Raw genomic sequence first — 129098 nt, 5'->3', positions numbered from 1 at the left:
TTTGAAACTGTGACATCCCTGTAAGCCTGAGGGCTAATATACTTCAACAACAAATTAAAGGAAATTAGACTTGGGTATGAAAACAAGACAGTATTTGATTGAGGCCTTAAAGCCTAAAAACATATTTTTGAATCAATCTGAAAACTTGTGATTTTCCTTCCTTTTTACGTCTGTATGATGTAGTTATAGATGCAGTTATTTGATATATTAGTAAACCAACTGGCATCCACATAAACAGTATAACATAATATTAAGAAAACATTTCTCACTCACTCTTTCAGTAACCTCTTTATCTTGGTCAGAGTCAAAGTGGTTCCAGAGCCTGTGCTGGGAACATTGGAAGTGAGAAAACACACACACACACACACACACACACACACACACACACACACACACACACTCTCTGTCTCTCTCTCTCTCTCTCTCTCTCTCTCTCTCTCTCTCTCTCTCTCTCGCTCACTCATTTACCCTAGGGGCAATTGAGCCAATCTACTACCTGGTATGTTTTGGGAGGTTGGAGATAATTGGAGAAACTGGAAGAAACCCATACAGACAGAAAACAAACAAACAAATAAACAACCTCTGCATAGACTATAAACTGAGCTCAGGATCAAATTGGGGGACATGGTGTTGTGAGACAGCAATGCTACTCCACGCCACCCAGAAAACAAAAAAAAACATTTGTACCCTAGGAGAGCTCCTGAGTTTGTGTAAATTTATGTATAGAATGACTCACTGTTATAAAACTCAATAGACAAGCTCTAAAATTGTATAATTGCTATGTGCTACTGCAATGTGTTACCTGTGAAGTTTAAATAGCATAATTATTTTTAATTACACACAAATTTTATGAAACTCAGTTATTTCATATTAATAACTTGAAAGAAAGCAATCCAAAATAAATGCACAAATTAGGATAAATAGGACATTAATTCATTAAATCAGTCAATTAAAATGAAAAAAAAAACCTGCTGTAGCTGTGTTACTGGAAAAATTTTGTGCTCACTGCTCTTATGAGGCAGACTTTCACAGTTTACTCATATTTTGTCATTTTGAACTATCTGTGAATTTTTTTTTCCTTTTATGGAGTTCTGTGGGCATGGTTTATGCAAATCAGATGTACCATCAATGCGCTCTGTAATTTCAGGGTGATTCGCATTTCACAACATAAACATGGGAGTATGAAGAAAATCTGCCTTATGGAAGCTTGTAAACTTGGTGGGAATTTTTTTTTTTTTGGCCGTCTAAAACATTTACAAACAATTTTATTAACAGTTTCAGAAATGAAGTCCACAGGCACACATGAACTATTCTGTTATTTAAACAGAGGACTTTCTTCTATCCTAATTAGTTGGCTAATCTTATTCTTAATTTATTGATTTGTTTTTGATTGCTTTTACTAATAAGATATGACTGTGTTTCAAAATGATAATTAAATTAGTGTGTAATTAAAATAAATAAGCGATTTAAACCAAGGCACACAGTGGCTTAGTGGTTAGCACGTCGGGGGTTCGAGTCCCACTGTGGCTCTGTGTGTGCGGAGTTTGCATGTTCTCCCTGTGCTGCGAGGGTTTCCTCCCCCAGTCCAAAGACATGCATGGTAGGCTGACTGGCATGTCCAAAGTGTCTGTAGTGTATGAATGGGTGTGTGAATGTGTATGTGATTGTTGCCCTGCGATGGATTCGCACCCTGTCCAGGCTGTACCCCGCCTTGTGTCCAATGCTTCCTGGGATAGGCTCTAGGTTCCCCGTGACCCTCCACAGGACAAGCAGTGTAGAAGATGGATGGATGGAAGTGATTTAAACCTGACAGTGTAATCCATATGTAAAATTACAGTAACTCGTGGCAAATATGTCCGTCGACTGAGGTTCACATTAGTCTCCATAATATGTCAATTTGATCAACTCAGGAGCTCTTGTAGCATACAAATATTTTTCTGACCGAACTTGATTTTCATGAATACCACATTTCTTGTTGAAATGCTCTTGCTAACAATTAACAAACAAACCTATTCAGAAGCAGCTTGATAAATGACAGCCAGTGTGTGTAAGTATACCATGATGGGTGTGATGGTCTCATTTACAGTGAATGAAAAGTGAAACATCACTCATATACATTGAATAGTAATAACATTGGAATATTTATTATCTAAATGGTATAGATCTATATTGTATCTACGTATATTGTTAAAAACACTTTAGGTATATTTTAGAAACCATATAAAGTATATTTTATTAAGAAAGTAATTAATGGAAGTAAGAAAGACATGGTATAGTGTTGGCATAACTACTTTTTGAACTTATTTATTTGTAATAACAGTGGCAATGAATTTTCTCTGCTACATATTCCTATAGATGGCGCTAAAATCTCAGCTTTCTCCTTTGGCACATCTGTCCTAGCCATACAGTCTATATTTGGGCAAATCTTTTGAGGGATGGCATGGCAGTAGTGTGTGTGTGTGTGTGTGTGTGTGTGTGTGTGTGTGTGTGTGTGTGTGTGTGTGTGTTGGTGCATGCACGCTTGTATGTATGTGTCTGTGTGTGTGAGAGAGAGAAAGACAGTTCAGTAGTAAGGGTATTTGATGGTAAACAAGCAATTCAATCCATGAAACTTCTTTCTACTTCTGAACCAGAAACATTCACTGATTCTCCAGCAGTATGGTAGAGAATTAATATATGTATGGTGCAAACAGTAGGTTACAGTCAAGCCAATAGGTTAACTCTATCAAAACAGATTTGCATTTCCTTCGGATAAAAAATGCTCATGATTTGATCCAACATTCCTCCTGATGCAGCAGCAGATTCTTCACAAATGTGATGACCCAGTCAAGTAACCTGTTGCATATGCATCAATTAAGCCCTCTGCTTTGTTAATACAACAATCTTTCCATGATGCACCAAAGGGCAGTCACATGTAGGAGACTCACCAGTGCACAGATATATTCAGATGCAGAAAGGAAGTCATTCCATATGATGGCTGATAGGATCAGACATTGACAGCGACTGCACTTTCTATGGCTGCTCTCTTTTCCCTTATCTTTTTCTTTTTTTAACCATAAAGGATGACCTCATCGCTAAATATGGCTCCTGGCTCCTTCCTCGCCTCATCATCAGCAGATTGGAGAATGGGCATTGAGCCAGTTTTCTCTATCTCTTAAAGGAACAGTCCTCCCTCACACTCCATCTCACACTATCACTGTCTGTCTGCTGTCTCGCTCTGGTGCTTTATCTCATACACATACTTTCATGTCAGAAAGTCAGACTTTGTTCTTACTTTCTTGTTTGCACTCCCTTTCTCACATGCACAGTCCAGGCCAATTTATGGATATTGATTATGTCTGTGAACTATATAAGCTTTTTCTGAGACAATCAGAAGAAAAAAAGTATTTGTGGCAGCAGCTTGAAACAAAACCAAGTCCAGTGAAGCGTAGTTCCAAAACCCTACAGAGCAAAACTGCCTTCCCAGACTGTATCATGTAATCAAGCATGGCTCTCCATGTCAGAGAGTTTATGAAGTGTAATATGAAGACTATGACCACCGTAGCACTCTTTCTCAACTTCTCTGATGAGTCCATCAATCCTGTGCTTAACAGGAGTTTAATCAGTAGGCCATGCTGAGGTGAACTGGCAACTAAATCTGCAATATGATGAGTAAAATAAAGTCAGTTACAGAGGCCAAACTGTGGCTGAGGCACTCACTGTCATTTTAATTCTTGTTTTATTCCTTTTAACATGGTAAATTCTATAAAAGGCAATGTTAGTCATGGCGACTCAGATGAATTTTTGGTCATTCGTGAAGTATAAAAATCCACCAGGGCCTTGTTATAATGATGTGGCGTCCTTTACTTTTTTGTCCGGCATTGTCATGCTGTTCTATCTGGTGCCCAACTTCTTTCGAAGGCTCAGATGGTTCAAATTAAGGCTTTCCCTTTTCCCACTGTAAATAACCCATTCTGCAGTCTTTCTGCCAACACTTGAAATCCTCCAAAGTTTTCATTTTGCATCATTCACCTCAAAGGATGCTTAACTCAGCCTCCTTCAAACAGTGCTACAGGCTGATTAAAAAAATCTGGACAATTACAGACAGCTTAACCGCCTTTTTTTTTGGGACATGCCTGTGTCAGGGTCAAAGGGTGTCCAAGGAAAATAGATTTTAATGGTCTAACCCATGGTGTAGGTTTGAAAATTATATAAAAAGAAAGCAATTAGGTAGCCTTTAAAAAAAAAAAAAAAAAAAAAAAAGCAAGGCATGTAAAAAAAAAAGCAACCATTCCATCCAGCTGTGCCTGTTGGCAGTAGTTCTGAAGTACGGTCGTTTTTAACCTGTCACGCTGTGCAGAGTGGTTGTTGGTTGTTGTGGCTGTGAGATGCATTAGGCCAAACCAAGCTCTGAAGAGGTATGATGAAGTAATGGGTTACAAGCACACTGCTGTCCACTACCTGCAGGTTTATGGAGTATTTCCTGGGCTTGTTTTTGCTGTGAGTGCTGTCTTCCAGCAGTAATAACAAATAACCACAACAAGCATTACAAGGAGGGAAACAGAGATTCAAACAATTTGGAGGCCAGTTATTTTCACAGTTGCTTAGTGGCAGTGGATTTGGCTTGGCATTCATTCATTCATTCATATATATATATATATATATATATATATATATATATATATATATATATATATATATATATATATATATATATATATGTCCTTATATATAGGATCTATTGCTTGCTACTATGTTGATACAGCAGTACCTGGTGTTAGGGGGCTGTACCAATCTGAAGTGGATTATTTTCCCCGTAGCAGCATTATTATTATATATGCATTATATAATGCATTAAGTGCATTATTCCTGTTATACCACAGCAATTTGCCACTGATTACACTTTTTACCATTATTAATAGATGACCTGTTTATAGTTACATATAATGCTATGGATCATCCACAAGATAAGTTCGTTCACGTTATTACTTATAGTCCAACAGATATAAACAGTCATTGCAAACCTTTCTGTTTTTCTCTGCCTTAAAGTTAATAAGACAAAAAAGCACTATCCTCAGTATTGAAGACTTTGCTGTTGTAGAATATTTAGTGACATTTACAAAAAGATTACATCTGAGTTCCCTTTCAAAGGGAACTCAATGGTGCCTGGGCTTCACGCTGTGGGAAGCGCCCTCATGACGACCGGTATCTGACGTCTGTGCAAAATCAGGTGTCGTGGCATTTTGTGTGTTGTGTGACATGGTACCTGTAAACCAAGTCATCAGCTTTCTTTGTCTTCAGTGCAAGCCACATGTCAGTTGTCTGTGTGAACATTCCTAAAACACTTCTCTCTATTTTCAAAAGAAATGTGTGTATATATATATATATATATATATATATATATATATATATATATATATATATATATATATATATATATATATAGTGAGGGAAAAAAGTATTTGATCCCCTGCTGATTTTGTCCATTTGCCCACTGACAAAGAAATGATCAGTCTATAACTTTAATGGTAGATTTATTTGAACAGTGAGAGACAGAATAACAACAAGAAAATCCAGAAAAACGCATATCAAAAATGTTATAAATTGATTTGTTTCTTGTAGTTGGCCACCAGGTTTGCACACATCTCAGGAGGGATTTTGTCCCACTCCTCTTTACAGATCTTCTCCAAGTCATTAAGGTTTCGAGGCTGACGTTTGGCAACTTGAACCTTCAGCTCCCTCCACAGATTTTCTATGGGATTAAGGTCTGGAGACTGGCTAGGCCACTCCAGGACCTTAATGAGCTTCTTCTTGAGCCACTCCTTTGTTGCCTTGGCCGTGTGTTTTGGGTCATTGTCATGCTGGAATACCCATCCACGACCCATTTTCAATGCCCTGGCTGAGGGAAGGAGGTTTTCACCCAAGATTTGACGGTACATGGCCCCGTCCATCGTCCCTTTGATGCGGTGAAGTTGTCCTGTCCCCTTAGCAGAGAAACACCCCCAAAGCATAATGTTTCCACCTCCATGTTTGACGGTGGGGATGGTGTTCCAGGGGTCATAGGCAGCATTCCTCCTCCTCCAAACACGGCGAGTTGAGTTGATGCCAAAGAGCTCCATTTTGGTCTCATCTGACCACAACATTTTCTCCCAGTTGTCCTCTGAATCATTCAGATGTTCACTGGCAAACTTCAGACGGGCATGTATATGTGCTTTCTTGAGCAGCGGACCTTGCGCGCGCTGCAGGATTTCAGTCCTTCACGGCGTAGTGTGTTACCAATTGTTTTCTTGGTGACTATGGTCCCAGCTGCCTTGAGATCATTGACAAGATCCTCCCGTGTAGTTCTGGGCTGATTCCTCACTGTTCTCATGATCAATGCAACTCCACGAGGTGAGATCTTGCATGGAGCCCCAGGCCGAGGGAGACTGACAGTTCTTTTGTGCTTCTTCCATTTGCGAATAATCGCACCAACTGTTGTCCCCTTCTCACCAAGCTGCTTGGCAATGGTCTTGTAGCCCATTCCAGACTTGTGTAGGTCTACAGTCTTGTCCCTGACATCCTTGGAGAGCTCTTTGGTCTTGGCCATGGTGGAGAGTTTGGAATCTGATTGATTGATTGCTTCTGTGGACAGGTGTCTTTTATACAGGTAACAAACTGATATTAGGAGCACTCCCTTTAAGAGTGTGCTCCTAATCTCAGCTCGTTACCTGTATAAAAGACACCTGGGAGCCAGAAATCTTTCTGATTGAGAGGGGGTCAAATACTTTTTTCCCTCATTAAAATGCAAATTAATTTATAAAATTTTTGACATGCGTTTTTTTGGATTTTTTTGTTGTTATTCTGTCTCTCACTGTTCAAATACAACTACCATTAAAATTATAGACTGATCATTTCTTTGTCAGTGGGCAAACGTACAAAATCAGCAGGGGATCAAATACTTTTTTCCCTCACTGTATATATATTCTTTTCTGTTCTATCACTATCCTGTGCAAACAGAATGAGTTTTAGAGAGTTCAGAAAGTGTATTACTCCCTGCTCTTGTGTTATTACAGAGGGGGAGGGACACATTTTTTGTGTGAAGGGTATGGGAGCGGAGCGTGCTGTGGTGCAGCACACACGCTCCGCTGAGAAGCTCTCTTGCTTCTCAGCTGAAGCGAGATGGGTCTTCTCAGATCCTAGTGGTCCTGTATGGATCTGAAGGGGGAATCAGAGAAATCTCACTCTTTCCTCTGGATCCGAATCTCCACTTCTGGGTTTTGGAGCTTGCGAAGCGACTTCTCCTTCCAGTATGGAGAGTCAACCCACCCCACCAGAGGAGCCAGAGGGGGGAGCCAGTGCATCATTTTTATGGGAGTGGAGGATGCTTCAGTAGCCCTTGAGGGGACTGACTGTACTCATTGTAAGAAAATAATACACACACACACACTATATACTGTATATATATATATATATATATATATATATATATATATATATATATATATATATATATATATATATATATATATACACACACACACATGGGTGGAGCTCGCGAATCAACGTATCATTCCACATACTCCACAGAGTTTGAAGATTGGTTTATGATGATAGATCTAAAAAAAAAAAAAAAAAAGATGCATATTCCATTGCCCAGTCACAGGAAATTCCTGAGGTTTGCATTTGGAGGCAACGCTTATCAACATTGGTTCTTCCTTTTGCTAGGTTTATCCTCTTGCACCTTCATGGAGTACATGCATGCCACACTGGCTTCTTTGTGACTCCAGGGCATCCGTGTGCTAAACCAGGGGTTCTCAAACTTTTCCAGGGCAAGGCCCCCCAAATGGCATTAACATTTGACCGAGGCCCCCCTTTTGCAAGATGTTTTTAAAACACATTAAAAATACAGACTTTTGAATATATCCCCCTTTCTTATTAATAATTACATCTTACATCTTTACATTACATTAGGAATTGCTTGTGTGTGTGTGTGTGTGTGGTTGTGTGAGAATTTATTTTTCACACCAAATTGTTGCCGCACCCCGGTTGCCCCCTGGCGGCCCCCACTTTGAAAACCACTGTGCTAAACTACCTGGATGACTGGTTAATTTAGCGTGGTTCAGGAAGTTGGCGATTCAACATCGAGATGTTGTACTCGTCCATGTGAAGAGCTTGAAGCTCAGGTAGTTGAACATCAGGGAAAGTTGCTTCTCTAGTCAAGAGCAACTTTTCTAGGGGTTATATGGGATTCGAATACGATGAGAGTGTGTCTATCCCCAACACACGTAGGGCAATCCTATCAAAATTGAGCAAGATAAAGTTATGTCTGGGCATCCCCTCCAGTTTCTATGGAGACGGTTGGGGCTTATGTCAGCAACCAACGTCATACTGTTGGGTCTCATATATCAGCCACCAGAGAGGATTATGTTTGCGCCTCCTGTTCAGGCAGGCTCAACGAATTCTCCTCATGCAGAGGGGACGTTTTGTAAGTGAGTGCAATGTACATTTGGGCAACCGGAATGTGTAGGCAGACATCGAGGCAGGGGCTGAGACCCAGGGATCCACAAGTGGGTGAGTCCATATGGAGGCGGTTTGGCTGAGTGGAAGTGGATGTGTTCGCCTCCAAGGCACACACTCCTCCCGCACCAAAAAAAAAAGATTAGGGCTGCATGCCATGGTACACACCAGATCACTCTGCTCTTGAATTTGGTTCTCCGAGATAATCTCTGCTGGACGGTACTGCCTGGGAGATTCCTGTTCGTAGGGATCTATTGTCTCAAGCCAGAGCGCTGATTTATAACCCTCGGCCAGAACTATGGAAACTGTGAGTCTGGCCCCTGAGGAGCACCAGCTCATAGATTCTGGTCTCTCAACCGAGGCTGTAGAGACCATGGCAAATGCTAGGAACATCAGTGAGACACAGTAAACTGTGCAATGGCTACAGTTCTGGAGTGCTAGGAACATTTCTCAGTTAGGTTGGCTGCTTCTACAATTAGGGTCTACATGGCTGCCATTTCAGCCAGCCACGCCCCTATTGATGGAGCCTCTGTGACAGGCCATACCCTCAGTATGGCGGAGTGGGTATACTCGTTCCCACAGCATGAAGCTCACGCAACGTTGAGTTCCTTTTGGTCCCGTTGAGTCTGAGTTATGCATGTAACCCTGTTCCCTGAGAAGGGAACAAACCATTGCATAGCTTTGTCATACTTGGGTATGCCCGTAAATTGTGTCTGCACTTCTGACAAAGAGAAGCTGATGACGTGGTTTACAGGTACGCCCAAAATGCCATGTCACCTGACCATGGTAGGCCTATAAATAGAGATTTTACACAGACTTCAGATACTGGTTGTGCGCGAGGGTGCTTCCCACAGCGTGGAGCTCACGCAACATTTCGTTCCCTTCTCAGTGAACAGGGTTACTTGCATAACCTAGACAATTCCTTCCATAAATGCTAAATAAACATATCCTAAGAGAAAACTTCACCATATCAGCAAGAAGAGGTTTTTCTTTGCTAACTAAATTTTTTCTTCTGTTTATTATTAGGCTTTTTTTTTAGCATCTGCCATACAAATCTATAGAAATAATAATGTTTTCAAACAAGCATATTTATATAATCTTTTAAATTACTGCTGGAACTATTGTAAGACATGTGATGTTATTTAAAAAAAATATCAATTCTGACCAATCAGATTCAAGAATTCAATGTTGTAGCATAAAGTGCAATAATTATTCATATCTTAATCATGCACAAACGTTTCTGAAGAAAAGCTCAAGTGTTTAGGACATCCTGATGAACCTTACTAAACATAACTTGCTCTCCTGCTGTTTATTGTCACCTTGGCCTGAAAAAAAGTAGGAGAATAAGGAATGTTTCTCCAGATGTGGAACTGTTAATTAAATTGCAGCAAAGGTATAAAAAGAGCATAGCTAGTGGAAGGGTCATCTCAGGATATGTCCCATTAATATATGTGCCTCTGCTGTGTGACTGTTTGGCTAAGATCATAATGAAACAGTCTTGTGCACAAGAAAAGGACACTATCACAATACCAGGAGGCCATCCAACTCACAATACCAGGAGGCCATCCAAACAATATGGGAATCATTTAATTTTTGGCTATGTTGATTATTGTTTTTTTTTGCCATCTTTATTTTCCCTAAAATAAGATGGATAAACAAAGCACTGGGAAAGGCTTTACTCAGGGAAATTTCAGAATGTCTCAGCCATCAATAACCAAAGCCAGTTCAGTTTTGATACATGCTTGGTATATGTCACTGACCTACAACCTGCGTGTCAATGTTAGCAAAAAACATACTCTTTTTTTCCTGATCTTATCAGAGCGAAGCAGACATGATTGGAAACAAATACTGAAATAAGCACAGCTGTGAGTGACCCAAATCCTCCTTTGACATCAAAAAGTGGGAAGATGGTGATTTTTCAAAACAAACCAACTGCTTTTACCATCATACAAAATATTCACCTGATGCAGTCCATCAGGTTTGCATTGACAAGCAAAACAACAGATTACTGGTTTCCACAACATGCCCCCACCACTACTTTCCCAGCTACCTTCCAAACAAAATTCCTGGCTAATTCTAAACAGCTGTGTATTGCTCGTCTCATATTGGCGGTGCGTGAGATCTCAGAGCTGTGCACTGCACCGGCCCTGACCCCGTGCCCTAGAAAATGCATAATCCTTTTATTTGTGTTGACTACTTCTTTTATAATCCAATGGATAATGAAGTTGATCAACAGAGAAATACAGCTGTATTTCCAATGTTGTGTGATGTTGTGGTGCAGATAAAAAAGACAGTCAAAGAGGGCTCAAGAGACTTTGGGGAAAGTTGCACTGTCAGAGAGCTTAGAGAAATGGACTCAGGCCTGGCAGAACTGGGAAAACAGTGCTATCCAGTGTAAAAATGATCACTGAGAGGATTTATAAGCTGCTCATAGGATACCAGAAAGGCTAGAAGAAGTTATTACAGAATTGTTATTAAGATTTTTTACTATTAATAATTAAACATGCACATTGCATATTGACCATTTATGTTACTTACTAGAATGTCTATGAAACCTAACACACTAAATGTCTTCTTAGTGTGTGTGTGTGTGTGTGTGTGTGTGTGTGTGTGTGTGTGTGTGCGTGTGTGTGTGTGTGTTATTGGCACCCATTTAATCAATACTTTGTGCTACCTCCCTTTGTCAAAATAACAGCTCCAAGTCTTCTCCTATAACGCCTGATGAGGTTGGAGAACACATGGAAAGGGATCTGAGACCATTCCTCCATACAGAATCTCTCCAGATCTTTCACATTTTGAGGTCCATGCTGGTGGACTCTCCTCTTCAGTTCACCCCACAGGTTTTCTATGGGTAATGGACATGGCAGGACCTTGATTTTGTGGTCAGTAAACCATTTTTGTGTTGATTTTGATGTATGTTTTGGATAATTGACCTGCTGGACAATCCAACCATGGCCCATTTTAAGCTTTCTGTCAGAGGCAGTCAGGTTTTCATTTAATAATATCTGTTAATATTAGTCCATGATGCCATGTATCCTAACATGTCCAGGTATATTACACACACACACACACACAGATATATATATATATATATATATATATATATATATATATATATATATATATATAGATAGATAGATAGATTATGAAAATCGTTCTCAACGAATCTCATTATCGATCAGTTGGTTTGCGGGCGGCATGAGGTGCATTTACTCATTAGGTTACTTCTCTTCCAAAAACACGCTTCGGAGAGTAAATACTAAAGTTGTGTCCCAAATGAAGTACTATACACTTACACTATGCATTATATACTCTACTGTCTAGTGTATGAATTTTAGAAAGGCAATATCGTCTAAAATGGAACACGAGCGTTTTTTTTTCACTACCAGGAAGTATAAGCCAGGGGCGCACGGTGGATTAGTGGTTAGCACATTCGCCTCACACCTCCAGGGTCCCAAGGGTCCAAAAAATAAATAATCGGCCAACTAATCGATTATGAAAATGATCGTTAGTTGCAGCCCTAATATATATATATATATATTTGTAAATTTGAACACTGGTCTGTTTTTCTGTTTATTTTAATTGTGATAATTACTACAAAATATCAATTTTATGTGTCATTTCATAGAGTGTATCAGATTTATTAATAGGCACTGTTTCAGTACTGTTTCAAAGATGATCTAATGTTTCCTTGTCCAACTATGTCAAAAAAAATTTCCATTGGGTTTATTTTTTCAGATGATTGTAGTTTTAGATCTTAAAATGAAATACAACATGAAACAAAGGCAACCTGAGTAAACACACAATACAGTTTTAATTAATTAATTAATTACTTTTTTAAACTAAAAGAGTTATCCAACACCTATCACCCATATGAAAAACTAATTTCTCCCTTAAACTTAAACTCTGGTTGTACCACCTTCAGCAGCAATAACTGCAACCAACCACTTCTGATAACTGGAGATCAGTCTTTCACTGTGGTGGAATTTTGGCACACTCTTCTTTGTAGAACTGCTTTAATTTAGCCACACTGGAGGGTTTTCGCGCATGAACTTGAAAGCAGTTCCACTTTCAACTCATCAATCCGCAGAACATTCTCCCAAAAGGTTGGAGGATCATCAAGGTGTGTTTTGGCAAAATTCAGACAAGCCTTAATGTTCTTCTGGGTTAGCAGTGCATTTTGACTCGCCACTCTTCCATGGATGCCATTTTTGCCCAGTGTCTTTCTGATAGTGGAGTCATGAACAGTGAAATTTATTGAAAGAGAGGCCTGTAGTTCCTTTGATGTTGTCCAGGAATTTTGGAAGGTCAGCCACTTCTGGGAAGGTTCACTACCATGCCGAGTTTTTTCATTTGCAGATAATGGCTCTCACTGGTTCTTTGTAGTCTCAAAGTCTTTGAAATAGCTTTATAACCCTTCACAGACTGTTGTATTTCAGTCACCTTCTTCCTCATCATTTTTGGAATTTCTTTCAGGCATAGTGTTTTACTGGGTAAGACCTTTTAACCAACTTCCTGCTGTTGACAAAAGTTCTATTTAAGTGTTGATTTGATTGAACAGGGTAATCAGGCCTGGTTGCGTCTAGTCTAGCAGGTCTACATTATGCATGCAATTTCATATATTTGGGGAAATAGTAACTACGGAGGTAAATATATTTTCACACAGGCCCAATTGGTATTGAACTTTTTGCTACAATAACTAGCATTATCATTTAAAAACTGCATTTTGTGTTTACTATATTTCTCTGATGTTACTCCTCCTACTTGTGTTGCTGTGTCAATTAGAATTTCCTCTACAGGGGATCAGTAAAGGTACATCTTATCACATCTTTACTCAGGTTGCCTTTGTTTTATCTTAGATTCTGTTTTAATTTCTGAAACAATTTAGTGTGAGATATACAATATATATATATATATATATATATATATATATATATATATATATATATATATATATATATAGAGAGAGAGAGAGAGAGAGAGAGAGAGAGATAGATAGATAGAAAATGTGTGTGTATGTACTGTGTATTGTCAAATCACAACAAACCAGTGACTACATTTCCCATCCTGCACTGCGGCCTACAAACATGGCTGGCATGGACTCCATGGCACATGGACCACATGACTCACATTCATTCTAGTCACGCACACCTTCATCAAATTCACAGCACTCACAACCACAGTATAAAGAGACTGTTTGAACACAGTGACTTGGCAAATTATTGAGTGTTATCACCATACCAGGTATTTGTACCCTGTTCCTCATTTTGATTCATGAGCATTAATTTTGCTTCTTGTTCCTCATACTCGATGCTTGCCTTGCCTAGTTCATGCCTGATTACAGATCGCCTGACCCATTGCCTGTTCTTTGATTACGCTATTGTCTCATGATTTGGATTTGTCTGCCTGCCTCACTTTATTAAAAGCTCTTACCTGCACTTACAGCCATCCTAGCCTTCATTATGTGGAATACGTGACATATATAAACACATATACTGTCATGGATATCTCCTCAACTGCCCATAGCGCGACAGCGTGCAATTCTGGGTTGGTGACATTGACGTTGTTTACTTTCTACACATGTGTTTTGTTTTGATTTCTGTCCTGTCTCCGCCTCTGTCATGCTATTGGCTCTTTCCTAATGTCTCAGCTGTTTTGTGTTATCTCCTTGATTACGTTTATTATTTAAACCCCTTGTGTCTTTGTTCAACGCGAAGTATTGAGTGTTTCTGTGGTTTCCACCAGAGCCATACTAAGCTTTGCCTTTCGATTTGGATTTGTCTGCCTGTCTCTTAAATAAAAAACTTCATTTGCATCCGTCTCCTATTATCCATTACATGACACATACAGAGAGAGACAAAAACAAGGTTCCCAATGTTAGAGATTGTGTTACTGTTACACTGTTATATTAATACTGTGTCTTGACTTGTGGAAGAAAGAAGCAAGGAAACACTCTGTACTACTGAACGTGTCCTGGTCCTCAGGGTTCAGCTACTATTGGACTACCATAAATCTTCCCCTTACTAATTGAAACTATGGGATTTTCCACCTTGATTTATGATGCTTGGTGATTTACTTGGACTTGTAAGGCACAGAAACATAACTCCTCCAAACATATTTGTGAGCCCCTCCCCCACCCCCACAAACATCCCCCAAAACAAACAAACAAACAAAACAAAAAACACTAACTGGCACTTGCAGAAAACACTTTGACTTTTAAAGCAAGACTTTAAGATCTTTTTGTATGATGATAGGACTCCCAGTATATCTCCCTCTTTTGTTATTTTGCAGGATGTCACCAGGCATTCGTATTCTGGAATGGAATGTAGTTTAAGGTATGAAATGCAAGATTCAGAATTTTTTAGATTTAGGATTCTGTTTCTCTGGTCTCTTAGTGGTTAGCACATTCGCCTCACGCCGCCAGGGTCGGGGTTTGATTCCCGCGGCTCTGTGTGTGCGGAGTTTGCATATTCTCCCTGTGCTGCGGGGGTTTCCTCCGGGTACTCCGGTTTCCCCCCCCAGTCCAAAGACATGCATGAACTATTCTGTTATTTAAACAGAGGACTTTCTTCTATCCTAATTAGTTGGCTAATCTTATTCTTAATTTATTGATTTGTTTTTGATTGCTTTTACTAATAAGATATGACTGTGTTTCAAAATGCTAATTAAATTAGTGTGTAATTAAAATAAATAAGCGATTTAAACCAAGGCACACAGTGGCTTATTGGTTAGCACGTCGGGGGTTCGAGTCCCACTGTGGCTCTGTGTGTGCGGAGTTTGCATGTTCTCCCTGTGCTGCGAGGGTTTCCTCCCCCAGTCCAAAGACATGCATGGTAGGCTGATTGGTGTGTCTAAAGTGTCCGTAGTGTATGAATGGGTGTGTGAATGTGTGTGTGATTGTGTGCCCTGTGATGGACTGGCACCCTGTCCAGGGTGTACCCCGCCTTGTGCCCGATGCTTCCTTGGATAGGCTCCAGGTTCCCCTGTGGCCCTGAAGAAGGAGTAAGTGGTAGAAGATGGATGGATGGATGGACTGAAACCTTTACGCTTGTCTCATTAATAAATGAAAGTGCGGTCTTCTACTCTTCCACTCTTGTTTTTCATGGTTCTGTATTTGTGATTTTAAAGCCATGTACCATGACGGTAATGAACACAAGTATGCTTAAAAGATGTAAAGGATTCTCATGTAATGAATTCCATATAATTGGAGCAGCCCAGACTATAAAATTAAAAGCAAAACCCAGGTTAACAACCTCAGATGGATGAGGTACCATCAGTTAGTTTGCTTTTTTTGTACTGCATTACCTCAAAAACATCCTTCATAATAATCTCAATAATGATAATATCTTACTACATGTCAAAGAAAGTTGAATTTCATGAAAACATGGTTTAATGCTTTCCTGTGTTGGCCTGCTTCTGATGGGTCTCTTGGAAGAAATATGTGTGAAGATTTTTGAACTGAGCAAAGAATGATGAGGTGGTTGTAATGTAGGAAAATACGAGCTGAAAGTTCATGTTTTTGTTTTAAACTTAATGCTGAAATTATATGGGGAGAATGAACTGCTTAGGCAACCATGTTGGGATAATGGCCCTGAGTCTTGATTATAAGCCAGGAGAGTTTCAGAGGGTAACACAATCCCCAGGAATTTTCTGTGCCAACCTGCTACGCACTGCAGCTCTTGCTCAGCAGCAGTGAATTTTGTGGGTGTCAGCACAGGCTCATAAAAATCTCACATATAGTGTCTCGGTACATTTTGTACCACAAACATCAGATATTACCCATGCGTGGAAGAAATGGGGCCTTCTCAGTGCTCGGAATTTCTTTCTTTTGTGGATGCTTTTCATTTTCATAGCTGTTACCTGTCACAGTCATTACATGCTGACTTTTTTTTTTCATTATTAGATGTCAATTCTTATTAGGTGGGCTCAAAAGGCATCCACAAGATAATATTTAGTCAATCATAGAATCAGACCCCAGATCCTGTTCTGATCAAATTTATTTCTGAAATTGTAGGCTGCACCAGTTATACTGTAGCTGATGGTCGCTGTTAATTTGATTTATACTGGTCATTATATACTCATGTTGCAACACAAATGACTGAAATGAAAGTTCTTAGTAATTGTAGTGGAGTTCAGAAAAGATTTTAAATGTACCAAAATACCAAGCCAAACATTCCACAGGATGAAACAAACTCTTAAGAGTTTAAAGAAATACATAATTTTTCACCCCAATATCCATCCCCAAAAGTATGTGGACATGTATTACACCCATATTTGGTTATTCTCCAAACTGTTGCCACAAAAGTGGAAGCACACAATTCTATATGATGACAATATGCAAACCACTCATCAGCAGTAGGAATCAGAGAGTTAGATTGGAATTCGCAATGAGCTATAAAAGTCTGCTCATGATCCAAAACATACAAGGGCATCTGTGAAACATGTTGGAGGTAGTGTCATGGCTTGTGCTTGCATGGCAGCTACTGGAACATGCTCACTAATCTTTATTGATAATTCATGATGGTAGCAACAGAATGAATTCAGAAGTTTACAGGAACATTTTGTCTGCCAATTTACAGAGAAATGCAGGAGGGCCTTATCATGCAGCAAGACAATGATCGAAAACACTGCCAACTTAACAAAGGACTCATCTGGGGAAATATGGAAGGTTTTGGACTGGCCAAATTAATCCCCAGACCTTAACCCAATTGAGAATGCACTCACCTCCTGAAGAGGAGACTGAAGGCAGAAAACCCCTGAAATAATCAAGAACTGAAAGAGGCTGCAGTAAAAACCTGGAAAAGCTTCACAAAAGAAGAAACCATTAATTTGGTGATGTCAATGAGTTGCAGGCTTGATGCAATTATTGCAAGCAAGAAATATGCAACCAAATATAATATACTCTAATTTATTGCAAAACCTATCTGTTCCTAAACATTTACTCACCTAAAGATTGGGTGATCTGATACAAAAGGTTCTATGTTTTATGTTGTTTAACACATCAAGATGTAAATACCATGAAATCCTAATTGCTTGTTTCATATTTTGATCTCTTGTCCCATCTATAGATCTCAAACACAAATGTCTTCAGTCTACAGTAAAAACAAATGAATTGGCCTTGCCATTCCAACAGTTTTAGAGGGGACTGTAGATGTATCCTGGGAGCCAGGGTGCTAGACATAGCAGGTAATATTAGGATCTTAGGCAAGAATAGGTTTTCAAAGATGGTTATTCATGTATGAGCTAACAATATACATCTTCATCAGCCAGAAATTACTAACATTGTAGAGGTGTGTAAGCTAGCAAAGACATTGTCTGGTGCAGTACTCTGCTCTGGCCACATCCCAATGTGCAGATTATGGTCACTAAACTGCTGGATGTCCAGGTGATGCTCTGAAAACAATGTGGGCTTTATTGATAATTGGAGTAGTAGGACAAGGCTATCTCTCCCAATGATTAGCTAAATCAGTGCCAGGTGTGCATCCATGGCTTCTCCCTCCTCCTTATTACACTCCTCTGTCAACAGATTCAGGACACCTGCCTGATGCAGACCTGCTGCAAAAATATTCAGTTTCTCAAACCCACACACTGTTCACTCAAACACAAGTAAAAAATACATAAATATAGGTAATATACACTGCACTCAATTTGGATACACCACCAAATAACAGCAGCAACACTCCAATCACCTTCCCCAGTTCTTGCCAGTCCACAAAAAGAATGAAAACCACACACGCACACACACTCACACACACGCCAAGATTTCATTACAGCTAATTCACATTAAGAGAAATTAATAACAAACAAAAACCACAAATAAGTCACCAGTATTTATCAGGCAGGGCACCTGAACCCCACCAATACAAAACAACCAAATGAAGACATGACGACATAAAATGAGACACCGAACTGTGGCTCTGCAACTTGGTGGGAACTAGTTTTCCCATGACTACTGGCACTGCAGTTGCCTGCTCCCAGCTACAGAAGAGGCCACAACAAAAGAAGGTTGCAAACGAAGGGGAACATGAACTCCCCATCGTGGTCCCTGGTGAAATGGCCAGGTTGCCGACAGATTCTATATATAATAGGACTAGCATAAGAAGTTTGATTACGTACATGCAGAGGGTGACTATGCGAGTAAGGAGATTGACTACGAGCAGCAGGACCCTATAACATAGCAAAACTTTTAGTAAGCTGATCCAGCTGTGCCTGCTGCAACTTAAGCATTTCCCTCAACTCTGTCACTGACTTCTGCAACAAACCACCTTCAACAGACAATGGTCCCCCCTGCACCCCATACTGAATTAATGGAGATAATGGCACAGACTGACTCCGAACTCATGCACCCGCTCTAGTTACCATCTAATTGCCTCGCTAAGGACTGGAATCTCTAACAGACTGGAAATAGGACACCACTGAGCTAACTGTTTAAGCTCCCACCACAGCAAACAATCCACCACATGCTCAACAAATTGATTGTGTAAAAGGGTTTCGGACTTTAACATGGCATACGGTGACTGTTGCTTAACAAGCTCCAGGAGGCTCATCAGAATAAGGGAGAACTCTAACATGGCTGTATACAGGGTTTAAAAAATACAGAGGTCCGTAAACTTAGCTTGCTAGTAGGTTGTGGGGTGAAAAAATATTGATTTCCCTGATGTACATATCTACATTTTAAGATGTTAGATAATAGCTTTATAACCATGTCAATGGGCTGGATCCAATTAGTGTAGAAATGTGTCTCTTTCACTGACATCAGCTCTATCACCTCTCATCTCAGCTTGGTCTATTCCAATATTGCTCTGCTTGTGTGGTCTCCAGGTCTTTTCCTTTTGTGTCTCCTGTGCTCTTTCTCTCATGCTCTTTTTCTGCATCTCTCTGCTCTCCATAACCTGCTCCCTGTTTCACATCTCTTCTTGTCTCTCTGTCTTCAACATTACAATTTTTCTGTTCATTTCTTTGTCTGTCCTCTTCTACTTTTTCTTCTCTCTCTCCCTCTGTATTCACTGCCTGTCCCTTTCTTTGTGACTCCTCACTTGTGTCTTCTGTCAAAGCGTAGTAAAAATAATTTTGTAAAATTCAAAACACCTTTATTTAATCTTTGTGTTTGGGTTTGTATCATTTTGGATTTGAATTCTAAAAATGTGTCACAAGCAGTACATAAATGTAGGAAAATGTATATATACAATAGCACTATATTGCATTATGACACTATAATTTAACATAATGCTAATCATATTCTTATCAAGAACCGTCCCAGTTGTTGGTTCTGAGGAGCAGACGGGAATTGTTATTCCAGGTGGCTCACCATAATCCATAATTAACTTGTATACTAGATCCCTTACGTACATGTTTATTCAAACAGATTATTCCAGAAGTAATCAAGTAATCACTACACCATGTAGAAAAATTTGTTCATGCTTTCGTCACCTCTAGGTTGGAGTATTGTAATGCCTTACAGTCTGGATGTTCCAGTAGGAGCATAAACAAACTCCAGTTAATCCAGAATGCAGCTGCAAGAACCAGCTGCAAGTCCTTACTAGTACCAGAAGATATGACCACATCACCCCTATCTTATCCACACTGCATTGGCTCACAGTAAAATTTCACATAGATTATAAAATACTACCTATATCCTATAAAGTGCAGAATAGTCTTGTGCCACAGTACCTGAGCGAACTTTTGGTCTTTTATGATCCGCCTTGCCTACTTTGATCAAAAGGTACAGGATATTTGTTGGTACATCAAATAGTGAAGGATAAAAAAGGCAAAGGCCCACAGTTATGGAACAGCCTTCCAATAAGTGTTCAGGACTCAGCGACAGTCTCAATGTTTAAGTCCAGGCTGAAAACATATTTGTTTAGTCAAGCTTTTTGTGAATAATTTTTTAAGGTAATGGAGCAGATCTATAGTGCTCACAGGCATAGAGTGTTATGATGAACTGGGATGTTTGGATGCTGTCACCCCTCCCCCTTAAGGCTGGTTGCCATATGTCCCAGGGTGCCCTCATGTATGTATTACCTTATGGCTCTCCTTTTTATTTATGCTGTCATAGCTAGTCTTGCTGGAGTACCTACTTGCAAAGTACATGGTCCCTAACCATTACAGGGCAATAAGCATACCCAATAATCCCTGCCTCTCTTTCCCTCTCTCTCCCTCACTCTTTCTGTCAAGCAATACATGATACTCCTGAGATACCAGTGATCCTGACCCCTTCTGCTCTGCAGACTTGCCTGATCCATCCTGATGCCCTACTTCTGGTTGGAGTTCTCTTCAATTGGAAGTCATATGCTGCTGCTGAGGATGGCCCCGCATGGTGCAGCCCAAAGATCATTGCTGAGGATGGTACCACTGAAAAACCATAAAGATGGCTTTTCAATTCGTATGAACAGTTATGATATGATGGCTAGGGATACATTTGCTATTATAACTTTAGGACTACTACAAACAGTTTTGCATTCAAGCCTCCATCAGTGAACAGTGGATAAGCTCAATAACACTTCATGTGGATGGCTGTGGCTCAGGTGGTAGAGTGGGTTGTCTACTAATCATAGGGTTTACGATTCAATTCCCGGCCCACAAGACTCCACATGCCAAAATGTCCTTGGGCAAGACACTGAACCCCAAGTTGCTCCTGATGGCAAGCTAGCACCTTGCATGGCAGCTCTGCTACCATTGGTGCGTGAATGGGTGAATGGGTGAATGAGAACCAGTGTAAAGTGTTTGAAACCACTAAGGTTAAAGTGCAGACCATTTAAAAACTGTAATGAATTTTCCTGGTTACACAATTGCATTATATGACCATGTCATATTAGTACATTTATAAAAGGGATTTGTGGAAGCCTCTCACCATGCTCAGCATCATTCTGGAAAATTAGGAGGAGAGACCTTCTAACAGTAAGGTTTAAGGAGGTACAAATGGAGTTTTCCGATGTGTTCTTGCCTCTACCCGGTCACTCTAAACTCATAGAGTGCCACATAGAGACAACCCCAGGGGTGGTGGTATGCAACCACCCCTATTGTATGTCCGAACACAAACAATGTGGATCAGGATGACCACAAGGCTATGCTAAACATGGGAGTAATTGAGGAGTCCCACAGTGACCGGAGCAGCCCAGTGGTTTTGTTGCCCAAAACTGATGGGATGACCTGTTTTTGTGAGGAAAGTTAAAGTGGTATCTAAATTTGACACATACCCAATGCCTTGCACTGATGAACTGTTTGATCAGTTAGATGTGGCACGTTTTTATTCAACACTGGATTTAACGAAGGGATATTGGCAGATCCCCTTGACCTCAATATCTCATGAAAAAAATGACCTTTTCCACTCTGTTTGGGTTATACCAATTCGTGATCCTTCCTTTTGGGCTGTTCGGAGTGCCCACAACGTTCCAACGACTCATGGACAGAATCCTCCTTCCACATGCTGATTATGGCACTGCCTATTTAGATGACATTTATCTACAGTAATGATTGACAATGGCACATGCAGAACCTGAGGGATGTTCTGAGATCACTGACACAGGTGGGACTCACGGCAAACCCAAAGAAGTGTGTGATGGGATGGGTGGGAGTCTGGTATCTGGGCTTCCACTTGGGCCATGGGCAGGTGGGTCCACAAATTGATAAGACAGCAGTGATTGCGGTCTGCCCTGGACGCAAGACCAAAAAGGAGGTGAGACAGTTTCTGGGGCTGGCTGGTTATTATCAAAGGTTTGTGCCTAATTATACAGATGTCACCAGCCCACTGATTGATCTCACTAAAAAGGGAGAGCCAGATCTGATCCATTGGACAGAGCCTTGCCAGCAGGCTTTCACTCAGTTAAAAGCTGCACTCTGTGGTGGACCACTCTTACATTCTCCTGACTTCTCCCTCCATTTTGTTTTACAAACAGACACAATGGATGGGGGTTGGAAGCTATTTTAGTCCCTTTGAGTTGTTCCAAGCCTGCCTCTGGCTTCCTAATTTCTACCAAACCATTAGCAAGTGTGACAAGTGGTAAATGACCTACTACTGGCCTCTGATCAGGGTTGATTCTCCTTGCATGTGTTGCTTGACCTTAGTGCAGTTTTTGACATTGTTCATCATATTATTCTACTTGATAGATTAGGAAATGTTGATTAAAGGGGTCATATCATGATTTTTAAACATTTTTAAACCTTCATTATTTTGTTTATTGGGTGTAATAGAATAGATTAACATGCTTTCATGTTTAAAAAAATGCATTCATTGTCACATACTTTACATTATTGCAGCACCTCTATTGCCAGGCTGCCTGAAACACTCCGATTTCTCCAAAATCCATCCTTCCAAAAAGCCCAGAGTGCTCTGATTTGCCAGCTGACCTGTTGCGTTGTGATTGGCCAAAAACCTCAAGCATGTATTGGAAATGTAACGCCCTTGGGTTAGCTTCAGCCTCCAAGTCTTCTAAAGCTTCTAAGCAACATGTCATCGGTTTTACTGTATCAGTTTGGGCCCAAGTCAGATTCAGAAAATGCAGATGATCAAGCGGAACCAACTTTGCAAACACAACTTGAGCAGAATATTTCACAGCAGTAAGTTTTTATTTTGTAACCCTCTTACCTTTCAGATACGATGTAAATTCTGCCGGCCTGCCAGCAGTCCATCACGTTAAGTGAAAAATTATGCTATGTACACAGCATCTATGTGTACATAGGTAATCATGCAATATATCTTTGGAAAGCTAAGATTCTTGTGCTTCAATTGATATAAACTGATACAATTCAAGCTACAATTACAACAGCAGCTACAATCAACATCTCTGTCAGACCACCAACATACAAACAAACACTTAAAAAACTGAGGCAACTTAGCAAACATTAGCTAGCACATTAGCAGAGGTATACAACAGAGGCACAGCACAAAACTCCACATTTGAACAGTCAATAGCAGATACTTCATAAAATAATCAAACTGTGATGGTGAGCATGCAGCTCACATGAAAAAAACTTGATGCGCTCCTTCCACAACTGCCGCTTGAGTGCTGAATGGACAGCTCCGCTTCAGCACCCCGCATGTTTTGGACAGCTTAAAAGCACACGGCTGGTGGCTAATGAGTGGCGGCTCCTCACCCTCCTGCAGACATCAAAAGAGTATAAAAGGGCCGCGGCATCACAGAGAGGTGAGACACGTCTCTGGTCTCTATAATATTGACGCTAACGTCTTTATTACCCACAGAAGCTGCAGAACCCTCAGCCAATACCCGCTGTCCATGCCATGCTCTCTGGGTCCTGCTTCGAGCCTGCTCCAGCCTGTTTGCTACTTAGCACTACTTGTTTAGGTCAGCGCCATGGACAGGCTTTACAAAGACACCTCACACCATCACCTCCCCCCTTCCTCCACTTGTTAAAATCAAATACACCATTTTTGCCCTCACTCCTATCTTCTGAGAGTCTGTCTGTGTTCTTCCTGCCACAGCCTTGAGTTGCCATAGTGGTGGAGTATGGAGTATCCAACACCAAACCCCAGCATCGATCCAATGAGCAGGAAACCCACTAAGGCTACCTGGATGGATCCCATGTTGCAACTCCTGCTGGAGACCAACCTCCAGCAGCAGGCAATGACCCAGGAGCTGGCCCAGAGCCTACCGATCGCCACCCAGGAGCTCCAGCTAAAAAATCTCATTCCACTGCCACCATCCATCTTCTGGACCCCTGCAGAGAAGCCCAGTGTCTGCTCACCAAACTCAGCAGTGATGATGACATCAAGGCCTTCCTGGAGACTTTCAAGCACATTGCCAAGCTGCGGCTGCTGACTATGAGACTCTCAAGGGCAAAATCCTGGTTCGCTGGGGCCTGTCCCACCACCAATGTGGTGGCCTAATTCCATAAATGGTCCGATCACCCAGGAGTCACCCTGTGAGCTCAGATGGACACCCTGCTATGGACAGCCAGGAAGTAGCTCCAACCAGACCGACACACCGCCTCCCAGGTCATCCAACGGATGGTGATGGACCGGTTTCTGCGAGCTCTGCCACCTGAAGAGTGTAAGGCTGTCAGCATGCGAGGCACCAACTCCCCCCGAGAGATGCTGGAGGCTCTCAAATGCGCCCTAGCCTGGAGATCGGCAGGGGAGAATGAAGGGAGGTCCCCCCAGCCCCACACCGCAGCCTGCTCCACTGCTAAATGGAAGTGGACCTTCACAGAGAGAAGACATCCGGACAGCCTAGACTCCGGGAGCACCGTGACCCTGGCATGGCCTACTATATGTATATATATATATATATATATATATATATATATATATATATATATATATATATATATATATATATGTGTGTGTGTGTGTGTGTGTGTGTATATATATATATAGACCGAATGCCTCAGGGAACCATAACCCTCCCAGTTTTCTTTGTTCATGGGGATGTCCAGGAAGTTCCTGTGGCCGAAGTCGGTGTCTTGACTGCCACTGGAGCATGGCCCCTACTCATTGGACTCATCCCAGACCTCCCCATCCCGTTACTCCTCAGGCGAGACTGGCCAGAGTTCCCTGAAACCATCCTCCCTGTGACCACCAAGGGCCAATGCCATCGGAAGCCACCAGCTCCCCAACCACGGGTCTGGTGGGCCTATCTGGCCCATGGAGAAGAGGACGTCTGGGAAAGAGCCACTTCAGATGAGACACCCATACGCGCTAACCCTGTCTCTTCCATGTTTCACAAGGCCGCTTGGGAAGGAAGTTTCAGGTGCAAGCAGAAGGAGGATGACCGCCTAAAGCACTTTTGGGGCCAGGTGCAGAAGATAAAGGGGATTAATCAGAATCCTGAGCAGCGACTGCCTGCAGCCTATCCCTGAAAAAGGGACTTATCTACTTCTGAACAGACTGCTGGGGGCAGCCCTGTGACCCGCTCATCATCCCACACTCCAAGACCCAGCTCCTGATGCACCTGGTCCACTCACAACCGCTGGAGGGTCAGCTGGGGGCTTGGAACACTTTGGAGAAGCTGAAGGACAGGTTCCTGTGGCCTGGCATGGATAGGGAGGTCCAAGCATTTTGGACAGAACCCCCCACCCTCCTCATTCCTCTCCCCATTATCAGCGTCCCCTTTGAAAGGATAGGCATGGACCTCATAAGGCTGCTGCCGAAGTCCGCCCAGAGTCACAAGTATATCTTAGTCATCATGAAGTATGCCACTGAGTATGCTGAGGCACTGCCCCTGCCAAAAGCCACGCCCCACAACATCGCAAAAGAGCGCATGATTTTGTTCAGCCATGTGAGGATCCCCAAAGACATCCTGACAGACCAAGGTATGCCATTCATGTCAAAGTTAATGGTTTTTCTGTGCCGGCTGTTGCAGGTAAAGCACCTAAGGACATCCATCTCCCACCCCCAGACTGATGGCCTTGTGGAGAGGTTAAACCAGACCCTTAAACCGATGCTGCGATGGGTGGTAAACAAAGATGGTAGAAACTGGGACCTTCTACCATACATGCTCTTTGCCATTTGAAAGGCCCCATAAGCATCCATGGGCTTCACACCCTTTGAGCTTCTCTTCGGATGGTGCCCTCAAGGATTGCTGGACATGGCCAAAGAGGCCTGGGAGGAACAGCCCTCTCCCTTTCACTCCCTGGTAAATTATGTCCAGCACATGCAGGAACGGATTGACTGAGTGACACAGATTATCTGGGAGCATATGGAGGGAGCAAAGGTGAGACTAGCCAATGAGAGTAGCAAAGGTCCAAAGGCCCAAGAAACTGACCAGCTCAGCCCAGAGAGTTCTAGCCAGGCAACCAAGTGTTCCTTCTACTCCTGAACACTTCCTGCAAATTCCTGGTTTGCTGGCAGGGCCCATACACAGTCCTTGAGAGGGTGAGCCCAGTCAATTACTGATTGAAACAGCCCCATAAGCGTGCATACACCTAACTGTATATTAATCTATTTTAAAAATGGGTCGAGCCTCCACCAGTGGTGTCTGCCTTTACCACTCTCCCCAGAGATCTCCATGAGTGTACCATGGTCCACTGAGGTGAGGACCTCACCCCCATGCAACGCCAAGAGCTGACAGAGCTGGTGGACCAGTTTTCCGATGTCTTCGCATCCTCCCCAGATCTGATGCATGTGGTCAACCATGAGATCAAAACCCCACCTGGAGTCACGGTAAGACAGCGGCTCTACTGTGTCCCAGAGGCCCTACCATGTCCCAGAGGCTACCGTGTCCCGGACACCTGGAGGATATCATCATCCACTCCTCCACCTGGTCGGACCACCTCTGCCATTTTTGGGGTTGACATGATACTACAAGAGATTTTTTCTTAACTTCTCCTCTCTAGCCTCCCCCCTCTCAGACCTCACTAAGAAAGGACAGCCGGACCGGGTGCGGTGGACTGAGGAGATGGAGTGGGCATTCCAAGCCCTCAAGCAGGCCCTCATCAGCTCCCCCATCCTGCAGAATCGGAGTTCAACTTGCCCTTCACTGTCCATACCTATAATACAGGGCTAGGGGCCATCGTGTCTCAGACATTCCGTGCAGAAGAGCACCCGGTCCTATATGTGAACCGAAAGCTGAAACCAGCCAAGACAAAGTATGCAGCCTTATAAGGAGAAGCCCTGGTGATAAAATGGGCCATAGAAGAGCTGTGATATTACCTGGCAGATTGGCACTTCACCCTTGTGACTGACCACGCTACTTTGTAATGGATGGCCAGAGCAAATACACCAATGCCAGGGTAACCAGGTGGTATCTATCATTAGAGGACATCTCTTTCCAGGTGCAGCACAGAGTGGGGGCCCACCATGGAAATGCAGATGGCCTCTCAAGCTGACATGCCTTATGGGCCCAACATCTGCCAGCAGCTGTCTTGGAGCTGAGGGGACTACTGTGACAGCAAGCATGCAGCCCACATGCACAAAGGCTGACATGCTCCACACACGACTGACACTTGAGTATTGAATGGACAGCTCCGCTTCAGCACCACGTGTGTTTTGGACAGCTTAAAAGCACACGACTGGCAGACAATGAGTGGAGCAGAAGCTTCTCGCTCTCCTGCAGACATCAGGAGAGTATAAAAGAGCCACAGCAGCACAGAGAGGTGAGACACATCTCCAGTTTCTATAATATTGACACTATTGTCTTTATGCCCCACAGAAGCTGACAGAAAAGAAGACAGCGCCGAAGACGACACTCCATGGCCACGCCGTACTCTCATCCAATGCTCGCTGTCTGTGCCATGCTCTCTGGGACTTGTGTCAAGCCTGCTCCAGTCTGTTCACCACTCAGCACTACTTGTTTAGATCAACACCACACACAGCCTTCACGAAGACACCTCACACCTTCACCTTCCCCCTTCATCCACTTATTAAATTAAAATACAGTTTTTTCCTTCATTCCTGTCTGAATATCTCTGTTCCTTCCGCTGCAACCTTGAGTTGCCACACAAACATACTTTCAGGTTCTGATTCAGAAGCACAAGATTCACCCCACTTATCAGGAGTAGCCTTTGTATGTAGCCTGCGTTGTACTCGCCCAGGTTCAGGAAGCTGTCCTCCGTAAAATGCACTGTGCACAAGCAAACATTTGGGTTGTGCTGATCAGGAACAGAGTTATAAATAAATAGTAACCACTGATTCCAATTTCATCTGTTTTCGGAAGGCCAAACAAAGGGGTTGGCACCTAAACTCACTGAAGCCTTGCCTTCATTTTTCACACCTGTCTTTGGGTGGAATTATGCTAATATAACCCCAATTCTGAAAAAGTTGGGACAGTATGGAAAATGCTATTAAAAACAGAGAGGAGTGATTTGTAAATGTACTTTGACTTGTATTTAAACAAAAAAAACATATAAAGACAAGATATTTTATGTTTTACCTAATCAATTGCCTAGTTTTTTGAAGGTAAACATTTCTTTTTAAATTGATGCATGCAACATATTCCAAAAAAGGGGCAATTTAGGACTAATAGCAATGTGATAAGTTAAAATAAGAAGGTGATGTGAAACAGGCAATGAAATCATCTTATCATAGTATATAAACAGAATCGGTAGGATTTGGGGCATTTCATCTTATACAGTGCACAATATAATGAAAAGATTCAAGGAATCCGGTCAATCTCAGTGTGTAAAGGGAAAGTGCAAAAAACACTTCTGAACGGATATGATGTCTGATCCCTCAGATGCCACTGTCTTGGGTTCAATTCCTGCCGGGGCCATGTGTGTGCGGAGTTTGCACGTTCTCCCCATGCTGCGGGGGTTTCCTCTGGGTGCTCCGGTTTCCTCCCCCAGTCCAAAGACATGCATGTTAGGCTGATTGGCTTGTCTAAAGTGTCCGTAGTGTGTGAATGTGTACCCTGATGTACTCCGCCTGTGCCCGATGCTTCCTTGGATAGGCTCCAGGTTCCCCCGCGACCCTGAAAAGGAGTAAGTGGTTGAAGATGGATGGATGGATGGATGGAGTCTGTAATGGATATCCTGACATGGGCTCAGGAATACTTTGTTAAACCTTTGTTAGACAGCACCATTCGCTGCTGCACTCACAGATGCAAGTTAAGGCTTTACTATGCAAAGCAGAAGCCATACATCAACACTCTCCAGAAGGGCTGCCAACTTCCCTGGGCTCGGTCTCATCTAAGATGGACAGTAGCACAGTGGAATAATGTTTTGTGGTTTGATGAGTCAACATTTCAAATAGGTTTTTGACAAAACAGCCATAGTGTTCTCCGGGCCGTACAGGAAAAGTACCATACAAGCTGTTATCAGCATCAGGTCTAAGAGCCAGCGTCTTTCATGTTATGAGGGTGTGTCAGTGCCCACGGCATGGGCAACTTGCCCATCTGTGAGGGCACCATTAATGTAGAAAGATATGTACACATTATGGAGCAACATATGCTGCCAGCCAGAGCAGGACAATGCCAAACCACATTCTGCCCGGAGTACAAGCACATGGTTGCATAAGCAGAGAGTATGGGTGCTCGCATGGAGCCACTAACCTGTCTCCAATTGAGAATGTGTGGTGCATTATTGTGCAAAATAAGTCAACAAAGGCCCTGTAAGGTTGTGCAGCTGAAGAAAAGCATAGTGGATAAATGGGTAAAATTCTGCTTGCTAAATTTAACCAATTGGTGTTTTCAATGTCCAAATGCTTACTAAGTGTTATTAAAACAAAAGGTGATGTAAAACATTAAATACCTTGTCTTTATACATTTTTTGCTTAAATTCGAATCAAAGTACATTTACAAATCACTCCTCTTTGTTTTTATTAGCATTTTCCACACTGTCCCAACTTTTTGGGAATTGTGGTTGTAATGTACAGGGTTAATTATAAGACTTAACTAACTACTTATAAGAGAGTGCAGCTGTCTGTGTGGTCCACGGAGGGAACAAAGTTCTCCGCTAGGCCAGAGAGGGGAGTGAGGTTCTCCGTGAGACCAAAGGGAGGAACGATGCTCTCCATGGAGGGGGAGAGACATACGGCGCGAAGCAAAGAAGAGTAGTGACGTCTTCATGGAACACGTAGGCAGAGCAACAACCTCAGCCGAGCAGGTAGGCAGAGCAACGTCCTCAGCCGAGCAGGTAGGCAGAGTGACGTCCTCAGCCGAGCAGGTAGGCAGAGCAACGTCCTCAGCCGAGCAGGTAGGCAGAGCGACGTCCTCAGCTGAGCAGGAAAGCGGAGCGAAGTCTTCAGCCAAGCAGGAAAGCGGAGTGAAGTCCTCAGCCGAACAGTAAAGCCGAGTGATGCCCTCAGCGGAGCAGAAAACCAGGGCGAGGTCCTCAGCGGAGCAGGAAAGCACAGTGGCATTCATAGCGGAGCAGGCGAACAGAGCAGAGCACTTGGGCATGTTGGGATGCGGAGCAACGTGTTCAGCAAAACAGGGCGACTGAGCGGCTTCCTCAGCTGAACAGAAAGGCTCAGCAGCATCCTCAGACGAGCAGGGAGGCTGACTGACGTTCTCCGTTGACTCGGTTTGCTGGACAAGATCCACAATAGGGGAGGGAGGGTGGGAGATGGTTCCAGCCCGGTTAAAAGACTCCCATTTGTACAGAGACTCCTGGACCCTGAATAATTCTGCTGCATCCATGTGTCGGCCTCACGTTCTGTCACAATTCAAAGGTGGAGACGGGTGCAGGTGCAGAATTTTAAACACTTTATTAAATAAACCAACAAAACACAAAAGATACTATATCTAATGCAAAACAGTGTGGCAAGGACTAAACATAAACTAGCAAAAACAAAACCCGGTAACATGGACAACGGTAATGTAAGACAATGTGAGACAAGGAAGCAGTGCAAACAGTGGCTATATTAGAGTGCTTGTTAACCAGAAAGTGATTCAGGTTCAGGTGGTCATGTGATTGTTGAGTACGGTGCAGTGGCTGCTGGGAACTGAAGTCCAGAGTTCCCTCCCTGATACATGACAATTATGATAAATATACAATTTAAACTGGAAGAGATAATGATCTGACTGTGCTTCAGACTCTGGAAATGTGACTATATTTTCTATATTTAATCCATATGTTAGTATAAGGTCAAGAGTGTGACCACCATTATGAGTGGGTCCTATTACATTATGATTGATCCCTTCTGAATCTAGAATGGACACAACTGCTGTTCTCACAGGGTCTTCTGGATTATCAAAATGAATATTAAAGTCACCAACAATTAATGCTTTTTCTAAAGAAACAGCCAGGTTCAAGATGAAATCTGCAACTTCACCAAGGAATTCAGAATATGGCCCTGGGGGTCTGTAAATAATAATTAGCAGAATCGACTCGGTAGTCTTATTTATTTGTGGCTACTAGTGTTGGGTCTGAGTCCACCTTTGTCGAGTCGTGACCAAGTCCTTAAACAATCAAATCCAACTCCGAGTCCAAAAGGGGGCGAGTTGGACTCAAGTCTGAGATTTTAATGGCCGAGTCGAGTCCGGCCGTGTCTAGAAAGTAATTAAATTGAAAAAAGATTTTTAATTGCAGTTGTAAACTCAACACTGAGCTGTTAAATTAATATTTTAGCCTTCACAAACCAACATAAATGTAACAAAAAACACCACTATTGCATCTTGCTATTGCTATTTAATATTTTTATTTCATGTCATCAACACCTCAACTAGTTTCCTATCAAAAAGTAAAGATAAATAAAAAAATAAAGTTTCAAAGAAAAAAAGTTGTATAGAAGCATATGTAGAAAACTTATTATGTTAAAAGTGTATGAAAATACAAATTAACCTGTTTTGTTATTGTAACACACTATCGTGTCCTCCAGTTCAAGTTGACATTTCAATGATTTGATGCGTCTCCCCCACAGTTATATAGACTGAGAGAGATAGTACAGAGTAGAGTTACATTTAGCAGCAGGTCATAACAAGAAGCTTCATGTTTTATTACTACTTTTAATCTGTCTCATTTCTGAACATAGCTCTGTTCGTTTAACTTTTTAAAATTTTAATTCCTAAAATAAAAAAGAAATGCCTATCAGCAGGGATTATATTTACTATTTTAAGAAGTACATTTAACATTTTACATGAAATTCAAGACCGGAATCACCAAATGCTAATATTTAGGGGTGGGTGACTACAATCTTATTTCACGATACTGATAAATTTTCACAGGTAGGTCTATCAGTAGTATTCAAGTAAGAAATTCTATGGAAACTGAATAAAGCAATTAAATGTAAAATAAAATAAACTTCACTTTATGACATATACAGTGATTCTTATTAAATTTACTGAAGTTATTCAGTCAAATGAGTGAAGGAATGATTTTCTATTTGTCTTTTGTTGTTTGTTTAACATTAATGACACAGACAGCAGCAGGTTTATTAGACTTCTGTCACTTTAAGACCTAATGCACAGATTCTATATACTGTATTGACACACCTCAGATTTTTCCCCCAACTGTTTACATCCACTTGACATAACCAACTGTATTTGCATGAATACTCAGCCAGACCTGCATTTTGACATGATTATAATTATTATTATTTGACCGTCCAAGCATAATAAGCCCACTAAAGAGAACTCAATTCAGTATCTGCATAATGAGGCGGCTTTCTGTGCCTCAGGCGAGCATCGACCCATCGTTATTCTTGAAGGCTCTTTATATACTATGATTAGATGATTGCCTCACCTGTTTCACATCACCTTCTTATTTCACATTGCTATTAGTCCAAAATTGCTCCTGTTCCTACTTTTTTAGAATGTGTTGTATGCATCAATTTCAAAATAAATGTTTATCTTTTTCAGTTGATTAAGTAAAATATCAAATACCTTGTCTTTAGATGTTTTCTGTTTAAATACAAGTCAAAGCACATTTACAAATCACGCCTCTTTGAATTTATTAGCATTTTCCATACTGTCCCAACTTTTTTGGAATTGGGCTTGTACTTGGTACAATTACTTGAAGACAAATGAAAAACATGTACATTAAATATTATAAATTGCATGAAAAAAAAACATGATTCAAATATAAAACGTAATGTAAAGGAAGTAATTGTGAAATGATTGTACAGTAAAATTAAGCACAAGCTTACCAATTATGTTTACTGGACCAGTGTTTATTGTCTAAATAATACATAACAAGAAAAAAAAATGTCCTTAATATTAATAAATGTTTAAAGAGTTTATGAAAAAAAATGTAGTACAGAAACTGTCTGATGTGTGGAGGGAAAGGACAAGAAAGCATGAAAAACACATCAAGGATCCATATGGAAAACTGACAATTCATACTAATCAGTTTATTGCTAAAAAAGAAAAGACAAAAATCAGAATGGTGCTCAAACCTGTGCATTGAATGTGTACTGAGGTAAAAAAAAAAAAAAAAAAAAAAAAAAAAGTTTAAAAAATGGGTTTATATATTTTAACCAGTGCTTCTGGAAACCAGTGCTAATGAAGAGGGGAGGTACAATTCTGATGGTTTGCATGATAACATGTATGGCCACACTGATAATCAGGCAGGAGGAAGAATTGTAGCTTTTTTGGCACCTATAGGGCAAAATGATTTCATTACAGAATACATATTTATGTTGTGAAAAGCAGAAGAAAATAAAGCATGTTGTGTATACATTTTTGGCATAACTCATTTTTAAACATTTTTATAAAAAAAAAAAAAAAATGTATTACTCGTAATTCTAAGATTTTGCATACATGGGGTTGAATATAAAGGCATGGGACATTTAATATTGATTTATCTAAATGTGTGTTATATATGTATATATATAAATATATATACATACACACATACACACATACACACACACAGTCAAGTCCATAAATACTTGGACATTAACGAAGTTATCGAAACTGGGTGAATGGTGTATGATTTACAGCATTTTGCATATGTGGTCTCCTGGCTTTAAGGGACCAAAAGTAAGGACAAACTAACAATCATAAATTAAATAGTCATTTATGATAAGCTCCAAGGCCAGACGCCCCAATAACAAGCAGGAACTGAAGACAGCTGCAGTAAAGGCCTGGGAGAGCACCACCAGAGGAGAACCCCAGCATCTGTTGATGCCTATTCCAGACTTCAGGCAGTCATTGACTGCAAAGGATTTGCAAGCAAGTATCAAATATGACATTTTAACTTATGATTTGTTAGTTTGTCCTTACTTTTGGTCCTTTAAAAACTGGGAGAGATATAAAAATATAAAATATAATATAATATAAACATATAAAAATGCTATAATTCCTACACTGTTCACCTGAATACCCTTAAATTAAACCTGAAAGTCTGCACTTTGAGCTCCTATTAATTATTAAATTTGAATTCCAATATACTGTGGTAGACAGCTAAAATAATAACAACTTTAACTTAGATATAAAGTACAATAACAATAACTTAATCTGGAAAAAGAACAGCATAAAATTAATTCTGATGATTGTTGGATGTTGGATGAATCCGTCCACAATGCTAGAAATGAATGGACCATGCTGCTCTTTATTTACAGGGGAAACTGCACAAGAGCTTGTCTATATGCAGTCAAATATCACCCGCTGAACCGCCTCAAGCCTTCTGCTGCTTTACTTACGTGTTCAACAATTTACTTTTTTTTTACCATATGAACACCTTTACTCCATGATCTTTTCAAAACTGATGTCTGTACTGTATGCACACAAGAATTTAGTTCTGTAGGCATCTCCACTGAATTTAATACACACATTGAATTTAAACAAGTTGAGACTCTCAATAGAGCAAAGGGGAGCTTTGTGCAGCTTTTCCCATCTGAAAGTTTTATAACATTTCACTTAAAGAAGAGAAACATTCATTCAGAGAAGGGTCATTTCTTGTTTGCAGTAAGGTATAACCTGTAGCTTTTAACCGAAAAATAATAAACTGACAGAGAGTGTGAGAGGGGGGAAAAAACTCACAAATTTTTAATGACACCAAGTAACGTTTACATCAGAGACATACAAAAATAACTTAGATGAACACTGTGTAAATATAAATAAAAACACCCACATTCTTAATAAATAATTATATTATTTACAACATTGTATATTGCTAAGTGACTTAAATTACTAAAATACTGAATAGGTAAGCAGCAAACATTCCAAGCATGAGGTACAGCAAAAGGATCCTGTTGATTTTACAGTAGAATATGTTTTATCTTCTGACATTTACATCAGGCTTAACTTGATTCAATGTAGGTTTTCATGGCTTAAATTGGAAAAAAACAGGATTTACATTTCTTTTTTTGTAGAAAATAAAAGCAGACATTTACTGTAAAAGAACAGAAATGGGCCCTTCTGCAGTGAAATTGGTTTTGATACTGCTTTGTGAAATTACATATGTACTGGCATTTGTCCTAGGCACTCTTTCCAAGTGATATACATGTATAAAGCAGCAATATTTTTGTATTTATTATTACATACAATAGCATACAATCTAACACTGAGGATAAAGACATTTTAAAGACTTAATATCACATGGTTCATTGATAAATTGAAAATAGACTAAGTTTGAATGATAAAAATTACGCTCACTACTGTGCTACTTACATGGTCTTAATTGCCATGCGTTTTCTGGTGGTGCTGGGGTTGTTCTGTTGGATAGCCATGGAAGAAAGCTGTATTCTGAGTTTATTTGGATTTCCTTCCTGAAGTTTTTTTTATTATTTCTTCCTACCTTTATATTTAGGTGTTAATATTTATCAAAGAAATGGACAAAGTAAAAAAAAAAAAAAGAAAAAAAAAAAAGGTTTAAGTACATTATGATGGACTACACTAAGAATATTATTTCATGTATTAATTACAAATTACCTGTCTGACCATAGCAGCTTTTGTATGTTAAACATATCTTGTTTTTTTAATCCGAGTTTTTTTATTTTAATTTTTTCTTCTATAATTGACAAACAACTTTACAAAGACAAGTGCAGTAACTGAAGTGAATGATAAAAATACAGATTTTTTAATGATACAGTTTAAGAATGCACCACCAAATCCAAAAACATCATAAAATAATCCACATACTACATCTATCCCAAGACCATCTATCCCATGTATTTCTGTTGTCACAGTTGCTTCCAAATAATTCCATAAAAAAAAAATTTCTGCTGAGATCATGTGTTGAACTGACACAGCCAGTCTCTGCTGAATGTGCAGTCTTGCATTTATGCAGCTATGCATCAACATCTACTGCTGTTCCCACATTATCGGTAACAGATGCACAAGAGGAAGCCACAGTGTGAGTGTGTGGGGCAGGGTTCATGGACACCGTGCAAGATAAATGTCTCTATGCCATTCTGCAGCTGGATGAGGTCATATTGTGACTGTGCACAGGCATGGATGGAAAGTGCACATGGGACTACTAGATATTACTGATTGGAATGTAGCTATAGACTAGCCTACGAAATAATCTAAGGATAACACATTACATGCAATCTCTTGAAAAATATGTTAAAACCTGAAGTCATATTCTCAACTCGCCTCTAAATGAAAATGTCTCTATGTATACCCCTTATACTGATAATGCACAGTAGATAGAATACTATGATTAAAAAATATTTATAACTATTGTTGCAATCCATCTGCTTTTTAGTTTTTTTCCTGCGTAGACATGAACTGCAAAGTATGTGAGTTTACTAATGTCAATACTGCAAGAAAGATCATATCAATGACAATATAATTTATTCTTGTTTGACCTTGTTTGCAGTCTACAAATGATAATTGTTCAAATGATAAAAGAGCTGAATTTAGTTTTAAAGGTCTGATGCTAACAATGGAACTTTGACAGGTCAATGGGGAGGATGCACATTTGCAGAGAACCACCAATAATGTCTAGGAGGAAACTTGTACAAATTGGTAGTGTGTTTTGCAGACAATAAGTTACTCTGGAATATGAGACACCTCATAAATTCTGCCTATTTTGAAGGAAAATATATTTATTTATTTTTGTTGTTGTTCTATCGTATTAGTCACTATAGCCATTAGTCCCAAATCCAGGGTCCCTGGTTTGATCCTGAGCTTGGGTTACTGTCTGTGTGGAGTTTTTAATGTTTTCCTCATGTCTGCATGGGTTTCCTCCACATTCTCCGGTCTCCTCCCACTTTCCAAAACATGCCAATAGGTGGGACGGCTATGCTAAATTGCCCATGTGATTGAGTTTGTGAATGAGTGTGAACATATTGCCCTGGAATAGACTGGTGTCCCATTCAGGGTGTAGTCCTGTCACATGTCCAGTGTTGCTGGGACAGGATCCAGATCCACTGCAACCCTGACCAGGATAAAGAGGTTAATGAAGATGAATGGATGAAGGAAGGAATGAATGAATAAAATGTACATCCTTACAAAAAAGTTACTGTAGACATGATAAAGTAATGTTTAATGCTGAGACCCAGCAGTTCACTTTTGCTTTTGCTTATTGTAACTGCCTCTATACGTTTGTGCCAAGCAAACTGTGATATACATTCCTTCACTGGTTTCATATTATGATAATTCTAGTTAACTCAAGATTCAGACTTATGGGGCATCTGCATGACATTCTTTGTGTTTTACTTTGTGTTTTTTCTGTCAAACGCTTACAGTGCCCTCCACTAATATTGGTACCCTTGGTAAACATGAGCAACGAAGGCTGTGAAAAATGCTATGAATTCATATGAGAAAAATATATTTGAAGTATATTCCCATTGTTGCGGGCAGACAAATCCAAATCCTGAATCAAAAGCGTGGTCCAAAACAGGCAAAAGGTCAGGAGACTGGCAAATGGGCATAAACTAGGCAAGACAAACCACAAAAGGAGAAACTAAATGCAAGATCAAAAAACTTGAAACGGAACATGATGAACAAAGGCTTGGAACGGTGAGTACACTCACACAATACTTTGCGACGAACAAAGAGACACTAGGGGTTTAAGTACTAAACATAATTGGGGTGAAACACAAAACAGCTGAGACTAATGACACATATGGGAAGCAGCCAATGACTATACAAGGGCAGAGACAGGACAGAAATCACAGCAAAACACACATATCATAAGTAAACAAAGTCTGTGTCACTGAAACCTGGAAGCGTGTGCTTGTGCTTCGGAGCGCGTTGCGTGCTCCAGCCCTTAACATGAGGGGAAATCGTGACACCAATTTTTATTTTACTTTTTTTTGTACACCTGGATGAGTGGGAACAGGAAATTCTTCAACCATGAATTCCTGTTTCAAAGGGGTACAAATGTGAGCTAACACATATGTCAAATATAGCTGTAATGTGCGGCGAAAATGGTTATAAGAAAATAGCACAAGCATTGAAAATGCCCATTTCCACCATCAGGAAAATAATTAAGAAGTTCCAATCAACTGGAAAAAAAATCAACCTGGAATTGGACGTGTGTCTATATTGTCTCAATAGTGAAGAGGATGGTGAGAGTGGCCAAAAAATCTTCAAGGTTCACAGCTGGAGAATTGCAAAAGTTAGTTGCGTCTCCAAAGTCTCCAAAACTAAAATCAGAAGTCACCTACATCACCACAAGTTGCTTGGAAGGGTTTTAAGAAAAAAGCCTCTACTCTCATCTAAAAACAAACTCAAGCGCCTTCACTTTACCAGACACTACTGGAACTTCAAATGGGATTGGGTTCTCTGGTCAAATAAAACCAAAATAGAGCTTTTTGGTAATAAACACCAGAGGTGGTTTTGGTGCACACAGAGAGGTGGCCATATGGAAAAGTACCTCATGCCCATGGTTAAATATGCTAGTGATTCTTTAATGTTTTGGGGCTGTTTTTCTGCCAGAGGACCTCGACATTTTGTTAGGATACATGGCATCATTGACTCTATCTAATATCAACAGATATTAAATGAAAACCTGACTGCCTCTGCCAGAAAGCTTAAAATGGGTCTTGGTTGGATCTTCCAGCTGGACAATGATCCAAAACATACATCAAAATCAACACAAAAATGGTTTACTGAGCACAAAGTCAAGGTCCTGCCATGGCCATCCCAGTCCCCTCACTTGAAACCCATAGAAAACCTGTGTGGTGAACTGAAGAGTAAAGTCCAGAAGTGTGGACCACAAAATGTGAAGGATCTGGAGAGATTCTGCATGGAGGAATGTTCTCAGATCCCTTGCCATGTGTTCTCCAACCTCATCAGGCATTATAGGAGAAGACTCGGAGCTGTTATCTTGACAAAGGGAGGTAGCACAAAGGGTGCCAATAATTGTTGTACACCTATATTTAACAAAGATATTTTTTAAAAGATAGTTTTGTTTGCAATTGTTTGATATCCATGAGAGCACAGTATTTTTGTGAAATGTTTTTAACAAAAGATCAACAGGTTAAACAATAAAGATAATTTTTCACAGCCTTCTTTGCTCATATTTACCAAGGATGCCAATATTAGTGGGGGGCACTGTACCTCAGAAAGCTATTACATTAGCGAGGCTATGCTAGTCAGGGTGTGACAATTACTACTGATGTCATTATTACAATTGAATGTTCAGCATTTGAACCGGCTCAGTCAAATAAAGTACAACTATATTGTTGAAAAAGGATTGACATATTGCATATACCTAAATGCAAAAGTACTCACACAGTTAGTACTGTTAGCGTGTCTCAGCACAACACTATCAGTCAGCAGGTCTCATAGCAGCATGTCTCTTAAGTTGATCATGCAAGTTTTACTTTGGTGACAATTTTGTAAATTATGATTACTATGACAGTACTGGATTTTTCTATGTATGATTGTTGTTAAAACAAATGTTTTGTTAAATAAGTTGTTAGAAGGCCAAATATGTAAATATAGTCCATAAATCTTATATGTAAGTCCTACAGTCTGATAAATGCAGTATCTAAACATGTGTCAGAGTTGTGTAAGCTTTCAAAAATACCTTTAAATGTACTGTATATAGCTGCATTATGGCAGGAGGTAAGATGGAGAGCAAACTGTATGCACACTCTGCAGCGATATCTGCCTGCATGGCCCAAGCAGGAAATCTAGCAGCAACAGCTGTGCTTTCTGCTTGTTATCACCCTTTTAACCCTTCTTCTCTTATTATTGATCCCTTGCTCTCAATTACACACTCATTTGAAAGAGGCATTCATTCAAGAAAATGCAAATAAAAAAAGTTGATACTTTTCAGATTCAGATGTGCATATTTCTTGGTGATTTGTAGGTTTCTTTTGTTGATTTATTGCTTCCCTCAGCATCTTCCAATCCATTGTGGAGAGACACCTCATGGTTCCTATGTTTCACGCAGCTCAGTGCTGCTTTTGGCTCTTGAAAAACATTTGTCAAAATGCCTCGGAAGTGCTAGTCTTCTTTAAAGAGGATTTTACTTTTCCTATGCTGTAGCAGATCATTTGTTGTTAAACACATCAGTGGGAAACTGAAGGACATGGGTGGGAGAATTTTTATGAATAGCTTAAGTGATTTCTCTGTAGTGCCAGCTTTGAAATTTCGAAGAATGATGGTGTTTCTCATCTTTCCTTTCTTGCTTTTCATTGGTCATATTAATAATGAATGGTTTCTCTCCAAAAAAAAACAAAAAACAAAAACAAAAACAATGAGAGCATGAAAATGTTTTCTTTGTGTTGCTTTCTAAATGCTTAGCTGCAGTTGTGCCTTACAAATACTAGGGAATAGAAAACAATAAACTGACAAGTTGGGGCCTGTGTCCAGCTTCTGCTGATGACGTCTCTGGTTGTTTTATTTTTTATTGAGCTGGTTCCTAAAATTCTGCACTTTCTGTCCATAATTGAAACCTATTTAACATTATATATTGTAGTGTGTCATTTGCTTGTTGAGCGGCATACCATAGTGGGCAAGGGCTCATTGGCAGGCATGTCAGGGTACAGCATGAGTGGAATGGCCCTCTAGTAAGCAGCATGGAGAGAGAAAGGTTTTTTGTTTTATTGTTTTTCCCCTGTTGGGTACCAAGAGGACCTCCAGTGGCCCGGCCTCAGCCCAGTGTACGGTGCCGAATTCCTTTATTGTTCTCCTGTGCATTGGGGTCTCGACATGCACAGTCTTCTCGGGTGTCACATGACATGGGGAATGGAATCACCTGGAAAAGAGCCACTCATTTCATCAATACAACCAGAAAAGGCCTCATTCTGTGCTATAAACAAAACTGCATGAATCCCGCATCCAATAGTATAGTAAAACATGTTTAAGGTCAGCCATGTTACCTTTGTAAAACTCTCTTTTTCAATTTAAAGCCCGCAAAACTGCACATCATCCATGAAGCATTCACACTGACCACCTAAACCCAAGTCATGTCACTTTGTCTGTAAACAGCACAGTAGTACATTGTTTACATTATGTCAGTATGCACTCAGGTAAAGGGCATGCCTGTCAAGGTGGACATAGCAGGGTAGTAGCAGGACAGGGGCTGCTTCTGAAATTGTATACCATGTTACTACACAGTAGGCAAAAAGCAGTATGCCAAAGGAGTAGTATGTCCGGGATTGTATTCATACTACACACACATACTGATTAGAACATACTGTTTCAACGGTGGTGCAGTAGGTACTGCATCAAGTGCAGTATGTACTGTCACAATAAATGATTTCGGACACAGTCAGGGTCTCAGGGAGAAAGAAAAAAAAAAACATGTATGGGAGCAGAGGAACAAGGGCTCTCTTGTTCAGGGAGCAGTGGAGGGAGGAATGGCCTCATATTGCCCCGAGAAACACCCAGGGTTTCCCTCTCAGCGTCCACATACTGTACACTATGGGGGATTTTCCCAAGTATAAATCTAGCCCATTCATTCTGGCCCACAAGCTCTAGCTGACAACTTTCCGCCATCATCATACTCCTTATTACAGTTCTACAGTCACTGCCTGTATGTGTGCTTGTGTAAATGTGCGGAAATGTTTTTATTGCCCTCAAGCATCTTAACAATTGTATTTTAAAAAGCACAGCTCAGAAGACCAAAAGCCATTATGCACGCTCTCTGGGCTCCACGTTTGTTTTGGAGACGTAATTATCATAACCTTGGCTAATAGCTGAAATAACTATCCAGAGACACGTCTGTGAATAATTTAAGTCCACCTATGGTAAAAAAAAAAAAAAAAAAAAAAGTAATTTCTTGAGACAAAGAACGAAATAAATAAACAAAGAAAAACAACAAAAAGTACATTAAATGTGTATAATGGAGACTCCATTTTTCAAGCTTTTGATGAGCCACAATGTTACTTTGGGAGGAAATTACTTTGAAAGGTAAAATCAGGTAACATAAATGCAGGCAGATTTCCTTCTGGCTGGTGGCACCCTGACATCTGTGTAATATACATGCATGTCAAAAGAGGATGACAAGCATGTACACAAGGAACAACAATGTAATCAAGGTGAGATGGGTGTGCAATAACCAGAGGGGTCAAAAAAAAAAAAAAAAAAAACCCTCACTGACTGTTCCAAATCTAAAAGCCTCTAGATGTTCTGACAACAACTAACCTTATCCATATTGACGTCACTTAGACTATCAGGAGCCAGGGAGATATGCTTATTGTTGATAGTCTTCTTGGGAATATTGTGAGTCAACAGGCAGTTTTTTGTCTTTTAGCCATAACACTGGAGGAATAAATAACAATTCTCCAGAGAAATAATTGAGATTAATTGAAGTCAAGTCCCCAAGGCACGTCCAAAAACACATAGAATCATATAGTATTTCTATAAGATTAGTGTTTTACTCTATTTTACCATTAATTTTACTTTTTAAATTTACTTCATTAATTTTAATTTTATTTTACATTATTCCTGAATTGCTATAAATATTTCAGATTAGTGTTGAGATGAAGATATGTTTTGGCAAGCACTGACAAAAGAATAATAACAGAAATGTTATTATATTTGCCAACATAATTAGTCTACATATATGTATGTATGTATGTATGTATATATGTATGTATGCATGTATGTATGTATGTATGTATGTATGTATGTATATATTCATATCTATTCTGTATCTATTGATAGTGTGATCTCATGTCCAAAATGCCAGTCCACATTATTTGACAGCAAAGACTCATCACAAGACTCATGACAAGTCGCACAGAACCATTAGGATGCTTTGTGTCACTATTGCTTTTCTGTCTGCAGTGAGCCACTCCGACCAGGTTTTCCCAATAGCTCACGGGTCCAGTGAGAGTAATTACGCCATATTGATGGTGCATTTGGGAGGAAAAGACCTTGGCTTACATCAGGCTTAGAGAAGAGTGATGTGATATATGCTGTGACATTGTGGGAGACTGTATTTAAACATATGTAGTCTGTCCAAAACAGCAATGCAGCTGGCAACTGATTTTTTAAGACATCTGAAATGAATGCCAGTGTAGACCTCCTAAGTTCTTGTGCTCAACAATGCCTTTGAAAAAACAACATCAATTCACTAAAACACTAAAAGGGAAGAGATCCACTAAAATTGTAAACACCAAAGTGGTAGAACCAGCATTATGTTCAGGCTTTAAATATTCAGGATGCCAGTATATAGTTTTGTGACACCTTTTTGATATAATAGTTAGAGGAATGAATGATTGATTTGATGAAATCCTTAAAAAAAAAAAGTAGCAAATTGTTAATTCATTAACATGTCTATTTCTACTGAAGCCATAACAGCAGCCATACCAGCTGCAAGAAGGGTTCACAAGTTTCTAGTCAGGAACTGATTGAGCTAGTCAACATATGAAGTGGTCACTTGTTAAAAGGAGGAGGATCAAGTAAAAATGCATAAGTACATCAGGGAAAGCCCAGGATTCTTTGTAATAAGCAACTTTAATGGTCTACAAAATGAAACACAGTCCAAATACTGTACTTATTAGATGAAAGCTATATACCCACTACTGAAATAACAAATAATAGCCTTAAATCTTAAATTGTGAAAAGCAATTAATTTTATAACACAAACACAACATAAGCTCACCGTTTTAGTTTTGACAGTAGAATGACAGCAGTCTCCACCATCATAGTTACAGAATGCTCGGTTGTTGATGGCATCACAGTAGTTATCACCCATGAAAGGCTACAGAACAGAGAAAAAACATATTTGCACAGTGAATATATTTTTAATTAAATGCAATGCATACACAAGTCTTCATAATGATTACAAACTTACACCATGCAGCCAGAATAAATCTGTCCTCTGTAATTACAGAGAGATGGAGCGTGAGAGAGAGGCATTCACACATATATCCACACCATGCAAAAATACACACAGGCACACAGACAGAGTCTGTTGCAAGTATGTCACCCAGGAAAAACTGAGTTGGTATTCCTAAGTCTGTAGATGGAGGCCTCTCTTAATTGGGAAACTAAAGCACTATTAAACTCATATGTGTCTCCCTTGAGAGTTACTACATATTTCCATCCTGACAGGCTCCAAAGGTTGCTTGGCACACCTGTGACCTTTTAAGTTTGAAATCATCTCCCCGACATGAAATTACTCTTTCCAGGGGACTGCTAATTATCCTGTGAATAAAAGTGGGTCAGAATGTGGCTGGTTCAAAAGACTATCGTTTGGACACAAATAAAAAATGGTGAAGAGTGATCTGCCATCACTGCCGCAGTACTGTGCTGCTTTATTAAGGATGATCTGTTGGAAGGTTTCTTACATGGGATTTTTTAATTTAAGAAAGTGTTTAAAGTACAACCAATAGTAGTATTTAGTAGCACAAGTACTTTAAAAGAAAGGCTTTAAAAGATTATAGGATCCTTTAAAATCTAAAAGAAAAAAAGCTCCTCTCTAAATAAAACAGAGGAGGCCATATTTGCCAATTCAGTTCCCCTGTATTCATCACAAAAAAGCAAATAATGGTAGTACTGTCATAGAGGAACTTTATGTGATTTAAATGGATGGGAATGCAACAGGGAAAAATTTCCTAATAATAGCATACAGTGCCCTCCACTAATATTTTCACCCTTGGTAAATATGAGTAAAGAAAGCTGTGAAAAATTATTTTTATTGTTTAACCTATTGATCTTTTGTTAAGGTTTATCAAAAAATATATCTTTGTTAAAACGTGTGCCAAAATTATTAGCACCCTTTTAGTCAATACTTTGTGCTCCTTCCCTTTGCTAAGATAAGAGCTCTGAGTATTTGTCTATAATGCTTGATGAGGTTGGAGAATACATGGCAAAGGATCTGAGACCATTCCTCCATACAGAATCTCTCCAGATCCTTCAAATTTCGAGGTCCACACTGGTGGACTCTCCTCTTCAGTTCACCCCATAAGATGTTCTATGAGTTTCAAGTCAGGGGACTGGGATGGCCATGGCAGGACCTTGAATTTGAGTTTTGAGGTCAGTAATCCATTTTGGTATATTTTTGTGTATATTTTTGTATTTAAGCATGGGCATGAGGTACGTTTCCATATGGCTACCTCTCTGTGTGCGCCAAAACCACCTCTGGTGTTTACTGCCAAAAAGCTCTATTTTGGTTTCATCTGACCATAGAACCCGATCCCATTTGAAGGTCCAGTAGTGTCTGGCAAACTGAAGACGCTTGCGTTTGTTTTTGGATGAATTTTTTCTTGAAACCCTTCCAAACACCTTGTGGTGATGTAGGTGACTACGGATTGTACTTTTGGATTGTAATTTGGAGACTGACCCCAAGACGCAACTAACGTCTGCAGTTTTCCAGCTGTGCTCCTCTGAGATTTTTTGGCCACTCGAACCATCCTCTTCACAGAGACATTTTAGACACACGTCCAATTCCAGGTTGATTCATAAGATTTCCAGTTGACTGGAAATTCTTAATTATTGCCCTGATGGTGGAAATGGGCATTTTCAATGCTTGTGCTATTTTCTTATAGCCACTTCCCATTTTGTGAAGCTCAACAACCTTTTGCCGCACATCACAACTATATTCCTTGGTCTTACTCATTGTTATGAATGACTAAGGGAATTTGGCCTCATATTTATACCTCATATTTATAGCCCTGTAAAACAGGAAGTCATGGTTGAACAATTTCCACTTCCTTGTCACCAAGGTGTTATAATTTTTTTTTAATATCAATGGGAATATACTTCAAATATATTTTTCTCATATGAAATCATAGGGGTGCCAATAATTGTTGCACACCTATATTAAACAAAGTTTTTTTTGATAAACCTGTGTTGTGTGTCCAATTGTTTGAGATCCATGAGAGCAGAGTATTTTTGTGAATTTTTTTAACAAAAGATCAAAACATTAAAGATAATTTTTCACAGCCTGCTCATATTTACCAAGGGTGCCAATATTAGTGGAGGGCACTGTATAAGACACATCTTACCTCACAACCTTTTATGCAATGGAGAATCTCTGGGCTTGGATACCACTTCAGTACAATTGTGCATACAATACTCTGCAAAAGAGACACAACATTAATTTTATTTTCCTTTTTGAAACTCCCATGACTTATAACTACATACAGTGCATCTGGAAAGTATTCACAGTGCTTCACTTTTTCCACATTTTGTTATGTTACAGTCTTATCCTAAAATGGATTAAATTCATTATTTTCCTCAAAATTCTACAAACAATAACCAATAATGACAACGTGAAAGAAGTTGTTTGAAATCTTTGCAAATTTATTAAAAATAAAAGACAAAAAAGCACATATACATAAGTATTCACAGCCTTTGCTCAATACTTTGTTGGAGCACCTTTGGCACCAATTACAGCCTCAAGTCTTTTTGAGTATGATGCTACAAGCTTGGCACACCTATTTTTGGGCAGTTTCTCCCATTCTTCTTTGCAGGACCTCTCAAGCTCCATCAGGTTGGATGGGGAGTGTCGGTGCACAGCCATTTTCAGATCTCTCCAGAGATGTTCAATCGGGATCAAGTCTGGGCTCTAGCTGGGCCGCTCAAGGACATTCACAGAGTTGTCCTGTAGCCACTCCTTTGTTATCTTGGCTGTGTGCCTGGGTGCCTGGGGTCATTGTCCTGTTGGAAGTTGAACCTTCACCCAGTCTGAGGTCCAGAGCGCTCTGGAGCAGGTTTTCATCAAGGATATCTCTGTACATTGTTGCATTTATCTTTCCCTTGATCCTGACTAGTCTCCCAGTTCCTGCCGCTGAAAAACATCCCCACAGCATGATGCTGCCACCACCATGCTTCACTGTAGGCGTGGTATTGGCCAGGTGATGACTGGTGTCTGGTTTCCTCCACACATGACACTTGCCATTCAGGCCAAGAGTTCAATCTTTTTGTTTCTCATGGTCTGAGAGTCCTTCAGGTGCCTTTTGGCAAACTCCAGGCGGGCCGTCATGTGCCTTTTATTGAGGAGTGGCTTCCATCTGGCCACTCTACCATACAGGCCTGATTGGTGGAGTGCTGCAGAGATGGTTGTTCTTCTGGAAGGTTCTCCTCTCTGCGCAGAGACATGCTGGAGCTCTGTAAGAGTGACCATCGGGTTTTTGGCCACCTCCCTGACTAAGGCCCTTCTCCCCCAATCGCTCAGTTTGGCCGGGCGGCCAGCTCTCGGATAAGTCCTGGTGGTTCCAAACTTCTTCCATTTACGGATGATGGAGGCCACTGTGTTCATTGGGACCTTCAATGCTGCAGAGATGTTTCTGTACCCTTCCCCAGATCTGTGCCTCGATACAATCCTGTCTTGGAGGTCTACGGACAATTCCTTGGACTTCATGGCTTGGTTTGTGCTCTGACATGCATTGTTAACTGTGGGACCTTATATAGACACGTGTGTGCCTTTCCAAATCATGTCCAATCAACTGAATTTACCACAGGTGGACTCCAATCAAGTTGTAGAAACAGGATGATCAGTGGAAACAGGATGCACCTGAGCTCAATTTTGAGTGTCATGGCAAAGGCTGTGAATACTTGTGTACATGTGCTTTTTTTGTTTTTTATTTTTAATAAATTTGCAAAGATTTCAAACAAATTTTTTCACGTTGTCATTATGGGGTTTTGTTTGTAGAAATTTGAGGAAAATAATGAATTTAATCCATTTTGGAATAAGACTGTAACATAACAAAAAATGGAAAAAGTGAAGCGCTGTGAATACTTTCCGGATGCACTGTACCCTTCCTGTTTAGTGTCAGGAAATACAGTCATTCAACTTACTGAATAATATGCTTTAAGATGAATAACTTTATAAGCTGAGATTTTAGCAGATTCCTAACAAGCATGTGAAGGCATAAACAAAAAACCTGCAGCAAAACCCTGGTCTTAGAGGGCAAAATACAGAAAGTAAAGAATTTTCTTGTAGCATGTCAGAGTTAAGAGTTTGGCATGATATAGGGGAGCCATTAAACGTAAGGAGCGCTAGCTGGCTGCAGCTCCTGAGTTGTCACAGGTAGAGAGGATGTTTAGAGAGGCAAAATGACACACTCTGGGGGAACTCCAGAAGCCATGAAGAGTGGAAAAGGCCAAACATATACTTAACATTTCCAAGAAAGCAGGCATTTGCCCACTATTCCGGCGTGGCTTATGGTGGTGAGGCTTGGCCTGAGCAATCCTGACACACACACCCACACACACACACACACACACACACACACACACACAGACACACAGACACACACACAGACACACACACACAGACACACACACACACAGACACACACACACAGACACACACACACACACCATTCAGTGTCACACAGAGGACCCAGGCGGCATGTTTACTCAGGCCTAATTTAAACCGTCTGCTCCTGAAACTGTGCTTGTTTTTACAGTTTCTCTTAAGGTCTGGGTTGGACAAGCACTACCTGCTACCTTTTAAATAGACTTTTATACTATCCCTATCAGAGGGCTGTTCTTCTTTTTCCCACTTTTGCCAAGACATTCCATTGATCTGTTAAGATTTTCCAATGGAGTCTTGTTGACTATAAAGTATGATTTCTAAAGGATACAAATGGTGGAAAGATTCAATTAATTTGCAGGGTCCATCAATACATTCAGCTCTTGCAGGACCATATTGGGTCAGAGTGAGAAAGCGGCACCATTCACACACTTGTACATGCTCTGCTGCTTCAGATGCCAGCACTGAGTTCGACATGGTGGGCCATTCACCAAGTGAACAAAAAACAGTCAGGCTTCTCAAAACATCCTCTACAACTGTTTGGAGGTGGGGGGAACAAAAGAAACACAAGAAAAAGTCAGACAACCTCTTAACCACTCGCAGGCATGACATCACCCAAAACACCATTCACACCACCAGGAATATATCAATGCCATCATAAATCATGAAGATAGATATTCCTCATCTCTTTCTCAAGCCCCCAACCTTTTCACGGCCTCAAGCTGTTTATTCATGGTGTCAAATAGCTTTTTATTCAGTGCTATTGAAATTTCATGAAATCTTTCATTCACCACAAAAACACAGAAGGTTCAGGGCAGGCCTTCATTTTGTTTGCCATTTCAAGAATCTAAACAATGAGTCATTTAATAAGGCCAAAGTATTTTTTTAAGGGCTAGACTGGTGTCTGTGGTCTTCTCCCATCAGCAGAACAAGCAATGAGAAGTTCTCACAGATGGAGCTGAACGAGTGGTATAGGCAAATAGGAGAGACATGATCATAGTGCTAAAGTAAGGACAAGTACCCTCACCCAAGATCACGTTCAAAATGTGAATGCTTTGAAAGGGTTTTCATTTGTAATACTGATCATTTGAAAGCCCTTATGGTTCAAGGGCAGTTAAGAGTGATGTCACGGTTAACATCAAGCCTGCGTCTTGTCCAGCGTGGTGGTCAGACAGTTGTAATGTGAAATTAATTCTCAGGAAAATAATAACTGGTCTTCCCAGTTATCTACCACACAAAAGTGCTCCATTCCAGGTCAAGGAAAATAGGAACAAAGATATGCATCCTTGCTGCCTGAAAGCTCATGGCTGTGTCTGAACCATCTTTTATGACAGAGGTTTTCTGACTAGGTCAGACTCTGACTCTAACCTGCAAAAATATTACATTGTATGTCACCGGTAAAGTAGTCTAATTTATAATGGGTTTATAGAAAATAACCAGCAAGCAGTTGTGTGTTAGGAAGAGAAAAGCCTTTTTATCTTTAGTCCTGCCATCCTTCTCTAACCATTTTGTTACCTTTTTTCAAACACAGTGAAAATGGCAAAAGGAAAATGTTGTGTGTGTGTGTGTGTGTGTGTGTGTGTGTGTGTGTGTGTGTGTGTGTGTGTGTGTGTGTGTGTGTGTGTGTGTGTGTGTGTGTGGTCTAGCCAAACTGTTCTCCCTTCTGCCTGATAAACACCATGACATGGAATTTTGGCACTAAGAGAAGAAAGCATTTATCATTTCTACCTTACTGGTTATAATTAATTTACTTCCATTCTTTGTCATAATATGGTCAAAATTCAAAGCAGGATTTTTGACAGCCATGTTTTTAAGGATTTACAGATGTTTATTTTGACCACCTTTGGTGTTCATATTACAACCCTTTTATAGATTATTATGAGTGATTTAGGATTAGTTACATCATGGCTGGTTGTTAAGCAACTGATATACAGACTTAAATATAATTTCTAAGTTGTAGACCTATTTAAGTATTCTGCTTATATTATGACATTTAACAAACTCTCGGAGACTCTCTGTATTTCTCTAGAAATACAAACTGGACAATATACTTTATGATATTATTAATGATGGTCAGGAAAATATTATACCACAAGGTTTTTGACTGCACCTGAACTTTGGGTGGGTTTCTCCAGTGGTCTTTCACTAAGGCATCCACAGTCATATTCGTTGGGAGGAGCACCACACTGCTACCAGCGTCTCTGCATGTCAGCTCACATTGCTCTCCTATTACACACACAGGTCTGAGATCAGCCCATTTTAAAAGCATCTGAAATTCTGTAAGCATTTAAAAGTTTATATGTCAGTTCAGTATCAATGCAACCTTTTGCAGTTAAAATTAAAAGTCACGAACATGATCTAGTTGTTTTAAATGCTGCTCATTTATTCATGACTTATTTTAACTAAATCGACTAAAACTGGCCCTGGCTATGACCACAGGTGGACTGTGTACATTTTTACAGACCGATGCCATGCCCCCTGCTGCAGCTGAGGCTAATGTCCGAGCTCAGGTTCTGAGGGAGGGAGCATTGGCCTTTTAGCTGGGGACAGAGCTGGAAAGAGCCAGTCCAGTTCCCGTCCTTTCTACAGCGAATCACAGTGGTGGAGGTTGTCTGGAGGAAAAGGCAAGCACATACCCATTAAAGCAGAGCCTTATTCAACCCATGTTGAACCAATTCATGGTTTGATTGATGAAGTTTGCATGTTCTCCCTGTGCTGCGGGGGTTTACTCCGGGTACTCTGGTTTCCTCCCTCAGTCCAAAGACATGCATGGAAGGCTGACTAGCATGTATAAAGGGTCCGTAGTGTATGAATGGGTGTGTAAATGTTTGGTTCAAGTTTTTTTAACACAGCATTAATTTCATTTAAACCCGAGTGTAACTGGCTGTATTACTGTTAGAAAATTGATCAGGAGGTTTAGTACATGGGCTCAAATTGTATACTACACAAAGCATTCAAATTATAGAATACTTAGACAATTGGAGAAATTAAAGAATGATGTGGTACATGTAAAAGAAGTGTTTGTATAAGGCTATTGTTAAATATTTCACTGAGAATATGATAATGCAAATTGCAGTTATAGATGGCAGGAGGATATCGGGGCATTAGCAAAGATAGAAAGCTATAGAGGGTTAAGGGTTATAATGCAATTTTTAGCTTTTTTATTTGCAACATTTTGCAATAAACTTATTCTACATTTTCATGGGTTCTTTCTGGATAACTACTTGACAACTACAAATCAACCAATTATAACTTGAAAATGAGGTGAGTTTTTACCATTTTAAATATGGATATAAATAGAATAACCAACGCTCAGAGACTGTGTAGACCAAGACAGATTGCGTCAGACAGATTGGGATGCTCTTTATTAACACAACATGAAATGAAAAAATTAAAGAGGAAGCTTCAAGAAAACCAAGCAAATGCTGAGCAAATTGTAAATGAGAAAATTCTGACAAAGTCAAGTTTGAGAGGTGCCAGATCTGTTTGCAGGGGCTGTGTTCTCTCACCATGTGATTGGCCTCGGGACAGATCAGCCAGCACTCGCTATTGAACTGGAAGCCATTAGTACATTCGTAGCTGCCATGGAAGACTGGTGGTGGTGGCTCACACGCCACTGGCACACACATGCCCAGTTGCCAGGTACCATTCTCCGTACACTGTCTTGTGAACGACCGTCTGAAGATGAATGAATAAATGAATGAATAAAGCCCAATTTACACCAAACACAGGTCAAACCACTTTCAGTCTCACTTGGCAGAAAAACTGTCTACTCCCACATCTTTTTTGTTCAGTTACCCAAGACCACACTCCTAATTCACACCTCTAAGAAACAATTTAGAATTTACAATTTCAATCAATTTAGAATCTAACAATTCTAAACATGTGAGAGGCAAGTGTACTTGCATAATAAACTGTAAGAGCCAATCATGTTCCAATGTGTGAATGTAGGCCAAGCAGCAACCATGGTTAGTGGAGCATGTAGCATTGGGGGAGTTTTTATTTTACATAAAGTCTTTTTTGTTTGTTTTTGTTTTTCCCTGGATTTCTTAATTAGAATGAAGGTAAATTTACTTTGGCACCGTTTAATTTTATCTAATAAATTTTTTGTAGAACTGTGACATAAAAAAGTAATATTCAATAGAGAAAAATACTTGATAATAGCATAGTTATATTGCCTTAACGATAACCAGTCACTGTGTATTAATTAACCATCTATGAATGTAATCACTATTTACAATTTGTACATTAATATAACAACATTGTAATCATAACAGTCAGTTGGTGTCTTCAAAATTAGAGGCGAGTCACCTTTTGGGGTTGTCAGCACTAGGCACATGGTAGCCTGGCTTGCATTTGTACTTGCAGAAAGAGCCAACTTTGAGACCACTGGCATTGCAGCGTTTGGTTTGCAGGATAGCATTGGGGATGGAAGGAGGCATGGGACAGCGCAGCTCACACATAGCCTCTGGGAAGGACCACATGCCATCCTCCATACATGTCAGCACATTATTGCTGCCTAAAAGAAATCATACTTTTCAGCTGGTTCATAATCTGAAAATCAGTGAGCTGGGTGGTGGAATTCCAACAAAATTCCTCTTCCCTAAACATGGAAATTACAGTGTAGCTACCACTTAATGAAACAAACTTGCACATGATTATTATGGTTTCCCAATAGGAGGACTGTGTTTCACATGTATATCAGTTGATATCATAAAAACCTCACTTCCTGCAGTTTAACCTGGTAGTCAATGTGTCATTGAGTTTCCAATAAACTATGCTGGTATACAAAACAACACTATAAATGCAGGATCAATATTAAAAAATGTTATTCAGTCATTAAGTAATTTCAGTTTTTCAATTATTTTTGTGGTTGAATCAGTACAGACATTTACACAGTTGACCTAGTAAACCCAGTGGCTTTCTCGATGGATCTACTGTGCTGTACCCACCTATCAGCTGTGCTGGGTGCATACACTGGAAAGTGCACTTCTTGCCATAAGTGGTGCCCTCAGTGAAGCTGAAGTTAGCCGGGTGCACGTGATACTTGTCTGGGCGTCCGCAGTCCACTGGCTCACAGGACACCTGTTTGTTCCATTTCCCATCAGCACAAGTGAGGGTGGCCATAGAGTCCGACTAAGGAACAAGAGCGAAAAATATCAGCTTTCCCTCTTATACAAGTGTGATAACATCAGTTCGAGGAGCTTTAAGTTCACGCAGAAAAGTATGACAATAATATCCAAAACTAGAAAAAACCCTCCCCATCCTCAATAAAAAAAGTTACTGTGTCTGCGATGGATCTCTTAATGAGAGTGTGCAGGGCCAGCGGTCATTGCAAAAGCGGCCACCAATAATAAATGGCGTGTGTGCAGCGTTTAAAGCTGTCAGGAGCAAAAAGCGGCAGGAGTCAAGGGTCATTTCGCCTGATTTAATAAGTCATTTCAGGAGTGTGGAATGCCTGTAAAGACATTAGCAGAGACCCATCAGAGCTGTTGGAAGATCTGGGCCAGCCAGATTCCCTTTCTTTTTTTTCTGTCCAAACACCACCATTGTCTTCTCTCCCCCCAATGGAACCACAGTGGCAAGCATGCAACAGAGCCTGTCCAACAAATGTCAGTTCACTGATTGTGAAATGGAACAGCAAAATTTCTGCCAAACACAGGCCAACAGCAAGAAGCGGTCTGCTTTGACGGGAAATCATTCGACCTCTAAAGCTTTCTTGCACTGAGGCATCATGGTGACCCTCATGTGTTGCAAAATGCAGTGTTTTATTGGATCATTACAAATTAGCATTTAAGTTTCCAGATCGTTACAAATTTTTATTAAGTAAAAATAAGGAAAAAAAAAAGGTTTTGCACACTGGACAAATCTGAAAAACCCACAGGGCAAGCCATTTATTAATTATACAGTCAGGTCCATAAGTATTTGGACATTTTTTTTGTAACTTTGCCTCTTTACACCACCACAATGGTTTTGAAATGAAGCAATCAAGATGTGATCGAAGTGCAGACTTTCAGCTTTAATTCAAGGGGTTTAACAAGAATATTGCATTAATTATTTATCCATCCATCCATCCATCCATCCATCTTCTATACCGCTTATCCTTCTTCAGAGTCACGGGGAAACTTGGAGCCTATCCCATGATGCATCGGGCACAAGGTGGGGTACACCCTGGACAGGGTGCCAATCCATCGCAGGGCACACACATTAATTATTTATGTCATAGAAATACAGGAAAAGGGACTAGAGACTACATTTCCCATCAGCCACTGCACCTCACCTGACCATGTCACATGACTCTCTGCACCTGTTCTCAAAATCACATCCATCACTATTCCCCTATATAAGCCTCATTCTGTTTCAGCTACATTGCAAAGTAATTGCATGGTTTCCTTTGTGTTCTGTCATTACCAAGCCTTGTTACCTGCCTGTATTGCTATTCTAGTTTTTTGACTTTGGTTACTGTATGATATCCAGTTTGCTGATTGCCTGACACTTTGCCTGCCTTGACTTTATATTTGCCTTACGTATTGGATTTGTTTGCTGGACTTTATATATTAAAACTGCTTAAACTGCATTTGAATCCATCTCAGCCTCTCTGTTTTGACAGAACATGACAATTTCGCAATTACAGCCATTGTCCTTCCATTTTCACAAACCCAAATGTAATTGGACAATCTAATATTATTATAAATATAAGTATTATTTTTAATACTTGGAGGCAAATCCTTTGCCGTCAATGGCTGCCTCAAGTCTGGATCCTATAGACCTCACCAAATACTGAGTTTCCTCCCTTGAGATGCTTTGCCAGGCCTTTACTGCAGCTGCTTCAATTGCTGCTTGTTTGTGAGTCTTTCTGCCTTCAGTTTTGTCTTCAGTAAGTAAAAAGCCTACTCAATTGGGCTATGGTCAAGTGACTGACTTGGCCATTTAAGAAAATTCCATTTCTTTGCCTTAAGAAGCTCTCGGGTTGCTTTTGTGGTATGTTTTGGGTTATTATCCATCTGTACTGTGAAGCGCCATCCGATCTGTTTTGCAGCATTTGACTGACTCTGAGCAGAAAGTATAGCTCTATACACTTCAGAATTCATCCTGTTACTTCTATTAGGAGTCACATCATTAACAAAAGCTAGTAACCCTGTTCCATTGGCATACATGCCCATGCCATAACAATTCCTTTTTAAAATGTTTTATAGCAAAGTCTGAGCTGGCCTTTCTGTACTTGAATGTTACCAGTGGTTTGCATCTTGAGGTAAACTGTCTGTATTTACATTTGTGAAGGCATCTCTTGATTGTAGACTTTGACAATGATATGCCTACCTCCTTCAGAGTGTTCTTGACTTGGCTAGATGTTGTGAAGTTTTTTTTCTTCACCAAAGAATGAATTCTGTGATCATCCACTTTAGTTGTCTTCTGTGGTCTTCCAGGACTTTTGGTGTTTGAGCTCACAAGTGCATTCCTTCTTTTTGAGAATGTACCAAATTATTTATTCTGCCACTCCTGAAGTTTCTGCTAACTGTTTGGTAGGTCTGTTTTTTTTTTTGTTTTGTTTTGTTTTTTTCTCCAGTCTAATTATTCAAATCTATTGTTGTGGTGTACAGAGGCAAAAGTATGAGAATTGTTTCACTGTCAATATACTTATGGATCGGACTGTGTAAATCAATTCATTTTTAACATGTTCATTCAGGGAGGTACATAAAGCTGCTGGTAAATTTAAATTACCAGCAAATAGCAAATAGATAGCAGATAGCAAATTCAATCCATTAAGCCAACAAAACTACTGTGAGCTTCCGGCATATTAAAATGTGGTCTATAGGTTGTCCTGTTGTTTGCTGGGTGTGTGTACACACAAGGTCTATCTCTTTCACTGAAATACAGAATAAAACACACTCCTCTTACACAGATCGCTTAATTTCTTTATGACAAAGGGCCAAAAGACTGGCCATAAAAAAGAGATGTCAGAGATGTTTGTTGAACCAGATTCTGTGAAGCCAAACAGTTTTTGCTGGCAAGGCATAGATTATTGTGGCAAATGTTCTTTTACTCACATCCACAAAACTAAACACAGAAAGGAACTGTATTTTGTGTTGTGTTTTGACCCCAGTCTCTCTCTTTTCTCTCTCTCCATTTTCCCTCTCAAATGGCAGATTTAAGGCAGTCTAGAATGCAGCACAGCTATGGAATCCAATGCTTATCTAATGTTCTGTACCCTCTCAGGAAATATACCAGTACTTAAAACTAAACAAAACAGCAGGAAACAGTTGAAATGCAATCCAGATCCAGCTCCAAAACTTGCCCTCTTTTCTGCTTTTTCCTCTTTTCAACCAAGGGCTCTTATTGAAAACAGCTCAGTGGCGAGACGGTGCAAGCTTTTCCATATTTCACGTGAATATATCCTTGAATATTTCAAGCAGCAAGCAAATCTGTCCTTATGTTGTCCTTATGTTTGTTATATATTCAGACTGATTTAGTTATATATTGAGGAAGCATCACTGTCCTGCTAATAAAACCACCCCAAGGAGAAGAAATACATAAAACAGGCATCAGAGGATCCCCTCCGCAGACCCCTTCAAACTCCAGTTACAACTTTCTATCTTGTTTCAAAGCCAAGCCCCACACTGTATCAACAGCCATTAAACAAACAAGCCGAGCTGCAGGGGGTGTCCTGAGGAGAGGGACAACACAAAAACCGTCATCGCTGAAGACAGACAGACACACACACACACACACACACACACACACACACACACACACACACACACACACACACAGACACACACACACACACACACACACACACACACACAATGAGGGGGCTGTTTAAATACCAAACTTAATTTTGCAAAGCATACAAGCACAATGCACACAATGACACACCGAATGACACACAAGTACACAAACATAATGTTCTAGATTTAGAAATCATTGCTCAACAGGCTGTCACTGACTGCCTCCTCCTCCTCCTTCCCTCACAAAGCGAGGAATGGCAACTGGCAACATGTCTGGGTTGGGAAGCGGCGTGGAGTGGAGCAGGGGTGTCTGCGTGCAAGGAGTTTCCTTCTTTTAAAAATTTACAGCTTCTGATTCCTCCTCCACTGAGAATTTAACTACCACTGACTACTGTGCCTAATTCAACACAGATGCCCCTGTTGACTGTTGGACTTTCTTTTGCACCCCACCCCAAGACATTTTCTCTCTTTGGACACACACACACACACACACACACACACACACACACACACACACACACACACGTTTGTCTTACTATCCTTCTGAGGACCTTCCACGGACAATTATTAATACGGTTAACTAAATCACCTAACCTTAACATAAGCAACCAGCCAACTGTCCCCACAAGGTTAAAAATGTCAGATTCTCCTATCCTTATGATGACATTTGGTCCCCACCTATATACAAAAACATGTCACACAAAACACACATAGAGTTGGGGGGGGGGGGGGGGGGGGGGGGGCAAGAGAAGGAAAGTAATCCTTGAACTCTCCATTTGCCTTGCTGGACTGCTGAAATGTTGTTGTTTGTCTAATGATGATTTTCAGGACATGTTCTGCTTTCAATAACACCCTGGCAAAAACAAGTGGTGTGCAGTCAGGATACGGAGGCCACAAATGACACTGCCCTTGCTGTGATGTGGCACCCCGCCACCACCAGAGCAACCAGAACAAAAATTATTCAGTTCCAAAGCTACTTTTTCATCACGCAGACAACACTATGTGGAGCTAACAATGTTTGGTGCTGCTGTTTCTATGTATGGCTTTTATTTTTTATTTTGGAACATTCTAAGTTCCATTATAGCATTAATGGTGAAATTACTAATTTCTCACTGACTGGGCCTTTTAGAAGCAGTCTTTAGTGCTCTCTGGAGACAGCAGATAAGCAGTAATTGCTGTGCTGGGATCAGCACTTTCCCTTTCAGTGCAAGCCCACGGGCACCCTCATACCGTCATCCATCAGGCTCTCTCTCTCTCTCTCACTCTGATTCCTGGCAGGGTTACGGAGTTTCTTCAGGTGAGTTCAAAAACAGGGCAACTGATTATAACCTGCCGCACACTAGCTATATGTTTGTCAAACATGTTTTCATGTTCTCATGTTCTGACCATGCTTTCTTATAAACAGCCACTGGGAATATTGTGCAAATGTTTTTTCCATAGTCACCTATTTTCTTTGTGATTCTGTGCTGAAGTGACATAACTGGGTGTGATGCAGTAGAGTAACAAATGTGATGTTAGAACCAGAGATTGTGCCGTTATTTTAACAGAGGCAGTAGGCTTAAAGATAACTCTCACCTTACATACTTACATACCAGTCCAGACATCTCCCCTGTAAGGGCCCCTGCAACCCCCTGGTTCTGGGCCCCAAATCATAGCGCTGTTATATAAACCAAGGCCTCCCAAAAAGCCGAGAAAATCTGTCTGTTGCCTCTCTCCTCTTTCCTAATGCGTAATAGCTGCTGTACAGAAGCCAAGCCTCTCAGCGGACAGTGGTCTCTGGCAGCAATCAGCCCAAACACCTACATACAGTACTGCCCTTGCATTTGCAAAACATTGTGTGTGTTTTTACACTGTTACTAGTTTTCTACACTATTGTGTTGCATTTTTTTTATTGCTGTGTGTATTTCTTATATTAGCTTTTTAACCAACATAATGCACATACAGAAAAACCACAGCCCTATATTAGATTACATGATTGCATGTTATTGGTCATGCAAGGATGACTTGGTATGGCTTTCTTGATTTAGCATTATGCTAGCAACTCAGTAACAGAAAGGAATTATAGATTGTATTGGGTGGTCAGCCCTGCTGAAAGTCGGACACTCTGTTTGATCTTAAACACAAGAAGTCAGGACTTATCCCTGACAATGTTTTCTCCTTGGACCTGCATTAAACCTGAAAATGCATGTACGTTAGCAAACTTGGCAATGCAAATGCACTCACATTCCAGCATGCATACCCCAGAGTTGTGTGGAGCTTATTGGCAGGAAATTTAACAGACCAGTGCTTATTATTTTGTCTCTAAATGTGTGGCAGAGCTTAACTTTTGCTGTTGCCCTGATGCATGGTTCATGCGATTATTAGACTCTATAACCAAGCAAAAATTTCTCAACAGGTCCTTCTACATACAGTATATCGATTGCCAGATATCACAATTTTGGCCCATATACATATAAATTGTTGAATTTGTGAATGACATACAAACACCATCTTTTTCCAGTCTTCAGATGTTATATAGAAAAGGCTGTATCTTTGCACTGAACAGACAGGGCATATTAAGGTTAAATGCTCGTTAAATTGTAAACTAAAGAAATAATTTTTTTTTAAAAAGCATAAGAGGAAGCATGTCAGGGAGGAAGGGTAGATGCTGTGAAATGCTGTGCAAACTTAACAATGCCTCTCACCAAGTTTTGGCTTGCCCAGTGTGTTTTTCCTCCCTCTCTTCCTTGCTCAGTGAATGGAGAACCTTGCTTTTATTTGAGCCACATGGACTGTTCCCATGGTTTCAGACTCCTCAAACAAAGTGGTTTAGGAAGAAAGACATAAACCTGGGGAAAAGCCAGCAGCAGCTCAGAGCCCACCGCCCTGAGTGCCAGCGTTGTTCTCTTCTCTGATAGCTTGCTCCATCCAACCCACGAGATCCATAAAACTCTATTGCTACTCACTCCATAAGCACTTAGTGCATGAGACAAGATTATTGTGGTGTAGGTGTAATAACTTGCATATTCCTGTACATGTGTGCAAATGTGTGTGTGTGTGTGTGTGTGTGTGTGTGTGTGTGTGTGTGTGTGTGTGTGTGTGTGCGCGCATGTGTGTGCTTCAAAAATTTTGAATTGAAAGGTAGGGTCTCCTCGTGACAAAACATAAAACAAGAGCATACCTGTGTTTTGATAATTTCGTCATCTCTATGGGTCTTGAGGGTGTATCCACGGTTGCAGGTGACTGTACAGCGGACACCATTGAAGTAACCCGGACTGCTGCACTTCACCTCTGCGTTATGCACCATAGGCTTCTGGCAGTCAATGGCATCACATGAGTAATGCACACAACTGTAGGTGAAAAGCATAGCATTATGCCTCTTACTCTTATTCTTATTACTGAGTTGAGATTATGTGATAACTAGTTTACCAATATTCAGCATTGAACATCATAAGATACAATTGGTAAAGCTTCATTGGTGTAACCATATACGTGTGTGTGTGAGTGTGTGTGTGTGTGTGTGTGTGTGTGTGTGTGTGTGTGTGTGTGTGTGTGTGTGTGTGTGTGTGTGTGAGAGATAAATCAGCATTGCAGTGAAATCTGATTCTAAATGAGATTTCATTTGTAGTGTCATTGAAATGCTCACCTTTGGCCCATGGGATTATAGATCTCATTGCTTTGACAGCCACTAATTGTGATTGGGTCGAAATACTGGAAGGAACGTAGACCAACTCCAGAAATGGCCACCAGAGCTGATCGGAAGTTCACCACAATAGCCTTGGTCCTGTAGAAAGCCATGCTCAGGTCATGAATCACAGGGATCACTAAAGGATTGTTCCTGCAACTCAACCGCCATTCGCCTGCAAATGATTTGAAACACTGTAAATACTGGCTCATCTGCATTTTAGCACTGAATGGTGCAATGAAGTAGCAAATTGAGATTATTGAACTAAAGGTGTGATGTAAATAATACGTTTAAGATGTATATGGTATATAACCTATAAGATGTTAATGTAAATACATGACAAATGAAGTCAGACAAACCAAGATTATGGAGCTGCTCCTTGGTGTCCACCAGCTGGATGGTGATATTGCTCTGAGTCTGATCACTGTAGATGGTCCCATCTGCGGCCAGGTGAATAATGACAGCAGCAGCTACCATGGGGTGGGAATAGTATGCCTGAGGAGAATGTTAGATAAGCATGCTAGTCATTTAACACCCCCCCCCCCCCCCCAAAAAAAAAAAATAAAAATAAAAAAATAAATAAATAAAATAAAATAAATATATATATAGTTATATAATATTTTATATTGTTATTTTCTTCTTTCTGTAACTTTTATTTATTTCATAATTATTATTTTCCTGTCTTACTATTTTTTTTTTTTTAAAAAAAAGCATTTTAAATGTATGAAAGGCGCTTTATAAATAAAGTTTATTATTTCTGTTATAAATATTTTCCCTTGTTGTAATGGTGCCAAAATTTAGCTTGTTATGAATAACATTTGGGTTGGGATAATGTAAAATATATATTTATATGAGTTATTTGGACTGAGATAAAAAGTATTTAGATTGCTGTGAACAGGATGATAAGTTAAATTTAGTCCTTGTCCTTGTCATTCATCTAAGAGGATGTCAAATGGTTATGTAAATGGCATGCTGCAATATATTGGGTTGAAGCTGTTAGCAGATTTCAAGAAATCCCACAAAGTTTCACTTGGATTTTAGGCCAGTAATCAGGTTTTAGGGATTGTATATCATTAATCTGTGAATGTGCACAAACATAACTGACCAGAGGATGGCCATTCCAGATGCAATAAGCACCATAGAAACCATGGAAGAACAGCAATTTGCAACCATAAAAACTATTAAATTAATATTTGTGATTCTGTAACACTTTATCTGAAGCATACAAACACTAACCCATTCTAACACATTCATAATCATTTCATAAATCTTTCATTAAGCAGTAATGTAAGCAGTCCACCTTTGTCGATTTCGAGTCGAGACCAAGTCCTTAACTAATTGAGTCCAGAAAGTAATTAAATTGAAAAAAAGATTTGAAATTGCAATTGTAATCTCAACACTGAGCTGTAAAATTAATATTTTAACCTTCACAAACCAATGGCAACATAAAGGTAACAAAAAATACCACTATTACATCTTACCTTTGTCATTTAATATTTTTATTTAATGTCATCAGCACCTCAGCTAGTTTCCTATCAAAAAGTACTGAGTACTGAGTAGAGTTACATTCAGCAGCAGGTCATAACAACAACGTTCATGCTTTATTACTGCTTTTATTCTGTTTATGAATGACAACAAACTGCAATTAAATGTAAAATAAAATAGACTTCACTGTATGACATACAGTGAGTCTTATTAAATTTACTGAAGTTACTGAGTGAGTGAAGGATTTTCTCTTTGTCTTTTGTTGTTTGATTAACATTAATGACACAGACAGCAGCAAGTTTATTAGACTGCTGTCACTTTAAGACCTAATGCACAGATCCGATATAATGTATTGACACACCTCAGATTTATTTCCCAACAGTTTACATTCACTTTAGACATAACCGACTGTGTTTGCATGAATACTCGGCCAGGCCTGCATTTTGACATGATGTGTGTGTATTTATTGGACTGTCCAAGCGTAATAAGCCGTTAAAGAGAACACAATTCGGTACTCGCACAATGAGGTGGATTTCTATATGTGCTTCAAGTCTGTACACACAGAAAGCCCCCTGGTCAGGCAGGGAGACATTCATTAATTTCTTGTAATCTTAATTTCATGTTATTATAAAAAAAATTTTTTAGCTTTCTTTTCATGTTACACATGACACAGACTCAACTGTACTCTGAAAAAATCTCCAAAATGTATAAAATGTCAGAGTCCGTGTCAAGGTCGAGTACAAATTTATTCGAGTGTGTGACAAGTGCGACTTCATTCATAATTGGACTCGAGTCCGGACTCAAGTCCGAGTCCGGGACTGAGTACACCAACTCTATTAAGCAGTGCACATAACATTTGATGCCACGTGGGCTTTATACTGTAGTGGCCTTTTTTTTTTAATTATTTTTTTTTTATTGTTATTTATTTTTTTTACTATTTTGTAATGTTTTGTAAAACAAAGATTTAATCGAGAAAACATAGTTTGGGTAACCCAGTTTGTAGCACAGTGCCCAAAATGTTAGCACTTAAGTCAAGTCAATTCGTTCACTTGCACATGGTACACAGAGAGATGGAATGTGACCGGGTTCGCTTCAGAAGGGAGGACGGCAAAGAAACATTGTTCTGATTTTTCCCCTAACTTCTTAGCACAGTTTTAAAGCCAGGCTACTGGAATAGTTCAACCACATTGTGTTGGCACTGAAACATGCTACCTCAGTTGTACGGGCATTAGCTTGTAAGCATGTCGCTTCAAAAAAAAAAAAGGTTCATTAATGGTGCTTTGAGTGACAGTCAAACTCATTTGTAGAGTAACCTTGGTGGTCATGGCTTTCAGACTAGAAAGAAAAGGTGAAACTGATGGACTTCAGTTAGCTAATGTAAGTAGTGTTGCCCAATTAATCAGCGATTTGACTTTCTTTGCTCAGTTGAAAAAGTGAATGTCAATGAAAATGTGTATGAAAAAGTTCAAAGAAATCAGGAACATACTGCTTATTGGAAATGAGATCTTTTTCTGAAAAACTATGAGACCTGGTGTATTGAGCATTTGCGAACATATGAGCTAGCGGGTAAAAAAGGCCATACATTCAAGTCTGTTTGTCAGATAATTGACCAAATGCCATTGTTTGCCTACAAAATTTCAGGCAAACTAATTGTCACAACTAAACCTTTCATTCCAGTGTCTGAGTAATAGAACAACACCTTATCATGCAGCCATACTCATCATGCTTTTGCTGACCTGATGGAGGCTAATTCTTGAATACAGTGGACACAAATGTATTGCCATTTTCAACTATGACCATGCATTACAGGATGTCAGAACAGAGGTAGAGGGATGCAATGTTACAGTGCGGTTGTCTCTGTGAAGTACAGTAGCTAATGATAATTAGAGCTCCAGGAATAGCTTTGTTTTTTGTATTACAGGTTTCCACAATACAGTGAAAATGGAAACAATTATCATTATCAACAATAGACCATAGAGGATCTACCATCCCGGTACAAGCCAGAATAATCTTGTACTGTGACCGTACAGTTTGTCCTTTTGATATTGCACATACTTGGATGTCAAAATTTGTAAGCTACGGTGTAAGAGGTGGTTGTCCTTTTTTAATTGTTAGCCTGTTCTGTTAGCTTAATGATTTGGACAATTACAATATATTGACCATGTATTTGCTTTCCAGGACGAGAAAACCCAGGAGACAGCAGTGACTCTGGTGGCGATTTTCAATGTAGGCCTGCAGGAATTCCCTTCCCACCATGTGTCAGTTATCCTTGAGGATCAGATTATATTGTCTTGGCCAGATGCACCGGTGATTTTGTTTGGACTCATCTATGCTCTCCATTTGAACTACCCTGAGAAATGAAGTGGCTTCTTTGAGTTCAGATTCAACTTGTCCTCTTGAATCTTGATGGGAGAAAGCAGCACAAACCTAAATTACAGGCCTTGAGAAATGAGCTATAGTAAGGTTTTGTTGTTGAAGGTCAGATTCTGAAAGCGTCATTTCCTGAAAATTGCCTTTTGGATGCATGCTAAAAACTGTTAAACAGGTCAGAATACTGTGGTCCCATAGTCACTTTTAGTACAGATTTTTGTGTTGAACTAGGTACTCTGTGCATTATTTTATTGTGGGGTTGAGTTTTTCGTTATGCGTTTCTGTACTGTATGTTTTATTGTTTGGTGTAAGAAAATATTACAATACATTGGAAATAAATCTGTTTGGCACTTTTTTGTGATCCATGTGCCTTTAAAGCTGCCTCCATGTTAACAACGAGTGCCAGACATCACACCAGACATGAGCAGCAGTGAAGCAGGAGTTTCGGCATCGAGTCTATTAAAAAAATTATTTTGTTGCGCTGCTCAAGCTGCTCCCACTGAATTAAACATGTCCTTGGTTTTTACCGTATCAGTTCGAACCCATTTCAGAAAATGTGGATGTTCAAGCGGAAGCAAGTTTGCAAACACGGCTTGAGCAGAACGTTTCACAGTGGTAAGTTTTTATTTTGTAACTCCCTTACCTTTCAGATACAATGTAAATTCTGATGCCCCACTGGTGGGACTAACTATGCTTTACACAACCTTTGTGTATACATAGTTACTCATGCAATATAACTTTGGAAAGCTAGGATTTATTCATGTGATTTGATTGATATAAACCATTTCAAGATTCAGTTACAACATCAGCTACAATCCACATCTGTCAGACCATCAATATACAACAAACACTTAATGAAACTTAGAAAATAATCAAACACACTTACAAGTTCTGATTCAAAAGCACAAGATTGTCAGAGAAAAGTGGGAATTGCCTCACTTTTCAAGAGTAGCCTTTGTGTATAGCCTGCGTTGTACTAACCTAGGTTCAGGAAGCTCTCCTCCATAACATGCGCTGTGCACAAGCAAACGTTTGGGTTGTACTGCTCAGGAACAGCATCATAAATAAACAGTAACCACTGCTTTCATCCATTTTCGTAAGGCTAAAGAAAGAGGTTTTGCATTCACAGTGAAATGGCTGGGTTACGCATGTAACCCTGTTCCCTGGGAAGGGAATGAGACATTACGTTTAGCATAACACTATGGGAGCACCCTCGTGCGCGCAACCAACATCTGAAGCTAGTGTAAAATCATGCCTATTTATAGGCCTGCCGTGATCAGTTGATGTGGCAATTAAGCGTGTTGCGTGATATGTGAACTGTGCCGTCAGCCTCTATTATCTGAAGCGAAGACGCAATTCACAGGCCTACCCCAGTAAGACAAAGCTACGCAACATCTTGTTCCCTTCGCAGGGAACAGGGTTACATGCGTAACCCAGACGTTCCCTTTCAAAGGGAACTCCACGTTGCATTAAGCATAACATTATGGGAACGACAATACCCACTCCCTCATAGCAAGGGTACAGCCTGTTCAAAAAGACCCAAGCCCAAGGGTCACTGCAAGACACTCGAGCCCGGGGCGGAATGAATATTCAGGCTGTAATATCGAATGAATGTGTGTGGCGTAGACCACCCTGCAGCAGCACATACATCCTGTAAGGATACCCCGTTGGACAAAGCCTTCGAGGAGGCGACCGCCCTAGTGGAATGAGCCCTTATGCCCAGAGGCATAGCGAGACTGTGTGCCTCATAAGCGATAGAGATTGCTTCCACTATCCAATTAGAGATGCTTTGACACAGCATCACCTCTACTGTTGCCGCCAAGCAGACCAGCAGCTGCTCCAACTTATGCCACTGGCCGGAGCGGTGATGTAAGTACAGAGAGCCCTTACTGGATACAGCAGGTGCATTCTCTCTTGTTCTGGTGTGAGGAACGGTGGAGGGCAGAAAGCCAGCAACACCACAGGCTGGGCAGCAATTGTAGGCACCTTAGGAATATAATCCGGCCTAGGTTACAGGAAGGCCTTGGGTAATCCAGGGATAAAGTCAAGGCAGGTAGGGGCAATTGAGAGAGCTTGTAGATCTCCTACTCGCTTGAGAGATGTCAGGGCCAGCAGAAGAGCTACCTTTAGAGTCATAAGGTTCTCAGAGGCTGACTCTAAGGGCTCAAATGGGGCACCTAACAGAACTTCCAGGACCACAGAAAGGTCCCAGGAAGGTATGCGTGGCCTGTAGATGGGCCTTAGCCACATGACACCACGCATAAACCTCAAAGTTAGAGGATGTTGCCCCACAGAGACTCCATCAACATGGGTGTGGCTGTCCGAAATGGCAGCCACGTAAACCCTGATTGTAGAAGGAGCCCACCCCGCTGAGAAATGTCTTCATAAGAACTCCAGGACTGTAGCTATTGCGTAGTTCACTGTGTCTACAGTGGATCCCTGCATAAGGGAATCTACCAAGGAGTGCCATCTAGCAGTGATATTATCTCTGAGAACCATATTCGAGCTGGCCAATAAGGTGCTACTAGCAGCAGACATATACTGTCTTGGCAAACTCTCGCTAGAACTTGTGGGAGCAGAGCGATGGGGGAAAAGCATATAGATGTGACCTCGGCCACATGTGCACCATGGCGTCCAGCCCTAATTGTGTGGGAGAAGTGAGGGTGAACCACAGCGGGCAGTGTGTTGTCTCCTCGGAGGCAAACACATGCACTCCCGCTTGGCCAAACCTCCACCATATGGACTCCCCCACTTGTGGATGGAGCCACCAATCCCTGGGCCTCAGCCTCTGCCTTAACAGGATGTCTTCTCCCACATTCCAGTTGCCCAGAATGTACATTGCACACACTGACAAAACATTCCCTCTGCCCAGAGAAGAATTAGTTGTGCCTGCCTGAACAGGGAGCACAGACATAATCCTCCCTGGTGGTCAATATATTAGACCACCGCTGTGTTGTCTGTAAACACATGGTGATCTCTCAATTGAGCAAAAAGGAATTTCAGTGCTAGAAATATGGCCCACATTTCTAGGCAATTTATATGCCGCTCCAGATGAGGGCCGCTCCATAGATTGTGAGCTGGACAGCTGTCTAAGACTGTGCTCCAGCCTGTGAAGGAGGTGTCTGTCATTACCGTCTTGTGCTAAGGAGACACCCCTAGAGTGTGACCCAAGGCTAGAAACTGGGGACACTCAAATTCTCAGAGCACATAGGCAAAACTCAGATGTTTTGTCCTTGGACGAAACTACCAACTTCTCAGCCACCACTGAAACGGTCTCCTGTGCAATAGGCCCAATGGTATGACGTTAGCTGCTGCTGCCATAAGCTCCAGTCGTCTCCCATAGAGACTGGAGGGGATGCCAAGATCCAGCTTTATCGTGCTCAATGTTGATAGGATTGACCCTATGCATGCTGGGGATAGAAATGCCCTCATTGTAGTAGAATCCTTATAACCCCTAGAAAAGTTGTCCACTGCAGTGGAGAAAGCATACTTTTCTGAGGTTCAACCTGAGCCCCAAGCTCTTCATGTGGGTGAGAACAACATCTCGATGTTGAACTGCCGGTTCCCTGGATCGTGCTAGAATTAACTAGTCATCCAGGTAGTTTAGTACATGCCCTGGAGTCACAATGGAGCCAGAATTATATCCATGCATTTTGTGAAGGTGCGAGGGGATAAAGCTAGCAATATTTCTATGTGGAAATATGCACCTTTTAGATCTATCATCAAAACCAGTTCTCAAACTGAATCTGTGGAATGATAAGTTTGGGCATCAGCATCTTGAACCTGTATGTCCAAAGAGTACGGTTTAGATGACGCAGATCTAAAATTGGCCGCATACTCCTATATTTTTTGCGGACCAGGAAATAACGGCTGTAGAAACCTCCCTCCCTCAGGGAACAGGGTACATGTTCTATGGTCCCTTTGTCCAAGAGGGATCTTACTTCCTGTACTAACATCAGGCTCTGGTCTGTGCTGACTACTGTGGTGAGCACACCTCTGAACCGGGGGGGTCGAGCTCTAAACTGGACCCGGTAAACCGGTAATTCCACATTCTATTGGAGGGAAAGCATCAGATTTTTGTTGCCTGTGACAGCTCGCTGACCAGAGAACACTGAAAACTTGAGAGAGCCTTGGCTATGGGAGGCCCTACAGTAGCATTGGGAGATAACTTCCCTAACAACCTCATGTCCCCTGATATGTCCCTCCACAGCCCCTCAGGACCGCTCCTCTTTGGCCTTTATGACCATTCTCAGATCTGGCCTAGTAGCAGGCCGCGACTGTGGCCGCCCGGTTCCCCTGGCTGTCTGCAGGGGTTGGCAGGCTGCCATATTCACCTTCTGTGTCTCCCTCACACTAGTGCACCACTTGTGGATGCCCGGGTGAACGCGACACAACAGGGAAGGAACTGGCTGAATGCCGCCATATGTCAAGCTCACTAAGCAGGACTGCTTGGTAGGCCTGCAACACTGTCATTGTCTTAGTGACCCATAAGCAAGACTACTATTGCATAGGCCTTGCCCACCGCGGTGGCCTTACACGGTGGCTTGGATGGCAAAGTCGGCCCCCCTAAATTATTCATTCCCCACGCTGGCCAAATAATCCAACATCGTGGGGTTATAAATACGGCTTATGCATGGTTTTCCCCCAGAAGCCTGAAATTTTGTCATGCACTTCTGGAAGAAAGGGGAGTTTTCTGCAGTGTGAGGGATTTACTTTCACTGGGGAGAAAAAGCATATCCAGCTTTAGTAATCACTTCATGCAGCTCTTTATATGCTGCTCTCAGATTTTAGCACATGCTTCTGGCTCCTTGGAGTCAGAAAGGAATTATTACTATTATTATTATTATTTTTATTTTTGGCTTTCCATAGTGGAAGGAGGAGCCACGAAGCGAGCTCAAAAATCCAGTGGAGAGCTGGACCCGGACGACAGAGCAGGAGATAGAGCAGCGCTTGTCTCCGGCTCCTGTTCCAGATCCATAGGAGATCCCCTAGACCTGAGATGGCTATCTGCCTCGGCAGTGGCCGGCCCAGATCCACGAGGCCCTGAAACCCAACTCGCTTTGGCTTCTGGGAAGAGAGCGAGTCGCGAGCGGAGCTGCCTAATATAGGCGTTACAATGTGCAGCCTCTCGAGGGCTGCCATCGCATGCTCCAACTCTAGACACTTCACACAGAAAGTGTGCACTACTCCCCATGATAAAATGGGAGCAAGGCGTAACACACTTCCTGAATTCTCTCACTCATATTTTTCCCTCTCGCTCATTCCTTTTTTTTTCTTCTTTTTTTTAAAGGGACAGAAAAGTCCAGAGATTTTGAGAAAAGATAGAGAGAAAATGAAGCGTCTTTCTGTTTCTTTACACAACAACCGATGTGCAGTCTCGCTGAAGATAATAAGGCTGACGGAGCGGTTCACAGGTGCCATATATATCATGGGATGCGCTTAATTGCCACGTCACCTGATCATGGCGGGCCTATACATAGGCATGATTTTACACAAGCTTCAGATGCCGGTCGGGCACACAAGGACACTCCCATAGTGTTATGCTAAATGCAACATGGAGTTCCCTTTGAAAGGGAACACACAGTGTCTCTGCGACATGGCGCCTGAATTCACTGAAGCCTCGCGTTCTTTTTCTATGGCTTCCTTTGGGCAGTATTATGCTGATATTGCACGGTGTGACGTAGAGAAATTACGGAAGTAATATCTAGACTTCGAACAAAGCATTTCGGGCAGGTCTGGAGCAGTGTTCTCTGTTAGATAGAATAAATCCCTTTGGGGGAAAATATGATTTTTGGGACTTTGCAGACGTTATACATACACAAACAGATACATTACACTCCCAAATAGATTAAAAAAAAAAAAAAAAAAACATGAAAAATTATGACCCTTTTAAGTTATTTCAGACATTGTTGTTTGTATTGTGTTAATGCAACTTAAAGGGTTTAAGGCAATCAGTTTCCTCAAGTTAACTGAGTTGCCACAACTAAGTTTAAAGTTGTCAAAACTAGAATGTAGTGATAAATAATAATATAAGAAAACTGAGTAAGTAAAATTTAAATAGTAGCCTTTGTGCAAAGTAGATGCATTTAAGTTAATGTTACTCAAGTCATATAAATCAAATAACTTAACTGAGTTGATAATCTTAACTTTATTTACTCAAATTACTTAACTTGTAAATACTTGTTACTTTTACTCAATTAAAAAAAGTTATATATGCTTTAATTGTTTGAGGTAATAAACTTAAATGATTTAAGGCAATCAGTTTCCTCAAACAGTTTGAATTGAACTAACTTATCAGCTTTTACAGCTGAATGAATAGGAATGGTGTGAACAATTAATAGAAGATGTTTCAAAGCATCTATTGTGCTATTAGGAAAGACAAGCAAATAACTAAAAAAAACAAACATTGCACACCCATTCACACACTACAGACAATTTGCAAAGGCCAGTCAGCCTACAATGCATGTCTTTGGACTGAGGGAGGAAATGCAGAGGAAACCCCCAAAGCACAGGGAGACCATGCAAAATAACAAACACAGACAGGAGGCAGGATTTGAATCCTCCAATCCTGGAGGTGTGAGGCAAACATACTAACCACTAAGCCACCGTGCAGTCAATCCATAATCATAATTGATGATTTTTCTTTCTTTCATTCTTTCATGTAAAGACAAGATCATAGTACATAAAACCTCTAATGTCAGTTCACATAAGCATAGGTCCAATAAATCATATGCCTTTCAGAAATTCTCCAGCACTGCTTTATTCATATGTTAAAAGTGTGGCTTGTGTATACTTCAAATAAAGTGTTACTGACTTCATGTAAAAATAGTTGCTCACCAAATTGGAATATTGTCGTGCCCTTCTTCTTTTAAATAATTGGTGAGTTGAAAAACAAGTCAAGATATATCTAGATCAAAAACTGATTATTGTCTGTCTCCTGTAGTCTCTGAGTTTTGCCAGTATTTACTCATTACTTAATAAAGCATTGCTTGAAATTGATGAGATAAATTATTGCAGAAAGCCTAAATGTTCTTGTGGTTATCAGATTTTATTGTACACATATTTAGTCACTCCACTCTATATTTTACCTTTAACCTGTACTGCGTATTCCAGCTGTGCCGCTGTGATTCCTCACATGGAAACCAGGCATACTGAGACACCCCACCATCAGACAGGTCAAACACCTTCGACAGACAGCTCTGAAAGAACACACACACTATTAACACTCTGCATTTTCACATCAATGTTCACTCCTTGATGTATTAAATGTAGCAACAGCCTCAATCAGCAAGAAATCAAGTGAAGCAATGTAATGACATACTGATTGAGGCCGTTGCTATATTTCAACATTACAGCACAGGTTCAAAATAAATTCATTACCTAAAGAGGGACACTCCAGTAAATATGGGAACTGCAAGGCTGTGTTTCCCTTATCAAGATATTTTAGACCATCTGGGAGTTATAATTAAGCAGAAACCCAGCAAGTTTCACCATTGCCCCTGCTCATCAAAAAGCCAGCAAAATGGGGCAGGGGGTGATGACGTGAACCCTCTCATTCTCTCACTGTGTGCACTTCAGAGGTTGTATGTTTCAGATGTCTTGGATTAAGCACAAAGTTCTAGACATCCAGTTACAGGAATTTGTTTTTGACAAGAAATTGCTCAAATGTGACCCTACATTGTAGGGATAATGGAACTTAAAGTCCCTAAAAAACTTGTGGTCTGTTTTAAAGCCAAATATTTCCAAGAAGCATAAACAATTCACGTTGGACTCAATAAAGATTAAGATGATTCCTTATAAAGAATAACTCAATCTGACTTATTCAATTCATCTGACATTTGCAAGCAGCATGTCAATTACACCAGAAGCTTACAGAAAACCTGAAGATTTGAACCCACTGAACCCAAGTGTGGGGTGACAGCAGTGAGACGCTAGGTGACACTGGAGAGCCACATGGTTCTCATGATTGTAAATGACACTAATTATGCATAGTGTGTGTGTGTGTGTGTGTGTGTGTGTGTGTGTGTGTGTGTGTGTGTGTGTGTGTAACAGGAGCAGTGGGAACGGTCGGGCTGTCTGCTGTCTCTGCACAATGGATGTCCCCAGTATTTTTGGAGTAGTTTATGGTGGAGTGTTTCTGCCCCATCAGCAGTACAGCGACTATCTGGCCTTTACACTGTGTCCATTTTTTCCTTCCACCCACCAACACACCCACGCACACACATGCATACACGCACACACACACGCACGCACACACACACACACAGTCTATAAGTACCAGCAATGTGTATGGATTCTGCACTCATAAACTTGTAAATTATTTAATGCAGTACACATCAATACAATATCAAACTTACTAAAAAGTTGGAATCTGAATCACAAGCAGCAAACTAGAGTAAAATTAATAACCTCATACTATAACATAGTACACTGTGTCCATCCCTCTAGAGCAAGGAGTACTCAACTAAAATTTGTGAAGGTCCAATTACATAAAATTCCATGCTTGCAAAGGTTTAGACAAGCACATAACATAAACAAATTATTACAACAACTACCTTTTAATGCTTAGCTATAAATAAGAATATTACATGGGCATGTTTTGGGTTTTTTTGCACTGATGCTTCACATTAACACTTTTGACTAGCGACGTGGATTCTGAACAGATGAGGCATCTGTTTTGAACTTAAAGTAGAGAATAAACACGTACTCCTTTGTTCATTCATCTTTAAACATTCCTTTTTCATCAGCTTTTTTTAATAAACCATGTCAAAATCTGTGAAAGTCTCTGAAACCTCTTTTCTTTCTTGATGAGCTGCCTACAGGTGAACCATTTGCATAGATGCATGTGATTGAATAAGCTGCAGTTGGATCGGTTTGCTGGGTCCCCAAGCAGATGGCTGTCTGTCATTTGATTACCCCTGCTTCTATAGGAACCTTAAATAACACTTTATTAGACCACTGTAGACACTCAACAAGCCATATATAGACCATTAGCATAGTGCCAGATGACACTATCAACTAATTCTAAACAATAAGTCAACAGTTTATGGTTAATGTTACACATTGCATTGAATATCAACAATTTTATTACTCTTTTCATGGCTCAGGTTATGGTACTCAGTGTTTATTAGATTACCTGTAGATTTTCAACTCATCCCTAACACAATTGGCCCAGCACTATAAATCCTGCACAGCATGGTGAGAATAGTTATCTGGCATGATTAATTCAGGAGAGTAATTTTGTTTTTTTGTTTTTTGTTTTTTAGTGTAGGGGCCATTTTTTGCTTTGAAAACAACATAAAATAGAGAAAAAGAGTAGGTATAATGGCCAAGAAATGTCAACAATACATATTGAAATATCCAGGGATTAATACAGATCAGTTTTCAGCCATCTGTTGCCAGTGTTTTGCAGTCCATCTTTTGCCAATGTTAAACAGTGAGTTTAAAATGACATATTCAATCAAATTTATTTTTATTTGTATAGCACTTTTAACAGTAGACATTGTCACAAAGCAGCTTTACAAGCATTTGGATGTAGATTTAGATTCCAAGTGGGAAAGCCAGAAGCAACAGTGGCAAGGAAAATCTCCCTGAGACAACATACCATAACATCACACCGAATAATGGGATTATAATTTATTACTTTTCACAAGTGTATACTCTTCACAACTGTATGTCAAAAAGTACTAAATATGGTGAAAGGATGTATAAGTCTACATTTTGCAAGTAAAATTATCCAGATTTCTCAGCATCTGCAGAGTAAGATTATTATTAAAAGGCATGACTGGATTCACTGTCAGGGACCAGAGTGAGACCTCACACATTTTGACTTACTTGAAACCCATTGAAGCAGCTTCAATCACTCTCAAAACTATATAAGCCACTTTGGTCCAAAACCAACTTTAATTGCTATGTGTGTGTGTGTGCGCGCATGTGTGTTTCTGTGTGTGTGTGTGTGTGTGTGTGTGTGTGTGTGTGTGTGTGTGTGTGATCTTGTCACCTTTGTCACAGCAGGATACCCAGCAGCCACCTCTGCAGGACAATGTACTCTGTGCTCATTGGAAACCTCCACCCCTGTGGCCCACTGGTCCAGGAAACCACTGGGTGTGTAGAGCCCACAGTCCCTCACACTTGTCTCCCGCTCAAAGTCCTCACAAAGACCGTCACCATCATAGAAGTAGCAAAGACTGGGCTCATCTACATGAGAGAAAAAACACAGATAGAGCAAATGTACAGCTAATGTACATTGGCAGAAAGAGTGACAAAAAAATATCATACCTTGACAAATTCTAAACAGATTCTGTGGTTTTTGGATGTGTTAAAATCTTACTGACTCCCTGCATCACAGGTTTCTAACTAGTGCATTTTTATGCAGCCCATTTTTTTTTTTTTTTTTTTTTTTAGCAGTGAATACAGTTGCTGTACTAACATACAGAAGTATTTCCACAAGTATTTCTGTACAGTCATTCTTGTTCAGCATAAAAACAGTGCAAAGAGTCTCGGGAGCAAAGTATCCATTGGTTTTTCCCTTTTAAACTGATTATTTGGAAGTGCCTGCTGAAGTAAAGGAATTTATCACTCCATTTTGGAATGACCCTACAAATGCATACCAGTGCCACTACCAGTGCTACTCCCTATTTGAGGCATACCTGCATAGGCTTCTGCATAAGCCAAAGTTACTATAGCTATTGATTTTCTGAGCAGGCAACAACAGATAAAAAAAAATGTCTGTGGAATTACTGATCACCCTTTCACAGATCTTGATCTTTTACAGTTTTACAACAAAAATGTGGGAATTTATTGATAAACACTCAATCACACTAATTCATTAAATGAAATACAGCTGCTTTGCTTTGCAAAGGCTTGCAAAGTCAACATGTATGCCTATCATCAACTTGTAGAGTATATACAAGCTGGGTAATTATTCTGATTATAAGTAATTTTGGCTTTCAATAGACTCAGGTCTGACTTCTGCTTAGTTACAATGAAAACCTGCACCCACACCAGACTTTCCGGATAATATTGGTCACCCCTGTTCTAAGGCTTATCACATCCATTGTAGTTATAAAGCATTGGCTTCCCACATTTCGTACACCCCAGTATTACTCTTATGGCTTTCTATAATACATAGCAGGCCATTGTTTCTGTTTCTTGTTATCTACTCAAGAACAGTAGATAACAAGCCTTTGTAATTAGCATCACCTGTTCCCTGTTTCCACCTCTTTATTTGAGTGACTTGTTTGCCTTGTGTTTCTTCAGTGTATTGCATATGTTTTTGTAATTGTAATCTGCGGTCTTCTCCGGTTGCAGTTGTTCGTTTTTGCTGGTTACCTAGTTGTGTTTTGTCTGTTTCTTGTTTTTAAGTCCTCCACCATGTCTGGATTTAAAAGATGGACTTGCTACAATAATGTTAGGAAATTCTCAAATAAAGAAAGATACATTCTGCCTTCTTCTGGCTGTTATATATCTGAAGATAAGACTTGCATCTATATAGGAAGTTATACATCAGTTAATTCTGGTCCACTAATTTGATTGGTTGAGTGGCATTCCAAGAGTGCCTATGTTTCCTTTAACTGCACTGGGAAGTTATCACTCCGCTCATATGTGTTCACCATGTAAAATGTGCTTGTGCTTCATTTGTAAATCGTTTTTGGATAAAAGCATCTGCTAAATGAATAAATGGAAATGTAAAATTCCACTTCCTAATTTGAAATGGTTACTACAGTTGTGTTAGTGAAATGACAAACAATACTTTTCCGGAAGCACCTTTAATGGGATTGTACAAATCAATGTTAGCTAGCTACCAAGACATCCAAAATACTATAAAGTGAGTGTGGCTTCTTTGGTATCTATTTCCACTTGTGGAACAAAATTAAACATAATATTTGGCCACGTTGTGTCTGAAATGCCACTTACTCTATATTAATTTCTTGTTTATAGCACTGTTGTGTAAAAGCAACTGTACAAGCAATTACCTATGGCCATGTTGATATTCAGTATAACTGAACTCTTGCTTGTACAATATTGCTTAAGTATAGATTCCCATTTACATAGAACCTCTATCTTGTTTTGGTTGGAGCACCTGCCACCTTTGGCTGGTGACAGCCATCCAACCCATATACAAGCAGGTCATAATTTGGTCTTGCAATAAGCCCATCCCTGGCATTTTGGAATGTCAAGTGGCCCATACATGCCAGTGTGTTTTAAGACTATGAGGTGTCTACAGACATGTGCAAATGATAGCAGGTCAGCTGGAGTAAGAGACCCAGTGAAGTTCTATAACCTGCTCTTTCCTGTATGCTGGTCAAGAGCCTTGGAGTGCTGCTGAACCATGCAGCCAGCCAGGAAACATTTCTAGCGGATATCCACCAATAGGAGTAACCCATCCCTAGTACACTATGTAGGATGGGCCACTGACAGAGACTGGTGTTAACACACAGAGGAAGTCACAAAGTGTTCAGGACAAAGGGATCTAAAAAGTACCTCTCTACCTTCCTGTCAGTGCTATAAAGCTGCTTGTCTCATTAATAGTATATCTCTGCATGCTTATCGGCTTACACATTGAAAAATAGAAGAGATTGTGCTCTGAAATATTTGTGCTCCCTGTGAGGTTTTTGTTGCTGCCAATTCAATTGTGAGTCAAATATAAACATCATGAAGAGACAAAGCCAAGGCATATTTTACAACTTGGAACGCAGTAGATGAAGAGTGGAAATATAAAACCATGTTTTGTACAGCTTTTTCCTTATAGTGGAATCTGTAAATAATAGTACACCTCCATCTGTGGAGGAATAACTTGAAATGATATAGCCCTTCAAAAGAAAGCTGATGGGGTAGCAGGATATTGTGGAAAATGAGGGACACAATAGGGCAAGATACTGTTGAAATGACAGGGACCTTCTGCTAACTGTTCCTCTAAGAAAGTTATTAGTCAAACCATGCTATAGGACTATCAGAAGCATAGGAAAGGTATGGCATCAAATTTAGTCTGATCTCCAGTGTGACTAACCAGATAAAATAGTAGCTCCATCTTCTCGAGTATTTCAGAAATGTTATGCAAGAATGCAAAATAAAATAAATAAATAAATAGATAAATAGATAGATAGATAGATAAATAAATAAATAAATAGTCCCACTTATTGTTAACTAGTATAGGAATGAAGAATACCAAAATGCTGACACAGGATTTTCTAGGGAAAAAAAGATCTGTGAAGCATGGACTCATTGAACCCCTTCCAAAAGAGACTTGATGGTCTCTTCTCTGAGCAGGGTTGCTAATTAAGCTGTTCTGAACATTGGAGCAACTCCAAGGGCACACTTCTGCAAATGTCACAGGTCATTCCTTTAGCTGAATATACATTCAGAGGGACACTTCAAAGGCTTGTGGGATTCTTTGGTCACTTTCCACTTCTCTGCACTTTTTTTACGCTCCACTTCCATGACTCACTCTCATTCACAATTTTTGTCATGATGAATTAAACACTTCTAGCAGGAAAAGAAACACAAAAGTCTGTCCTAGTATTTCTGTTAATTCCATTGCATAATGCACAATGCTGTGGGATTATATGAGGTCTTTGTATGGCAACAGTTTTCCTTTGGTTTAAGAAGTCTTTGTGGTTCTTTAAGAGTTCACCTCATGTCAGTTAGCTGGCCTAATTACTAACATTCACCAATAAAGCTGCAGGATTTGCATGACAGTCAGGTAGCCCAGTCTAATTAACCATGCATTAGAAAGAGCAATGTGACTCGGTGTATTCGTGGAACAAACCTGAAGATAAATTCATATGTTGTGGAAACTATGAAAAGGATGGCAAAGTCATTGATAAAACTTTTTTAAAAAATCAAGCGAAACTACAAAACATTAATCTTTTAACTAATTTAATTTTTAATCCTCAGAAACATAAAACTAACCAAGCAGGATCACATCAGCTCCCATTTCTGGTCTTCAAATTAGATCACATTGGATGCAGCCTTTATTTGGTTGAAATCTGCACCAAAGCCAGCCATTTGCTGATGCACCATCTACAAAATTAATTAAAAAGTGTCTTGTATAAACTTTTAGCAATACATACCAATACAGTTAAACAAAGGTTCCTTTTTGCACTGGTTGGAACAGCCATCTCCATTGGCAAAGTTCATGTCATCACACTGCTCCCCCAGATAACTGAAACACACACACACACACACACACACACACACACACACACACACACACACACACACACACACACACACACACACACACAAATTCAATTACTATAATTTCCAGACAAAAAAGCACTCTTGAAAATAAAATATGCCTCCTTCATTTCAACTGCTTAGAGAACAAATCAGTATATATGTTGCATGATCTCAACAGTCATTTCTACATTCTTCATAATGTTTGCCAATAAACACCACATATTGGTATAAACTTACTTTAGTTTTTGAGTGCTGTAGTATTTCCAAGCTGAAGCATTTAATATAATACCTAGTTTATTTCTTTGTTAGGCATGGCAAATGTGCCTGTAAGTACTTTGAAAAGAAGTCATTACATAGTAGTGTTTAAGACTGAAACTGGACAATAGCTTTTGTTTATCTGACCACTGACATTATGATCATGCTAATTTTTGCTTGGACAGCAAAAAGATTTTCAATGTTTTGTTATTGTCTAAGATATCAGCATTGTACATTACCATAGTTTTACCATATTGATGTAACTGCTGCAGCAGTATGCCCACTTTTTTTTTTAAATGCCTGCAATTAATCTAATGCAAAAATTAGAACAAATGTCACCTTCCTACACCTGCTAGACAACAATAAACAAGTTTTAATTCATTTTCAATAACTACAGGAAAAGTAGTAGGAATGGAATGTAATTACAAGAGTGAGGAATTATTCTGGAACTATGAATGATCCTAGTAGTTGAATTGGTTAATATAATGATATTAGTGCTGTCCTTGGGTTTCTTGGAGTGGTTGTGAGCTTAATATGACTTACTTTTGGATGAGTCCGTCTCCACAGTACGGTGAGCCCAGCTGATGTATGAGAGCGGGAGATGGCTCACTTTCTGCTGTTTTGGAAACAGTCAGCACATGATAGGTGTACGTCTCACCAGCCACTATATCCCTGCAGAGTTATATTCAGAGTGTTACAGGAGATTCAGATTTCTGATCCCTTTTCATGTATTCACTTCTTGTTCAAACATCACTGTTGACATCTTTGACATATCAACAGTTTGTTTTTGCTTATTAATGAACAATAGGCTACATGCAAAAAACAGCTACATCACAGGTATCAAACTCAGTCCCACAGGCAAAACACAGCCCCTGTCGTTTCATTTAGCCTGGATGATCTTGCAAAAAATAATACTGAAGTGACCTGTAGTGTCTCACTACTTCTCAACATTTTCACTATATCTAGAATTCAAACCAGACCCATTGTGTAGAACTGTTCTGTGTTCTGCATATGTCATTGTACAGTGCACATGGGCTCACATTATCATCAGTGCTGAGACGCTGGTTAAAACCAACACTTATCTGCTGCAAGAAAGTTTCAGAAACATGTCAGGTAATTAGTGAGATTCAGTGATTGACTCCAAATCCCAAAAGTTATCGTCCAGCATAGAGACTTAGAAATAAGATGAAAAAAGAAAAGTTGATGGACTGTAAAGACAAGAGAGATGTATTATCTTAGCAGAGATAATCCCACGTGTCTTAATAAATGTTAGACCTAAGAGTACATACAGTTAAATATTTTTTTGGCCTATATTCTTTCTGAGAAATATCCTGCTTTTGGAGAATAGATAATTAAAAATTCTTACTATTAATAGATCATAAAAAGTGAATAGCCTTGAATTATTGCCCTCCAAGAGCTCATAACAATGCTGATGAGGCCGGGGAAAAATTTGAGTTTGACACCCTTGATCCAAATGCAAAAAAACTCAAGGAAACAGCAACACAAAATATCCAAAAGATAAGCATCTAACATATGATCACATGAGCACATAGTATAACATATAATTAGAGTGGTGAAAACCCAACACTGGTCTGTAATACAAACCCTCAAATCCACAAAGAACTAGACTCAGCTGTATTTCTGCAAGGTAAAGTCCCTGTCACAATCAGCAAGACTACACTGAGATCAACAGAAGCCCATGCCACTCGACCAATCTCACTTTAGTGTAGCAAAGTATAGCAAACAGCACAGAAGCTGGTGTGTAGGTCAAAGAACACAAAATCCAGCTCATAAACTGTGTAGAAATCAGAGGCCACTTTTGCAGGTAGGTTCACTGCTAGAAGTTACAACATGAATCTTTAACCCCACTGGACTGCTTCAGAAGCAGACTTCCCAAACATTCAAAGGTCAGAGAGTGTGCCAGTGACATGACCAGAGGACGGTCTGTTAGAAGTGCATATGCAGGAATCTTGGCCAATCCCAGAGGCAGGAGTTAGAAGATCATGTGGTTATGTTTTTCTAAGACATGTTTGTTGTGGTCAGGCAGAAGCAAAGCTAAAAGCATTCTGTTGCTACCCTTAACAGCTGCAATGACTCCTGAGGTAGAATGCTGGCTTGACTTATGACAAGAGGAAATAGCATTTGTTCACTGAATCGAGTAAGCATCAATTTAGCCATCAATGTCATGTGGCTAGGTTACGCAATTGCGGTTACACTGTTTGTGGGTTACAAATGTATCCTACATTGCAAACCATACTCAGCAGCCTTCACTTTAGCACTTCTGCAATTCAAGAAAGGAAAATTATATTTTTTACCATATAGCAAATAATATCTTATCTCAGGGGCAGTGTGTTTAAAAAAAATTTAAACACAAAATTAAAAAAAAAAACAAAAAAAAAAAGAAGTTTGTTAAAACGTATACATTTGAAATAATGTCTTACATGAACATTCCCTACATAACAATACCAATCAACCATAACATTAAAACCACTGACAGATGAAGTGAATAACATTGATTATCTCATTACAGTGGCACCTGTCATTGGGTGGGATATATTAGACAGCAAGTGAACAGTCAGTTCTCTTGGACGTTTTTAGAAGCAGGGAAACATTTGGGCAAGCATAAGTAACCTGAGTGACTTTGACAAGACCAAATTGTAATTATGTCTGGGTCAGAGCATCTCCAAAATGCAAGGTCTTGTGGGGTGTTCCTGGTATGCAGTGGTTAGCATCTAACAAAAGTGGTCCAAGGAAGGACAAACGGTGAACCGGCAACAGGGTCATAGGCACCCAAGGCTCATTGATGCACATGTTGAGCAAAGTCTAGCCTGTCTGATCCGATCCCACAGAAGAGCTACTGAAGCACAAATTGCTGAAAAAGTTATTGCCGGCTATGATATAAAGGTATCAGAACACACAGTGCATTGAAGCTTGCTGCGCATGGGGCTGTGTAGCCACAGAACGGTCAGAGTGCCCATGCTGACTCCTGTCCACCACCAAAAGCACCTACAATGAGAATCAGAACTGGACTATGGAGTAATGGAAGAAGGAGGCCTGGTCTGATGAATCGTGTTCTCTTTTACATCATGCGGGTGGCCGGGTGCATGTGCGTCGCTTACCTGGGAAAACAATGTCACCAGGATGCACTAGGGGAAGAAGGCAAGCCAACAGAGGCAGTGTGATGCTCTGCACAATGTTCTGCTGGGAAACCTTGGGTCCTGGCATTCATGTGGATGTTACTTTGACATGTATCACCTTCCTAAACATTGCTGCAGACCAAGTGCACCCCTTCATGCCAAAAGTATTCCCTAATGGCATTGGATTCTTTCAGCAGGATAATGATCCCTGCCACAGTGCAAAAATTGTTCAGGTTTGAGGAACATGACAAAGAGTTCAAGATTTTGAATTGGCCTCAAATTCCCAAGATCTCAAGCCAATTGAGCATCTGTGGGATGTACTGGACAAATCCATGTAGGCCCAACGTGCAACTTACTGGACTTAACAGATTTGCTACTAACGTCTTGGTGACAGATACAACAGCACACCTTCAGCGGTCTTGTTGAGTCCATGCTTTGATGGGTCACATCTGTTTTGGCAGCACAATGGGGACCTACACATTATTAGGCAGGTGGTTTTAAGGTTATGACTGAACAGTGTATAATAAGAGGCAGAGCACACCACCATGTTTGCATGACAAGAAAGTACACCCTGCACATGGTGATCTGTCAGAGATGATTCCTGTGTTTTGGTTTTAAGATGGTAACACTATTTTTCAAGCCCAAGTGTCAGAATCTGTTAGGCCACATACCAGAAGTAGTGTGAGAGAGAACAAACTCATCCTGTGTTCTTCATTTTTATCGCAAGAAACTGGTGGTTGTAGCCCTGCACCCTTCTTGCACCAATTGAATGCAAGTTCTATCATAGTCTATTTTGAAGGTAAATTTACACACAGTGAAAAATATGCTAGTGGCTCATTGATGCTTTGGAGCTGTTTTACAAAGGGGTATAGGGAAGATAAGAAACAAGTACCAGGATATTTTAGTCCAGAGCCTGACTGTCTCTGCCAAGAGGTCAAAGCTTGGACATAGATGGCTGCAGGAACACTAATTCATTATTGTGTAAAGGACACACTAGTCTTCAGATTTACAGTCACCTTCAAGTAGTCTAATGGCAAAGATTTTTTTTTTGGTATACACTGAATACATTTGGGTTTGATATCAAAAGATGAAAATGAGATGATAGATCAGAATTTCAGCTTTCATTTCTTGATATTTACATCTAGATGTGTTAATCAACTTAGAATATTGCACCCTTTGTGGGAGACCACTTAATTTTTAAACAAGCCAAATTAATAGAACAGATAATCTTAAAGTAAATTAAAGTAAATAACATTTAATATTTGGTTGCAGTCTCCTCTTCAGGAGGTGAAATGCATGTTCCAGACTAATATCTTTCACCTTTCCCCCCCGATGAAGTCCTTTGTTGTGTTGGCAGGGTTTTTGGGTCATTTGGGTCATCTTGCTGCATGATGAAGTTCTTCCCAATTAGACTGAATAACATTTCTCTGTAAATGGGACTTCTGACCATCTACCATCAAGAGTTACATCATCAATAAATATTAGTGAGCCTGTTCCAGAAGCATCCATGCAAGCCCAAGCCATGAAACTACCACCACCATGCTTGACTGATGAGCTTCTATGTTTTGGATCATGAGCAGATCCATTCCTTCTCCACATTTTGACCTTTCCATCACTTTGGTAGAGGTTAGTCATGGTTCCAGAACTTTTGTGGCTCATCTCTGTATTTCTGTGCGAATTCCAAATTGGCCTTCTGATTCTTACTGCTGATGAATGGCATGGCTTCGATATTCTGCACTTGAATTCTTCTTTTAATGATGGATTAGCATTAGCATTACATAGCGGTAATAGCGGTGATAGCTCACTGGTTAAGCTGTTGGACTTCTGAATGAAAGGCTGTGAGTTAAAATCCCAGCACTGCCAAGCTACAACTGCCAATTGTTCAAATGTATAAAGTGAATGTAAGTCGATCTGGATAACGGTATCTGCCAAATAAATCTGCAAATGCTAGTTTGTCCTACATGTAATAAGGTTGGGATGCTCATAGTGTTCCACCACCACCAGTACTATACTTAAACACCATAAGACATAAGAAAAAACAAATATCAAACAATAAACCCCACTGGCACTGCTGTGTTAGAAAGATGTAGAATCTAGGTGTCAATCTGACAAATCTCTGTCTGTTCATGCACATCTGTATCTCCCTAGCATGTTGGCAGCCTGTCTGGCCTCCTCCAGGGCCCAAAAGCAGATGACAGCAGTGCAAGCAGTGAAATCTCTCATGATCAATACAGCCTAATCCACACTTAGCTAAAATGAATAAAAAGCTATTTAGTTGGACACAGATAAGAATCCCTGCTGGCATTATCTTGATCTTGCTGAGTGGAGCAGAGTAGTTTTGGTAAAGGTGTTTTATACATTGCCATCTACATCACTGCTTAAATTTAAGTATAATGGGGAGAGGCAAAAAGTGAGAGACAGATAATTGGAAGATACACAAACAGACAGAAAAGCAGATAGAAAACAACTGAGTGAGAGCAGAAACCAGATAAGAGCTTCATCCTTACGATGTTGGCAATTGAATTTTGGTAAACAGATGCTTACCTTCTTTACTTTTTGTTTCTCCTGAAGAAACTGTTGTACTTCACACAGTATGGTGGTGAAAAAGCACTTCTGTTCATATACCATAATTCCTATGGACTTAATCCTACAGAGAGTTCAAGGATGACTATGAATACAGTGGTCCAATGCCAAGCTTTCTTAATCACTGGGAGTTCTGGGAGATGATAAGCTAAAGGACAAACTTTTGCCTGCTTTTAAATTTGGGATAATATCCCTGTTAGAAGTTATATTTCATACTTCTATTATTCTGTGGTAGACTGTGCAGTATTTCTGTGCACATGTCTGATTCATACATCAGCACCATCTAATCTCATGCCCAAAGAATGTCATGCAAATAAAAACAGGTTCCTGTCTTTCTGTGGTGCCACATTTCCATAAAATGTGTCAGTCACACATGCTGTGTTTTCATTTTGAGATTTCCATTACCATCTATCCTATCCTGAAGCAACCCATTCTAGATACCATCAGCAACTTCTGACTTGTATCATTTCTCTTGGTTTTCAAAAAATCTTGAATGTGCTGTGCACATTAACTGTTTCTCTATCTTACCCAGAATAACCTCCAATATCCTAACCAATCTGGCCTCAAAGCATCACACTCCACAGAAATGGCCTCTATGGCCTTTATTGAGAAACTTCATGTTACTAGATCAGTGCTCAAACTCCTTGACCTTTCAGCAGCCTTTGGCAGTTAATAACAAAACTCTCCTGGAATTCAAAGCACAACATGGCAACAGTTTGCTTCTTACCTGGAGGGATTGTCATATCAGGTAACATGGACGGGGTCCACACCTCTCCATGCAGACTCTCCACTGGTGTCCCACAAGGTTCAGTTCTGGGTCCTCCTATGTTCTCCCTCTATATTTGCTCTCTCAGTTTGCTCATATTCTAATATGAGTTTACATGCCACTGCTAGACTGATGATACTCAACTCATACTTGCCTTTCCTCCCTCAGACATTCATTTATCTGTAATGATCGCAGCATGTCTGGCAGACATCTCATTATCAATGGCAGCTCATCAGCTGAAACTATAGTAAATTCCTGCAAGACTGAACTGCTATACATCCCTGGAAATGCATATCCATGTCAAGATCGTGTGATCTCCCTGGAGAACTCTCAGAACTTGCCATCTGTTACTGCATGCAAACTTGGGGTAGTCCTGCACAAGCAACTGTCCTTCTCGCCTCACATTGATTGACTGACTTGGTCATTCAGGTTTCACTTTTGCAACTCCAGGAGGATCCAGCCATGTGTACAGACACAGAGGCCACTCAGGACTTCAGTCCCTTGTCATTTCAAAACTGGACTACTGCAACTCAATCCTGTCAGGTCTGCTCCTGCACACAATTAAACTGCAACCAATCTAGAATGCTGATGCACAACTTGTTTCAAAAATGGACAAAAATGGACCAGCGCCAACCTCTGTCCTAGCAGTGGTAGAATGACCTTACTCTGCCTGTCTAAACAGCTGAGTCAATGGTTGTCTTCAAATGAAGACTAATATCTACTTCACTGCAAAACACTTGAAGTAGCACTTTGTTCATGTATTATGAAAAAAATCCTTGTCTTGTAGGTTCTTTTCATACTGTACTAACCTCCCCAACAAGATTTTTAGACCGATGGTACTCTTACTCCTTGACCAAGTGAACTAGCATCAGGATGTGTTTTTAATAGAGACTACAAAGCACTTCTGTAAGTCGCTCTGGATAAGGGCATCTGCTAAACAACATAAATGTAAATGTAAATCTATCTGTACTTGAAATTGTTCTTTGTCCAATGAATGATCCCAAAGAATGAGATCATAATGCAACTGCCATTTTCAGAGAAGCATGTCTTTTAACAAAAAAAAAATCTGCTTTTTAGCAAACAAATATAAAAAGTGGCATACTGACTTTTTTGCCTACCTACATCACTCCCGTGAGGTTTTTACAGTGAATTTTAAATGCATATGATTTTATAACTATATCATACCTAATTATGCATGGCTGAGCTCTGAGTATGGTATTAAACATGCAGAGAAAGCAAGATATCATCTTTGCCACCACACATTCTGTCACATTTGTACAGACTGAGCTTTGATTTTCCTCAACATTTAAAGTTACTGCATGTAAGGTTAGGGAACTTGAATGTTAAAAGCTATCTCTGGAAGAACTATATTATTGCAGGCTACTTATGGAAGAATAAGGTTGTGTCCAAAACCTCATACCATACACTGAATAGAATGTTCATATAGTATTTAATGACTATTAGATGCCATTAATATTGTCTCATCAGCAATACAGAAGTGTTATGACTTGAATAAGCAAACTATCCCAGCTTTAACAAGAGCCAATCTTTTAGTTAGCAAACAAACATTTACCAAATAGTATGTTCTACTGTTCGTAAGAGCTCTATTCTGATCCCTTACACTGTTTGTGCAATGTCATTGCTGCAGTGTAATGTTACGTACTCTATGCTGTGCTCAGTACTGCAAAAAGCAGTACATTAGGCAGTTAACTTAAGTTAGCTAGAGAACAACACACACAGACGTCGCTGCTATTATTTTCTCTGTGTATTTTGTTATCTTGTCTGTTTATTGTATTCTCTAGCCTGTCCTTTAGCAAACTACCTAACTTTAACCAGCTAATTCATTACTATCAATGAAGCTGTGTGACAGTGGAGGTCTTACTAATATTGAAGAATGATGAAATATAATTTATTTGGGGTGGCATGCATTAGTAAGTAATGTCTCTAGAAGAGTTTTATTACTTATTACTTATTGAAAGAAGTAGTTTTTGACTTATTTGTTATTTCTTATTGAAAGAAATATTTGGTTATGGCACAGCAAACTATTTACATATTTACAGAATACTATCATTTGTATCAAGACTGCAAACAAATTGAAGCTGTGTTAGTGAGTAGTTGGAAAATAGACATGAAGGAAATTGTTATAGATGCCAAATTGCTTTTCTAACTTGTAAATTTTGCCAAGAAGAAGGTAGAACAAAGTAGTGCATAATGGTGTTCAGTGATTGGTTGTTGGGAACATACTGTAAGCTTATGCAAACACAGCTCAGTCAGGCTGTACACACTGGTGGTGAATCAATCAAACTTACTCTTTTAACTCATATAACTACCAGGTTTGATGTGAGCTGGAGAGCCATACCTAGTTAATAAATGTTGCTATCATAGGCTGAGTTACTAGATTCACTAGGCTTTTTTTGAAAGAAAGTCATTAAAGGGGTTTAAAAAGTCAACAAATCAAGCAGCCTGGAAATTGGCAAGACTTGTTTGACTGTGCATTATTATTTCCAGCAATATTTTTTCTACATTACTAATTAGCACTGCATCTGTAAACCTGCCATGCGACAATGCTCATATTCTATTAAAATGTTCCTTACATGACATGGTGATACACTGGACAAGATGGTACATTCAGGGCCGGCGCTACCTATAGGCAGAGTAGGCAATTGCTTAGGACCTACTAGGGCTTGGAGGCAGAGGCTCTATAACCGTCACATCACTATATCTTAATCCACCAATCAAGACTGGCAGCAAAGGACTAGGCTCTTTGTGCATTGGATAAAGATGAATTGTCACTCACCTGTAGTGAAACCAATTAATATTATCATTTCAAAGTGGGTCCCACGCTCTGAATGTATGAAGAGATAGGGTATGATGAACAAAATGCACAAATGCAACTTTTCTGCAGCTGACTGACTTTAAGTCAGTTACTTATGACCAAAACCAACACATCCTTCAGGGGCTACTAAGCAAAAGGCTAATAGAAAGTGCATCTCATGATGCAGGTATGTGAGTTATCATCATCTATTTTGGAGTGAGTGTAGTGTATTCTAAAAATAAACCGGGCCTTGTTCTGTCGATCAGTTTAACTTAGTTAAAGTTTAATTAAAATGTAAATATGAGTAAAAATATACACATATTAATACAAATATTGTATAAATAAAATGGATAGGAATCATATTTGTTTCAAGTGCTTTTTATTTATTCTGAAAGGTGGAGGGAGGAGGGGTGTGGGGGGCCTCCAACATAAATTTTGCCTAGGGCCTCCAAATGTCTAGAACTGGCCCTGTGTACATTGGACAATGACATATATAGTGTTCCTTATATAGTGTATCTGAGGTGTTTGTTTATCTCTCGACTTACAGTATCTGTACTGATGTATTGTTCCACTACCACCAAACCACTAAATACAGTCACTCTCAGCAGGGCTTTTTAGCCAGATACCGCTTTGATTGGAGCTGCCTTCACTCTCCACAGTGAGCTGCTAACCGATTCATTCACAGATTGAGAATTGTGAAAAAGAACTGTGAAGCACCAAAGAGTGATTTATTTGATCTACTAGATATTTATTTAACCGTATTAACATGAAATTTCTTATACATAAAAAGAAGCTGGGTATTACCTAAAGGATTCCCACAAGTTGGGATCTGGGAAACTTTTTCCCAAACAGGAGCTTGGCTCAGTGTTAAAGATGCCTTTTCTAGAGTCAGTTTTTGTCCCTCCAGATCTGCAGGTCTTCGGAGCAAACAATAGACAGCTGATCTTAAAAGTTCTGAACACAGGTACTGACTCCTATAATTGTTTGCTTAATATGTTTGTACAGCCTTCTCAATCTAAATACTGGTATTATCATCCAATCTTAATGAACACCGTTCCCTTTCAAAGGGAACTCAACTTTACGTGAGTTTCACGCTGTGGGAAGCACCCTCAGGCATGGCCGGTATCTGAAGTCTGGTAAAATCATGCCTCTATATATATATATATATATATATATATATATATATATATATATATATATATATGTATATATATATATATATATATATATATATATATATATATATATACGGATAATTCTTTTCTCTTCGGTTGCTATCCTGTGCAAACAGAATTAACTTTAGAGAGTTCAGAAAGAGGGTTACTCCCTGCTGTCGTGTTATTACGGGGGGAGAGACAATTTTTGTGTGAAGAGTATTGGAGTGAGAAAAAAAAGTGCACTGCAGTGCAAATTTACTTCCAGCTTTCTCACTTCTCAGCCGAAGCGAGATGGGTTTTGGAACCTCAGGACTCTGGGTCGGCCGCTGTCGCGGCAGCCAGCCGGCTCAGATCCCGAGGGTCCCGTATGGATCTGGAGGGGGAATCAAAGACAAGCGCTCTCTATCTATTTCTTTTTGTCCTCCAGTTTGCCCATTCACTTTTGCGGTTTGGAGCTCACTTGAGAAGCGACTCTGTGCAGCCAGAGGGGGGAGCCAGTGCAACATTTTTATGGGAGTGGAGCATGCTAATTTTATAAATAAATAAATAAACTATATATATATATATATATATATATATATATATATATATATATATATATATATATATATATATATATATATATATATATATATAAAGAGTTGCACCAATACTAAATTTCTCAGCCAATACTGATTATTCAGAGCGATCTCGGCCAATACTGATAACAGATACTGATAGTTCTGCCTTTTATGCCTTCATTTAAATTGATAATAATTAATTCCACAATTCTGAAAAAAATGCAAATAAAGACTTTATTCTCTCCATTTCAACAAGTTGTTTCACAGTAACTGAGCTCATAAATAGAAAACACATTACTCAACTTCTGAAAATTAAAGTAAGATTTCTTAACTTATTGAATATTATTAATTCATATTAATATTGACTGAATTCTAAAAAAAACCTCCTGTTAGGCTCACATTCACAAAAGCATTTCTACTTCATCATCGAACATCAAACTGGTAATATATAGGCCTAATATAAGCTTTTTTTTAAAAATAATTTTTACTCATATTAACATTAACTGGATATGAAACATACTACTCAACAAATATATTTTTCTGTGCAATACATACTTTTTTGTCAACCCAAATTCATTTAAATCTTTCAACGCTGTACTGGCGCTTTAATTCAGCGCGAGCAGCGTGCGAGTAGCATGGGGAAAAAAATAGACTCGACAGCAAAACTCCGGCTTCACTGCTGCTCAATTCCGGTGTGAAGTTTTAGTGGTGCAGAGCTTACAGAGATTACAAACTGCACATTTGTCGTCATTCCACACAAGAGACATCATCTTTACACACAGTATGAAACTGATGTGTTTTCCCACTCTCTTTTGATTGCCTATACATATATATATATATATATATATATATATATATATATATATATATATATATATATATATATATAGGCACAATGAAGCAGCTCTGCTCTTGGCAGTGAGAAGGAGAGCGATCCCTTAGACTGTAGAAAATTCCCCTTCATGCTTTTGGGGAGAGGCATGTTTATAACACCGCGATGTCAGATTATTCAGACATCGTGGGGGATAGACAGTACGGCTATTTAGCTAGATAGACAGTACAGCTATTTAGCTATACCGAAGGTAGAGGAGATGTTTGCGAGCCACCTCTCTCCATAGACCACAGCAAATTTTGTGGCGGGGGATTTGCCATCCAGGCCATGTATGACCACCTCTGCACTGGTTGGTGAAGCCTATGCAGCAGCGTGTCTTTATTGTGCATACAATAGCAGTGTTGCAGACCTGCTGAATTCTGAAGGAGGCACAGAAGGAGAGTGTGGTGGCCCGCCTCCCCTGGCAGAAGGTCATGGGGACTGGGTGGCCACAGTCACTGCCTGCTAGTATGCCTGATTTAAAAATAATAATCAGTACCAAAAAAGCAAAAAAAGTGGTCCTGAGGAGCTGCGGAGGGAGGTATCAGGGGATGAGTGCTTGTTAGGGCAGTTAGCCCCCATTATTACTGTAGGGCCCCCCTAGTCAATGTCATCCCAAGTTTTCAGTTTTCAGCGAATTGTCATAGAGAAACAAAAATCTGATGCTTTCCCTCCAACAAAATGTGGAAATGTAATAAAAGTTATGGAAAGCCATTATTTCCTAGTTCACAGAAAAGACAGGGTATGTAGCAAATTTTAGATCTGCATCATCTGAACCATACTCTTCGCCATACAGGTTCAGGATGTTGATGCTCAAACTTATCGTTCCACAAACTCAGTTTGAAGATTAGTTTGTGATAATAGATCTAAAAAAAGATGCATATTCCATTGCCCAGTCACAGGAAGTTCCTGAGGTTCACGTTTAGCAGCGCATATCAATATCGGATTTCCCATTATCTACTTTATCCCTTCATACCTTCATGAAGTGCATGGATGCCATGCTGGCCTCCAGGGCATCTGTGTGTTAAACTACCTGGTCGATTGGTTAATTCTAGCATGGTCCATGAAGTTGGAGATTCAACATCTATATATTGTTCTCACCCATGTGAGGAACTTGGAGCTCAGGTTGAAACTCAGGGAAAGTTGCTTCTCCAATCAAGAGCAACTTTTCTAGGGGTTATATAGGATTCGAATACGGTGAAATCATGTCTATCCCCAACATGTGTAGGGCATTCCTATCAACATTGAGCAAAATAAAGTTAGGTCTGGGTAACCCCTCCAGTCACTACAGAGACTGTTGGGGATTATGGCAGCAGCAGCCAATGTCATACTGTTGGGCCTATTACAGACCTATATGAGACTGTTCAGTGATGGAAGCTGATAGTCGGGCATGAAACCCCTGAGAGTAATCAGTATCACGTGGCAATGCCAATGTGCTCTGGGAACTTGAAGGTGTCCCCGGTTTCTAGCCTCAGGTCACACTCTAGGGGCGTCTCTTATTGCAAGACATTAACATCTCTGGATTGGCCCTCATCTAGAGTGGAATATAAATTGCTTAGAGTTGTGAGCCATACTCATAGCACTGAAATTCTTCTCCTCAGTTGAGAGGTCACCATGTGTTAGAGAATACACCGGTGATCTCATATATTAACCGCCAGGGAGGATTATGTTCGTGACCTCTGTTGAGACAGCTTCAACTAATTCTTCTTTAGCGGGGGGAAGTTTTGCCAATGAGTGCAATGTGTGGGGGAAGATGTCCTGTTGAGGCAGGAGCTGAGGCCGAAAGATTGGAGGCTCCATCCACAAGAAGTGTTTACCTCTGAGGAGACAACATGCTGCCCACTGTGGTTCACCCTCACTCCTCCCGCACCAAAAAATGGGTCAGGGCTGGACACCATGGTACACATGTGGCCGAGGTCACGTCTGTACACCTTTTATCCCCGATCATTCTACTCCCACAGACTCTAGCGAGAGTTCACCAAGATCATGCTATAGTTGCAATCAAAATAATTAAATCCCCATTGGAAATCAGGTTTATTGTCGAGATTTACAGACTTTCAGCTGTTTGCAGTGAACAGATCAAACAAAAGCGATTGAAATAGTTCAACACAATACTACCCAACAGGACAAGAAAAGTCAGCTCAAAATCATATAAATTAGCCATAGACGTTTTGGGTTTCTGCTCTGCGGAGTGATGGAACAAAACATTTTGGCACGATGGATCAGCAGTATGTCTGGAGAAAGAAGAATGAAGAAAGAACACACTGTCCACAGTCAAGCATGGTGGTGGCTTAGTGATGCTCTTGGGCTGCTTTGCATCATCTGGCACTGGAAACCTGCAGCATGTGGAAGCCAAGATGAATTCATTGAAGTATCAGGAAATCCTATGAGAAAACATCATGCCATCTGTGAGGAAGCTGAAGCTTTGGCGTCATTGGACCTTCCAACAGGACAATGATCTCAAGCATACCTCAAATTCCACCAAGGTTTGGTTGCAGAAGAAGTCCTGGAAGATTCTGCAGGGCCATCACAGTCACCTGACTTGAACCCTACAGAAAATCTCTGGTGGGATTTGAAGAAGGCAGTTGCAACATGCAAACCCAAGAATGTTACTGAACTGGAGGCCATTGCTCATATGGAATCATCAGGAAGCTGGTGTCTGGCTATGCATCTCGTTTCCAGCAGGTCATAACTGCAAAAGGGTGCCCTACTAAGTACTAAAGATGCTTGCCATGAAGGGGTTGAATAATTTTGAAACTGGAGTAGTCATAAAGTAACCACTTTCGTTGTGAAAGCATTTGTTGTGTTGAACTATTTCAAATGCTTTTGTTTGATTTGTTCATTGCAAACAACTGAAAGTCAGTCAATTTTGACAATAAACCTTATTTGCAATGGGGGTTGAATAATTTTGATTGCAAATGTATGTCTGCTGCTAGTAGCACTGAATTAGCCTGCTCAAATTTGGTTCTTGGAGATAATATCTCTGCTGGATGCCACTTCCTGGGAGATTCCCGTTCACAGGGATCTATTGTCTCAAGCCAGAAGGTGGATTTATCACCCTCGGCCAGAACTATGGCAACTGTGAGCCTGCCCCTGATGGGCACCAGCTCATAGATTCTGGTCTCTCAACCAAGTTTGTAGAGACCATGTTAAACGCTAGAGCACCATCCATGAGAAATTGAATGCATTCAAGTGGCAACTTTTTTATCATGGTATGAGGAACACCAGTGAGAGCCAGTAACTGCACAATAGCTACAGCCCTGGAGTTCTTACAGGAATCTTTCTCAGCAGCGTTGGCTACTTCTACAATTAGGGTCTACGTGGTTACCATTTCAGCCATCCATGCCCCTATTGATGGAGTCTCTGTGGGTGACCTTCCTCTAACTTCGAGGTTTATGCATGGTTTCAGATGACTGGGGCCCATCTGCAGACCACGCATGTCTTCCTGGGACCTTCTGTGGTCTGGGAAGTTCTTTCAGGTGCCCCATTTGAGCCATTAGAGTCAGCTTCAGAGAAACTCTGGTTTAGCCAAGGCCTCCCTATATCCTGGGAATTATCCAGCCTAGGATATAGGGAGGCCTTGGCTAAACCAGGGGCAAAGTCAAGGCAGGAAGGGACAACCGAGATGTCAGGGCCAGGGCCTATGTCTGCTGTCCAGCCAGTAGTGTTGCAGGCTTTCTCTCCTCCTACTCCATTCCTTACAGCTGAATGGAGAGGATTGCACCTACTGTGTCCAGTGAGGGCTCCGTGTACTTACCTCCATCGCTCTGGCCAGTGGCGTAACTTGGAGCAGTTGCTGGTCTGCTTGGCAGTGATAATAGAGGAGATGCTGTGTCAAAGCAGCGCATCTCTATTTGTATAGTGGAAGCAATTTCTATTGCTTACGAGGCGCACAGTCTTGCTACACATCTGGATAGGGCTTCATTTCACTAGGGGGGTCACGTCCTCCAAGGTGTTATCTAAGGGGTACCCCTACAGGATGTGTATGCTGCGGAGAGGTGGCTTGCACCACACACATTAATTCAGTATTACAGTTTGGCCTTATTGGCCAGCTTGTATATGTTTCTCTGAGATGGGGAGATTTCCATTCGCAGGGGTCTATTGTCTCAAGCCAGAGGGTTGATTTATCACCCTCTGCTGGAACTATGGATACTGTGGGTCTGGCTCCTGAGGGTCACCTTAGTGAGACCCAGTAAACTGCGCATTGGCTACAGCCCTGGAGTTCTTACAGGAACTTTCTTGGCAAGGTTGGCTCCTTTTACAATTAGGGTCTATGTGGCTGCCATTTTGGCCATCCACGCCCCTATTGATGGAGCCTCTGTGGGTGACCTTCCTCTAACTTCGAGGTTTTTGTGTGGTGTCAGACGGTTGGGAAGCAGCTGCAGACCACGCACGAAGGTCTTCCTGGGACCTTCTGTGGTCTGGGAAGTTCTTTCAGGTGCCCCATTTGAGCCCTTAGAGTGAGCTTCAGAGACACTCTGAAGTCATACCCTCAGTATGATGCAGTGGATATACTCATTCCCACAGCGTGACGCTCACACAACATTGAGTTCCCTTTGAAAGGGAACGTCTGTATTATGCATGTAACCCTGTTCCCTGAGAAAGGAACGAGACGTTGCATAGCTTTGTCATACAGGGGTATGCCTGTAAATTGCATCTGTGCTTCAGACAAAGAGAAGCTGTGGATGTGGTTTACAGGCGCCATTTTATAGTTGCATGATGTGCATTATGCCACATCACCTGACCATGGCAGGCCTATAAATAGGCACGATTTTACCAGACTTCGGATACCAGCCACTCACGAGGGTGCTTTCTCACAGCGTGAAGCTCACGCAACGTCTCATTCCCTTCTCAGGGAACAGGGCTACATGCTTAACACAGATGTTCAGAATAAACTAGCTGCAGGGGGGATTAAACATGCTTGCAAATTTTTGTCTCTATTAAAGCTGGCAATGCAAGCAATCCAACTTGCAAACAAAGATGAGAACCGGTACCACACTTTCTCATAGATTTTGTTCTAGAAACAAGGTTTACTGAAAACAAAATTTACTTCTGAGTACTTATAAAGGTCATTGAACAAGACAATTTTAACCCATGCTGTTAATTTTAATCCACATCACATATGCGGATGTTAATTTTAAACTAAATATGTTTATGCTAATATGGGAGGATTCTTTCTCTATCCACACTAAAATCAATACTATAAAGATATATTAATTCACTACTGAAATTCCTTATGTTTTAAATAAGGGCCCGTTTACACGACAACATTTTCAACTAAAAACGGAAAACTTCTTATGCAGTTTGGCTGTTCGTTTACATGACTACGGCATTTTGGGGCCTGATAACGCAAACTTTTGGAAATGGATTTCAAAGTGCAAATTTTTGAAAATGATGCTGTTATCATCTCAGTGTAAACATACAAAAATGAGAATCTGTGAAAATGATGATGTCATGCGCCCCCGTATTATATCAGTCTACAGGCATGTGCACGAGTACTTCAAAACAATGTACAAGATGTTCAAAACTACAAGATTGTGTTTGTGCTGCTCAAGATTTAGAGTTTATTGATTCTTCTCCAGCAAGACCAGCAGAGACGAATTAGTTACATACGCCAATTTATTAACCCATGTCTACGCTGACGAAGGGTATTCAAATCTTAAAATTATCTTTGTAATTGTCTGTTTTGGAGTATATCTGTATCCTTTTATTGCTAATAAAATATAGAAAACAGACTGACTGCCAGTGTCTCGCTCTTTGCACTATTTTGATTTTTTTTCAGTATTTAAAAATGAACCAGCTTTGTTAACAGAATTCTGGCCTGGAGCACACGAAAAGCTAAATGATGGGGTTGAAAATAGAAAAATCTATTTCCACAATGAAAAAACCTTTATGTACAAGCGTGAGTTTTCACAATTCCTTATGACAGTGAATAATTTTCCAAGTCTAACTATCGAGATTCTACGTAACTGAAGACAGATTTTTTTGTACTCCACATAGATCATAAACCAGTGAAATCATTTGAGAAATGTAAAAGTTATTGTGCTTCTTATCTAGAAAAACTCCCACCATTTACTTGTATTTGTTTATAGGGCAGTCTTGCCCGGATCAATATAGCGGACATGTTGAAGTGAATGCTTATGTGCACAGGCGTGTAGTGTTTCTTTACAAAGTGACATTGCCAGCTATTGGCCTGGCATGCATAATACAGCGTTTTTAGTCATTTTTGCGGATCCCTGTGAACGGGGATCGTTTTGACAATGTTGTCATCTGTACGTGAAAGTTTTCAAAAACGCAAAGGAAAAACTTTTCCGTTTTTAATACATCGTTGTACTGTAAACATACCCTAAGTTTGCAAACAACAAGGCTCATATCTGTCAAATGGCAATGAGCAAAATAAGTGACCTTACATAGTCTGGCTTACACAAGGACAGAGAGGTTCACCAGGTTCACATCAACTGCTGTTTACAGAAATAAAGGAGATTTTTAGTGAAGTTAATGTACAGCTTTGGCAGCTTGCCAACAGAGGTGTACCCCAGGGCCCCAGGAAAGGCCCATTATTCACTGTGTCAGAAGAAAAAAACAGAACAACACACACTCGACCCACAACCGCACACAAAAAGACAACCAAGACAATGCCTGCCTCCTGAATGACTAAACTCTTAATTTCTGTATTGTTAATATGAGACACATCTGCCAGAAAGAAAGAATGGGTGCTCTTTTGGGCTGTAATATTTTATGGCTCAAAAAAGGGGAGGAGAAGGAAAAAAAAAGCTTTGAACTTGCCTCCTCATTCTGTATAGACTGTAGTTGTTACACTCGAGTAGCTGTGAAATTCTTTAAGCTGGTTTAAACCCCCTCCCAATCCTAGGTGCAAAAGGGCAAGTAGGGAGACCCCACACATACAGTACAGAGAGGACCTAGGACAACATACCACGTGTAGTGAGAATGTGTGGCATGAATAGCATGGATACCACTGAGGCTGCATGGAAAAATCATCTTGTAATATCCTTGTATATCTTATTACATTAATAGTAAAATGGAAATCTCCAAATTATCAGATCTCTGATCCATACCTGTCTATAAATCTCCTCATGGGCTCCATGAACACCACCCCATGAGGTGCATCACTGAAAGGCGGTCTCCGTGTCAGCCTATAATGCAGGGGCTGGCATGCCTGACAGAGCACATGCCCTGGTTTGGAGGCCATCAGCGTGGCGTCGATCTCCAGGTGCTGATCCATAGTGAAGAACTGAACGCCATACACTTCCTCATCCACAACCAGCTTCAGTGTCAGTGGCATGTCACAGAAGATGCTCTGTGGACCCAGAGACACATTGTTGCCACTCAGTGTCAGTAGTAGGATGTTGTGGATGGCAAACAGGTCACTCTCTTCTGCTGAGAAGAATGTGACCCAGACGGTGAGTGAATCTGGCACAAGTGGGTAGGTGAAGTTCAGGTGGAGCATGCAGCCTTGTTGAGGGCATGAAGCAGAGCCCACACTACTTGAGTCAAGGCCAGCGTGGGGACTCCAGGTACGCACACTGGGTTCACACACTTGCTCCACGTCTGGTGAACCTGTAGAACACACACATACGACACACACAATGTCTAATTTACTGAAAGCTTTACTTTAGAGTCCTTAAAGGCCTAATTTGTCACAATCCAGCAATGAAGGAAAACTGATCTGTACTTTAAGACTGTAGTCATTTTAACCTGACCTATTTCTTTTTTACCTACTAAATGGATAATCATTACTGATATCTAGTCATCTAATTACTATATTGTTATTGAACACAGAATCACAGAGCACAAAGCACAAAATGATTGCTCTGATTAGCTGCGTGTAAGTGTAGTTTACATGTAGGTGTAGTAATTCCCTACTCCAGCATGTTTTGCTTTTCTTACAATGTGTGAATCTGTTGTTACCACATCCTAAAACAAAATCTTAATTTGGTCTAATTCTAGTCAGAATTTCCTTTGTGATCCTATTCAGTATAATCGATTTTCCTACATCTTCCTATTCACCATACAGTAAGACTAGATTGGAATAGTGTATGGTGAATAAAACCTCAAGGAAGGAAATCTGAAAAACAAACTAACTGAGAGGAAGCAAATGATGTCCTTTAGTGAGACAGCAGGAGGTCTTTTGGGCAATTTTGGCCCTCAGCCCAGTTATTCTTTCAGGAGCTGTCAAGAGGCCATTATGAGGTGGCTAAAGGGGATGGGTGCAAAGAGAGGGAAAGTTTAGCAGAGAGGCCCCACTGAGGAATGAGAGGAAAAGAAGATCAATGGGACCTATAGCAGTGAAAGATCTAATGCTCACAATCACTTCATTATTAGAGGATAGGGTAAAAGCCATGGTAACTTGTTTACAGATGGAGTGACATTCTACAAAATTAGTTTTAGCTTGCCAAGATTGATGATGTTTACTGCTATATATGGTTACAAAAGTAAACAACTATGGCTATAAAATGACCACGTTTTTGATCTGTGAAAAAAAAGCAATTCACATCATCTTCAAATATTAAAAATTTAGAATTCTGATGCATCCTATAGGTGGCTTTTGCTGGCAAACATGCAAGAGCATCTTTAGGCTTCAAGAATATCTCTGTACCAGTTTCCCTCATAATCCAATTTAAATTATGTCTATGAATCAACCAGTTCTTTTGAACCAATGGTATTTGAAGGATAAAGGGAAAAAAATCCATAAACATAGCATAACATGAGTAATCATTACACATATTACATTGTCATTTGTTTGATTTTTATGCAGTATTACTCAGATCTGTAAAGTTTTATCTATACAACATTTATGTATGCTTAATGAGTATCACATGTGAGAAAGTGGCCAGAATAGTAACTGGTTAGAGTAGAGCATAACGCTTGCCAACTTTGCCAGTAGATGTAGCCTGGGTTACTCAGTTGTTGGTGTTAGTTGAAATGGTGTAAAGGATCAGACAAAGTGGTTTTTCTGGGCAGTGCAGGAGGTTCACAGACTGTTGTGTGAGGTAAGAAGCAGAGACACCATTGATTCTTCACATTCAGTACACACACTGTTTTGTGTTTCTCACAATCACCTAATCTGCTGTAGGATCCTTCTCATTAACCCCACTGACCACTGGGCAATTTGCATAGCAAATATCTCGAAATCTTGCCTGTGGCATAGTTTCTCATCCCGTACATTTTTGTGCCCTCGTTGTTCTTTTCTTGAATTTCTGCAATTCGATAATGGTACTGCTCTAATACTGCTTGTTCCATCATTTTCACTCAGGAGGCAAGTGAGGACACTCAGTGCTTGTGGAAGTGTCTAACTTGGTTGTTTAGCTTATATAGTGGAAGACAGAGAACATGCATTAGAGAGTGTAAGTGCTCTAGGCAGGTGATTTTCTAAGATTTTGTGGAAGGGGCAATGATTGTAGGCAGCTGCAGGTTGTCAAAGGAAGGTTTGTATCCAGTTGTAAACAGTGGAAAGATCACCCAGGCTATGGAGTACACCAGGGAAGTGTTCCAAGCTCAGAGAGAAGTTAGTTTAAATGTTGTGGCAGTGGCAAGCCTGGGCATGCCTTTCCCAGCTGACTGAGTGTAGCCACTGTAGTGCCAACTTGGCTTAGATGGATACAAGTTTGCACTTATGGCCTTCCCCCACCACAAACCTGACTCACCCATTTTTAAAAGCAACCCAAATTGAGTGATTAAGTAATTAAACAGAAAAATAGGCAGCCCCAGGGAATGTAGACCACTTGGTTTGTTTTCAATATCAACTTCAATTCCATTTTTTTCAAGAGGTTTTTACATTTTGTGGAAACATTATAGGGCAGGCAAGTGTCATCATCGTTAATTTTCTAACTTTCTATATTTATCAAGATCTAGAAAGACCCTTAATTCTGTAAAATATAGTGGTAAATTGCAAACCAGTCTGGATAACCTCCAACAAGGGAAAGGGAATTAAGGACAACATCTTTGGCACAGAGCATGTTTTGTGCAATGTCAGGTCAAAGGTGAAATTTCAAGCTCAAAATAATTAATATAGTCAAGGAAAACATGAGTCACTCTCAGTGATGAACGTTTTCATTCATATCAGAATGCTCTGTGGACTAATTCTTTTATATATTTATGTCCATATTTTCATCTCTTAAAATAAACCCATGAGAAAATAAAATTTTGTGACAAGCCATGTGGCTAATATTTTCCACACATATTTGTCAGTTTCCCTTATAGTTTTACATGATATTGACCTCTCTTGCCTAACTATGCAAGGTGCAATATTGTATACATACCTGTATATTCCAGTCAATAAAACATGACAGAATGTTTTGAATGACACTTATCAATAGAAACAAGTGTCTTGCCAAAGCAAGCATGGACTAAAACTCAACATGATATAGCCTAAAATAAAGCTATTTCAATGGTGTTAACTCTTAATAGTGTTAGCACTAATACTGATCTTGATGAAGTATTGAAGTACAAAGTATGAAGACCTTCATGGTTTAAAATAGAGCTGGTGGAAAAAGATTTTATCTGTCACAAAATTGTCATTAAAGGCTTGTGACCTTGTAGCATGAATTGAAGATCATTCATGGAACTCCCAATCAGAGTTAGCTAGGTAACCGGCTAACTAGCTACTTAGTAATATATGTAGCTACTCAGTACATACACTACTCATAGATAATATATGAACAATATAAGTTAATGGCTAAGTTTAATGTTCTGACACCTATGCCAGTAGCTGTTGTTGAATCTTCGGCAAGTGCTGACATTTGACAGCTGTCCTGAGTCAAAACAATGCCCACGCCCATATAAGGTCATTTTTAATTTCATGTTATCACATTGCTTTGTATTACATGGCCATTCAAATGTGTAAATGATAGCAGAAGGGGCAGAAGGTACACATGTGGCATCTAATATTTTATTTTATTCCATGGACATTCAAAAGAATGTAGGAATTTAAATAAATTTATGTGATAATAGTGCTAATAGTGTGTCTTTTTCCATGTATTAAAATCTGCATTCATAGTAACACTGTGTTGAACACTATTAAGACACGAAAAAAATATTTTTTTTGGAAAACCAGAATATGGTCACCCTAACTTTTGTAATGTTGACCCACATTAGGGGACAATGATCTTTTATTTATTCATTTATTATTTTATTTTCTTAAAACAAATCCAAACATTGAACATGTTTTTAAGCTCTACAATAAGCTCATTAAAAGTAATTTAGAATCATATTGCTTTTCTCTTGACTTTATTTACATATGTGACCTTGAATAATCCAAAAGTAATCAGATTACTTTCATTACTTTCATATTGTGATACTTGGGTTACGTTACTGATTACATTTTTAATGAAGTAATCTGTAATTGTAACGGAATATATTTTTAAAGGAACCCTCCCAACCCTGAACATATATAACAGTTGTTGTTTTTTTTTAAAAAATCCTTTGTGAAAGTCAACTGTGCTATCAGACAGCATGCCTACTTCTTACCCTCGGCCTCACGTGGGCTCCAGTGTCCTGATGGCGCGCAGGGTTTTGGGGAGGATGAGTTTGAGGCGTACTGCAGGAACACTCGGCCTTCAGTGCATCTGTCACATAAGGATCCCACTTCTCTAGGAAACCAACAAACAGCCAAGGTGGCAACTTAGACACAGCAAAAGATCCATTACTAGCACCCCAAAATGTTTTTATGTTAATAAATTGGCAGCTTTAAGGCATATGTATAAGGAAGCTTGTATACATACAGACAACAGATACATGCATTTAAAGGAACACTTTGTGTATAATTTGCTACAAAACAAAGCTGATTCAGAGATAACACTCTTGTTGCTTTCATTTTCACCTGTCAAAGTAATGACCAGTAAGTGCGGAGAACCATTCCAGGGTGAGAGAGTCTTGCCCTTGCTCCATCAGTCGAGGAGCTAGAGGAACTGGGGCTGGCTTACTCTCAGTCCTCCAGGACTGGTAGATCAGATCTAAATAGCAATGCATCCGAGCCACCTGGTTCATTGTAAAGGAATTTGTGCAGACGTCATCTTCAGAAGACAAAAAAGAAATTTAGAAACTGAGAAACATAAGAAAATGTATATACCATTTGTTCTGCATGTGACACACTTGTCATCACAAATTAAAGCAACTACTAAGGCAGACATCATTCTGAGCAGCTCCCATGATAAAGGCTTTAGGAAGGCAGCTGTTCTCTGAGGTTTCTTTATTATCTTTATTCAACCTGACTTCCATGAAAGGTCATTTCATTTGAAGAGTATATTTACAGATGTTCCTGAAATGCTTATCATATCTAGCTGACAGTGATATTTGCATATTTGTGTTTGCAAATTTAAAAAGTGATTCCATGACTAATGTGGAATTACAGTTGACATTCAGTAGTAAATTAGCTTAGCTTGTGATCAATTGTTTGCAAAAAGTGCACACCCTACATGATGATTCACAGACAAGGGTCACACACTACATGATTTTTGATAGTAGATGAGCATGACAGATTCCCAATTGTGCTTTCTCATGAAAATAAACTTGAGTGTTGATTGTCATGTGACTTTGTCACTTTTTTGTAAGAAAACAAGACAAAAGAGAAAAACATGGAAGAACTACTGTTTGTGGTGATGTGGGCAGTGAGGACTGTCATGTCTTAGAGAAACATTATTATTGTGCTTACATTTTGATCTTGCCCTTCCCCACAAGTCGATGGATTATAAACTGAATTCAGGGATCTACAGAGTATGAGAGCAGGGGAATTTGATTTCCTTTCGGGCTCTCATTGGCCATTTCTTAGAGGTGCTCTTGCTACTAGTCACAAAGGGGTTCTGAGAAAATCAAGCATGCTTAAAAATCTCAGAGCCTTGACGATGGCAGTTCAAGAAAATAATGTCACTGAATCATTCTCACTACATGAGCAGTCAGTGCAGGAGCTGGTGGGGTTTAGGCATTGAAGAATATGAGCATATGTATGTATATGTACTGTATGTAAATAGTTTTATTTGTGGCCAGTGAATAGCATTTATGTTTCATTCTCACCAGCATAACTCATATAATTTCGAAATGGAGTGTGCTTGAAGAGTCGCTGGCCACACGTGTCATTTCCACGCTCCGGGTCTCTACAATATTTGTACTTTGGTGTGGGGTTTGTATCGGCACACAGGTCCCCAGTCTCAAATGAGGGTTCTGTCTCCAGACAGGCATCATTGCATGACTCTATTTCTGAAATCCCCCTGAAGACATGGTACAGTCCAAGGCTGTGGCCAATCTCGTGGATCATGGTATGTGTGTGGCCAAATGTGCCATAGAACAAGGGATTCAGCACGATCCCACCTCAAAAAGAGACAGAAAAAAGGATAATGCAACCACCACATGCATAGCTTATTTGAATTGTATCCACATCGCATAAAGGAATGACCTGGAACTATTATGGCCAGTTGCTACTGTTTACCTAAATGTGTTAAGGCATCTTTATCCCAAGGCCATGTGGCTTCACCTGCTAGGTCTTCATCAGTGGCATTGGCAAAAAAGATGTTAAGGTGTGTAGAGCCATCCAGGTGCAAAATCTCTTTCAACTCCTTCACATCCAAATAGGCCCTAAGATAGCGACAAAACAGAACAATTTCTCTAAAGCATAATAGGTTAAGTTCAACTCATGTTTAATGTGACACTTTAACAATGATGTTTGGGCTGCAATACTTTTGGGAAACTCAGCCCAGGAATTTCTTGTGACCATTTGATCATCGTGCAATTGTTACAAGAAATGTTTAAGTAGACTCTACTCTTCACATTATCATTTGAAAGTAGTTTTAGAGCCTTTGGTATTAATGTTCAATCAGAGGTACTGTTTGTAGCATAATGTAATATAAATAACAAAAATAAATAACAAAATAACTTTGCGTTATATACAAGTAAAACATCAGTGTAGCTTAATGTTCCCCTGTTGTACTATTTTCAGCAAAGTAAGCATGCAAACTTATGGTGATTTTAAAACTGAAGAATCAGAATAAAATCTTTGTAAAATGAAATATTTCATGAAGACCATTATACTATTTCACTGTGACTCATAAAAGCAATGCAATACTCATCAGGACTGCGGTGCATAAATTCTGTAGGTAGACCTGTAAGAAATTGTCTCCAAACAACTTCATGCCTTTTATGCACCCTCGGCTGTCTATTCTTGTATTGCTACAGTTCCTAAATCAACAGTTCGCAGCTCTTTCTGGCTCTCTGGAATTGATCCAGTTTGGTCCCCTGCCTGTGTTGCAGACTCTCATTTCTGTTAATGTGTGTCATTCCTTAAGCATCATTTTACTTTAGCAATAATAAAGTCTGGTACAACAACATAACGAACAGTGTTGATGCTGTTTTTCTTTCTTTTGCTTTCCTCATGGTTCAAACGATCAATTCCTTGGTGAATCAGCCTGTTTTAATTTTAAGTTTCATTTACTTTTAAAATAATCCAAACATATCATTTTTGTTTTGTTAAAAAATTGCTCAGTGTGTAACTTCTCTTTCCAGTAACCTCAGTCTGTAGTCACAATCGCTTCCCCAGTTTCCACTGATTACACACATTCAAGCTCTCCTATCCTGTGACCTCTTCTATTAGCTTAATTCATTCATTCATTCATTCATTCATTCATTCATTCATTCCTACATTCCTACAGAATGTTCTATATATCTGCATAAATATGACCTAAAACGTCATCAGATATTCACACAAGTCAAAATAAATGTAGGCAAAGAGAACCTAGTTAAACAAATGAGATAAAAATATTATACTTGCTAATTTATTAATTGAGGAAAATTATGTAATATTACATATCTGTGAGTGGCAAAAGTATGTGAACCTCTAGGATTAGCAGTTCATTTAAAGGTGAAATTAGAGTCAGGTGTTTTCAATTATTGGGATGACAACCAGGTGTGAGTCAATGCCCTGGTTTATTTAAAGAACAGGGATCTATCATAAGGTAGATGCAGTTGCAGAGATAGATGCAGTTGCAGTTAAGGCTGATTTTTAATGAAATGCCAGGCAAACAAATCATAAGGTAAGATCAGGGTCAAAAATAGAAACTAGGGTAGGTGAGGCATAAACAGGATGACCAGGGCTTAGGCAAAACACAAAGATCAAAAGACTAGCAAAAGTAAAAATAAATAAATAAATAAATAAAAAGCCCAGAGTGAAACAGTGAAAAAAAAACAGTGAACACAGTAATTCAAGGCTTGTTAAAGTTGAGATGAGTACACAAACTGAGTATTGACTTCACAGTGATAGTGCGTATAAAAGTCTAATATATAGTGCCGGTAATGATTAGTAACAGATGTACATGGTTTAGAAGTCAGGTGACTATAGGCATAAAGAAATTCAAGACCATTGTTACCCTCCCCAGGAGTGGTTGACCAACAAAGATCACTCCAAGAGCCAGACGTGTAATAGTCGACGAGGACACAAAGGAACCCAGGGTAACTTCTAAGCATCTAAAGGCCTCTCTCTCATTGGCTAATGTTAATGCTCATGAGTCCACCACCAGGAGAACACTGAACAACAATGGTGTGTATGGCAGGGTTGCAATAAGAACGCCACTGCTCTCCAAAAACAACATTTCTGCATGTCTGCAGTTTTCTAAAGATTATGTGGACAAGGTGGAAAGCTTTTTGCACCATCTGTGAAATATGATGGTGGTAGTATCATGGTTTCGGCCTGTTTTGCTGCATCTGGGCCAGGACGATTTGCCATTATTGATGGAACAATGAATTCTGAATTATACCAGCTAATTATATTTCGCTGTTTGTGAACTGAATCTCAAGAGAAAGTGGGTTATGCAGCAAGACAAAGACCCTAAGCACACAAGTTGTTCTACCAAAGAATGGTTAAAGAAGAATAAAGTTAATATTTTGGATTGGCCAATTCAAAGTCCTGACCTTAATCCAATAGAAATGCTGTGGAAGGACCTGAAGCAAGTAGTTCATGTGAGGTCTTGAAGCTGTTCTGTACAGGGGAACGAACTAAAATTCCTCCAAGCCGAGTGCAGGACTGATCAACAGTTACTGGAAACATTTAGTTGCAGTTATTGCTGCACAAGGGGGTCACACCAGATACTGAAAGCAAAGGTTCACATACTTTTGCCACAGATATGTAATATTGGATTATTTTCCTCAATAAATACATGACCAGGTATAAAATGTTTGTCTCATTTGTTTAATTGGGTTTTCTTTATCTATTGCTAGCAATTGTGTGAAAATCATTATTTTAGGTCATAGTTATGCAGAAATATAGAAAATTCTTCACTGTATGGGTCTTCACATGTGGGTGATTCACGACATCATATGTCTACCCCAAAGTGTTGCTATGAAGGTGAAAGCACACAATTGTCTAGAATGTGTAAAGTGAGATTCATAAAGACATTTTTGCCAAGGTTGTTGTGGAAGAACTTAAGTGGCCTGCCCACTGTACACTTTTGGGATGAACTGGAACACTAACTGTGGGGCAGGCTTTTTCATCAGTGCCTGACCTCACTAATGCTCTTAAATCCCCACAATCACATTCCAAAATCTAGTGGAAAGCCTTCCCAGAAGAATGGATATCATTATTATTAACAGCAAAGGAGATTAAATTGGGAATGGGTCATACAAGTGTGTCACCTGTCCACAGAATTTTGACCATATAGTGTATAATTAAGGTATAACTCAATGCCAACATCTGTATCTGTATATTTTTAGTGTTCCAATTATCTGTACCTGTATTTGGATTTAAAATGGAAATGGGCTTGGCTTAAACCTGAAGAGGATTTTTTTCATTATTTAAAGTTTTTTGATGAAATAATAACCCCACCCCTATGGTCCTGAATACACTGGCAGTTCCTCAACCTCAGCTACATCACATCATTCATCTTAACCAACATGGTCTTTGTTTGTCCAGCAAGCACCATATCGGACTACTTGCTCCCAAGGCTTTTTGTGGCATCCTGCAGGATCTAAGTGAACCTTTTTGGCAAGCTTTCTTTAAAAAAAAGTTTTCAGTCTGCTTCATTTCCAGTAAGTTTGCCAAAGCCTGTACATGTAAATGGTAAATGGCGCACTTATATAGCGCTTTTATCCAAAGCGCTTTACACTGTGTCTCATTCACCCATTCACACACACTCACACACCAATGGTAGCAGGAGCTGCCATGCAAGGCACTAGCTTACCATTGGGAGTGTCACGATTCCCCCTTGAAGCAGCGTGCTCGAAGCGCGAATGCGCGAGCACCTGCTTTTCCGCTGTTGACCGTAGGGACATCGGGACACGTGGGTTTTGTTTATGTCTGTCATGTCTCCTCCCTGTTCCGTCATTGGCTGGGAAGTCACGTGTGTCCGGATTACCCTGAGCTGTTAGCAGTTGCGAGGGTAATCATGTCTGCATATATACCGCGCGCTTCCCAGCACACAACGTGGAAGATTAAGTAAGTAGTAAGTAATACGAAGTGTATGTTTGGCGTTAGTGTAGTCATAGTCATAGTCATAGTCATAGTCATAGTCAGTTCGTGCTGGATATCCGCTTCCAGTATTCGTCATAGTTTGTTTCTTGTTTTGGTTATCGACCTAGATTCCTGCCTAGCCCTGTGTATACCTGTTTGCCAATCGCCTGACCTCTTGCCTGTTTATGAATTACGTCTTGGATCACGTTTTGGATTTGTCTGCCTGTCTGTCTTCTAAATAAACACTGTTCATCCTGCGCTTGCATCCGCCTTATCTCTGCTCCGTCACGATTTGTGACAGAATCTTCCGCCAAAACATGGATGCAGCAGGAGAACGGAGGAGACGCGGAACCCGGAAGTCGACGCCAACCGTCCCCGCTATGGACTCCGTCCACTTCCCACAATGGACATTTATGGAGCTTCCGGACCCATTTGACGGATTTTTCGGTGCCCCAGAGTATTTCCTGGTAGACTGTCAATACTACTTCGCCAGTCTGTTGGACCCTAAGCCAGAGGAGAAGCAATGGCTCCGATTTATGTGGTCCCGGTTCTTTGGACCGGCCCGTCAATGAGTTCAGCTCAAACTGGAGAAGCACTGTAGGAACCTGGACGGTGTAGAACAGTTTGTGGGGGATTTCATGTTGCGATTCGGGAGTCCGGAGGCGAAGGAGGAGCTAGAACCACTTCTCAGGGGTGTAAGTCTGGAAGGCGAACCTGCCCTGCCATTTACCCACTACTACAGGCAACGTCATACAGAGCTCAACCCTGAGATCCAAGCCAAGCCTCCAGTCAGGAAAGTCCAAGTCCCAGTCAAGTCTGAAGTCCCTAAGGTCCAAGTCAAGTCTGAAGTTCCTAAGGTCCAAGTCAAGTCCCTGAGATCCAAGTCAAGTCTCACGTCCCTGAGATCCAAGTCAAGTCTCACGTCCCTGAGCTCCAAGTCAAGCCTCCAGTCCCTGAGCTCCAGGTCAAGTCTCACGTCCCTGAGCTCCAGGTCAAGTCTCACGTCCCTGAGCTCCAGGTCAAGTCTCACGTCCCTGAGCTCCAGGTCAAGTCTCACGTCCCTGAGCTCCAGGTCAAGTCTCAGGTCCCTGAGCTCCAGGTCCAGCCTCCAGTCCCTGAGCTCCAGGTCCAGCCTCCAGTCCCTGAGCTCCAGGTCCAGCCTCCAGTCCCTGAGCTCCCGTTCAAGGCTGCTGACACGCACAGCCAGGCCCTGCTCACGCCACAGGCTGCTGACACGCACAGCCAAGCTCTGCTCACGCCACAGGCTGCTGATATGCCCAGCCAAGCTCTGCTCATGCCACAGTCTGCTGACACACACCGCCAAGCTCTGCTCACGCCACAGTCTGCTGACAAGCACAGCCAAGCTCCGCCCATGCCCAAGGTTCACCTAGTGACCCCAGAGCCGCAGCCCGCCTGTTCAGCTGAGGACGCCGCTCAGCCCGCCTGTTCAGCTGAGGACGCCGCTCAGCCTCCCTGTTCAGCTGTGGACGTCGCTCAGCCTTCCTGCTCCATGGCAGATAGCGTTCCCCCCTTCTGCGTCGAGGAGACCCACGTTCCTCTCCCTGGCCGCACCGAGACCCACGCTCCTCTCCCTGGCCTTACAGGGGACTTCGCTCTGCCTTCCAGTTCAGCTGCGGACGTCGCTCCGCTTTCAGGCTCCGATGAGGACGTCGCCCTGCTTCCCTGCTCCGCTGAGTACAGTGCTCTGTTTCCCTGTCCAGCTGAGGTCGTCGCTCAGCCTCCCTGTCCAGCTGAGGTCGTCGCTCAGCTTTCATGCTCCGCCGAGGATTTCGCTCAGCCCGCCTGCCCGGCTGTGGACGTCGCTCTGCCTTCATGCTCTGCCGAGGACTTTGCTCAGCCTGCCTGCCCGGCTGTGGATGTCGCTCCGCTTCCCTGCGCCGCCAAGAACACCGTGCAGTTTCCTGGCTCTGCCTGGGACATTCAGTCCAGGGGGCCGGGTCCGCCAATTAAATGGGATGACTCATGGCACTCCGGGAGGGGGTTCCTTTAGGGGGGGTTCTGTCACGATTCCCCCTTGAAGCAGCGAGCACCTGCTTTTCCGCTGTTGACCGTAGGGACATCGGGACACGTGGGTTTTGTTTATGTCTGTCATGTCTCCTCCCTGTTCCGTCATTGGGAAGTCACGTGTGTCCGGATTACCCTCAGCTGTTAGCAGTTGCGAGGGTAATCATGTCCGCATATATACCGCGCGCTTCCCAGCACACAACGCGGAAGATTAAGTAAGTAGTAAGTAATACGAAGTGTATGTTTGGCGTTAGTGTAGTCATAGTCAGTTCGTGCTGGATATCTGCTTCCAGTATTCGTCATAGTTTGCTTCTTGTTTTGGTTATCGGCCTAGATTCCTGCCTAGCCCCATGTATACCTGTTTGTTGCCTGTTTCTTGCCTGTTTCTTGCCTGTTTGTGAATTACGTCTTGGATCACGTTTTGGATTTGTCTGCCTGTCTGTCTTCTAAATAAACACTGTTCATCCTGCGCTTGCATCCGCCTTATCTCTGCTCCGTCACGATTTGTGACAGGGAGCAACTTGGGGTACAGAGTCTTGCCCAAGGACACTTCAACATGTGGAGTCACCCGGGCCGAGAATCGAACCACCAACCCTACGATTAGTGGACAACCCACTCTACCACCTGAGCCACAGCCGCCCCGGCTATACACTATACACGACATGTACACTATACACGACATGTACACTATACACGACATGTACACTATACACGACATGTACACTATACACTATATACGACATGTACACTATAGGTTTTGTAATGCTTGAAATATGTCTGAGTTTTAAACTGAACTAATCAAAATTATAGTAATATAATGAATCACATTTAGCAGATAGGCTGATGGAGGAATAGGACCCTCAGTATATACACACAATCTGAGCATCACAAAGTGTTCTGTAATTTAATGGCCCTTGTGAAACTTACGAGGCCACACTGGGAGTGAGTTTGTATTTGGAATAAAACTTGAGCAGTTGTCTAAGGCCAGCTCTGATGTCAGAGGTCACTGCCCTTGTCTAGTTAGGAATGCATTGTGTCTTCTGGATGGATGCAACCACAGCCCCTTTAAGATGTTTATCATTTAATTTAGTACATGATTAGACATGTTATTCTTTTATCACTCCTTTTCCTAGTCATACATGTCCTACAAGTGGCCTTCTGATGATAAATTCTGCTTTGCTGCTAAAAAATGCCTCTATATATTCTATAGGTTAAGCAGCATTAGATCTTATCAGTAAATTAATTCATATCTGCAAAGATTGTAAGCACAACACTTCACTAGTTTCTACCAATTACAACCATTCAAGTTCTCCTGCCCTCTGACCTCTTCAACTGTCTAGCCTCAGTCATTCGTTCGTCATTTGTTCATCCATACATCTTCCGTAACTATGCATAGTGTATATAATAGAGGTGTAATACAATGCCGCTATCTGTATCTGTTTAACATTTAATTTAGCACATGATTATACATGTTATTGTTTTATCACTGTTTTACCTAATCATAGCTGTGGCCTTGTGATAATAAATTCTGCTTTGCTGAAGAAATATGCCTCTATTTGTTCCATGGATTTAGCAGCATGAGAGCCCATCACTGAATTAGTTCATATTTGCAAAGTTATATAGTGTTTCGTATCAGCTCTCATTTCACCTCATCTCATGTCACTGTGAGTTTCTTACAGGAGGCCCCCACTCAATTCTTCTTAAAACATTTATCCTTTTAAGGGATGCTCAAGCAAAATAAAGAAAAGCCATGCTCAACCCCCACTTCCAACCATCCCTCTCATGGTAGAACTACCACCACCCCCACCCCCACCGCCCAAACTGCCATTCAAAAAAACAGCCAGTGCCTCATTCCTCCCTTTAAGAACATCTGTTGTCCAGTTCACTACAAAGACCAACCAAGCACTGTTTCATAAGCACTGCACAAAAAAAAAATTAAAAAATCCTAGGTAGGCTGAAGTATTATGATAATATATGCAGTGTTTCTAGTGGTCTTTGATGAAATATTCTTTAAAGGACGCATTCTTTTTTTTTTTTAAGGAGAAAGATTTTTCCCCTTTCCAAGCAAAATCTTTTGTCCTAAGAAGACATCATTCTCCATCATGAGTGCCTGTGACAGTTCAAACAATGTGAATTATTGCTGAAATATGTGCATAATGTTTATACTTCATTTGGATCCCATTCATATACAGCTCTAATGCATATTAACATTTTACTACCATTTTACTAAGCAAATGTAATTTGATGCTATACATAGTGTTCTTGAAGAAACATGCCAGCCACTGTGTGTGCCCAGTGTAGAAGAGAAAATTGCTGCTTAGTTGTTGAGATTGTGTCACAAGCCAGTACATGCATTGACAAGCTGGACGAAAGTGAAGGAACTTCTGGTGGCATATCACAGCAAAATCCCCAGTGTTGAATCAACACCTTGAGTGTTGAATAAACTCTTACAGTATTCAGTCACTGCCATATAGCACTCTTATAAACACTGTGTTAAATCAAGAGTTGGAATTTTTTGCTGTGTACATACCTTTGCTAAAGAAAAAGGAGAATGAATGAGAATATGCAATATGTGAGCCCACAGGGAGATCTGTACTTAGTTTGGCACTAAACAAGTAAAAGCAGAAGGGATATTGGAATACAACACTGAAAAAACCCCTCATTGTCTGTACGTTCAAGGATAACAGGTTTCAATCTCACTATGTTTCAGTGCCAGACACAATCATGCTTTAGCTGTTACAAAATTTTGGACCATTTACTGGGCTTGTTTCCATCTAAGCTGACGTTAATACCCTTTTCCTGAATTTGTCCATATGATTGTTGTGTAACTTCAGTCGTACAATTGTGGAGAATTAAACTCTGCTTATTGTCTGTCTCACACGCAAATTGGCAGTGTCTCTTCTGCAGCTCTTGCCATTACCTGAACGTGAGATGATAGCAGAAAGAAAAAAAAAATTCAGCTTAGATATTTTTCATAACAGTTTAAACAGCCATTTAGGCCATATTTGAACAAATAGCCAAGTAAGACAAAGTTTCACAGGGGGTCTTTAACAAAAGCTATTAGAAAGCAACCTGTGAAAACTGAATAGTCTCCATGAGGGACATGTCTGTGGAGAAAAGATGATATAACGATTCCTCCTAATAATTTCAGGAATGTCATTATTTCCTACAAAAATATTTAGCTGCCTGTACAGAATGGTGCAAAATGGGTCAGCAAGTTTAGCAGGAAGATGAACAAATGTGAAACATGCATTTTTGCACATGACTTTCACAAATTCTTCAATCAAAGGTAATTAACCTCGTATTAACCTCTAAATCTATACAATGTATTCTTTAAGAGTTTAAACTATTTTCTCAGTGGGTAGAATTATCACACTGTAAACACAGAAGTGGCTTAGTTTTGGTTTGATCATGCAGGAGAAGTATAATCAAGGTGAATGACTTTTTACTGTTTTGCTCCAACAGTCCAAAGATGGCTAGAATAACTTCATACTTAAGAATAATGTCATACTAAAACCTCTAGATAGTAATTGTTATATTGTTGCATATTTGAAAAATGTACTGATAAAATTAACAATGACCCTTAAACTTCCAATACAGATTCCAGTACAGGATAAATGTATCAAAATTATCTGTGATAATTCTACACTACAGATGTGGTCAATAATGATTGAAAGGTTGAAAAAGAGCTGAATTATTCCTTTAATTTAACACTTGTTCCATTGACATTAGAAAAGAGTCACTGGGTTAAAACGTTCTGTCGAGCTGCATTCATTCCATGTTCTCAGCCTGCTATCTTGAAGCATTTATATTTAATGTGTATTAAATGCATGATTACAGCTCCGTCCATTGACACCCATGTATTATTCATTAAAGTATATAAAAACGCCTGTATGAACAAAAGTAGCACATGGGGCTTTGTGTGCAGCTGCCTGAGGTGGGTTGACATTGTTTCACCACTTGGCTGAGGTCATTTTCATAGCACCTTCATTGTTCCTTTTATCAGTCCCATATACGTCTGAGATGCTGTCAATCATGTACACAAGATTTTGGGGGTGCACAGAGAAATTTGCAGGTGACCTCTACAGAAATAACATTATTACATGACAGCAGACCATAAATGTAATAAAGGAATAGGCAACAGGAGAGCATTCATACTGTAATTCACACAGATTTATGGTCAACTATAAAGTCAACATCAAACAGCATGTGAGTGGGAAAATCCTGGATGTGAAAGTTTAAAATTATTATAAATATTCATTTCAACATAATGTAAGCAAGCTAGCTACAGAAGTGCATAATAATACTGTAAATTCATACAGGAGTGATGAATGTTCAGTATTGTGTGTATAGTGTGGCCACGGCATGAAAGAGTTCCCCTCCCCTACTCTCCCTCTTTAGTTCTGCATGAAAGGATCTCCTCAAACATCTCAGAAAAATAAATCAACTCGGTTCACTCGGCATGCTAAAGGCCTATTTAATTATTGCTATTTAACAAGAGGAAATCCTGCTGTCCCCAGGGATCAGCTATCCTCACCACACTTCTAAACAATGCAGGCTACATGCACATTCATACACCTGCATGCTTGTGACTGTGAGTATTTGTATTTATTTGCGGGGAGAAAGTGTAAGCAGATCCTCTCCAATTCATCTCACTTCTGGCAACAGGTGCTTTTATGAGCCCATCAGACTCTTTAAAGTGAGTTTGTCTCTCTCAAAATCCTCAATCAAGCCAAAACCATGTAGAGACCCTGGTTTACAAGGAATGTGGCTCCACTTCAGACACAACTTGTAAAGTTTGGGGTCCACTGACATCAAGTTAATGATGGAAAGCACAAGTCTCAGGGCCCTCCAGCTGAATTCTGAGGTGCAAAGACAAATACACAACACTCTGGGAAGTAGTGTCTTTCTCACATTGTATAAGTGACTTCATAAATGCTTCAGTAAGATGCTATATATATCCATTATAAGACTAAATTCTAAAATCTGGCCGTATCATTTCCTAATCAGTGAATCTCAAATGTAAAAATATAAAAACAAATTCAGTATATATGTATAGACACACATATAGGCACGCACACACACACACACACACACACACAGACATGTCACACAGACAAAACACTGGTGTAAGGTAAACAGATATACAACAGAATTCAAGTCCATTATTCTATTCTTGCACAACCTTCTGTTCATGCATTCTTCAACAATCAGAAAGGAATGTCAAATCATTTTGTTATGCAGCCCTCGGCAATGTACTCCAGACATACCATAATTAAATCAAAACAAGCAACAAGTTGGAGAGCTCTTTTCTTTTTAGTTGACTCACATGCTTTAACCGCCTCACACAAACACACTGACTCACATACATGCATGCACGCACGCACACACACACACACACACACACACACACACACACACACACACACACACACACAAACTCAGAGCCATGTAATAACCTTGTCCATGAAAATGACACAACAGAGCAAACAGAGTTATGTAATTTACAACCAGTAGCATACTGAAATATTTGGGGGAAAAATACAAATAAATCACCAACAGTCACAAGCAAACATGCATATAACCATGATTATTAATAAAATATCAACAAAAAATAATATTTGTGTAAATATGTGGGTTTTTTCAATCCACCTTTTGTAAACTGAAGAAGCCATCATTCCCCATAAATATTTCCCCTTAGCTTAATTTTACTCCATTAGAATCAAATCTCAGCATTTCTTTGAAATGTTCTTGAATGGTATTCTCAGAAGAGCTTCCACTAATGCAAGTAATACTGTACAAGTTCCTACTCTGAATTGTAACTGGCTCTTAGTGAGAGACAAAGTTTCCATTCGCACTTACTATGTCAGTTATAAGTCCACTTTTACAAAGCTCCAATAAAAGGCAGAACAACTCCTTTCTTCCCAACCAATCAGCAGAACTACTTTCTTTTAACAGCAAAGCAAAAAAGGGCTGGCTGCTTAGCTTTGAATGACACAGAGGGCCACAGAGGACCTGTGAAATATTCACTGGTAGTTAACACCAAAATACATGGCAGGGACTGACACTATACACATCCAATGTTTTATTCTCTGCTTAACTCCAAAACAGAAATGTTTTGAATATTTAAAATTGTACTCATACTTTGTGTTCCCAAATACATACATCATGCCAATTTGCAGAATTATAATTAACTGTAGAAATACCAAAAAAAAAACCTCAAGCTTACCTGTAGAGTGATGCAGGATTAAAGCAGGTTTTCGTGACATCAGTGATGTTGGGGTCACAGCAGTCACCCTGGTCATAGTTGAAATTATCCCAGTTACACTCAGGATCACAAATTTTGTTCCCTATTTTGTGCTCAGGACAGCTTATGGTTTGCCTTCTGCAGTAGCCAGCATCAAAACCAGTTAGTGTATGGTTGCATTCTGGGTCACACTCCTCGTCGCCCACTTTGCTGATGTCACAGTTAGCCAGGACCAGGCGGTTGCGTAAGGAGGAGTTGTAGACATTGTGGACGGTGCGCTCCCAGGTGATGTTGTAGATGCGGAAAGCTTTGTTTAGATGCTGGTGCTGGAGGTTGATCTGGTGCTCTGTAACTGTTGGCCAGTGACCATCATCATCATACACATTCACCAATCGGTAGCGTACCGTCTTAGGCTTGCGGAATGTCCATAAGCGGTTGTAGTTTGTCACTACCTCCACATTGTCACAGATTGTCTGTCCACATGGTGGAGGAACCAGTGCCGTTTCCACAGAGCCACCAAGATCAGCCGTCAATGTGCGGTCAGAAATCCCCATCTGGGGAAAGCTCCCGTCTTTCACTGTCATCCACTTCCAAGATGCATTTTCAAAGTTCTCGTAAATGACCAGTTGGGAAAGGTCATCATGGTACTCATGTTGAGGGCTCTGTATGTACTGGATAATCTTGTGCTGGGCCAGAGCTTCTTTCCATAGGCTCAGGTGCTCCAGTGTCCCTCTGTAATTGTGGTTGAGAGCATTGCCACCTATCATTAGCACCTTGCACTTTTTGGTAAGGGGGCTAAAGACCTCACCGGATTGCTCTCGGCTTACAGCCACTTGAGCCCCATTTAGGTAGAGTTTCATATGGAGGCCATTGTAGGTGACAGCCAGATGGTGCCAGTGGTTGGGGGAGTAGGGAGCATTGGAAGTGATTGTGGTAACCTTGTGCGCTCGGTCTGTTTTGAGGGAGAAGAAGAAACGAGGGTCCCTGTTCCCGTGATCACTCACTGGTCTGATGCCTAGTAACCAGCCTCGATCACAGGATGCATAGAAGCATTTGTCATAGAGTCCTAAATGGAAGAAGAATAAGTTATACTATACTATAATAAGTTAGCTATACTCAGTCCTAGTCACCCATAGGTCATGGCTATACAGATTTAATAGCACATTTTGATTTAAATGCCCTTAGAAAAGGGGCTATTTATATTGTTAGAAGTTTGCCGCTAAGATCCTACTTGGAATTCATTTTGGAGATGGATATAGAACCTTTAAGTCTTCCCACAAAGGAACAAACTAAAGAACTGCAAGGGCTCTATATTTAACCTTTTTTTTCTAAGAATGTACGGTATAAACATGCAGTATGTGCAATAAACATACATAAACTATCAATTTCCTTGCCCAACAAATGGGATTTTTACTTACCATATTAAACAGACAAATGATCTTAAAAATATGAACTGTTATTTCCACTCTTACTATTTCTGGTTTACTATGTCCTGTGAAGAACAATGTGAGACTGCATGTGTGCCAGTGCAGCAAAGTGAGGAACACCATGCAGTTCCCATGATTGAACTTTTTAAAACAGTGTAGTCCAAGTACTGTAAGCCTACAGCGAGGCATCTGCTAGCAATCAGACTCCAACACTGTGGTCTTGTATCAACAGACCAAAGGTTACATGAACTTTCAGTCTATTTTCTTGAAATATGCCTCAGCAGTTGGACTGGTTTGAAATAAAAATGGTCCTTTTTCAGTAAAGACCTTATTATGATAAGAGAAACCCTCTTTTCCTGTTTCATTTGGAAAATGTGTGTTAGTCTCAAGAAGGCAACATATTCTTACATCTAGTGAGAATGTTTCTTTCACAGAAAAAATTGAAAGTAAATAAAGCAGCAGTAAAACTAAAAGAATATCAGTAAGAATTAACTTAACTACATGTTAAATGTTAAAATCTGCAGCTGTTTGGGGATTTCCACGTGAAAAAATATAAACAATTAGATTGGACTAAACAAATTGCAATTGCAAAAAAAGTCATTTAAAAGTCAAATGACATATCAGTTCTACACATGCAAAAGTAAACCTTTTGGTTTAAAAACAAAAAAAAACGTTTAATGACATCTGTTAAAAAATAATAAAAGTGAATGTAACTTTAAATTATGGGCCAAGGTGCATATAATAAATAATATAATTGATAATTAATGAGGATAAGATAATAACTGTTATTTAGAGCATGTTTAAGAAATGTGCGCTCTATGGCAATGTTACGATCAAACTAATTTCTACTACTACTTCCCACTGGTACTCTGAAACAGATTAATAATACAGCTCTCTAAGATTCGGGGTGCTGGTGTGTGACACAGTTGCAGTTCAGGGAGTTTCACTGGAGTCAAAAAGAGGGATGGGTGGCTTTATGACCCACAATCTAGTGCTGTGTACACAGCCTGCTGCTTCTCACTGTGTGAGGAATGTTTCCTCTTCTCACATAGCTGTGAGAAGTATGTTTACCAAGTAATTGGTAAAAAACCTGTAGGCCATATAAGCTGTAAAGTGTTACCAGGGTAGGAGGGAAAAATGTCAGCTTTTGCATGCTAGTGTTAGTGTGCATTGTTGAGTGTGTGCATGCACACATGCTTACACGGAGCAAAACTAGCTTTTGCCACTATTAGAATAAGATGAGGAAATGTATGTGCATCCCCTCAACATGCCAAGTTTTCCTCAAACAGCTTGAACTAGTTGACGCATTGCTCACTTTAATGAGCTTTCCTTTTTTTTCATTCTGACAACTAGCATTACAAAAAGATTATACACATTAAGAGAGAAGCCCCAGATTTGGGGCAGAAATGGGCACACAAGAGCCTGCAGCCTCAATGCTCCTCTGTGCCCGCAAAAGCACTGCCAGCTACTATAAAAATAAATTGTGCCATAAAAGTGAGGAAATTACAATCTGCAAAATCCTGGAATGAGACCACTAAGTGGCAAATAACAAACAGGTAAAAATTACGCCAACCTGTGTAAGGGTGTCAGTGGAGGCAAAAAGAATGGAGCGCAGATGGACAAAAACAATGCAGAGAGAATTACATTTTCTTTTCTTTTGATAATGATGGTATGCAATGTGATGTTCACAGAGATTAAGGTCAACATTTCACTTAAATGACACAGTATGAAGCTAAAATATGATCCATCTTAGATTCACTAATGTGTTTATTTGAAGTGTATTGCATGTCAGCACCATGGACAGAGCACAACACAGTTTGTATTGCCAAACGACAGGCACGAGTATTTCTGACATAGAATAAGTCTTACAGCTGGGCTTCCATGCTGGATGTGTGTGTTTTTTATGACTCATACCTTATTATAATATTAAATCATATGCTTAGTGAAAATCTTTAAACACATTATCCATCCATCCATTTTCCATACAGCTTATCCTACACAGGGTCGCAGGGGAGCCTGGAGTCTATCCCAGGGAACTCAGGGCACAAAGCAGGGGACACCATGAATTGGGTGACAACCCATTGCAAGGCACAACTGCACATACACTATGGACAATTTGGAAATACCAATCCACCTACAATGTATGTCTTTTGGCTGGGGGCGGAAACGCCTGAAGCATGGGGAGAACATGCAAACTTTGTGCACACAGAGTGGAAGTTGGATCTGAACTCCCAAACCCGGAGGTGCAAGGCAAACATGCTAATGACTAAGCCACAATGCCCCCTTAAACTCATTATTTAAAAAATACAACAACAACAAAAAATCTCTCTGCTTTCAGTATTATGTATTAAAGCATAAAGATTCTGAAAGTGTCCAGAACTTATTCAGTATTGTTATATTGTTGTGTTGATATGTTGTTATATACACTTTAAAACCATGTGATATCTGAAGATATGAGAGCTCTCTGTGCTGCTTTGTATACTTTAGAATAACCAAATTATGACAATTACATCAAAATGTTTTATGATATGGCTGCCTCTGTGATCTTATGTGACCCCTGAAGTGATTAGTTGAATAGGCAAGAGGTTCTAGTATACTATTTATGCTACATTTTTAAAGATAGGGCACAATTTGCTGCTTTCATCTCTATGTGTACTTCTAGTATATGGGATCTGACCCACTGGCTTCATTTGATGGCTTTTGTCATGAAGATCTTAATCTAAAGCAATAAAAAACTCTTGACAAAAGGATGGACAAGGCACTAATTTTACAGTTTAAGCCATAAAGAGTGCCACTTTAAAACCATGCCTTCATAAAAGACTGTAATTTGCAAACAGTGTGTCTCTGTCAAGCTGTAAATTACTGGCTTACTTCACAGCACAGGAAGGGAAAATATGAGAATGTGTAATGTGAAATTTATGGCTGCATCTATAATGAGATGAGGTTAAACAAATTAACCCCTTAAATCCCCAGACATACATTCCTCAATCTCCTAACTACATATATTTCTGATTAATTTCAGAGTATGTGCTGCATAATAGGTTTAAAGATAAATAACTGAATAATAAATTGTTTACAGTATTAAGACAGTTTGTTTGGATTTGGTTCTGTTGGGGCATATATTTGTTTTTTTCTTGACATCTGCTAAAATGAAAAAGCAAATATTAATTCAATTTTAAATGTCTCCCCATCTCCACCTGATGCATCACAACAATGTTATTGTTTAAAACAAAATAAAAAGAATGATATACTTTGTTTAAATTGGTTAAATAATAATAATAATAATAATAATAATAATAATAATAATAATAATAATAATAATAATAATAATAATAAATATTAACCCTCTACTCCTTTCATGCTTCTTAAACTGTTATTTTATGTTAGGTTTGCTAGGACTGTCTAAAATGATTCACTGTACATTTAAAACATTGGTCTGGTGTGCAAATATTTAATAAATACATTTTGTCCTTTTTATGTACGAAATATTTTGAATGACAAATCATGCAATGCTGATTAAGCTGTTTAAGAGATGCCAAATCTGAATCAGTGAGTTTTGTATTTTAGCTGTTTTTCATTTCTGTTCTAATTAGAATCGGTGTAATAATATGTTTAAATAAGTAATTTCTCACTACAAAATTTTGGATTAAGCAGTAATGAAGTCTAATATAAATTCTCTCATAATAGGGAAAATTAGGCAAAACCTGCACGCACAACCAGTTAACCTCACTCTTGCTATTAGATAACAAGAAAAAAATGAAGATAATAATCAAATGAATTCTTGACAAATAGAAAATAAATAGACTAGTCACGTTTACATTAAAAAATAAATAATTAATTATAATTAATGGACTAAAACATCGTATTACTTCATGAAGGCTATGTGGTAGAATTTGTAAAAAGCCTTCATTTTTAATATCGCCATGCATATCATTTATTTTAATACTAGTCCAAAAAATAAATAAGCGCCTCCATTTGTTGAATGTGTGGAGTATTTAATGAGATTAGCAAAAGTAACTTTATTAAGATAATTAATATCTGAACGAAGAGTTGATGTAAACTAATAATGCTGTTTGTTTTTATGCCGATCAGAACTGGAGGCCAGCCTACAGCTCATTATATAAGGGGCGGGGCCATATTACGCTTCAAAGCGATGACGTCTTCCATACAGATTCAAAAAAGACGAGCTGCGATTTTAGCGGAATTTTGGCAAGGGACACTTCGACGCACTGTGTCTACGTCTTCAGCTGTCGTCTATAAATATAAAGGTACTTAAAAATTAGGCTGTCCCATTTAAAGCCTGAAGTATTCATGAACATTTCACTAACTAGCGCAAATAAAACGCCATTCCCTATAAATATCTCACTATTAATCGGGCATTTTGATCTTCACATGAAGTCTTAACTAAAGATCTGATTCATTTAATTAAGAAGATGAATTGAGGAGAAAGTTATCGTCGTGAATGTGGTGGTGATGGTGTTTCGGGGCATTTGCGGGTTACCGCACTGGGGAATGACAGCTTGAACTTGCGCAAACCGTAAAAATAGAAATAGGCAGACATTTAGATGAGAAAGAAAGCAAATCACAGCTTAGAATTAATAAAAGAGCCACAGAATCCGTAAGTGATAACCTGTCAAACGCCACGAGTTGTTTGTTTTTGTTCTGTTTTGTTTTCTTCACGTGGTGCAAATAATGTAACAGAAAAATGCACATAGGCTAAATTCATATGCTCCGTAAAATACGCAAATATATAAATATGCAAATGTACATAAGGCAGTATTTCAAAGCTACGTGTCCGTGTTGTTTGACAACTAGTAAAGATAAATAATAATAATGGGCGGTAATTGCTTGTAGCCTACAATTACATTTGTATTTATTTAGCTACATGTTCTTACCAACAAACAACAGCTTGCAAGTTGCAAGTGCACAATGCAGTCAATATATATCAGGATTACATCGGAATGTGGAAGGAGCAGTAAACCGAAGCAAACCTGCAATCACACTTGGAGAGCGTTGACCACCCTCAGGTTTTATCCACATCTCCAGGGTGAAATTACCGCGCGGAACCTCAACGCTTGGTTTAAGCCGCAGTTGATCTCTGCCGCTGAAGTAAACACTGTTGCGGCCGAGCGCTGTGCTCGCAGTGTCTCCCGGCTGACTGAAACGCGCGTGCAGGCGGCCCGCCAGTCGCTCCGGTCCGGATACAGAGCGCTTGCCCCGCGGCAGCCGCGTGCCGCACGCTCCGGGCGAGACTCCGCCAGCCTCCCTCGCGCGCACCAAGTCTCTCTTAGACCAGCCCGTCCGCCTCAGAGCGCCGCACTCGCAGCCCAGACACAAGCTGAACACCAAGAGACACGGCAACCAAGTACAAAAAGGCAAAAGTTTCATTTTCACGTGGAACGAATAAACTGTAGCCTATATAGGTATTTATATATACATATTTTTTTGTTTGTTTTTATTTAAAAGAATTGGTAAAAAAATAAATAAAAAACCCAAAAAAACAAACAAACAAACAAAAAAAAAAACCCAATGCTATTCAGAAACAGCTCGTCTAGATCCTCTTCTCCTTCTGCGTTATGTATTTTTTAGTCTAACAAAAGCTTGTCAAGACAGCGGATTCAAACAGCGAGAAAGCGATGCTGTCTTATTTTTTTTTTTTCCTTTATAATGTTAAGCCACGACCCCCCTTTTCCTTGCCCCTTTCAAAGACACTTCAGCACAGATTGGAGGGGGGTATGTTAATTCATCCAAGTGCTCCACCTTCCCAATTGAATGGAGCCCATTAAAGTGCGGGCATGACTAATAATCAATCAATGTAGAGGAGGTATCAAAATCATTTCCCTTTCATGGCTTCTTTTCAGAACCCTATACATTTTACAGGAAATGTGCCCATTTCTTCAGCGTGTAATACGCAGCCCATGAAATCAAGGAAAGCAAAGCTCGGCGCCAGCTATAGTAAAACAGCCTTAAGTGGAGGATGTAGAACTTGAAAGAAAAACATAATGCTAATCGTAATTAAGGTTGATTTCAGTGAGGGTCAAGGATTTGGCTTGGGCCCAAGGTGTAGGCTACTAATGTTCGAGCCTCTCACATGAGCTGGCTGCTCAGCGGTCAGGAAATAATGAAGAGATCTTTAAGTTAACGGCGCTTGAAGTTAAAGCGGGAGTCACGGGTGGCCTATGACCGCTCAGCTGATTGCCACCTCTGTGCGTTTCTGCAGGGGACAAAAAGCGCGCCGAGCGCCCCCTGGTGATTACACACATAACAAACAAAACCAACCAGCAGAATTTGAACGATTTTGTTATACAAATGAAGTCGTACAAAAAGCCGTGTTCCACTGTGGAGTGTCGCTCGCTCAACCTAACCTTAACAGAACTATAAATTAGTAGTAGTAATAAATGGCTGTGCAGCTCACGCTACCTATTCGATTCTTTCCAATTACCCGTTTAAGTGAATCAAATGAGGTTTGATTCGTTTGATTCACCACTTAGAGCTGCATTAGAAATATTGTGTAGGCTATAACACAATCGACCAGTACATACGGTAAGGCTAATCCACATTCACGGTTTTATATAATCATTCGTTCTATTTAACTTTGGCTAGTGAAAATCCATTAGTATAACAGAATCTAATATATGAACACTTACAATTCACAATCGAGTGCTTTACAAGAAAAAAAAAAACAACGGTTAAAGGAATGAATGCCGCACTGAACAATATACATACATTTCGGGGCTTTTCAGTTTAATATTTAAAGCTCTGTAAAGTTATTTGCATTTTCCACTGAATATCAGCAAGAGTTTGTACTGCTTGCACTTCCTCCAGGTATTCTTCTTTTCAGCTGTTTTGTCTTCACAGATTCAGAGGGTCTTCTTTCAAACATGCGACATCACTTCCATTGAATATCAATAGGAAACAATTGCAAGGGGGTAAAGCGGGAAAAACTGTAGGGGGCCAATTTAGTCCTTTCAATTCTTAATCTCCCTATTTTGCTTTCACTCACGTTTCATTTTATCTTCTTTGGTTTGGATGGGCAAAACAAGTGTATAATTAAAGTGCAAATCAGAGTTATGCATGTAAATACATTACATTCAACTGTATATACATTACTAAAAGACACTGTACATATGACCAAAAGAAGTACCTTACAGCACACACAAGAGCCTTCATTTCTACAGGAGTTGTTTTCACACAGCTTAATAGCTTGAGTCTTATCATTCTATTATTTACGCGTTTCCTTGTCCTCCTGCAGTTCTTTTGCCCTCATACATAGTAATAAAATAAATATATTACTAATAAATCGGTGATCATTTTTTTAAAAAAGAAAGAAAAAAGAAAAAAAAACTAATCTAAACAACGGCAAAGAAAAAAGCCCAAAGCAATGGAAAACTCCTATACTTAGTGCTCACATTATTTCAAATTCATATTAAAGAAAATTCTCAAATCTGGCCAAAAGGTGTTGATTATTTCTGTATAAAAGCACATCTCTGACAGTATTTCCAGCTGAATGGCAAATCACAGGCAGATACGAATGTGCTTGTTCTGATATGTTATTGTTCTATGATAAAAATTAACTCCAGGGTGCTTATATGTCAGACATTTACATAAATTACATTGAACAAATAATATTTTTTAAGTGTTATTATTGAGGAAAAAGAATCCCACATAACCATTGCTGTAGTGAAGCTTTCTGTAAGAACGTCCACAACAGCCCTTTGAGGTAAAGCTTTTCATCAAGTTTTCTGCCTTGGGGAAGTTTTCAGGGCCGATTTGCACGTTTTGGGTTTGTCAGTTAAAAAAACAAAAAAACAAGCTGGATATATATATATATATATATATATATATATATATATATATATATATATATATATATATATTTGTCTTATTAATTTAATTTCATGAGTGAGAAAAAGAAGAGAGGCTGGTGAGTAAATAACTGTTTACACAACAATAATAATATAACAAATGTGGTAATGAGAAATGTACACAGTCCACAACATTAAACACCATAAACAGATACAAATGTATGTGGTATGGAATTTATGTAGTATGTAATTAAACACATGAAGCACATCAGTATGCGATTATTGGAAAATAATAAATGACAAAGTGGTGTGATACCTGCCTGAAGTTGATTTTCCTGGCGCTCTCCAATAACATTTCTTGGTGGCAGTGAAAAATCTGGAATCAAAAATAAGCTTTCATGAACACAAATTAAATACTATATTTACCTAAAAAAAAATCCACTAGACAAACAATCCAAAATTAGTAAGCAATATCCAAAAAACAGGCAACTGGGTAAAAAAACTATACATTGAGCAATGCAGCTAGGCAAAAAAAAAAAGAAGAGCAAAACAAGGAATCAAAATTCAATTAATGACAGTGAGGATTATTCACAGGGATGCAAATAACAAATAACCTTATAATGATGGCAATAAAAGTCTTAACAGGCAACTGAAGAAATAGACGTGTATATATTATATATGCTGGACAAATTAAATGAACAACAGGTAGGACTGCTGGCAAGCTACAGTGGTTGTAATTGTAGGAAAGTCGATATGGGGGAGTGGTTGTTGACTGGGGATTCTGGGAGTTTGAGTTCCTGGAGGGTGAAATGGTTGTGACAGTAACAGCCCCTGCCCTGAATAGTCCAAGAGTTTGAACATTAGGGCAGGAAGTAGGCTAGTAGGAGAGTGATCTCTGATGAGTCCAGGGTTGAGGATGCCATTAGCAGCCTCCCACTCTGCAAGATTTTATAGCTGTCCTCTTCATCTCTGAATTCAAACGATAGACCAGTGTTCCCTGGTAATGCCAATCAATGACACTTCTTCTCCCTGCTAGCTTCTGCCATTCCACTTCTGGTTCAGTCTCTGACTCTCTAATCATAAACATGCAAAAACGTCCACTGAGTGTGATGTCTTGCCAAACATTATGGTTGTGCAAGTTCTGATCTTTTGAGTTCTGAGTAAGTTATTCTTCTAAACATTAATGTTGTGTTTCACACCTGGCCCATTTTGTTGCCTTGTTCTTTGGATTATCCTCCTCTCTGAATGCATTGTGATTTTATGTGTTTTGACCACTGCCTAGTTGCAAACTTTGATCTGGATTGTGCTTTTTGTATGTTTGGAGTTTGTGTTAAAGTGCCTCTACACATGGATACTTACTCCCTCTGATTCAGATTTCCTGAATCATTTTCTTATAGTTTACAGTGATCACTTCTTCATTTTCTCAGCCAATAAACAAAAACACATACAACTAGACACAATAGTACTTTCAGGATGGTTGTCTCTTGGAAAATCCCCTGTACATAACTTTTTAACTGTGAATTCCATCAACCCGTCATAGCCTTTCTAGGTTACATCCTCAACACTCAAGCCAGTAAAATGAATAAAAAAGATGGAATCAGTTATGGCCCCAAAGAACTGTGAAAGATTTGCAAAAAAATTTGGCCTTCTCCTATGTCTTTTGAAAATTCCTACAGGGCCTCTCACATCACTGCTCAAAAGCCAAAAAAAATCTATTTTAGGAAGATGCAGCATATCAGGCCTTTTAAATGCTTAAAGAAGGATCCTCCAAAATTCTGAAATTCCCATTCATTGTGGAGGTAGGCAGTTCAGAGAGTGGAATTGGAGCGATTGTCTCTCATCATGGAAATCCACCAAAAATGAATCATTCTACTCATGTAAACGAAACTACTCAGAAGTAAAATACAATTTTCTCGAACAGAGAGCTGTTAGCTATAAAAGCAAACCTGGAGGAATGGAGACACTAGTTAGAGAGAGTTGAACACACATTCCTGATTTTTAGGACAAGCTTAACAACTCCTTTTTTTCCCCACACGATTTACTCAAGTTTACTTAAGTTAAACCTTAAACCTGACACAGAACAAGACATTTTTCTGCCCAGTTGCATCATGGTCCCCATCTTATGGGAAATCAGAGATCACCAGAGCTCAACAAGAGGATCTCACCCCTCCAGAATTTGCTTCAGATAAAATGATACTGGAGTCCATAAGACACATTCTTCATCAAGCTCAGGTCACCCATATAAAGAAAAAAAACATCTCACTGTTAACCAACAAGTTCTGATTGTCCACAACAGTGATGTTATGAGAGTCAAGCGGTCAAGCGGTCTAATGTAGGTTGCTCTGTGCTTTTTAATTTTCCATTTTTTTTTAATGACTAAGTCTATGTATTGTCATTGCAAAACCAACCGTTTAAAAAATATATATTTTACTTGGTTTAACTACAATGGCCATCTTTGTATCATGACACACAACAAATTTTAGTTATACAGCTATTTACACAAACCTCAATATCTCGGCTCAGGTCCTAGCTGCTTGGAACAAAAACAGATCTCTAGAGCACATTACAAGATACATGTACTTATATAAACATTTTGCATTTTGTACACCCATGTTCCTTAGATTTAGAACTCATGTCCAAATGTAATGTTCAAGATTGCTCACAGTTCCACTTTCAGGGTCAATTTACAATAGGAAGGGTTCGAGTCTCATTCTTATTTTTTAGGGGTTACCTAGGTAAGTATAGTGTGCGTGCAGAACATTTCAGTTTGAGACTTCTCTTTTTTTATGGGGGTAAGAAAATGGAATTTAAAAAAAAAAATTGAGATGTCCCTCACTTTTGGGTTGAATATCTCTGGTGGGGGACAAGATATGAACCTGAAATTTTGCCAGACACAAGTGCGCTATAGTAACATTCTGCTGTAAAAATTGTGAGTTTCAGATTGGAGGTAAACCCTGCAGGACTGTGGACCATGTGGGCCAGATTTGAAGAACCAGCCTGATCTATTATGTTGGTATAGGTGTACAATTGGAATGTGTGAATAGATTTCATCTAAATATGAAAGTACAATGTTCAGCTGGGAGTTTTACAAACAAACATTGTCTGGCCACTCCAGTATTTTCACTTTGTTGTCCTTAATCCATTTTGTTTTTTAATCTAACTTTGGTTGTATGCTTAGGATCTTTGTCCTCGTTATATCACAGCAA

The 129098-nt window shown here is 40.0% G+C and overlaps 1 protein-coding gene across 1 annotated transcript; it reads right to left on the bottom strand.

The window, feature by feature from the left end:
- Positions 1-34768: 34768 nt before the first annotated feature.
- Positions 34769-123828, bottom strand: pappab (pregnancy-associated plasma protein A, pappalysin 1b). The gene is made up of 22 exons (XM_017451226.3): positions 123079-123828; positions 116643-117726; positions 104384-104529; positions 103972-104265; positions 102782-102974; positions 102430-102551; positions 98019-98520; positions 79597-79725; positions 78690-78781; positions 74618-74814; positions 71706-71816; positions 61122-61257; positions 60724-60937; positions 60259-60427; positions 53322-53505; positions 52681-52888; positions 51879-52047; positions 50834-50981; positions 50480-50595; positions 46115-46186; positions 43768-43866; positions 34769-40911 (listed from the first exon to the last, which is right to left on the bottom strand). The coding sequence occupies exons 1-22, from the start codon at positions 123473-123475 to the stop codon at positions 40807-40809; spliced, it is 4887 nt and encodes a 1628-aa protein (XP_017306715.1). The 5' UTR covers positions 123476-123828; the 3' UTR covers positions 34769-40806.
- Between the last annotated feature and the right edge of the window lie 5270 nt (positions 123829-129098).

This window comes from Ictalurus punctatus, chromosome 22 (genome assembly GCF_001660625.3).
Source record: "Ictalurus punctatus breed USDA103 chromosome 22, Coco_2.0, whole genome shotgun sequence".
NCBI classification, from domain to species: domain Eukaryota; kingdom Metazoa; phylum Chordata; class Actinopteri; order Siluriformes; family Ictaluridae; genus Ictalurus; species Ictalurus punctatus.
Note: the sequence above shows the minus strand (reverse complement) of the source record. Positions and strands in the feature narration are given on the sequence as shown.

Excerpts from the sequence above, each read along its gene's own strand:
- pappab (XM_017451226.3), bottom strand. The coding sequence starts at position 123,475 with ATGAAACTTTTGCCTTTTTGTACTTGGTTGCCGTGTCTCTTGGTGTTC. Across the intron at positions 117,727-123,078 it reads CTCTCCAAGTGTGATTGCAG|GACTCTATGACAAATGCTTC; the intron begins GTTTGCTTCGGT and ends TCTTCCATTTAG. Across the intron at positions 60,938-61,121 it reads GGAGCAGCTCCATAATCTTG|GCGAATGGCGGTTGAGTTGC; the intron begins GTTTGTCTGACT and ends AATCATTTGCAG.